Source organism: Dipodomys merriami, unplaced genomic scaffold (genome assembly GCF_024711535.1).
Source record: "Dipodomys merriami isolate MVZ:Mamm:240054 unplaced genomic scaffold, mDipMer1.0.p SCAF_4, whole genome shotgun sequence".
Lineage (NCBI taxonomy): Eukaryota > Metazoa > Chordata > Mammalia > Rodentia > Heteromyidae > Dipodomys > Dipodomys merriami.
Genome location: NW_027205603.1, coordinates 6,589,752 through 6,733,930, shown reverse-complemented (window position 1 = coordinate 6,733,930; position 144,179 = coordinate 6,589,752). Strand labels below are relative to the sequence as shown.

Below are 144,179 nucleotides of genomic sequence, written 5' to 3'. Positions count from 1 at the left end.
TGACACACAGAAGATGTCATGTCAGACCTATTTCTCTTCCCCTGCCTATCAGCTCTCATTATTGTCCCAAACCTCTTTCCCAGCACCCAAGTGTTTCAAAGTTTCCACAGATGTGATGACGATAGATTTTTATAACCCTTCAGGTTTAATTGTGTCTGATAGGACAGTGGGCATCTATCATGTATCCCCTGCTATATATATTATATATATATATATATATATGATACATATAGAAATTATATAGTATATAACAATATATAAAATATATAAAGTATACATCATCTACTATGTGCTCTCTATCAATCCCCCCTTATTCTCAGATTTATTAGTTTTTATGAATATTTTTATTTAAGTAGTTGTTCAAAGGAGTTGCCACTCACCGAAGTCCTTTATGAATATGGTGCCTCTTGATCATTGTTACCCCTGTCGACATTCTCACCCACTCCTCCCAACCCACCTCTTCCCTCACTTTCCTTCATTTTAGGTTGTATATTGATCTTGTTGGCAATTTAACAAAGCAATCCATGTGTACAATGCATCTTGGTCTGGCTCATCTCTTCCATGTCTTCACCCCCCTTCCACCCACCCCTTCCCTTATATTCCTCAGTTCTGTGGTATATAGGAATTCTTGCCTGCATTCTTCTCCCTGCTCCTTCATTCTTCCATCCCTCTCCTTTTGGCCCCACCCTCCCCTCTTGCAGGTACCCATTTCCTGGAACTTACTTTGTTGGTCTTTGACTTGGTCTTTTTAAAGAATTGTACTATTTGCACTATCCATTGAGCCTATTATACTTCAGTTCATTTATTTGTAATAACTCCTTGCTTACCACCCAGTGTGTTTACTTGTAGATTTATAACCACATTGACTTAAGTGTAGGCAAAAGAAGTCATAAAGCTTAAAAGACCAGAAGAAGCCGGGCATTGGTGGCTCACTCACGCCTGTAATCTTAGCTACGCAGGAGGCTGAGATCTGAGGATCACGGTTCAAAGCCAGCCCAGGCAGGAAAGTCTGTGAGACTCTTATCTCCAATAAACCACTAGAAAACTGGAAGTGGTGCTGTGGCTCAAGCGATGGAACGCTTGCCTTGAGCTGAAGAACATAAGGACAGTACCCAGGCCCAGAGTTCAAGCCCCATGACTGACCAAAAAAAAAAAAAAAATACCAGAAGAAAGTAAAAAACAAAACTTATCATTCCTGTGCATACCTTATGCAGCTTAGCTGATGTAGACATACGTTGCCATGAGTGTGTTTAAATTGTTATGTAATCTGCTGGGTTCTTCCCTGCCTTTAATTTTGTGAAAATCTGCCTCATCAAAAGCAAATAATACCCCCTCCCTGTAAGCAAGGTTAAAATGAATATGCTTAATGGAGGTGAAAAAGTAAAACTTGGAGATCTATTGAAAGGCAGCATGTTTTAGTGGAAGTCAGGCCATATTATGGGGATAAAGGGAGAGTGATGGAAGAGCTGACACTGATCAAGATGCATGGTACTCATGAACTCATATGGTGAATTGAAGCTCCTTTGCACAGCTATTTAAAGAAAATGTTCTAAAACAATAAAAAGAAAATGAATCAAGCATCCACAGTACCGTACTGAACCCTGTGCACTCCAAGCATGCACAATTGTCCTGTGTCAATCTCCTTGGAACTATATAGGTACCACCACCAAGAGTCTACTGTAATTCTTTTCCTTTTGTGAGACATGGGGCTAGAAAGCAGAGGAAAGATGCACAAGGATGTAAGAGGACCCCAAATCTGTATGAATTGCCTGTCCATGCACAGGACTGCATCAGTCTTGTTCCTGGTACCAGGTGAAAGGCCTCCAGCGTGGGTCATGCTGTGGCCTGAAGGCCCCAAGTGTGGTCCATGCCTTGAGTAAAAACAGTATGCTAGGGTACAGGCTGCACAGATTAGGACAGGGACAGCATTAGGACAGGAACTGACCACAACAGCAGAGATAAAGTTGCACTGATGCATTGACTTTCCTCTCTGTAGAAGCCAATATAGTTTTTGGTGGTTGTTATTGTTTTATTTTGGTTTGGGGTATGTGTTTGTGTGTGTGTGTGTGTGTGTGTGTGTGTGTGTGTGTGTGTGTGTGTGTGTGTGTGTGTGTGTGTGTGTGTGTGTGTGTGTGTGTGTGTGTGTGTGTGTGTGTGTGTGTGTGTGTGTGTGTGTGTGTGGTACTAGGGGTTGAACTCAAGGTCCTGTGCTTGCTATGCAGGCACTCTACCATTGAGCAACAACCCCCAAGTCTTTTGGCTTTACTTTTTTTTTCAGATATGATATTGCCTTTTACCCAGCCTAGCTTTGGACCTTGATCCTCCAGAAGTATCCATTACCTAGTCTCTGGCATCTATGAGCCTTTATAAAGCTTGGAGGAAGGGAACTTCTGTAGGTCTAAGGATGCGCTTCGTGAGCAGCAGGTCCTTCTGGGAAAAGTGGAGTCTGTCCTGTGGCTGCAGGGAAGGCAGTGTTAGGCAGGGTAGCATTAAGCTGCTTTCTCTATTACATTAGCAGAGATTCTTGAAATTCCTAATTGCTCCAGAGTTTGAAGGCCCCTGTGTGGGCTCTCATGTTATCTGTCCAGCTACATGGTACCTTTTTAACACAAGAGGGTGGCCCTCCCTTTTTCCAGCAAGGCATTCCTTATTCCTGGCTGAGTGTTCATTATCTGCCCCCAGAGCTCCATCTTTTGCTAGCTGCCAAGTCTGCATTCCCATCTACAGAAAGGCAGAGAACTTTATTCCAGTCACAGCTGGTAGAAACTTCTCATCTGGCCCCTACGGGGATCTTGGCAGATTCTGAAGAAGACTCACTATAGTATGACCCAACAAAATACCAGAGTCCACCATTCTCTAATCATGTCATCTGATAGACAGTTTCCCACATGCCTGGTCTTCTCCCAGTTAGTTAGCCAACATGTAAGCATCCACATGCCATAGGTGTGGCCACAAAATGACACTGTCAAGAATAGAAGGTGGGGACTGGGGTATAACTCAAGAGTAGAGTACTTGCCTCGCATGTACAAGGCCCCGAGTTTGATCCTCAGCACTGCAACAATAAACTAACTATTTGAAAGGATAGGCAAGATTCTTTGGATGGATACTAGTTAGAGGTACCTTGAATACGGTACAGACTCTTGTTCCATCGATACAAGACAGGTGTAATCGGCAGAATGAGATCGAGCCTTTCCTCTGGAGGGATGCAGAGAACTCAGAACTCCCCTAGGACACCAGGGAGTTAAGACTGACCTGTATTTATTCTAGGGCTGCTTTTAATTTCATTTAATCAAAATCACTCATAAAGTATAGATTAATTACTAGCTGCTGCTTCGTTAACTTCTCTCTGCCATGGAGTCAGCCTTGCTCTGCAGTGAATACCATCCACTGTAATTGTAGGACACTTTGTCAACATTTAATCAACAGTACTTATTAATATGACATTGATGGGTGATAGCCAACCCCATGCTATCAATCATGCATATGCAGCCTGCACCAGCTCGGACACCATTGCTCTTTGTCACATTAACCAGCCACTAGCTCCACCCACCCACCCCCCCCCCCCCCCCCAGGGTTTCAGGCCAAGCATAATGCTCACTTTTCATGAAAGGGATACTCTGTCTCTTTACTTCAACCCAACTTTTGTTGTGGTTGACTTGCAGAGTAACAGACTTGGAAACTTCTGTGTGGACCAGCTTCCTAAGCAGCACAACAGTCCTGAAGATCATTTCCGGTGCTGTGTTCACACCCTGCCCAAAAAGGGTCAGTGATTGAGTGTCATGGCTTGTGTTGTACAAGTATTATGTGTAGGGTAATTTTTCATTCTTTCATACTGTATTCAACCTGGTGAAAACAGGTGATCTCTTAGCTTTCTGTGGCTTACTGAGTATTTCTGGAGACTATTGTTTAAAGCTTTACCAGTAGAAACTTGTCTTAGGAAAACAGATCTCATGTTGCCCTCTCTTTTCAGCCTCTACGGCAGACACATGCAGGCGAACCCAGAACCCCCAAAGAAGAACAATGACAAATCCAAGAAGATCAGCAGGAAGCCTTTGGCAGCCAAGAATAAATGAGGAGCTGGCTTGGGCCTGGTTCACTCTTGGGTCTTTTTTTTTGTTTGTTTGTTTCTCTGTCTCACAAATAAATACAATGTGTGTAGTTTTATATTTTTTTCTTTACCTTTTCTTCTCTCTCTCTCTCTCTCTCTCTCTCTCTCTCTCTCTCTCTCTCTCTCTCACACACACACACACACACACACACACACACACACATACTACACATGTTTACCACCTTGCCTTTGAAATTCTTTTGGTAGGTGGTAGATTTTTTACACTGTCTTAAAACCACTTCCATTTGTTTCCAGAAAATTGCCAAAGGCAAGAAACAAAGCTCTAATTCAACTGCAAATTCCATAGTGGGCCCAGGTTTCAGTCCCTTCAATACACATCACAAGTCTGCTTATTATCAAAAGAATAATTAAAATCATGTAACCGCTGAAATGTCACAGTTAACACTTTTCATTTTTTCCTGTTTATTCACATAACTCATTATTTTGCCTTATTAACAAGTCTTCCTCCACCACTAAGCTATTAAGTTCATTTAACTTACAAATGATTTTTAATAAAGTCTTCAGTTTGTAGCACATGTTGCTTCTTGATTAGAATAAAGAAAAACTTAACAAAGCAAGGGATAACATTGACCAAGAAACATTGTACTCATAACCTGACTTATGGAATTATAACTCCTTTGTATAATTACTTAATAACAATAAAAAAATAATGTGATCATGGGGTATACACATGTTTGTTTACTTGTTCACCTCTCCCCAAAAATGTAATATTATCCAATTTTATTGGTCAGTGATAAACTCTGAAAGTTTCTGTGAAAAAAAAAAGTGAAATTAAATCAGTTTCTTCTCACATCAGTTTGTCAGCTTTTTCTTTTCTTTTTTTATTTTTTAAGACTGTTTCTAAAATAAGAAGGAACAGAAAAACAAATCTCTTGGAGATTCTGCCAAAGGATTTTGGAAGGCAGCAATCCTTCGCTGAAGGGATGGTGACTCCTGCCAGTGGCGTGTAGACAGGAGCTAGGAAACGAGAGACAGAGAAAGGGAAAAAAAACCTTCAAGTATGTTTTTTGTCACTGCAGAAAATCTGCTTCTATCAAAGCCTTCTTCCAAGGGATTTTGATGCCAAAGAAGTTGTATAAATGTTGCACAAAATCTACACCACACCCAGTGTGGAAGCTTCCTCTTCAGAGTCATTAAACAACCAGTTGTTTCACATCTGTGCCAGGCAATCCCCTTTCTCAACAACAGTGAGATATAGATATATATATATATATATGGAAGTAGAGATACATCCAAGCGCAGGCTTTGTGCTCAGAGATACCAACACCTGGATATCTCACAACAAAAGATGTGTGAAGAAAAGTACTCTCAGTGGATGGTAGAAGAGAGATCCACCTCTCTCCTCTGCATTAGCTTTTGTCATTTTTTCCCCCAGACCAAGACTCATCAGGACATATTAAAAGCCAGAATCAGAACTCAAGAAAAAAAAAAAAAAAGCCCTAGATTCATTAGAATATAAACTTTCCATTCCAACAGACTCTTGAGTTTTGGCTTCTTGTTTCTGGACAACTTCCTGCCAGTATATTACCCATGGGGAGATGAATCGCCAGGTGCAATGCATCCACATGGATCTACAGATGATAGAATTTTTACAGGTGCCTGAATGTTTTTAAATCAGTTTTAGAGTTGATGGAAATTACAGGAGGAAGAGCAATGCCCACTGTTGTTGATTGAGAAGATAACTCAAAGTTAATACTTACAACAAAATATTAGTAAGAACATAATATTAAAGAAGACTTATAAGTCATTTTTTTTCAAAAGATGAACTCTCTGGATGGAAATATGGGCAATACACATATATAAACTCACAGGGAGGAAATACCTTTAAAAAGCAATGGGATAGGAGGGGAGAAATCTCACTAGTAATGAAAAAAACTACAAATCAACATAAAAATAAGCAATGTATAACCATGAGAAACGTGAAAATATTTTTTAAAGCAATATTCAGTGCTGGAAGGGTAATAAGAGATAAACATTCTCGTACACTGCTCTGTGACATACAACTTTTTTCTCTGGCAAGGTGATAGCATTTTAGAAGTATGTTGCAAAACTTTAAATCATGTACTTGGACCCAGAAATTTTTTTTTTTTTTTTTTTTTTTGGTCCGGTCGTGGGCCTGAACTCTGTGTCTGGGCGCTGTCCCTCAGCTCTTCAGCTCAAGGCTAGCACTCTACCACTTGAGCCATAGCACCACTTCCAGCTTTTTTTTTTTCTTCTGCTTATGTGGTGCTGAGGAATCAAACCCAGGGCCTCATGCATGCAAGGCAAGCGCTCTACCACTGAGCCACCTTCCCAGCCCCCTGGACCCAGAAATTTTATGTGTAAGAAACTGTCCCATCGATCAAGACACATTGTATTCATAGACAGACATGTTGAATTGAACCCCTTAGAACCACTACATATATATAGATATACAAATATATATATACACACACATACACACACACATATATATGTGATTTTGAAAAGAAATATCCTGAGAAAACTTTCAGAGATGCACACATGAGCTATGTGCATGAATTATTGCAACTTTGCATACAATGTGAATATGGAGAAATGCCACATGATCCAGTGAGTTGTGGCCTATCTGTATTGCAGACTTTCATGAAGTCACTAAAAGTTGTTGAACATGCCAGCACTGGTGGATCCTGCCTATAATCCTATCTACTCAGGAGACTGAGATCTAAGGATAGTGGTACAAAACCAACCTTGGCAGGAAAGTCCATGAGACTCTTATCTCCAATAAACTACTAGAAAAAGAAGTGGTACTGTGGATCAAGTAGTAGAGTGCTGGCCTTGAGCACAAAGAGGCTCAGGAACAGTACCCAGACCTTGAATAATTCATAATAATATATAATGTATAATAATAATGTTCAAGCCCCAGGACTGGCAAAATAAGATTGTTGAAGATCTACCCATGAAACAAGATAATTGTATCACTTGGAAAGAGTGAAAGACTTTTTTTTAAACTAAGGATAGTCTCAGTTGTGTAAGACGGAAATTATGTTTGTAATATATGCACATAAAGATATGGAAAAGCCTAGAAAAATTATCTTAGCATAGTGGACTAATTTTTTTTAATTTTCTCTTTTATACTTATATTCTGTGCTTTGAAGTTTCTGTAATGAGCATGTAATCTTTTGTAATCAGAAACATTAAATTCATTTTTTTTCAAAATGTAATTTGAGTATTATGGTGTAATTTTGTAATCCAGAAAATAAGATCACATATGTAAATTCAAAGCATAATACTTTGTTACTGTAATAGTTTTTCTATGCCTTTTATACACTATTTTGGCCAACTTGATATATGAGTTGACCAAAAAGTTCAGTTCATAACATACAATTTTACTTTATTTTTCTTGGAATTTATATGTTAGTGGAGGAAGATAAAAATAAATAAAACACAGAATTGCAGAACATATACTTTATATAAAAACAAAGACAAAAAGATGAAAATTGCAGCACTAGGTGGGAGGGACTGAGCTACAATCACAAACTAGATAATAAAAGTTCCACTGAAAGTGACATTGGAAAAGAGACCTCTAAGAGGGGAAGAAATGAACTTTGCCAATGTCTTTAGAAAAGAGCGCTGTCAACTCAGAGTACAGGAAATTCAGTGACCTTGAAGCATGACGAAAGGTAATCTGATCCTTTTAACAAAATCCTTTCTGCCTTCCCTGCTACCTTGCCATCACTCAAGGTATCTTAACTTCCCATCACTTAAATGTAATACCTATGATGATCAGCTGATAAATAGGAAAGGATTATTTTGACTCACAGTTTTGGAGATTTGGGCTCATGATTAGTTCTGTTGCTTTTGTAGGGGCTGGTGGTGCTCAGTACATCATGGTTAGGACTGCATGTCAGAGATCTGTTCACCTCATGGTGGCCAGGAAGCAGAGACAGGAAGGGGTGGGCTCCTGATAATGCACACCTCCAGTGATCTGATTTCTTCCACTCGAATCCACCTGTTTGTTTCCTTTTTTTTCTTCCAAACACTACAATTGAAGACCAAGCCTTTGGAAGACACATAAGATCAGTGAATAGCAGTAGTTTCTACTGCAGGCCTGAGTCTCTGTGTTCCAGAAGTGAGAGATTTTTTTTTTTTTTTTACATTCCTTGATTGGAGTATCTTCCAGAGTTCCAGAGGTTCTCCTTTTTATGTGAAACACTGACCTTGCCCACCTAGCTGGGTATCTTAGAAATAATGTATATTATTAATTCATATAAATACATGGTGATATTGCCTCTTACGCTTTTTTTCATGTAGTAAAATTTGGTAACAATATTGCCCAGTTTACCTTTTAATCCCTTTTCTGTTTATAATATCAGTGTTTATTGAAGGTCTTCCATGTATATAATTGGCATTCTTTGATTTTTACCCAATGATTATCTCGTGTAGGAATTTGACTTCAGAAAGACTAAGGAACTTCCCCAAAGGAAAAGACACACCTAGTTTACCCCAAAGGCAACAGTTCTCATTCCGATCTTCTCTTCAATTGAAATTTCTGCTTCTTAAGTGATCACTGTAATGATACATGCAAGTTAGTACATGCTGGCATCCAGGTTACTGAAGTTTTTCTCCCTGTCTATAAGTGTTGGTCCTTTGATTTCTAGTGTTAGTGTTTCTCACGTTTAGCCAAATGACCACTACATGTCTCTATTAGTGACGTGGTGTATTAACCAAAACAGGTGAGTCTCACTCCTGAAAATAACCGTGGCTTGTCCCACCTCATCTAGAAACACATTTCCAATATTATCCCAAAGAAGAACTATTCTGTCCCAAAAAGGATTTCCCCCCATGGCTGACCCAAAGACTAATGCCTTATACATTGGGGCAAAGTTGCTTTGGGTTCCATTTTCTAGTAGCGTGGACTTGGCATAATCAGATAACTGGTGCCACCTTCTACATCCTTGTTAGTACCTAAAGCATATTAGACACTCAAATATGGCATGAATGGACAGATATTGTTCATTGGATGTTTCCAATGCTTTATTTCCACTTGCCGCGCTTCTCTCAAGAGTTTACTGTCATTTCAGCCATGTTTTCTCATAAGATGTTTACAGGCCTTCAGAAAAGTCAGTAATGCACCTCACAGGGTTGCAGACCCAGGAATCAGGATCAGGTAAGAATGAAGTATATTTAGGAAAGACTTCACATTAAAGTTTGTCATGATCACTCACCTAGGGGTGGTGTCAGCTTCTCATATGAGAACCAAGCAAGGTGTAGAAGTGAGGTAGCTCAGTGGTAGAGCGCTTGCTTTGCATGCCTGAGGCCCTGGGTTCGATTCCTCAGCACCACATAAACAAAAAGAAAAAAAAAAGTGAATTCAACCACTAAGCATCCACCCCAAACATCCCTGAGAACATCCCAGTTTATAGGCTCTTAAGGTCAAGTTTGTCTATGAAGACACCATCTTCCCACTGTTTAAACTGACATATTATGAATATAAGTATTGTTAGACAAGCCAATTCATTTATGCCCCAAGAGGAAAACACTACCAAGCACTACAGCTGAAGGAACTAATTCTTTCTAGTACTACCCCAAATACACCTGCCACATAAGCAACAGTCCCATTGCCGTGTGCACTGCTTGCTTTATTTTGATTTGAACAAAGAGCTGCTTTGTTGTGTGTAAGCAGTGTAGAAGCAAGCCCAACATTTTCATTAAGGAAGGCTCTGTCTTTCTTAGATTACATATTGCCTGTCCTTCCTGTAGCTCTAGTGAGCGATAGGGCTTTGATATGTTATTGAGGGATCACAATTAGTCATTGAAGACATTTCAATGAAGGGCAATGAAGATAATACAGTCTAAAGTCCAACCCTCTGAGAGAATAGTGGGTTTTTTTTTTATGTTGTTGTCTTGGCTGGGAAGAAGCTGTAGAAGGGCTCTCCATGAGTGGAGATGTTCAGATGGGCATAGGTTTGGGGTTCACATAGACATGAACCTGCCTTGCACTCTGAGTTGAATACTCTCTTATGAAGATTCAAATTTACCTGAAGTTTCAACATGTGATATTACTTAGGAACAGAGTCTCCAGAGAGCTGATGAAGTTAAAAATAGTTCATACAGGTTTAGGGTGAGCACCTTAAAGCTAACAATCCATGTTGTTATGAAAAGATTGCATGCTGATGCAGGAACACAGGACAAAGACCATGAGAAAAATGAAGGCAGAAACGAAGGATGTGTCTCCAAGCCAAAGGGTGGCCATGTGTCGGCCAGCAACATCAGAAGCTGAAAAAGTCAGGGAGCCTTCAAAGGGAACATGGACACACTATGTACATTGCTGTGAACAAGTATCTGAGAAATAATTTAGAATGAGGAATATTTTATTGTGGAGCCACAATAAAGTGTCAGTTCATGATCATCTGGCTGTTGTTTAAAAGCCATAGTGAGGTAGAACATCATGGTAGATGGTCATGGTAGAAGAAAGCTACTCACCTCACAGAATCAGAAAGCAGAAAGAGTCAGAACCTATAGGATTGTCACTAAATAATTGGATTATCCAGCTATGAACCAAACCTTCCACATATGAACCTTTTGAGACAGCACTTCCTATGCAAATCATAACATTGACATCTTGATTTTGAACTTCTCATTTCCTAATATGTAAATACCAGTACCTCCAACCAGCTCACACATGGGCAGCAGTGACTGGTCTCTCATAATGGAGAGTCTAGAGCTTCCTGCAGTTTCTATTCCATTGTTGGAATGCCCAGAACTGTGAGTGACCAATTTCTTTGTATCCAAGGAAGCAACTTGGAATCTGAACTCCAAGACCTCCTTGTAGAGCATCCCATTCCTTAGGCATCTGGCTTCCCTTTGAAGAACCTGAATGAGTCCATTACATCAGATAGCTTCTGTTGCTATAGTGAAGTCCACGGATAGAATTACATCTTTTGAGGAAAGACTTTCCAGTCACCTCATTAAAGAAATCTCATTCCTTTATAGGTGTTGGGTGACTGTGTATTCACATTTATTTTCTGATCTCAAGCTATAAACAAAGGAAAAAAGAATCAATATGTAAAAGGGTTTTGTTTTTTTTTTTTTTTTTTTGCTGGTTAAGTTGCATTCTTTTCTGTTGCTATCTGGGAAAGGCTTAATTTTCTAATTTCATGAGCACAATATGAAGAGTCCATCTAATTGTCTCCTGAAAAACTTTCACAAACAGGATAATAGATACAATTCATTATTTTATTCATCAAAAGAATATTTGCTGAATATATGTCAATATGTGCTTGTATATTCACAGATTACCTTAAAAAGGATGTACAAGCAATGCAGCAGCTGTCTCTAGGCGTAAAAATTAAAAAACTTTTCACGGTGTCCTCTTTGAGAAACACCATCTACATGTATGATATATTGGGAGTCATTCAATAAAACTAACTTTTAGCATGCCGATATTTTCTCTAAGACAACTTTTAAAATACTTATTGTAACACTTACTATATGCAGACTCCTAAGTGTGGAACATACAGTCTTAAGTGAAGCAGAAAAATACTTGCCTTTCTGGATCACCTAGTCATGTCTAGGGTTAGAGATCATCTGTAAGTTACTATTTACATAAGCAAGCAGGAAGTTACAACTAAGTGGGACCAAAGAAGACCTGAGCATCACTGAAAATCTCTGCAGCAATGGTGTCCCAAATGAAGGAAGCCCACAGAGTAAGGGCAGTTCCGGAAATACACAGCAATTAATCACTAAGTTAGGACAAGAACTGAGACCTTCTATCTTAACTCAAAGATAAATAAAACACTAAAGAGAAAAAGCAGAAACAGACCAGAATGATGTGTGTTAATAGAGTCCATCCTGGGAATCTACGTTGCCATGCATATAAGCATCTTACACTCCACATCCAAAAAGTGGGAAGACTAGTATTGATCTGTCAGTTTCAAGTGACTCAGAGAAGCTGGTCTTTTGAAGGTGATTTGAGCTGCCACAGCTAAGTAACCATGGTGCAAGAATGTGGTATTCACAGTTATAATAATTATTTTGCTATTGTACAAAGTACTCAGCCCCACAGTGGTCCTGGAGGCAAACCACTAGCTCCAAAATCTACATAGTGATTCTCTGCTATCCAGAACATGCTATGACATGGTATTTGTTGGGATAATCACAGAGATTTGTTAGAAAGGAGAAGAGTCCAACCCCCAAAAAGGCAAAAACCAACTCCTTGCCATTAGTTATCTGAGAAAAAATAGAGTTGAAGCACATCTAGAGAGGAGCATATTTTTATTTCAAGAAATTCTGAGGAAGATCCAGTAATATCAAGGTCTGGTGAAATGCAGCTGATGGGTTTATACTTATTTTAAAATCTTTAAGTAGAGAAATAAATTTCAATCTTAAAAAAATTCCATCTTGGAAGTGGCACTGTGGCTCAAGTGGTAGAGTGCTTACCTTGAGCTGAAGAGTTGAAGAGCTAAGGGACAGTACCCAGACCCAGAGTTCAAGCCCCACAACCGACAAAAAAAATCCATCTAAACCAACATAACTGAGGCACACATAGCCATCAGGAGTTACTGGACCAACCCAGACATCAGGGACTAAGTTTCCTTCCAAAGTTAATAAGGAGACAGAAGACAATGGGAGAGAGCAATGTATCCTTTTACCTGGTCCTTTCAGATGTCCAACTCTATGTGTGTCATTTTAATGATATTTAAATAGTGCTAAAATAGTATACCAGTGCTGAAGTGTTTGTAGTATACCAGTGCTAAAGTGTTTGCATAGCTCAGTTCATTGTTCTTTTTTAGGGATACATTGAACACTCAACCTGATTGAAACCAACAGCCATTTTGTTGCTTGTAACCTGGTCATGGATGAGATTCATGGTCCAATCTCCTCCGTGACCAGATTATAAGCCCCAGCATAAGTAGGAAAGCTGGACAATAATAATTGTCTACACAGCTGTTCAAGGGAAAGACCGTGAAGGAGTTGGTTTGTGGGTATTCAAAGCCTAGAACTACTAGCATACCGAGAATTTGAAAAGGATAGCAGGTTATCATGAGAAATTTAGATAACCACCAAAAAATTAGGGTTAGTCACAGGATAAGATTCACCTTCCCATTCAGTGTTCTTTGACCTCATGGTTAATAAGATGAAAGTCTCCTTCCTACCTCCAGTTTGGACATCCATTAGGTTAATGGAACTTTGGTTTCCAGGCCTATCCACCAAATCCTCCACCCACCCTGACCCCCCACCCCCCACCCCCCACCCCCCACTCCGCCCCCATGAACCAGGAAAGATGTTTTCAATCACCATGGCAACCCTCCTCCCTGTAGGAATACCTTGCAAAGCCGTGGCCTCCCAGCCTCTTCCCAACAGAAAAGTTTCAGATGGTAGAAGTTTTTAGAATGATATTGTCTTGCCATAATTTTATGCTCAGATCTGTGTGTGGCACAGTTTGGTCTCCGTACAGGGTCTGGCTAAATTTCAGTCCATCAAAAGGTGTCTGGGGAGGGCAATGTGAGGCATGCGGAGCCACAAAAGGGTTCTTCCCTCCAGGTGGGGGGAGTTCGCATTTGAGAAAGAGTCTGTTAGAGCTGGGGACCTATTGCTGTATTTCAAAGGCTGTGTTTCTTGAAACATTTTAATGTCCACCCTCGGTTGGAATCATCTGTGTCCAAAATAACAAATGCTCCCAAAACTTTTTCCCCTCTGAACCTCAGGAGGCTTGATTTTTTTTTTGAAGTGGATGGAAATTGGTGTGGAATACATGAGGGAGGTCCAGAGAAGAATAAAATCAGCCATTCAAAGCTGCCAACAGCCCCTGGTCCCCTCTCAATTGCTATTTCCATGTCACAGAGTTCTTTTTCATTTTAAACATTCTGGGATATTTTCATGGTGTTGTGGCTAACCATTTTTAGTCAGTTTAAAAAAAATGCCTTTATCACCTCCCACCAGGAAACTCATGGAACACACTGTCGGAGATGATGAAACTTTTTCCCCCATTTTCTCCTTAAAAATATTAATGGCAAGCATTAAAAAGGAAAGTAAACACATTTCATTAGGTCTTCAGACAGCTTCATTTGGAATCAAGAATTGTAACGATAATTATGAATAAAGGAATGGGATGGATCCCAATGAACAAACTTGATTATATTTATCAAATGATAGGGTCGGTGCCAACTTCTGCCTCTCACTAAGTGGGTATAGAGAAGGTGCCATGGTGCGCTGCTGGGCAAGGCTCTGGGTTGGGTGGTTCAGGCTGACAAACATTTAAAAGCTCTCAGTCTGAAACAGAAGGAGTCTGGTGGGTGAGGAAAAAAAGGAGGAAAGGAGGGAGAGACAGGGGTAAATGTGGAGCTGAGACCAGACAGCTTCTCATCTTGGCAAGAGGAAGATGCTCATAATCCTGCCGATGAGGGCTGGTACTGAGGGAATGGGAAACACAACCTGTTTTGTCCCCTCTCAGTGTCTATCTCTTTCCAGATATAAAGCCCAGGTATACCTTCTATTCAGCTTCCCTCTACATCAAGGCAGAGTAAATGTGGCCCTCAGTGAAAGAAATACAGGCCATCCAGATGGTCTTGTTTCTCTCCCCCCCACCCCCACCATTCAGCTGAGAGCATACAGTCAGTGCTGAGCAACTTACAAACACCTCTGGCATCCAGGAGAGCCAGGGAATTCGTCAAAGCGATCATGTTTTGCTTTGCTCTGTGCTCGGTATAAACTATGTTCAACATCCAAGCATAGAATTGGACTGAATGAAAAGCCCCGCATTCTTGTCTTGTGACAAGAATACAGGGCTGGGATGTATGCAGCTCAGTGGGAAAGCGTTTGCCTAGCAAGTGCAATGTCCTGGGTTCGATCACGAGAACCCAAAGAAAAGAAAAAAGAAAACATCAAAAAAAGTACAGTTCAAGAATAAAAAAGAATGCAATCACAGAACGTTCACCACTCTGTGACAGTGTGAAGAAATACAAATGAACGCAATGCCATGTTTTCTATTTTTTCCTAAAAGGAACAATGGCATGAGTGAAATGATGCTGAAGGAAAAAAAAACATATTGAAAAGCAGAAGACAATGTAATTCTTCATAGAAAAAGCTCCAAAGATACAACATTCCAGCCACAGCTATGACCTCCATATGGATCCTAAGTCTACCCATAGAGAAATGGAATCTTCCACCTACAAGGAAGATCTAATATCTGGTACACTGAATATTTGGCCAAGATTTTTATTTGGTCACTTACTCCCTCACTTTAGAAAAGTGAGGAATGAATGAATACGTGATGCCATGGGTTAATTTTATGTTAAAGTCCTAACCACACCTCTCACAGGATTCAGATGCTGCAGTGCTACCTGCCACACAACCTCATGTGACTTTTCTTCAAACTAGGATCATTGAAAATAATGAGTTTCAGTGGGATTATACAAAGGGTGAGGCTCTTATCCTATATGATTTGTTTTCTTATGAACATAACACCACTGAACACACACATACACACACTGACAGCGAGTAAGAGAGAGAGAGAGAGAGAGAGAGAGAGAGAGAGAGAGAGAGAGAGAGAGAGAGAGAGAGAGAGAGAGAGAGAGAGAATAAGGTTAAGAGACAATCCATAAGCCAAACCAAGTACGTAAAAGACATTTTTTTCACAGCCCACCTAAAAAAACCAACTCTGCTTTCTACCACCTGGATTTCAGACTTCGAGCTTCCAGTATTGTGAGACAACAAATTCCTGTTTTTGAAGCCACTCAATTGGTGGTAATTTTATGGCAGCTCTATCAAACTAGTACAATTAGTTTCACACAAAATAATGTTGCATAATATTTAATTAAAGCTAACACCCATTGAGATATATCAATATGACAGAGTCTATTCTTTATTTATGCCTTACTTCCCTTAATCTTCTCAGTTTTAATCTTCAGTTGCAGCAAGATGTAATGGCAACCATCTTTATTAATGAGAACAAGCTTGAAGACTGAAGCCAACATATCATGCACATAAGAGTTGAAAGAGAAAAAAAAAACCTAGGTCCCCCATCTTCACACTGGGGCACCTAAAACCTTCTGTTGTGAGACTTTAGAAGTGTGAATTAATGTTAAAATGCATTTTAAATAATTATCTTTTTTTTTAGATTTTATTTACTTTTAGTTCATTTCCAGGAGGGAGATTTTTTAATTAAATCTTTATTATTATTATTTACAGAGGAGTTGCAGCTACATAAGCTAGGTATTGAATACATTTCTTTCTGAATAATGTCACGCTTTTTATCACTTGAATATAACATTTTTGTGTATGTGCTGGCCATGGTGCTTGAACTCAGGGCCTGGGTGCTGTCTCTGAACTCCTTTGTTCAAGGCTAGTACTCTACCACTTGAGCCACAGTGCCACTTTTGGAATTTGTTGGTAAATTGGAGATAAGAGTCTCATGGACCTTCCTGCCTGGACTGGTTTTGAATCCTCAAATCTTAGCCTCTTGAGTAGCTAGGATTACAGGTGTGAACCACCAGTACCCAATTATAACCTGTTTTTAATACACATTTAATTGAAATATTTGTTACATCCATTTAACATCGGATGAACCAACGCATTGCTGCCCTCTTGTTAGTTTCCTTTTTTTTTTTTTAAAAAAAAAAAACTAGCTTCTTTTGATGGCAAGAGTTACTTCCATCTTTGTAGGTCTGACCGCAAGGACCAGCAACTGAAGGTAAAATTCAACTAGTGTCTGTGGAGTAAGCAAATAGGTGAATTTCTCATCTCACAGATACCAGTGGCATTTAACAGATGGAGAGATGAAAACTGTGTGACTTGGAATGGTTTGATGAAGATCACGCAGAGATTCAGTGGTGTGAAGAGAGCCCCTGATCACCTCGTGTTCACACAGCACTGCTTTCTGTATCATACTGTATAATTATGGACTTCTCTCCACTGTTCTTCCCTCATTCTCCTTCCTAGTACTTACAACCTGTCTACAAAGTACATACTTCCTACTTATGCATCTTGTAGGCATTTTTATTCTGTTTGTGAATTCTTTACCTATCTGTGTAAGAATGAATCTTTATACAAATTATATCACACCTGTGTTATCTCTGTGTAGTACCTGATATAGCTTGGGTTTAATATGGCAATAAATAACCTCTCTAGATAGTGATGCCGATGTTGATGATGACAATGAGTGCATCTGAAAACATAACATAAACTCCAAGAGATATAATCTTCTCAGCGCATATCCCACATCCTTTGCTGAAAGGATTGGCTAAATGGGAAATGAATGGGATTGGAAACATTTCAAACTTGTGGTCTGAACCACATAGATGTTTTTAAGTTTGTGAGTTCAAGTCCTCTGTGCTTTGATGAGTTGTTGGTGTGAAGAAGAAAGCCAGACACTTGCAAACTCAGCCTCCCCATTTTTGAAGAGCTATCTCTGCATGTGGGATCTGGCAATATGGAATGATGATCAAAATGTTCTGGCCTGAGCCAGACGCCGGTGGTTCATGCCTGTAATCCTAGCTACTCAGGAGGCTGAGATCTGAGGATCGTGCTTCAAAGCCAGCTCCAAATAATCACCAGGAAACTGGATGTGGTATTGTGGCTCAAATGGTAAAGTGCTAGCCTTGAAGAACTGAGGGACAATGCCCAGGCCCAGAGTTCAAGCCCTATGATTGTCAAAAAAAAGTTTTGGCCTGTATCTCCAACTGCCTACTACTCACTGTGACCTCAAATTCAATGTAGTTAGGAAGAAAGCTATCATCACCTTTGAAACAAAAGCTGAATTCCTTTCTTTACTTTCCAAATCCTGTCACTTTGTCTCCCATGTGTGCGGTCACCCAGGATGAAAACTTTTAAATTATCTTTGATTCACTCTCCTTCTTCCCCTTTCATATCAAACTCAGTTTTTATTTCCTATAAAATACACACAATTGATGTCTCTGCTTTTATTATCATCACCCTACATTGTTTTCTTGAATCTAAACTGTCCCCCATAAAAGGTATTCTTATACCATATGTAAGCCATTTCCCCTTAAATATTATTTTATCATTATGGTCTTAGTCTGTTAAGCTGATCTAAAAAATATCACAGACTAATACCTTATAAACATCAAAAATCTATGTTCCACAGTGATTGACACCTGTAATCATAGCTACTTGGAAGGAGAAGATGGGGATGATCACAGTTTAAGATACTGAGATCCAATCTCAGCTAATAAGCTAGGCCTGAGGTATCACAAAACCTGTGAGCTGGGTATGTGGGAAGTACAGCCATCAGGATAGAGCTTCGAACTGGTTCCAGGCAAAAGCTCAAGACGCTAAATTACTAAAAAATGGAAAGGAGCTAACAGCATATTTTAAGTAATAGAGTGCTTGCCTAGTAAGCATGAGTCTGAGTTCAAATCCAAGTACTGCCAAAAAGAAAAGGAAAAGAAAACAACAAAGGAAAAGGAAATAAAAGAAAGGAGAGGAGAGGAAGGGAGAAGAGGATAGGGGAGGGGGAGGGGAAAAAGAGTGGCCATGTTGACATCAGAAAAGGGAGGGGAGGAGAGGAGAAAGGAGGAAGGAAAGGGAGGGGAGGAAAGGAGAGAAGAAGAGGAAAATCATTTCCATAGTTTTGGAGGCAAGCCAGTCTGAGATCTGTCCAAGGTGCTGACAGATTCCACCCATGGAGAGTGCCCATATTCTGGTTTATAGAAGGTGTCTTTTCCTATAAACATCACACGACAAAGGGGAAGAATGATGTCTTTAGGCTTTTTTTTTCTACTATAGGCCATTCATGAGATTCTAATCCCATTATTTTATTTTATTTTTTATTTAAGTAGTTGTACAAAGAAGTTACCATTCAATATGTCAGTTTGTAAGTACATTCTTAACTTTATCTTTAGACTCTCACCCTAATTTGCTTCTGTGACCATATTTTCTACTATCAGCACTATACATTAGTTCTTTAAAATTGACTCATTTCCTGACCATCTCCCCAAATGAATAGCTTGCTTTGCCTGCTCATCCTCTATATTAACCTCTCCCTCTGTCTTCAACCTAATGAGAATCTCCCCACTCTCAGCATACCAGATAATAATACTTTTATTATCACAGCAGAGCAAAGCAGGTGGAGAGATGCATTACTAGCTTGTAGAGCTCTGAGGCCAGGGCTGCAGATACACTCTCTGGAAGGTACCAGATAGCTTCTGGCAACAAAAGTTATATGAGACAAAATGTAAATAATGCCAAGTTCCAGAAAACCTTATGAACGAGCAGGAGTAAGTGGCTCACACCTGCAGTCTTAGCTACTCAGAGGGCTGAGGTCTGAGCAATGCAGGCAAGCCAGTCTGAGATCTGTCCAAGGTGCTGACAGTTGAAACCTGTCTGAGCAGAAAAGTATGTAAGGCTCTTTATCTATAGTCCCCCCCACCCCCCCCCAAAAAAAAATCCAGAAGTGGAGCCATGTTTCAAGTGACAGAGTATCAGCTTTGAGTGAAAAATCAAGTGAAATAGCACTCAGGCCCTGAGTTCAAGCCCTAGTACTGGCTCTCTCTCTCTCTCTCTCTCTCTCTCTCTCTCTCTCTCTCTCTCTCTCTCTCTCTCTCACACACACACACACACACACACACACACACAAATCAGGAGTCAAGAGAGACCACAGTGCAAGTATAAGCTCTGCTAAGTGACATTAGTAAAGTGCCTAAGATCAATTATTCATTTTCAGGTATCAACTAAGGTAAAAGGTTGCCCTTAGCCCTCACAATTATGCCTTGTGTTCTGGTCGTTTTCTTCATTTGGTAACACTTGTTCATCAGTGGTACTCACTTGGAGCCCTCAGGTGTTGTCTTGGAGACCCTGATGTTCCTGTGTATTTCTCTGCTCAGTTAGACACTGACCTTTACCTTGATATCGAGTACTGTAACTCCTGATCATGTGCCCCATGGTACTCTGTCTACTGAGCAAAATGCATAAGTAAGCAGTGCTTGTTGACTGACTGGCTGTTCATATTCCCAAACACACATTACCAAAGCATTTAACACATAAGAATATGCTTTGATGGGGAAGGTGGCTCAGTGGTAGAGCGCTTGCCTTGCAAGCCTGAGGCCCTGGGTTCGATTCCTCAGCACCATATAAGCAAAAAAAGAAAAAAGCCGGAAGTGGCGCTGTGGCTCAAGTGGTAGAGCGCTAGCCTTGAGCTGAAGAGCTGAGGGACAGCGCCCAGACCCAGAGTTCAGGCCCCACGACCGGACCCCCCCCCCCCCAAAAAAAAAGAATATGCTCTGAATGCATAGACAACTAAAGGCAGTGTTTTGTTTGGTCAGACAGATAGCTTTAGTTTGCGAACTTGTTCTTTATTACCTCACAAAGGGTAGTTTATGGGTTCAAACTCCAGTGGGAAGGAGACTTTCCCCCTCAGGGACTCATATAAATTTAATTTACTATAAGACTTTTTAAAATATAGCATGATTCACTACATGACTTAAAAGACAACATAAATATACCCCATATTATAAAAGTAACATGTGTTTGTTAAGGAAATAATTTAAAAAATTAAGTATACAGCATAAAATTAAAATTTAGTTCTAATATCCAGAGATAACCATGGCTAACATTTTGATCTTTTACATCTTTAAATGAACATACATATGTAAATAGAGTAAATATGTGATAAAATATTGGACAATGCTATAAATTCAAATACCTTAGATACCATTCACACCTTCTCAAGCATCTGCATAAGATGACAAAGAAGATAAGCAATCTCATCAATGTTTCCCTAGAGAAATAGCTTCTGTTAATAATTAGCATACATTTCCAATCTTTTTCTGTGCTTATCCTAGTATCTGTTTGCCTTTACAAGATAGTTTTATATTGTTACACATCCTGTTTCCCACATGATCTCTGTGGAGAACTTCCTATACCATGCAAATCTATTTTCTTTTTAACCTACATGCTATGGAATGAGTGTTGCAAAATTTGATAGACCAATGCCCAGTTATGACCCATTAGACTGTTTCCATTTTTCCTCATACAAACACTTTCACCATGTTTTTGTAAACATATATTTTAATAGTTGTGCAAGTTTTACTACAAAACAGATCTTAGAAATGGAAATGCTGAGAAAGTATATAATATAAATTTTGTTTTATACTTACAATCCTCCTTCAAAATATTTTGTTATTGCTTTTAAAAAATGAATGCATGCATACCAACTTTTCTGAAGACTAGAAAAGTTTTAATAGTTTATTAACAAATACAACTATTCCTTTAAATATCATTGTAGTATATTATTGCATCAAAATTACATCCCAGATTTAGCTGGACACTGGTGGCTCACACCTGTAATCCTAGCTACTCAAGAGGCTGAGGTCTGAGGATCGAAGTTTGAAGACAGCCCAGGCCAGAAAGTCTGTGAGACTCTTATCTCCACTAATCTACCAAATAAAAAGCCAAAAGGAGATCTTTGGTTCAAGTGGTAGAGCACTAGCCTTGAGCAAAAGAAGCTCAGAAACAGAGTGGAGGCCCTTAGTTCCAAGACCAACACACACACACACACACACACACACACACACACACACACACACACACACACACACACACACACACACACACACACACACAGAGTTATATCCTAGGCTTGGAAAAAATCTAGTCATGCTTTGGTGAAAATTCTCTCTCCCATTAAACATGGATGGGTTGTCCTTGATGTCTGAATAGATGTTACAGTCTTGAGTAAGAAAAGTAACTCTATTGCTGTCTGTGAGATTACATTTGACTCCCACATGTTTTAGTTATTAGCTGTACTTCCTTGGAGAGATTATGTAACTGTTCTGAGTTTTGTGTTCTTTGTAGAAATCATATAACAGTAGGGACTACTTTGCAGAGAGATTTAGAGGTCTATGAAGCTTCCTATGGTGCCTTGCATACAACAAGCCCTTGTGGGTTGTGGTTGTGTTTCTATCAAGGATGGAATGGCTGTAACTTTAGTACAAATGAAGCCTGTTACTGACTGTTCTCCAAGAAGAGATGCTAGACCCCAATTTATGTTTCACAAGCAGAGCCTTGACATTGGGTCAACTCCAGAAGACTTAGAATTCATCATGATGATTTGACTTCCCTAATACGTATGCATAAAAAGAGTGAAGAAGCTAAGTTCTGGTCACACCTGTAATCCTAGCTACTCAAGGCTGTGGTTCAATAACTATCCCAGGTGGGAAAGTCTCTGAGATTCTTCTCTCCAACTAACCACCTAAAAGCCAGAAGTGAAGCTGTGACTCAAGTGGTAGAGCTTTAACCTTGAGCAGAACAACTCATAGTGCCAAAGCCCTGAGTTCAAGCCCCAATATGAGCCCACTAAAAAAAGAGAGAGAAAGAGTAGGATTAGTGCTTGACAGGGTGAAACCTAGACTTGATTAAACTAGGTAAGAAACATTCAGCAAGGACAAGTGAAGAGCTGTTAGCCTTCCTGGATAAGCAGGGTCTACATTATTTTTCTATATCCAACCTTCTGCAGCAGTACAACCATTCTTGTTCCCGGGTGGACACTAAAGCTCAAATGTGTCATAAAATGGTAATGGTAAGAAATTCCACAACAGAATGAGTGACAATCATTAGAAGTAATTTGAGTAGAAGGGATATTAAAAAAGAGCTTTTTATTATTATTCATTCTCTACTTTTTATAATATAAATGATCATTGGTAATATATTTTGACAGTAGTTGACTTTAAAAATATTCCCATAAACTGGTTATAAACGGTGATAATCAATTTCTTGGTGATTATACTGATTAAAGAAATTATTCATCTACTATAGTTTTCACTTCAGATATTTTTCAAGTGTCATTTAACTCTCTTAAGCTTCAAAAAAAATCCTGCTCTCAGCCAATTCACACAGTAAATGTAAAACGGATGGCCCAAATATTATGAATAGGACCTCTTAGGACAAAATTTGATTTGTTTGAAGGCAGATGACATTATAAAGAATAGTCAAGATGTCAGAAGAGGGACTTGGTGCATGCCTTGATTTACTTAGCTTCTTTGTCACTTTATAGATTGAGATTTGATTGATGACAACATTAATATAGAAAGTATGTTAATATTAGAACAGGCTTTAAGACTTTCCACTAGAAAATTCTCCCCCTCCTCAAATTGCTATAATTCGGCATAAAACAGCCTGAGGCCACAATGCCTCTTAAACTCATGAAACCCTAGATGTAAAGGTTCATTTTTTTCAAAAACAAAGTTAAGTCAGTTGTATCAATGTATTCTTCCTATACGATAAAACACATCCATTTTAAGTATAAATTTCAATAACTTTTGGCAAATTTATTTACCCATGTAACCACCATCACAATCAAAGTAGAGAATATTTTATTACCCTAAAAGTTCTTTTTCCGCTCCTTTCCTGTCAACTCCCCTACTCCCTCCGCCCTAGGCAACTGCTAGAGCATTTTCCATCTCTATAAATTGGACCTGACTTTCCTAGATTTTTGTATAAATCAAATCTTATATAGTGTAGTATTCGGTGTCTGTCTCCTTTCACTCAGCATAATGCCTGTGAGATTCATTCACATCATTTCATATATCGGTAGTTTTTTTTCCTTTTTGCTCCTTTCCATTTATTAGTTTATTTTGTACTATAAACCTAGCATAATATGTATTTTCAATTAGTGGTGTCTTTTTTATTGGTTTTTCAGTTTGGGGTAATTATCCCAAATGAAACTGCTTTATAAATTTATGATGTCTTTGTGTGTACACATATTACCTAGGGAGTAGTATGAGTAGTATGAGTAATATGAGTAGTATGATGACTACATATTTAATATTATAAAAAAGTATAATATTATTTACCTTAAACAACTTTAGTTAAACAATTTTATATTCTCTCCAGCAGTATATAAGAAGCTCAGTTGTTACATAAACTTGTCAGTACTTGTACTGACAATGTGTTTACTGGTGGCCCTTGTAATGGATGATCAGTGGTACTTAATTGTCAGAGATGAATAGTGATACTGAGCATCTTTTCATGTACTTTCTGATCTTGCATGTGTCTTTCATTATGTGTTGGAGCTATCTTTTGATTGTTGTAAAGCTCCTTTGTGTAGTAAATGTGGTCCTTTGTCAGATACATGTATCATAAATACTTTCGTTAGTCTGTGCCTTGCATTTTCATTGTTTCCATCTTTGTCATTTGAAGGTCAGTAGTGGTGCATGTTGATGAAAAGGGACTTTTAAATACCCCCCTCCTTTGTGTCTTTCACAGCTTTGAACTGTGAACAGAGCTTTTTGAACACAAAAGTCAACCCTCAGTGAAGCCTTGTTTATCGACAAACCAAAAAAAGTGAAAACATTAGCTTTGAACTGAAAATTCTGTATTAAAGATTAACATCCTGGCACTCTTCGTGCAAATAATGCAAATTGCATGCAACAGTCCAGGGAGGTAGGCAAAAACACACATTAGAGAATATACTGCTGGTCTCATTTTATAGGGAAATAATCAGAGGTGTGAAAAACTGAAGTCCACGACCCGAGGTGATGAAAATGGTTGAGGCAGAACGGGAAATGTGGTGACACTAATTGGTCACGGGATGGGTCTAATCCAAGCCCTTTGGGGTCTAAGCTTGTGCTTAAACCCATTGAGCTAAATAATTACACAAGTCTGGGGCCTGAAGGAATTATCTCAGGTTGGCTGTTACTGAATCTTTGTATTCCATTTTGCTTCTTTTCTTTTTCTAGCCTCCTTTCCTTCATTCAGCTGTGCTTACTTTTCTAATTCTTTTTTTCTCTCTTTCCTTCTCTATCACTCTTCCTTCCTCTCTATATTGAATAAAGAATTACTTCTTTTATAAACTAATTCAAGAAAAAAAGACATTTATTCATGTCTGTATAAACTTCTGAAAGTGGTAAAACTCAAATTCAAAAACCAGAATCCCCTTCAGTACCACGGATACTAGAAGTGCTGAAAATATTCATGTCTTCTCTAGGGAAACTCCTAATATATTCTAGATATTTTTTGCTTCAAACTTGGAAAGATCCTAGATCCTTAATGCAGCTTACAAAATCCTATATAATTAACATTACTCTTTGCTCTCTTTATCGCTACCCATTCCTACAGGAGTTCTGTGGGGTTGTTGTTATATGTTTTTGTTTGTTAGTTTGTCGGCCACTCCTACCTATGTAAGGCTCTTTCCAAGACTTCCTTTTATTTTCAGAAAATGCTTTCTTTTTTTAAATTTTTATTTATTTTTATTGTGAAAATGCTGTACAGAGTGGTTACAATTACATGGGCAAGATAATGAGTACATTTCTTATCAAGCACTGTAGCCTCCTCCTTTGTTTCCCCTTCCCATCCCTTCCCATCCTCCCCCGCCCCCCCAATCCTCCCCAGCCCCACCCCCTACCAAAGTTGTAAAGTTTGTTTTTGACATAACAACTTGTATTTCTCATTGTTGCAACGGGTCCACCTGTATCCTTATTTAAACAACTTGTTTTTCCCCTTCCCCTCCACAAATTATACCAACATCAAATACAGTGAAAGCAGGGGTTATACTGTAGGGGAGGGACATACAAAGCAACAAAGAAATAATCTTATAAATGCGTTAGAAACAATCGCATGAAAGAAGAAAAACATTAGAATACATATCTTAGGGTTCATTTCCCTAACATCACCTTATCTGACCTTTTCTGCTTGACTCAGACATATACTAGATATTGCAAATAAGGGAAACCATGGGACCTATGTTTCTTTGGGCTTGGCTTACTTCACTTAATAGAAAATGCTTTCTTTCCTGTCTAGTTGACCCCACTCAACTCCCTTCGAATACCAAGATTATACTATAGAAATGGTCACATTCTGCAGACCAGAACTTGATTTGCTCTCTTGCTAGTTTTCTATACTTAAGAAAATGCTGGATAAAATCTTAGTTGTGCATACTATAAAAATGTGTTGTGTCTCACTACTGCATTGCAAACATCACAAAAAGTTGAAACAGGGGTTCTCATATTCAAACATTATTACCTGATTCAGCAGACAAGTCATTCATGTCATTGACAAATGAATGGAATTCCAACCTACCTTTCCTTATTGTTTCACTCTTCTTTTACTCATTAATGTGAATGAAAATATCAGCTTGCATTCATATCAGACCGATGCTCATTTGTCACTCCCAGCCATAGGTTGGTTACAGATATAGACACTCATCAAAAGTCAGCATTCTATAGAATCATGTTGGCTCATGTTCAATTTCTTTTGTGTGTGTCTACAGAATTGTGAGATCAAAATCAAATGTCAGGAGAGCAACTGCTCTGCATTGTCTGTGGGTAACAAACATCTTCTCACATGGGCAACATGATTATGGCCAAAGTAAGCAATAGCAGGTGCTGATTTAACTGCGTTAAGGATTCACCCTAGCAACAGTGGGCAGCCAGGCACCATACCTTAGAAGCCACTAAAAGGACATAGCTCTACCAATCCTTCAGTATACTCTCCTTCCAGACACCTGATTATTAGTTACAGTGCATTGAATTGGTCTTTTCATCTTCTCCAGCTTACTGCTACTGATGGCCACACATGTCCATCAAATAAATAAATAGTAACTTCAGCTGATTCCCTTGTGTTGGGTGATTGGATTTGCATCAAAACGCTTTTATCTGGTAAGTGTAAGCCATAAAGAGGCATAAGTGGAATTCTGTAAAAGTCCAGGAGTTTGAGCCCTTTGAGGAAGTATCTCTACCTCATAGCAAGATTTGCCAGCATGGAAAAATGACTGGGTTTCCTAAATGTTATTTATGTTATTTAACAAGGGCTGCTTTATATCGTGGAATGGCCAGGATGTTCTGTGGATCGTTCCTTCTGCTTATTCTGCACATGCTCTGTGAACCTAGAATTCACCCCCGGTCTCTCTCTATTGAAGTCTCTTCACCTTCTGTGCAACCATATCAGAAGGAATGAACAGCTCTTTCCCGAAACTACCACCATCAGAAACCTTCCACATGGCTCTTCTGGATATAGGAGAGATCTGTTCCATCCATAGCCTTGACCAACACGCAAGAAAACACAAGCTGGTCCCCTAGCTTGGCCATCCCTCCCTCAACGGTGAAGCTTGCCTTCCACCTTAGAAAGATAGATAGGCCAGTTCACTACAATATCCCGCAATGTCATCCTCCGGATGGAATCCTGAGAAAGCACTGTTATGTTGAAGGACAGGGCAGAGCCTCCTCACCCTCCTCCCTTGGGTGGTTGTGTTGGAGTGGGACTGCAAACACCCTTACAGCTCTTATTCATATTCTTGTCATTTCGGAGATGGGAATAATGCAGACGGTTTGTTTTTCTCTTTCAAAAACTTGTGTCTTGGCTCAGAGCATGACTTAGGATATCATTTGTTTCATCTCAAAGCCTTTTGTTGTGGTGGCTGTTGCATATGGGGAAATTTTAATGAAGGAGATCTGGTTGTGTAGAACAGACCAACATTTCAACAGGAACTTATGGGCTTTCCAGTCTTCTCCCACAGAGAGGACATCAAGATATGGCCCTGGGGATATTGTTTGCCTTTAGACAGTAGAATGCATTTCACACCTATGCAGTGATTCTAACAAACTTAATAACTTGGTCAAGTGTCTGTGAACATTATAAATCATGTTTCATCAACAAGCTGTCATAGCAACTTTAGTTGACTTACAGCTCAGGACAAAGAATGGAATCAATTTGGTTTTGCTGCGGCATTCTTGTAATGCTGCTGGTGTTGGAAAGATTTCTCATGTCTTCTCACTGAAACATCCATCTTGACTAATGGCAAAATTACACCCACAGGGGTTTACAAAAGACAAAAATTTGTCCTCATCTTCTTATCTTCTGGACTGTTTTAGTCCATCGTCTCTGCAATAACCACATCTCCTTGGCTGTATTTATTCACCCGTAGCTGGTAGATAGACTTCTTCAATTACTCTTCTTCCTGTCTTGTTGACATAATTGACTTTTAAGATTTTTAAATTTTTTCTTTTGTTTTCTTGAGACAGGATTTTGCTGTATATCCCACACAGGTTAGCTTGGAGCAGGCTACATAACCTACAGGTCTCAAACTTGTCTCTCTCTTGCCTTGGCCTCCTAGTACTGGGAAGACAGATACATACCACATGCTTGGCATCCTCTGAAGACATTTTCCAAGCTATAAAGTAAGAGGAAAATATCAAAATCATGTCAGAAGAAGAGAAAACAGATGCTTACAGAGAAAACTAAAAAGCTCATAAAAGCCAGGTGCTGGTGGCTCATACCTGTAATCTTAGCTACTCGGGAGGCTGAGATCTGAGGATCATGGTTCGAAGCCATTGCAGGGAGGAAAGTCTGTGAGACTCCTATCTCCAATTAACCACTAGAAAACTGGAAGTGGCCTAGTAGCTCAAGTGGTAGAGCACTAGCCTGAGCAAAAGAGCTCAGGGACTGTGCCTATGCCCTGAGTTCAAGCCCTATGACCGACTAAAACAACAACAAAAAAGCTCATAAAAATGAAAATAAGCAAGTGAAATAAATTGCCCTTATAAAACTGTTACTTTATAACAAGCTAGTTATTAACAATCCTCCTTTACAAATGTATATTCTACCAATGTCAAATATGCCTTTTGTCAAATATCTTTGCTAAATATCTATTCAAAATTTACTTCAAGTATCTGTCTCTTATCTTTGTGTGGAACTATGGCTCCATTCCTTGTAATCATCTACTCAAGATGTTGGTGAACCATAAATCTTGTGGGACAAATCCATTTCTCTCTCTGTCTGTCTCTGTCTCTGTCTCTCCCACACCCACACCCATACCCACCCCACACACATACACACACAAGTTCTGGTCCTAGAACTTGAATTCAGGGCCTGGGTGTTGTCCCTGTGCTTCTTCTGCTCAAGAATGGCTCTCTACCACTTGAGCCACAACTCTATTTTTTAACATTTTCAGTAGTTTATTGGAGATAAGAGTCTCACAGACTTTCCTGCCCAAGCTAGCTTCAAACCATGATTATCAGATCTCGGTCTTCTGAGTAGCTAAGATTACAGGCAGGATACTTGGCACAAGCAATGCATTTATAAATACCATTTCATTGGGATACAGCCACTTCACTTATCTGCACACTGTCTCTGAGTGCTTTCTTGCTTCTGTATAGAGATGAGTAGTTGCCAGAGGGACTATTTGGCCTCCAGAATCTAAATCTTCATCATCTGACATGCCCTACAACATTTTCACGTGTGGAATTTGGCATTTGATGTTTTGGATAGAAATGGCTTGCTCACTGATTTGCCCATCTACATAATCATAGTCTTTCAAAGTATAGAGCACAAAGAATATGGTCTCTGGAAGTACACCGGCTACTTTCAAGACTTATCTTTGCTTCATATAAGCTGTGAGACTTCAAGAGATTTGTTTGATATGGCTATGCTATAGGCTTCTCATTTGGAAAATAGAGGTAATAATGACCTTGTGGGATGGCTGTGTAGATTAAACGAGGTACCGCATAAGAGTTTCCAAAGTGCTATTTTCAAATGTTAGTTATGAATTATCTTGGTATCCCACATGCCACCAATGTATCCCACACTATTAGATTGCCTAAAACTCTATTGTGTTTTTCATAATGGTTTCTTACAATTTTTTTTTGTTTTTCTTTTTTCTTTTTTGCAAAGTGACTGAAGAGAAAAAGACATAGATATTCTCAGAACATTAAAATAGTAAGAAAAGATCCAAAGTTGTAGACTGATCTCAGGCCCAACACAGAAGTTTGACTCAACATACTTAAAGGATGTACCACAAAGACATAAAAAAAATCTAGATAGAAAAAGAAGAAAGGAAAAACTGGAAAGACCATTTAAACGTAGAAGTCTGCCTTGTGTGACATGGTCTCCGTGTGAGTCTGTGTTCTGTTGCTGTCACAAAACACCTGAGATAATCACCTCTGAAACAGTGGAGGTTTATTTTGGCTCAGTTTATGGAGGTTTCAGTCCACTCTCTTGGCCCTATTGCATTGAACTTAGAGCAGCGCAGCACATCATTGGAAGGAAAGCATGGTAGAGGAAGCCTGTCCATGAGATTGGGAATGGGAAGAAAAGGAGGGAGAGAGGGACTAGTGGGACTCTTATCCCTTTCCCCTATTAATGACTTAACTTCCTCTCACTGACCCCTAATTCCTAAAAGTTCCACAACCTCCCATCAATGCCACAGATTGGGGAACAAATGTTCAATACAAGCCTTTGGGAGACATTCCAAATCCAAGCTGTAGCACAGGGTTTTAGGAGAGGAGATGTATAAGGGGGTCCTCCATGAAACTCCGCAACTGTTTTCTTTGAGTTGAAGGAAAGCAATGAAAGTCAACATAAACCCCACGGGCAAATACCCCATGAGGAGCGAATCTCTCCAAATACTTACATATCTAGCTATTGAATTAACCAAACATGTGCCTACAAGCAATAATCACAGACTGACGCTAGATGTGATTAGGTTACTCTTCCAGCTGGTGTTATAGCCATAGCCTCATTTGCCCATCGCTTTCCACAGCAAGGGCTTCCTATGTTCTTTTTAAAGTCTGCAGTCTCTCCAAACCAAAGCTAAAGCCATAGCTCTGTCACCGCTAAGGGGAGCTATGCTAATTTGCCAGGATTAGAAGAGATCCGAAGATCTTTGCCAGTTTTTTTTTTTTTTAACCAAGGCACAAAGAGCAATTATTACAATTAATGCATTTTACTATGTGTTCTCCTTCCAAAAATACTTTTCCATCTGCCCCTTTCAGAGCGATGAACCTGATACTTTAATTCTGTTTAGTCAACTCCAAGGGTCCCACTCCAGCCTTTGCCTCTTAGATTCTCTGAGGGCAGATTCATAGATGGACTTCACTTCCATGGTTGGGCAGCAGGATGAAAGAAGTCAGGCTCCAGATGGATTGCCAGCCGTTTATTTCTGCAGAGAGAGCCCACCACCAGCAGAGGGAGCTTGCTTTTTGCCGTCACCAATCCTGTCTCTTAACACCACACTGTGACTTGAAGATGTTGTCTACCAACATCGCTTCTGACAACCAAGAAATAAAGAGAGAACACCAGAATTGGCATATGTTGTTACGGGAACCAAGGGAAACAGATGTGTGCTTGCCAACGGGATTTAGGCTGAACAGGAAAGAAAGAAGACACACATGACTCCTAGTTTATACTAGGTGTTTAAAAAAAAAAAAGACATCTGAAAAATCCAAGGCCAACTCTGAAAGATCCAGTAAAGATCTCAGACAGAGACTTTCTGTTATTATTCTTTTTGAAACCAATAAACACAGAGATGCTTGATTGCTGTCTGTGTCTTCCCTTCTTGGGAGGTTGGAGAAATATCATCTACTATAAGCCATCATCACAGACACAGTGCCAAGCAAATGGCTGGAAATCTCATGCTTCACTTCTCACCCATCTCCCTTTGCATTGCTTTGGCTACAGAACTGCTAAGTGTAGAGTGAAGAGAAAATCAGAGCTGCCTTTTTCCAGTGAAAACTGGATTCACAGAGGCAGAGAGAAGCAAACCAGCTTTTCCTGCACATTCACACATTTGGTGGAAGCTGCCATTTCCCAAGTTTGGCATGCTTTTCTTTCCAATAACCAAAATGATTATATAAATTCTTGATATATAAATTCTTGATATATCTACAGAGTATAATCTCCTTGATTTAAACAAATGACTAAATGTCTTTATCATTCTTAATGTCCATGCTCTGTGAGATATCTTTTAAAAAAATGTGATTCATGAAGCCCTGGGGTCCTAAGAGGTTGGTAGAAAATAAATGCAGCTTTGGCAAAAGATCTCTCGAACTCTCTGCATTTGTTTATCAGCAGATAAGTTGTTCCCTCCTTGAGGACCCTCGGATAAAGCCAAGGGACTGGGACCAGAGCATTTATCTGAGGGACAATGACAATCTGTCCTTCAATAGAAAGGGCAGAGTTGTGTTTATTGTCCCTGACAATTTCCCACTTCTTTCCATTCTTTGAGTCAACGTGGGGCTCTCTCTCATCGATTTGGCAAAGGAAATAGAGACGTCAGTTTTCATTGTCAGTTTCTTAAAAGATGGTTTTCCTCCGAGTGGCTCAACTATGGGTTTATTATTACTTTATCTTTGCTCTCCAGCTTTCGTTTACAAGTCAAGAGAGCTATATTTAAGAATCATTCTCAGGATATGCTGTACAACTTATATGAATATTTGTAGCTTTTAAATTTGAAGTTAAACTTGAGTAGGGTTGGTGTCTTCAAAAAAGGTTGAGTTTTGCTTATACAATCTTAAGTGGAATCTGAAATATAATTTGCAAAGTAAACTAAACAGAGTTAACAGATGTAAAAGTAACCAATAAAGAGACAATCATTGTTCTCTCCTGTCATTTCAGCTTTAAAGTAGTACTTTTGTGAAAACGGATACACAAGTGGATTGAAAAGTAGATTGCAAAGTAAGACAACCTGTGATAGCCAAGGAGATTGAATGATTTTTTTTTTGTTACAAGGGTAACCATTGGCTGGCCAGTGGAATGATTTCTGTTAGAAGGGTACTCATTGGTTGGCCAGTGAAGACAGTGGCCCATAGGCAGCTCTAGAATCCTGTGCCAACCTGTAGAGCTCCATGTACAGTCCTGAACAATCTAGCCCTAAATCTGTGAAATGGCTGGCCATACAAAACATCCTACTCAAAGCCACTACTTAAAGAAGACTAGATCACTGCAGACTAGATAAAGGTATGGTTAATTAGGACCTAGAGGAGAAATGAGTCTGCATCCAGGAGGAGTAAGGGAATAAGAAAGAATATAGCAGCACTTCTTTATCTGTGCAGGATTCTAATTTTTTTATATACTGTTATTTCTCTATGCATATACACCTCTGGCAAAGTTTTATTCATAAACATTCAGTTTTATCCCAGTATGAAGGTGAACAACATGAATACTAAAATAGAACAAGTATAATAACACAGTGTAATAAAGTTATTTAAACTTTATAAATTGTATATTTCAGGAATTTCCTATATAATATTTCCAGACCACTGTAGCTACCTGTAAAAAACATGGACAGCAAGACACAGGGGAAGGACTCTGCTTAATAAAAAGAGTGTAGTTTCAGCAATAATCTGTATCAGGTCATCAGTTTTTGAAAATATCTTATTTCCTAATGGTCTTTGTTCTAGCCTGTATGAGTTTCATGATACATCCCCATTTGCTTAAATCATTTGGGGGGGAGCAGGGTGCTGGTGACCCATGCTTGTAATCCTACCTTCTCAGAAGGCTGAGATCTGAGGATCACAGTTCAAAGCTAACCCAGGCAGGAAAGTCCAAGAGGCTCATATCACCAGTCAACCACCAGAAAACTGAAGTGGAACTAAAGCTCAAAATGGTAAAGTGCTAGTCTTGAGGGAAATAAAGACTCAGAGACATTGCCCAGGCCCTGAGTTGAAGCCCCACAATTGCCAAACAAACAAACAAACAAACAAACAAACAAAAACGGAGACACTTCTTTCTAAATCTTAACACCACAGGTGGGATTTACTACAGATAATTAATTTAATCCTTCGAACAAATGTTTTTAAACATTACATAAATGTGCTTTTAAAGTGTGCAGACCAAAGATGACCACTTTTCAGTTAATCTCACACCCTTGCCTTGAAATGATTTTCAGGTCACTTAGCATTCCAGTTGCCCATGCCATTCTCTGCTCAAATCTTCCCCTTTCATAAGGGCACCAGTCCAATTGGATCAGGGGCCCACCCTTCTCCAGCATGACCTCATTTGAACTAAATGTATGCACAATGACCCTATTTCCAATTCAGGATACATCTTGAGGCGCGAAGGTGTAGGATTTCCATATATGAGTGGAGGCGGAAGGTTGGAGAAACAATTCAGCTCTTAACAAGGGCTTAGTGAAACCAAGTCATTCAAAACTGTCACTCCGACACTCTCAGTCCCATTCCTCTATGCTGAGACTTCTTCACTGAATGATTGAATCTTAATGTAAACTATGAATTTCAGCTTTTAGTAATTCATCAGCATTGGTTCCTCAATGTAAAGGTGTTATCAATAAGAAGAAACCATGTGGGGACTAGGATGAATTTTCTGCTTTCTGCTGTACCATTGTTTTTGTAATTCATAGACACAAAAGAGTCTAGCTGGGCACTGGTGGCTCACACCTGTAATCCTAGCTACTCAGGAGGCTGAGATCTGAAGATCATGGTTCAAAGCCCAGGCAGGAGAGACTGTGAGACTCTTATCTCCAATAAACCACCAGAAAACCAGAAGTGGCACTGTGGCTCAAGTGGCAGATCACTCGCCTTGAGCTGAAGAGCTCAGAGACAGCACCCAGGCCCAGAGTTCAAGCCCTGTGACTGACCAAAAAAAAAAAAGAGTCTAAAAGTTTGTTGTTGTTGTTAGATGTATTGATTTTTTATATTTTTTATTGTGAAAATACCATATAGAGGGGTTACAATTACATGGGCAAGATAATGAGTACATTTCTTATCAAGCATTGTTGCCTCCTCAATGTTGTAAAGGATTTCCACATCTGTTAATGATTTCCTTTTTTTTTTTTTTTTTTTTTTTTTTTGTCGGTCATGGGCCTGAACTCTGGGCCTGGGCGCTGTCCCTCAGCTCTTCAGCTCAAGGCTAGTGCTCTACCACTTGAGCCACAGCACCACTTCCGGCTTTTTCTGCTTATGTGATGCTGAGGAATCAAACCCAAGGCCTCATGCATGCAAGGCAAGCACTCTACCACTGAGCCACCTTTCCAGCCCTACATTTTTGTCCCTCCATTTTTGTTCTCCCTGAGCCCTTGCTGACCACCTGTTACCATCTTCCCTGAGAACTGGGCTCCACTATCTAACTTCATCCACTGCAGTCATTGCTTCCCTGGTCATCAGTGAGCTACTAATGAAGATGGGTGACATCTTTGAAGGGAAATTCAACAGTTTTGCCCTTTACATGCAATTTGCATTTCATATCCTAAAATACCAGGATTATGCTTTGCCTTCCCTTCCATCTTCTTCTCTTACACAGTGTTGCTGTAAAGATGAGAGAGAGAAAGAGAAAAAGAGAGAAAGAGAGAAAGAGAGAAATGAACTCCCTTCATCCCATAAAGATCTTTGTTTAGCATTTCAGATTTAACATCCTGGAACGGTTAGGGTAACTACCTGAGCCAATCTCAGCTGGGATAGTTGAGAAAGGTGATCCTGAGAATACTGGGAATTTATGAGGCAATTTGGAAAGAGAGAGATTTCACAGCATTGAGCATTCCTGGTAGATTTTGGAGCACAGGTGTACTATCTCCTATTTGGAAAGAATTGCAAAGAAATGTTGTCCAACACTACATTAGCTGGTACATAGGGAAGTCTCCTAAATTATCTCAAAGTAAATGGGCTTTAATTGGTGATGAGAAGTAAGGATGGGGGTGAGGTGCTTTGGGGAAGTGAGGCTTTGATGTCTCCTTTTCTGGAAGAAATCACCTTTATTTCTCAAAGTCTATCATAGGGGTGAGTGAGTTAATGATGCTATTTTGTTTTTCTGTTGTTGTTATTTGGGCTTTTATGTTTGTTTTGTTGTATTTAGCTATTCCCCACACACCAAACAACAGAAAATATACTAAAACCAATTTAAGCAGCAAAAGAGGAGGATCTGGTAGAAATGTCAAGTGGAAAGAAAGGCAGTCAGGGAAGTTGGCCCCAGGAAGCTTCTGGAAAGTCTTGGAAGTAGGCGCTTTGGTACTGCTCCCCACTCTCTGGTTTCATACTTCCTTTCTTTCTCTGTTTCACAAGGCAGGCTTCTACTGGCCCCTTCTATTACCTTGGAATGGAGGCTATTGGTTTTGTATCTGGAAGAGAATGTTATAGAGTCTTTTTAGTCACAATCCACTTTCATGGAAGAAGTAATCCTAATGATCCGGTATGTGGCTGAGAAGAGGAGCAGAGACATACAATAAAATCTCATTTACTTCCACTTCTGTGCCTTTTACATTGTGTAGGAGACATGGAGGAGTAGAGAAGTGTGACAGTGCTCAGCGAAGGGGAGTTGTGGGCAACACAATATTTCCCAACCAAGTCACAAAATAGGCACATTGGACATCATTTACTCAATCTCTACTACAAGAGGGCAGAATCACAGTCATTAAAGATAATTCCTTTTGTCCTTCCCTTTAGAAACTAGAGGTCAGGCATAGTGGCATGCACCTACAATCCCAGCTATACCACTTGGGTAAAAGGTAATCGGTGGGACTCTAATAGTAAGTACATCAAACTGCTTCTGAGTATTTTACTTTCTGGGGGACAAAAGCTGATATATATGCACAGAGGGAAGTAGTGGTACCTGTAATGAAACACTATGGATCCTGATGGCTTACAAAAAAAAAATGGCCTTCTTAGTTCCAGATGCTGAAAGTCTGAGATCAAGGCATTCTTCTGGGGGCTATAAGGAGGGATATGTTCTAGGCCTATCCCTTTGGCATGTGGAAGGTCATATTCTTCCTGTGTCTTCACATGGTCCCCACTTTGTGCATGTATCCAATCTCTTTCCATTGGAACATCAGCCATGTTGGATTAGGGTTTATCTAAATGGCCACATCTTACCATCCTCATCCTTCTAGAGCCCAATGTCCAAATGTAGAAACAGTCTCAGTTACTGGGAGTTAGAACGTTCACATATGAGGGATGCTGTTCTACTATACCCCCATAAACAAAGATGATACAGGCTACAGGGTCATGACTGATGAAATACTATTACACAGGATGAGTAGGGAAAACATTTTTTGAGGCGGGAGTAAACTCATTACAGCTAGTAGCCTTGAAAATCTTCCAGGTCAGGTAAATATGAACAAGGAGCTAGGCCTGGAAATGTCTATAAGGTGTCACCACAAACAGAGCAGAAATAGATCTGGATGATGCAAAAGAGTTTATCTTGTTTTTATTTTTCAGTAGCTATAAAAGATAAAGTAATATACAAGCCCAGGGTACACTTAGCATGGAGTGAGACATGAGAGATTTATCTTGAGACATGATGGAGAGTCCTCTGAAGTTTCTTGTAAATGGGAAGAACACTGATCATGGTCTCTTGGGAAGAAGAATCTAAACTCAGAATGAGATCTGGGCAGGCTAGGAGACCATGCAAGAAGCTATTATGAAGAAAACCCAGCATGTGATCATAAAGACCTATGCTAGGAAGCAATCAGGGGCAGAAAAACACAATGCTAGAGATAATTTCAAAGGAAGAATTGACTGAGTCCAAATCCACATTGAAATCTCTTAGTTACCTGAAATAAGGCACACTCATTAAGATCCCTGGAAATGGTTACCTAGAGGAGATCTGTGCCCCTATCTGCAGCCTGTCAGATGTTGCAATTAAAATGCATGAGGCAAAGCCAAACTTGGATTGGAAATACTGAGCAGGTCTCTGGTCTCAGGGGATGGTAAGCTCCTGGCCATGCTAGTGACTAGAATTTTCATCTTCTGTTTGTCTCTCAGGAGTATCCATACTAAGTCACTCTTTTCATTGCCCTTTAGTTGTCCTTCCTCTCCACATTTAGATGGTGAATCCCAAGCCCCAACCCTCCAAACATGAATATTGCTGGAGAAAGCATCTTTGAAAGGATAATTAAAGTACAATGAGCAAAAGAGGGGTGATCTCTAATATAATCTGTCTTGTGATCTTGTAAGAAGACAAGAGTAGGGCAATGGCATACATGGGGTCATCCATTCAAAGACATGGGAGAAGATGACTATGTTAGCTTCCCGATGCTGTAACGAGATAGCTGAGATGATCAAGATTTTATTTTGGCTAGGAGTTTTGGAAGTTCCAGTCCATGATCAGTTGGCCCCATTTCCTTGACCTGTGATGAGGCTACACAGAGTGAAGCAAAAAGCTTTTCACCTTGTGGCCCACGTCTGTGATGGAGATAATGGAAGAATCCAGGATCCCACCACCCCCTTTGGGGTTCCTATAACCTACACTTTATTTTTTTATTTTTGTCAGGTATGGGGCTTAAACTCAGGGCCTGGGTGATGCCCCTGAGCTCTTTTGCTCAAGGCTAGCACTCTACCACTTTGAGCCACAGCTCCACTTCCCATTTTCTGGTGGTTAATTGGAGATAAGAGTCTTGCAGATTTTCCTTTTTGGCTGGTTCTTAACTGTGATCCTCACATCTCAGCCTCCTGTGAACACAGGATTACAGATGTGAGCTACCAGTGCATAGCTGACCTAAAATTTTCACTGGGCCCTAACCCTTAGTTTTTGTTTTTGTCTTTGTTTTACCACTTCTTTAAAGCATTGGGCCTTTGGGGTATTCTAGATTCTAACGACAGTAACAGATATCTAAAGTGGAAGTAGAAAGACTTTACAGGAAAACCAAGTGAGTGCCATCTTTGATTTCAAACATCTAACTATGAGGAAAACTAATTGCCATGGTTAAGCTACCCAGTTTCTTACCCCTTATTTTAGTAGCCATGGTTAATTAATAGAACCCTTCTCCTCTGATAGCCACTTCTGTACGTGCCAGGGGGTTCCAGGAATCTTTCTGGATCCTCTTTTCCTGAGATTTTGCTCATAACCAAATAATGCTTATTACCCCCATTACTTAAATTTAAATCTGTTTTCTTTTGTTTTGACCTTCAGTACAGGAAGGATAGGCATAGAGAACTCTTATCATCTTGATGCAGCACTCATGGCTGTTGGAATTTAGCTTAATTAAAATGAAATGAAATTAAAAAAGCTACTCTATCTCACTATCTACATTGGAAGTGTTCCATCTCCACTTGCAACTAAACACCACATCACTGTAGCATCTGTATATATGGAACATTTCCACTCTTATAGAAAGCTCTAGTAGAAGAAAGCAGAACTCCTTTCTTTTTCTTTTCTTTTCTTTCTTTCTTTTCCTTTTTTTTTTTGGTTGGTCTTGGGGCTTGAACTCTGGGCCTGGGCACTGCTCCTCAGCTCTTCAGCTCAAGGCTAGCACTCTACCACTTGAGCCACAGCACCACTCCTGGTTTTCTGGTGGTTTATTGGAGAAGAGAGTCTCACAGACTTTAGGACTTTCCTGTCCCAGCTGGCTTTGAACTGTGATCCTCAGATCTCAGCCTCCTGAGTAGCTGCATGAACCACTGAGGCCTGGCATAACTCCTTTCTTAAAGCCCTAATCTAGCTGTATTTGTGCAGGTTTTCAGTTGTAAGCAGCATAAGTCCATCCAAAGTAGAACAAATTTGAAAAGATTTTTTTTTAAAGAGGGGGTAATAGGAAGATAGTTGGAGGGACTTACTGGGATTCCCCACAGGTCAGATAGAGAGTTGAGAAAATCAAGAACCGTATTTGGGCCTTCCATAGCTAGGTTTCTGTGGCCTTTCCTCTAGAACTACCTACAATCTTCATATTGCTTTGTTTGTTTGATTCAAATCTCAAAAATCAGGAGTATCTGACTAGCCTATGTTGAGAACAGGGTCTACTCTATCAGAGGTGGCTGGTGAAGAGTAGCACCTAGAACCCTGACGACTGAAATATGTAGAAGTTCCCCATTCCACAGTCTCCTCACTGTGAATGAGACCACCACTTAATGGGGACCACTGAACCAGATAAATCTCTTTAGTGCTTGACCCATGGAGTATATTTTGATCTTGACATTTGGCAGAGCAGGAGCAACGAACACTTGCTTCTTTACGAAGTCAACAAATAGTGATTGAAACAACTGGGTGTGACGATGGGGTGGGTGCTTATGGGACATAGAAAATGGGGGGAACAGATTGGCCTGGTTCTGGGTATATCTATTTGTACTGCCAGAAAAATGGAGAAGCCACATTTTGAGAGGTCGAATTTGGAATCTTTATTAAAAGGCCAGCGACTGCATGGTGGACTGTCTGAAAGACCAGCAGCCAGCAAATACATTTAACAACGTTAGAAAACTGAGCTGTGAAGGCCAGAGAGGAAAGAAAGAACAAAAGCAATACCTACAAACCAATTCAGCTCCAATGGAGAGCTGAATTGTGATGCCAGGGTGACCCGAGAACAGCCAGGAGCTAGGAGCCAGAAGCCAGGAGAGGAAGATGGAGACTAGTGGCTCTGAGCTATTCTGGGCCTAAATAGGGTCAGGTCAGGGGGAAGAGTCACAAGAAACTAGAGTCCCAGGCACTGGACTGACTGACAGGTTTAGTAACCTATCATCCGAATCCCCACCCCTGCCTCCAGGGACTCAGGCACGCCCATCACCTGGGAGGCGGGGCCATCACCTTACCCCACCATGAAAACAGGATGCCAGACCCTACCAACCACCATGTGGCCAAGATGGCGCCCGCCAGACCCAATTTTGTGCACACACACACATGAAAGAACAAAGAAACTAAAGGTCTTTACATCTGAAACCCTCCCTTCAAATGAAGCATATTATTTTCTTTAGCAAGCTCTTATTGCCAGGATCAGCTACGATGATGTCTTCTTATTGCATCAGATTTTATGGTATTGAAAAAGAAAAAAGTCCTGTAATTTTTCCACTTCTAGTAAGAGTTCATCCAGGAAGTTTTCCATTCAGTCAGCATATGTACATCTCTATCATCCCTTCTCCCCAATTCCACACAAAGACTTCAAATCCCTTTAAAATAGGCTGTCTACCATAAAAGAGGCCACTTCATTTCAGGGAACTCAACCTAGATTAAGGTGTGCCCTACATTGCATTTTTATTTTTAAAAAAAGTTACATAAATGAATAATTAAAATGATTACCTTTGTGGTTAAAAAATTCAATCATTAATGACTCTAGGATTAATAATCAGTAAACAAAGGGGGATATATGTATTGGGGTGACAGGAAAAAATGAATCTCTTGGCCAACAAAACAGTGCATATTTTAATTTGGCGTTGTCTCACTCCCAGCTATGAGCTCTGAGCACACATCCATCAACTTTCTGATGAATATGAAAGACCACAGTTTATCATGGAGTGCTAGGAACAGTAGATTCTCAGTAGGTGGAAGAAAATGGCAGACACAAGTTGGGCATATTTTCATTGCTTCTCTCATTCCCTTCTGGGTGGTTTCTAATTGCAATGATGAAAGAAGAGTAATCCTTGTTTCAAAGAGATTCCAGTTCTATAGATATGACTACAGCAGTTCACAAACCTTCCCCTGACCGTAAGGGGATGGAAACATAGCACGGAAATGCACCAACATATTAGAAACGTTCATTATTCTGAGAAAGCTCCTACGAATGCTTTCAAAGAAAAGAAACAAGCAAATCATTTTTTCTCTCTCTCATTCAGCTTTCCCCCCCCCTTAGTATAAACCACCCCTGTGTTATCTTGCATTTCCATTCTCTTTTGTGTCCTATAAAAATATTTATTCCCCCCTCTGTATTATGGTCTATGTATCAGCTGGGAAGGGCAGTTTGCCTGTTATCTATTTCTGATGGAAGAATGGTACCTTTTGAGTGTTTTCTGGTTGTGGTATTAATGCAGCCATTATCCACAGAACCCACTTCAAGTTCATTTGCATTGTACAACATGTATTTCTATATTTGTGTGTAGATCTAAGAGGAATTAAAACTCATTAAAATTCATAATATACTACATGCTCAAAAAAATCTTCCAAAAATTCATTGACTCTCTCAAGATTCCTGTGATTCCTTACCTTGAATATATTTGTCTCTCTTTTGGAGATCATGAGTAATTATGCAATACTAGTGAGTTACTAAATTAGGAAGATACTGGGGTTGAAATAAACACTCTAATTATAAGTAACAAGTGATAATTGACTTTCCTCTCTGCACTAAGATCTATGCTTACAAATTCACAGAGGTGTTTACAGCTGTTAAGAAAGTACTTCCTAGTGCCTGTAAGCATCAATATCAAATAATGTGCATCCCTATATTCTATATTGAGAGTTTGAGAGTTGGGTGTGACATAGTCATCTTATTTGTTCAAGGTTGTATTTTTATAATACAAGCAGCAACACATCGATGTCTGTAGTAATTCATGGGGTCCAAATATTGTGATCAGGACTTGGGAGAAATCTGCCAAATGGTTTAACTGTTTTGTTCTGGAGCTAATCATATTTGACTGATATTTTCAAACTACATACCAAAAGGAAAGAAAAATGTGGGATCTATTTGCATTTGTTTCACTGAGTTTTATCACTCCAATGCTAGTATTTAGAGTACTTTGGCTTTTTATTTGAAAGCGAGCTGTCACCCCTTCTGACTTAAACCACTCACGCTCTTCCATCTCTCACCCAGACTGGGGTGGATAATTCTGTATATTCTGGGAACATTATTTGCCTCTTGTTCAGCAAGTCAGCTTGCTTTGACTGCATTTCCAGATCTACTAGAGACCAGTCAGCCGAATGAGCTCTGGCTGCTATAGTTTGTTGTCTAAAATGCTACCTTTGACTATTGTCCATTCTGTTCTTTCATTGCCCTTGTTTGATAGTTCTTAGAAAATTTCATGATAGGAAAAAAAATCTCCTTTCCTATAAACAATGTTTCTTTTGATAAATTACGAAATAAAGTTAACTCAGGATGTTTCCCTTTTTCCCTTGGCTACTGGGGAACCCAGAAAGTATGTCATTCTTTATAAAGCAGCTAACATCCTTGACGTAGTATTGGAGTCCAACTCTTTCTCTATAGCTTTGTTTCAGTCACATAGCTTCAGTTCTTTTATTTTTATTTTAAAAGAACTATTTTATGTTTCTTCCTTTCATGGTACTGGGGATTGAACTTGGGACCTTGAAATTGCTCAGTGGGTGCTCTACCTGTTGGAGATGTGCCTCCAGCCCCTTTTTGCCTGCATTAATTTTGAGGTGAGGTCTTACTTTATGTCCTGGTTGGCTTGAACTATGGTCCTTTTACTTGTTCCTTTCTGTGTTGCTGAGAATGACAGGCAAGTACAGAGTGCTTTCTTTATAGCTGGGACAGCAAGCCTATGCTACTGTGCTCAGCCATTGATTGAGATGGAGACTGTGAATTCTTTATGTTTGGTCTGGCCTTGAATCACAGTCCCCTGCTTTCCATTTCCCAAGTAGCTAGAACACAGTCTTGAGACATTATACCCCACCTACTTATTGTTTGTTTGTTTTAAATTTTAAAAAAGTCAACTAATCCTTTAGAAGCACATCAAGTTCAAAAGAACTGATATGCTCATTCAATATTTTAGAAGAAATATGTTTCTTTCCCATTTATTTACACTAATAGAGTAACGGAAAGAGTCTCTGCCAGGAATTGTAAAGAAATGAGGTGCATCACTTGATTGGGAATTTACTGAGACACACAGAGCTGGCCTGGGAGGTAGAAATCCCTGGGGCCTGTGTTCCCCATCACTGATCAATGGGGTCCCTAGCTTTCCCCCCACCTTCCCACACATGGTAGGAAGCTTTTTGAAAATACAGTGGATGAACATCTAATCATAAATTAAATGATTAGAGCTAGGGCTAAAAGTGAATAGGTCTCTGACTATTCTTGACTGCATTGCTAGATCTGTCATCTAACGCTCTGGTATTCCAACCTTGTTATAGGTTGTTTCAAATCTCTCTTTTTTTCTTTTTGATTAGTCGTAGGCTTGACCTCAGGGTGTGTGTAGTATCCCTGAGCTTTTTTGCTCAAGGCTAGTGCTCTACCACTTTGAGCCACAGCACCACTTCTGGTTTTGTGACAGTTAATTGGAGATAAGCGTCTCATGGATTTTCCTGCCCAGGCTGGCTTTGAACTGGGATATTCAGATCTCAGTCTCCTGAGTAGCTAGGATTTCAGGCTTGAGCCATCAGCACCCAGCTAAATTCTTATCTTTACTTAAAGCCTGGTTACAAACTAAGTATGAATCTAACATTTATGGCAGAGTTAGAGGAGTTTTCTGTCTTCTATAGAAGATAGGAGGAAATGGCAGACAATATTTGGGTTTGTTTTTTGTTTTTTTTTTTTTTTTTATTTTGGGTCCGGTCGTGGGCCTGAACTATGAGTCTGGGCACTGCCCCTCAGCTCTTCAGCTTAAGGCTAGTGCTCTACCTCTTGAGCCACAGCACCACTTCTGGATTGTTTTTTTGCTTATGGGTGCTGAGTAATCGAACCCAGGGCCTCAAGCACGCAAGGCAAGTGCTTTACCACTGAGCTAACTTCCCAGCCGGCAGACAATATTTGGAAAATGTTTCCTGCTCCTCTGCTTCTACCCTTACTGGTTGTTTCTAATTGCATTGGTGAAAGAGCATATCTTAGAAAGGTCGGATTCCCAGGTCACACTTTCTCAGGTGTATCCATGTTTTATAAATCTGAGAGAGTTCATTTAAAAGGCATGTTGCTTACTTCTGATCCAGTCATTCAAGGCGTCAAGCAGGTCTTTAGCTCCTAGTAAATACGCCTTTTGTGCCAGCATGTAGTTGTGTGGGTGGGGTATGCTATGGTTTGAACGTGCTTCCCAGAGTTTATGTGTTATAAACTCAGCTCCTGATGCAGTAGTGTGTTGAGGGGAGGAAGCTTTAAGAGGTGGTTAGATTCTGCCCTCATGAATGGATCAATGCCATTGGCTCGAGTGCTTTGGTGTGGAGTGGGTTCCTGATACAAGGATGAGTTTGCCTCCTTACTTCTCCCTCTATCCATTTGCCCTTCTGTCTTCCATCATGGGATTATACAGCAGCGAGACCCTCACCAGATGCTCACCAGATGCTGGAACTCTGCCCTTGAATGTTCCCAGTCCCCAGAGCTTTGAGCAAATGCATGTGTTGTATTCTGTTAGAGCAACACAAAATGGACTCTGGCAGGGAGGAAGTCTGTGTGAAAAGAGCTGATACTTTCCCCAATATCAGGAGAAAGAGGTAGGACTGTTTAACAAGGCAGAGCAAGACAGGCGTTGTAAAAGGACAAACACAACATACTCTGGAAGTCCAAAGAAGAAAGATATGAAAGGTGGGGGGGCACACAAGGAACTATGGAGCTGTTAAGGAGAGATCCAGAAAAAGATGGCTTTGGAGAAGGGCCTCCATAGAAGGGTACGTAGCAACATGAGGTCTGAGAAGAGAGAAGAAGGTGGATTAAACAGGTAGAAGAAATGCCAAAAGTAAAACATGGAAATGAGAAGGCCATTTGAACAGCAGATGATGATGATGATGATGATGATGATGATGATGATGATGATGATGATGATTTATTGACAACTGGAGTTTGAACTCAGGGATTTTAATTTGCTACAAAAGCACTTTACCACTTGAGCAATGCTTCCAGCCCTTTTCACCTTAAGTTATTTTTCAGATAGGGTCTCTGCTTTTTGTGAGGGCTAGCCTTGACCAGGATCCTCCTATCTCATCTTCTGTATAGCTGGGCAGATAGGCATGAGCCACTGCTCCCAGCTCTCAGGAGTGAATGAATGATAACCAGCTACTGGAGAAGAAGAACAGGACCACTTATGCAAAACAAGGCAGGGAATTTAAAGGGGCCAAGAAGCAGTCACTGAAGGCCTCCTATTTTGTGCTTTGTGAAGTACACTCAAAAACCAAACAATGAGGAAGTTTCTGAGCTGGGCAGACACAGGTGGTGAGCAGGTGCTAAATAAGAGAAGATGGCAGGAAGGGAAAATAAGCAGCAAAGTTCACTTCTCTTTTTCCCTGTTTTACATCAAATTGAATTAAATAGAACACATTAATGAGAAGATAATAGAACTGATTTATCCAGAGAATTTACTCTAACCAGTGCAGTAGATAAAACATTAAATGATGGCCTCTGAGTTGAATGGGAATTTCTGAAGTAAGCACACATTATATAGTTCAGACTTAATGTGTGATTTTTTTTCTGAGAAACGTAGTTCTCTTTAAATTATTTTCAGTTAGCTGCCCCAACCTCCAACACCCCATTTCTATTCAACGACTTTTAAACCAAGATCCATGCAGAGGTCAAAGAGGGCCAGCCAGTGATGTGTATAATGACCTAACAAAGAGGTGTAGTACCCAAATCATATCCTGAAGCGTCTCACAGAGAGATACCATTAGAGGTAGAGACACCTCCTTCTCCCTATCTGGCCATTATGACCTGCTCACTCACAAAAGTAAATTGAGAAAAGCAAACATAATAGAAATCACACACAATTGTGCGATAAAGCAGTATATAACAGGGATGTGTGTGTAAAGAAATAAGGGCAGCTTTTAGAAATAGATATGTTCAGGTAATCCCCAAATTTAAGAGTTTAAACTTGCCTTTATAAAAGCATTTGTTGATAATAAAACAATTTTGGCTGTGTTCTTCCTCTATGAAATTGCTGGCTCGCTGGAATGGTCCAAACAGTAGCAGGAAGCAATAAAAGGCAAAGGCACCGGGGGCCATTAGCATCTCAGATGTAGCTCATGCTCAGAAGCCTCCTATCTGCTGATGAGTAGCAAGAAAAATCTGAGTGGGAAAAAAAACAAACAACACAAAACAAAACCAGAGAGCTTTCTGTTGATATTGACAAGTGGTAGGATTTCCACTTGTCTCTTGAGCTACAGAGGAAAAGAAATCACACACACACACACACACACACACACACACACACACACACACACACACACACACACACACACACACACACACACACAAACACTGATTGAAAGTGGGACCATCTCTTACTGACTTTTTCCATATTCCAGAGCTGGAGATAAGGCTATGGGTTAATTAACTAATTAAATAATGAACTATTGTAACTACTTCAAATAGGAAATATCACAGTACTGTTTGTAAGTACTTGCAATGGCTTGATTTTTGTCTACTTATTACAAATTTAAAATATCTCCCTAATTATTTTTTTTAGAATTAAGGTTTTAATTAGATTTACTTACATATAATTGAAAACTCTCCCTGAGAGATAGCCTTGTTAAAGAAAATATGGTGTGTCTATTTGCATGCATGTACCCAAGGGGCACAGTATTTGTTGCTGGAACATGATGTTCATACATGAAAGGGTGTTTTCTGTTGTTACACTCATGGATATGTGGCTGACTAAATCTACATATGGCATACACACATTTTCCAAGCTAATCACACTTACAATTTGATTCTGGAGCATCAGCTGATCATGCAAGGCCTGGCTGCATTGGGAGTTTTTTTTTTTATTGTGAAAATACCGTACAGATGGGTTACAATTACACGGGCAAGATAATGAGTACATTTCTTATCAAGCATTGTAGCCTCCTCCTTTGTTTCCCCTTCCTACTCCTATCCCTGCCCATCTCCCCCTGTCCCCCCATTGGGAGTTTTCTATAAACTGTCCTTTCACAGTACATAATGGTGCAGGATTTTTATTCAAAACAAAAAGAGTACAATAAGACCATTACATTTCTGGCCATCATGATGGCTCATGCCTATAATCATAGCTACCTCAAAGATGCAGAAAGGAAACTCACTGCCAGAGGCTGGGTATATGCAAAATATGGGAGATCTTATTGGAAAGAACTAAAGCAAATACAGAACTGGGGGACAAAAAAAAAAAGACCAGCACTCCACCATGACAATTCTCATCTCCACCTTCCCAGTGGTCCCATCTACGCTGTATGCTTGAATGGTCTCTGTAGTCTAATGGTAGCTGATTTTACTTTCCATCTTTTCTGGACAATTGGATTGTCCTGATAATAGACTAAGAAGTCTTTCTGGCCTCTTATTCTTCATAACTTTCCATGGGGCCAAAGAAGATGCCTTCTACGATTAGAAGATATAAAATAAAGCCACACTGGAAATTTTATCCTTTTGCTGACAGAACTTAAATCTGAGACCAACTTGAAGCCATACACTGTAACAGAGTCTTCTGTAATGTGGTAGTTACTATTTCTATTTGGATGTTCAATAATCTTGGCAATAGAGCTATTGACTTAGCTTTCCAACTCCTCCTCTGTGCTGAAAATTCTACACTGGGAGTAGTGATGATTTAGTTGTCCTTCAGAAAAGTCTCTTTTCTGGCTAATGTACAGAGCATCTTGCTTTGGCATGCTTGCTTATTTAAGAATCATCATCTAGAGAAAGAGTTCCTAATAACCACCTCAACAATTTTAAAATATGATTGTAACTTGTTCACTTATAGGCCTTTCTAAAGGACAAAAATACATCTGATTAGGTCAACAAGCCTAGTCAACAAATCTCAACCTTGATATGAAATTTCATTTCTTACTTTGGAGAATGGTAAAGTGATATTTGTTTTGAGTTTTGTCTTACTATATTTTATTATAGAAGACTACATATGGTAAGCCTCCTGAAGAACTTTCCTCGCAGGTTTTATTTAAGTCTATGCATATTGTCCATTGTAAAGCATTTGTCTGACATCTAACCCTTTGGTTTTAGCTTCCTCTACTAAGCCTATGTGCTACCCTCTCATTCATAGACACATAACACTACTTGATTCTCCTCCAATATACAAGATTCAAGTTTGCGTTTACTGGTTTCTTGTTATAAGATGGCTACTATTTTAATTATATGTATCAACTCAACCTTCACAACAAGCCTGTGATTTAGGCAATAATATTATTTCCACCTTCTGCAAAAGAAGTTGAGATTAAGCAACTTCACATCTACCAAATGAAGAAGCTAGGGTTCAAATTAAGAACTCTTGCATTCCAAGGAGTAAGCAACTACTTTCCAACATCACCCCAAGCAGACTCTTTCAGGTGGCAAATCTATAATTCTTCAGTCAAAAGAGTCTATGTTGTCTGGAATGATGTAATTTGGAGACCCAGAAGTTAACCAGCTGACCTGGTCCCCACTGTTTAAATAATTTTTATGCTTGTTTCTCTGCTTCTTGGATTTGTTACTCTGTTATTTTTCCTCATTATAGGAATTGCTATTTCAGTTTAAGTGCTGTTTGATTTGGAAACCATTCTCATGACTAAATATTTGTTTGCCTGGTAAGAGCTTAGGGTAGCACACTGCTGCCAGTGGGTGCTCAATAAAGATTAATGGATGGCCATGCACGCCTGTGTAGGAGTGGTGTGCTAAGAACCTGCTCAGATCTTCTTAAGTGACCAGCCATCTCCCCTCACCACACACAAAACAACAATGTGTGTGGGGGGGGGAATCACAGGACTGCCACTCAGACCTGGTCTTGGGTTTCCAGATTAAATTGTATCAAGTGAATGATCCCCAAGGCTGAGATACAAGAATGGGGAGTTTTTCTTTACTTTTCCTTTTCTTTTTGAAAGAAATTGTTGAGAGATATGCTGTCAAAATGAGATTCCAGGGTTTTTTTTTCCAAGATGAATATCAAATATGAGAGAAAACTTGCTTCTCTGATGAGGAATGCAGAGAACCAAATATTTTTTAATTGACACATTTTTCTATTATTATATACATGTAAAGAGGATGAGTAATATGCCATATCAGATGGTTTATTCAAACTGTCAGAACAAGAGCTGAAGCATGAGTAACTCTCCAAGGAACCTTCTGTGAAATTTGAGCAATAGAAAATGACAGTAAGCCATCATATGTTCATTTACTACCATGACATGGGTGAAAATCTTGGGGACCAAAAAAGTCTTGGTGGAATATTTTCTAGAGGAGAAGTAGACCAATAGCTTAAACCCATTGGACTCAAAGCCCAGTGTCCACGCACTACCTAGCTCTCTGCCTCAACCTCCTCATTGGCAACCCTTCCAGTTCTCACATTTGCATGTCCTTCTTGAGAAGGCCTTTTCCTAAGAAGGTGGACCTTGAAAGTGTTTGATGAGAATTTATTTATGTAACTCTACCCTTAAAAATACATTTTCAGAATCTTCTCCTTGAACTTCCCTTAGTGAAAATGGGAACCTTATGAATTTGGATAATTCAGTGTGACAGAGAAGAGTCTATTCAACTGGCTACATTACCTTCCAAGGCTTGCACCATACGAAACCATGTTCTCCTGCACAAAGAAACAGGCCTTTTGAGAAAGTGTGTTAGGAACACAGGTAGGATAGGCCAGGAGAGATCCTACTTTATGTTTGCTGATTCAAAATGTGAAGCTAAGGTAGCTCATGCAAACAAAGATATTTACAGAGCCCTAAGTATAATGAGGTTCGGGGTATAGGTGCTCATTTATAAAGTCCTTATCCATGAGTAGAGGTTAAAGGTGGAGAAGGGCTATTTTCCAGTAGCAAGACGTGGGTCTGTATCAACATCCAGGTGGATAGATGGATAATGGGACCATTGCTGAGCTGCCCAGCAATGCCTTAGTGCCAACTCTCTCTCTCTCTCTCTCTCTCTCTCTCTCTCTCTCTCTCTCTCTCTCTCTCTCTCTCTCTCTCTCTCTCTCTCTCTCTCTCTCTCTCTCTCTCTGGGAAATACCTTAAGAGGCTAGCAGCGAACTATTCCATCAAGGAGTCTTTGTTTCCTTCTGTCTGCTTGCTCATTTGACCTTAAGTCAGAGAAGGAAAGAAAGAACCCTAACTGGTGGGCTGAGGCAGTGTGGGACAGGCTGAGGGGGTGGGTAGAGGAAGCTGGAGACTATGAGCAAGATCACAGGCTGCAGCGGTCACCAGGGATGTGACTGTTTGCTTGTTGAAGTCTTTTTTGTTCTTGCCTCTCGTTTCTGAAGCTCACCCTCATGTAATAAATAACCCTCTTGCCATCCATCCATCCCGTATTGACAAGCAAATGCCGCCCGCCTTTGATTGACACCCCTTGCTCGGGAATGCAGAAGTATGGTTCAGGAAAATGGTATTTCTCCTTATTTCTTTAAAGCCATTCTCATGTGGGCCTGGTGTTATCTGTTGGTGGCATAACTCACCTAACGTCTACCCTGGGGGCTCTGCTAATATTCTCAAGCCAAGCTCTTGCTCCTCCTTCTCTCCTGTCGTCCTATTTTTCCAGTTTCCTGTCCCTCAGTGCACTTGTGGGAGGGCCGTGATGGCGCCTAGTTAACTCTTTCTGTATCTCAGACAACAGGCCTTGCCTAGCACTTGGGTAAATGCTACTTGCCTTACTTTTAACACTTGAACCAAAGACATTCTGACCAGTGATGGTTTCTCCTGCAACCTCAAGTCTTATGATAGTATCTTCTGAACCACCAGAAGCTTGGGAGTCAAACTGACTGCTTATGAATCCTGGAGCCATTGTTCAGCCCTTATTTAAAAAAAAAAAAGAGTCAGTCCTCCTCCCTTTATTTGGTGGACATGTTCATTTAAAATCGCCCGGAAACAAACAACAACAACAAATTACGCCCTTTGGGTTTTAAATACACCTTACTGTTCTCAAGGTAACAAACATCTTCATTTCGAAGGCTGGGGAAGGGGAAAAAAAATCTTAAGGTTAAAAAAAAATCGCATGTACCATCTGGAAAACTCTAAAGGGCTCTCTTTATGTTAAAAGTGGCATTTGGGGGGAGAGGAGGGGGAAGGGGAGGAAGCCGAAACACCTGAAGCACGGATCGTGGGACAATCCGGCAAAGAAAACATGATCCAGCCAGCTTCCTTTCAACTTTCGCCCCCCCAACCCCCCACATCCCGCAATCAGGGGCTTTTCACACTGCGGGGGGGACACACACACACGCAGGACCTCAGTGTGACCCTGGGAGTCTTGAGGACGGTGACCCCTCTGTCTCTTCCCTTCCCCTCTTCCCCCCCTCCCCCAAGTAGGTCCAGCCTAAGGCACACAAGCCTTCGCGCTTGGGTTAGGCAAGGGAGTATTCAGCTTTTACTGTTGTTCATCCATGTGCAAAGGGTGGAGGGGGGGGGGAGAGGAGGAGGCCGAAAAAAAAAATCCCACATTGTCAGAGTAATGCCAAACTCTCTCTGAGTGGGATGAGCAGAGCAGATGCTGCACGGAGATGCCAAAGCGGCTCCCCTTCCTCTGTGCCTCGGGTTCCTATAAATTGCTCCGGCGCGCGTTTGTCAGCCTCCTCTTCTGCTGGCAGGTGGTACCCAGGCAGGCTTCTGCCTTCAGTCTCCGCGGCGCTCGACTCCCGGCCGCCAGGCGCGCGCGCGCAGCCGATCGCTAGCTCCCCGGCTCCGGCCCTGAGCGCCGCCCGCTGCGGACACACACCGCGAACCCCGGACCCGGGTCATCGCGTGTGCGCCCGGCACCACCACCACCACCACCGCCGCCACCACCACCACCGCCCCGCGCCATCGTAGGGGGCGCGCGGGGGAGGGGAGGGCACCCCAGCCCGTGCGGGGCTTTTGGCAGGGGGGCGGGGGTGAGTGCGCTTCTATTACAGTCGTGGTGATTGCGAAAGAGCCAGAAAAAGAAGAAGAAGAAGAAGGCAAAGGGGACTGGCGGAGTCCAAGGAATGAAAAGAAGGAGGAGGCATTAAAAAAAGAAAAGAAAAGAAAAGAAAAAGACAACTTCGGGTGGAAAGTTGATGCGAACTGGCTCCGTCGGCAAAAACGGAAAAGTCGATCTCGGGCAGCAGCGGCGGCATAAAAGTGTGAGCGGGGCTGTCCTCTCCCCCGGCTCCGAGAGAGACTCCGAGCGAGCCACCGAGGCGGCGGCGGCAGGCCAGGCTGCGCCCTCCTCCCGGTGGCCCCGCGCCGGTGCCCGCCCCGCGGCCGGCCGCCAGCCACAGGTGCCCAGGGGTGCGCGGCCGGGCACCCGGGCGCCCCGCGCAGCCCTCCTCCCCCCACCCTTCCACCCTCCCCCCCGCAGCCCGCACCCCTCCAGCTCGGACTTGAGCGCCCGTCACTCGGCGCCCCAGCTCGCTCCCCAAGCCGCAGCCGCGCAGCAGGGGGGGCCCGCCCGGAGGGTGCGCTCGGCCCCCAGCGGGAGTTGGGGGGTTCGGAGGGGAGGGGGAGATTGTTTTCGGCTCTGAAGAGGTCCCCACCCAACCTTCAAAATTTTGTCCAAAAGCAGACAAGAGGATCGCCCCGCGCTGAGCCGGCTGGTGGGCAGCAGGAGGCGCCTGATCGCCGCCGGGGCGCTGGGGGTGGTGATGGTGCTGCTGCTGGTGATCCTCATCCCGGTGCTGGTGAGCTCGGCCGGCACGTCGGCGCACTACGAGATGCTGGGCACCTGTCGCATGGTCTGCGACCCCTACGGGGGCACCAAGGCGCCCAGCACCGCCGCCACCCCGGACCGCGGCCTCATGCAGTCCCTGCCCACCTTCATCCAGGGTCCCAAAGGCGAGGCCGGCCGGCCGGGGAAGGCAGGCCCCCGTGGGCCCCCAGGTGAGCCGGGGCCTCCGGGGCCCGTGGGACCCCCGGGCGAGAAGGGCGAGCCCGGGCGCCAGGGCCTACCCGGCCCGCCCGGGACTCCGGGTCTGAACGCGGCCGGGGCCATCAGCGCGGCCACCTACAGCACGGTGCCCAAGATCGCCTTCTACGCCGGCCTCAAGCGGCAGCACGAAGGCTACGAGGTGCTCAAGTTCGACGACGTGGTCACCAACCTGGGGAACCACTACGATCCCACCACGGGCAAGTTCACCTGCTCCATCCCGGGCATCTACTTCTTCACCTACCACGTCCTGATGCGCGGCGGGGACGGCACCAGCATGTGGGCCGATCTGTGCAAAAACAACCAGGTGAGTGCGGGCGGGCGGGGAGGGAGCGCGGGCAGGTGCGGGCGAGAGGGGAGGAGACCCCGGAAATAGGGGGTGGGAGCCCGCAGAGGAAGGGCGCGGCCACTCCGGCTCCCCGGAACCGCGACGGGGGAGCCCGGTGGGTTGAGCCACACTGCTCAGGTGGGGGTCGTGGAAAAGAGCGCCCCGCGGCTTGGACAGATAGAGAGAGAGAGAGGGTGGTGCCCCGCAGCTCAGACCCGCATTCGGTGCGCGCCGTGAGAACGCGACCCTCGAGGGGGCGAGAAGCTCAGATCTTAGGGCCCCCCACTCCTTTCGTCCCCCAGCACCAACTTCAGTACTGGAGAAATTCCCAGAGCAAGAAAGCACCCCGGGCCCAGGCGATCCTTAGCAACCTCGGGGCACTTGTAGACTGTTCTGGAAAGGAGAAGGCCAGAGGAGCTCGAAATGGGCGTGTCACAGAGAGAGAAACTTGGGGGGAGATAGGCTCGGGTTGGAGGGAGAAAGGGGACCCACGGGAGAGAGTCCGGGGCTCATCCAGGATAGAAATGGGGCTGTGTAGGCTTGGAGCGCACAGGGACTCTGGGGGCTGGGAGGGGGGTGTCACCCCGTGGGGTTAAACTCACACTCTAGTCCATTTTAAGACTACAATTTACTTTTCAGAGGGAATTTTTTAAAAAAAATGGTAAGAAGCAAGGATTATGAGGAAATAGTGAGCCTCTGGGGTTTCCATCGCAAAAACTCAAACCACACGTGCCTAGACACTGCACCCACAGTCTTCTGACTAAAGGAGAAAGCGCACGGGCAGGTGCCACGGGAGAGCTCCGTTGGGTGGGTTGGATTGGGGCTCAGATCGTGGTCATGGATCCCCAAGGCACAAGATAGTCCTTTTGGCCTTGACTGTTAAAAACAACAACCACCGCCCTCAGATGAGCCCCTGACCAGGAGAACTTGCTCTCTGGAGCTAATCAGAGGGCTCGGGGGGGGGGGGGGGTCTATAATGCCTTGTTAAGGTGTCTTTACTGTTAGCTTGGAAATTCACTGCAAAAACCGAAGCGTCTTTGATCTGTTGGTCAGAGGAGGAAAATTATGTTTGTAACTATTTGAAAGTGTAAGTCAACAGGCCCTGGGGCGAGGCCTTGCATGCGAAAGCCTGCGGGGGTTCTGGGTTAAGTCCGCAGGATTGAAGGTTGCTTGTTGAGAGTAACACACAAAAAGCCCCCCGTGGCCTCAAAAGGCCTCACCCCGGGCAGCAACTGTGATTTAACCAGGGCTGTTGGCTTCCAGGGGTCACTGCCCCTGTGCAAATTCAAACCTTCTTAGCCAAACCCCATTTTTTAAAAAAAATTAACCATCATAAAAGCAAGATTTCTTCCCAAGACCTAATTCGGTGTCAGAATTTCACTTCTCAAAGTGAAAGATAAATGTCCCACATTTATGAGAGAACTTTATTTTTTATGTAAGCTTTAAGGACCCTCAAGACTCGTAGAACTAAAAGGAAAGATGGCCACCAGGAGGTACTGACAGGGTTGTTAATTATCGTTATTATGCACGAATGTAATATTAAAAGAAATCAAAACTATTCACAGAGTAAGGATATACTTACAGGTAAATGGCGATAAAGGGCATGACTCACTGTACCAAAATAGAGGCATTGTGTCACCCTAACGTGGTTTACGCACAGTCCCTCAGCAGGCAGCCCTGAGGCACCCCCTTATTTACAAATTGGCTCTCTACTGACACAAAAGCTAGGTTTGGAAAACACAATTATGCTGAATTGGTCTTTCTTTTAGAAGTATCAATTAAAACGAATTAAGATTCCACTTTTACCAACAGGTACAAAAAGGGTCATTATTTTTGAACTCTCTGGAAATCGCAATTGGATGAAAAACCAGGAAATAAGAGGATTAAATTAGTTGAAATGCTGACCTAGACTTAGAGCTTGCATGTGGTACACTGATTCGGAGAACCACATTCTATATAGGAATTCTGTGTGTGTTTTATTGTAAAATCATTTCATTGTTTGGGGTGTAGAAGGCTCCTTTGTATCAGTCCTGCATATGAATCTTATGACCATGATCAGGGCAAGACAAATTGTTGGCCTATTATTTACAATTTTATTACTAATATTAGGCTGCTGCTTCTGCAAAAAGGTATGCAACAGGTAATTCAGAAAGAGTAAATTAATGCTGGTAAACAATGGGTTTTTTTTTTGAGTGTAAGTGTGTGTTCTTTTGGAAAATGGCTATTGCAATGTTACTGTTAAGGAAATTCATCTCCAGAAATTTCATAAAGTGTGAGCTGCAGCCAGTTACAAGTGGGAAATCTTGTAAAAATCTCTTTTTATTAATTCTAAATAAATACTTTATCCTTGATTTTCAATTATATTCAGGTCTGATCACTTCTTTGAATGGCAGGTCCTCCCTCTGAGCTGACCTAATTTGTTTTCATAAAAAAGAAACTCAGAGATCTATGTCAGTGTAATGTTCTATGGATTAAGAAGATTTTTGAGAAGCCCAAGAATTAAACAAAATGAAATGCAGCTGACAAGGGGAGAGAGCAATGCCTCTGGGCCGTAACCAGATGAAAGATTTTATTTATGCTTGGTATTGAATCTAGGATCACAGATGGAAACGTCAGAGGCCAATAAATTAACCTGATGTGCCACTTAACCTTTTGTTTATGATTCCACAGAAGTACAATGAAAATGAAATTATGAGAACATCAGTGGCAATTAATTAAATTAGCAAATGTTACCATAAATATTGTCGCTAATGATAAACCCTCAATAATTAGATGATGCTGAAACTATACAACCTATCCCATTGTCACAAACATACCACTAAAAGGATCGTGGCTCTTGAATTCCTTGGGAAACCATCAACCTAAATTCATTCTTGGCATTTGTTGAAAGTGCATGATTTTATATATATTTATATATATATGTAAATTGGTCTCAAATAGCTTTAAATAAATACAGGAAAACTCTAAATGTCTTCATACTTATACATGGAAACTTGACAAATATCACCTGAAAACAATTATGACCATGCTCCTATAATAAACCACTATAATCCAAACTACACTGGCTTAGAACCATAAAATAATCAAAGACTAATTCTTTGCTTTTAAAAATGAAGGACTTATGGCTCCATGAGCATGAACTATACTGGCAAGAAAGAATAAGGTGGTGGCTTGATATTCATTTATTAAAGAGATTAATGACATGTCAAATGAACACTCTTTTTCAGAGTGAAACCTGGGCTAAGGATAAAATAGAATCATATCAGGAAAGATAGTAAAGCAAATTGTGGTAGAAATAAGTATATTGGGGTGAGGAAAGGGTGCAATGTATTCTCTGACAAAAATGCAGAAATCAGTATACATTTAGGAAACTGCAAATAGCCTCTTCTACATTACCTCCCTGAAGAGTTTGATGGACTTAAAGGAAAAATTACTGAAGTCACTGACTTAGGTCCTGGTGCTTGAAATTTCAGGTTCCCTTATCCCATTAGAGTGTGATCAGGTGGGCAAGGATGCTCAAATCATGATACTGAAGGATGGCAATTATTTAATTGGAAAAATCTTATGGTACCATATAGGTTAAAGTCGTAGAGAATTATCTTTCATTGTAAAGCAATCTCATTGCCTTTCCCTAACAAAGGAAGTAAAAAGCTTAGACTGGAATCATTCTAATGCATTTGCAGGGTTTTGTGTTACACCTAATGAATTAGTTTTGTGGCCCTGCCCTACAGAATAAAAAGTACATTATATTGTTAAAAGAAGTTATCTCTCAACCAAATGATTTACTGTGTTCTTGTTCCCAAATACCTTTGTACAGAAAACAATGATAACCATAGTATATACACTGAATGCCCAAAGCACTGAATGAGTGTCTGGTTATTAATAATAGCTGTGAAGTATACTATGTTTGAAAATTAATTAACATATTACTGAGGTAGCTAATTGCTATTTTGTATTTTAATTTTTCTCATCCATTAAAAATTCACATGCTCCAAAAATTAAGTCATAATTATAATGTTCTTCTTGTAAAGAGAATTTTCCCTGGGAATTAATGGCTAGATAAAAATGAACAAATCAAAGCATTTGGCTTCTACAAACTGGTAATTAATTCCTAGGAAATATTATGAGGTTCAAATATATTATTATTGAAGGGTCAAAACAGATCATCTCACTATTGGTATGTACACTGAAGTCAATGCTTCTAAGTATGATTACATGGCATATTGCTTTCATTGTATTAGTGCCAGTTCTCACAGCATTAAGCAATTCTAAATCCTTTAAGCCCTTGTATCCTTTTGTTATATGATACCCAGAAAGAAATATTTAAAATACTACTCAAATTACTTTCCAAGTTCAGCAGTGCCAAAGAGCCTTCTCCTTTTTTAACCTTTCAGCATTAATGTGAGAACATGTCATCACATGAAAATTTAATTGGAAAACCTATCATTTAAAATTTGAAATTCAGGGGAAATTCTTGACTTATGTCTCAGTTCTTTCATTTTGTCAAGTGATAAAATCCAGCATATTGTACCCCAAGTCATGCATTATTACATGCTGCAGCTTTACAAAACCACTAAATCACTCTCTGTGTTATTCAGGGAAATATCATTATCGTGGAATAGAAAACAAGCCACAAAGTAGAAGATGTGTTACTGAAATAAATCAGATACAAGCCTGCCTATTGAAAGATTTTCCAAGGCAGTATCAAAATATGTCTAAATGAATATGAAGCCTAATTTGAGAATGTGACAGAATGTCCATATTACGGGATATGATAGGCCATTTGACTGTTTGCAAATGTTTATCAACTCAGAAATGAGACCACAAGCATAAGCAGATTCTATGCAGTTTCCATACTCAAAGCAAACCACATGTTTAGAATATCCCAAATAGAGAGGATGTTCAGTGAAATCATTCAAAAATTCTAGACTCCCACCATAGAGATTTAGTTTTCTCTGTAACTTGAGGATCTGCTGAAATTAGATTGTCGATTTAAATGCACATATAATTAAAGGGTGAACAGGCATAAATGGAAAAAGGAACTCTGAAAACATGGGTGAGAAAACCAAAGATGTTAAAATGAGTTTTGCAGTTGAAGTAGAGTGCTAACAGGGGCTTTGCTTCTATTAGATTTCAAAAGCCCTAAATCAAAGGGCTTTCTTCCGTTTTTTTTTTTTTTCTTCCTATGTTGTAGCAGAGTGGTATTTCCCTGGGTCTTTGGCTACTTTAGATCTTGATTTTCTTGTTATAAGCAACTGAAGTTAGACCTGAACTTCTGTACTCATATACAGATATATACATATATATATATGTATATGTATATATGTATACATATACAGGCTAGAATATTGTAATTTGGCTTAAATTAAAGATGCAAAACATTGGGATGATTTCCATACCATGAAGTGATGGAGCATAGGAATTCAAGGAATTAAACAAAGTAGTTATGTAGAAAGAGATGAAATTACTTTGTTTTTAGTGCTACTTATAAAAGACAGTTGAACAGTCCTCACGAAAGCACTCTTTGCTCCCTTCTTTTCCGATAACAGAGATGGAATTGTTACAGCTCCTTATAGAGCTGGGAGGTCAGGCAGACATCTCTATACTACATTTGGTGTTATGGCAGCAAGTTGACTATATCTGAATGGCTAAAAGGAAAACTTGAGACTTTTCTTTCCTGCACTCTAATGTTTGTCTATTTCACATAGGTCCGTGCTAGTGCAATTGCCCAAGATGCTGATCAGAATTACGACTATGCCAGTAACAGTGTGGTTCTTCATCTGGAGCCTGGAGATGAAGTCTATATCAAATTAGATGGTGGGAAAGCCCACGGAGGAAACAACAACAAATACAGCACGTTTTCTGGATTTATTATTTATGCTGACTGATCGTGCAGAAACTAAGCCTATTGTTCTGAGTTTGAACTCTGGATTTGGATGGCTAACGTCAGTGAATCGAGGATGCAAGGGGGTGCCGATCGATTGATCGAAGGCACCTCAGTTGTGTATAGGAGGGGAAATCCAATGCTACCTGACTCACATCTGTATCCCTCGGAAACATTATGTAAAAAAATATATATTTAAAGCAAGATAAGCAGATGTGTGATCCACTACCGCCAAAGCAAATACTCCTTATTGTTAGTGTCCATGTGAATGAAGTCCTATAGAGATCACAAATTTTTATAGAAAAATCTAAGAGACTGAATTATTTCTTCAATATATATGATCCTTTGGTGTACTGTGATCTTGCTGCTTTATCCATATGTCAGCTTTGGTTCTTGTGAGTTTACTTGCTTATTATGATATTTGGAGTCTATACATAGTGTGGGAGAAGGAGGAGGAGGTCTAATTGAAGTAATGCTGCTTGTCCCCAAAGAAATTGTTTGCCTTGTTTTCTTGTTAACTTTAGAGCTAGACCTGGAAATGATTCAACTTCAAGCCTTAACCTGGAATTTTCTGGATATGTGGGAATTCCCAAGCCTATGATCATTTTCACATTTTCCTTTTCTTCCATGAATTTTCCTTTTCTTACTCTTTCTCTCTTCTGGTGATAGTCTTTAAAAATAGTGGTTGAATTTTTACCATAGGATTACCCCTCTCTTTGTGAGAAAATGTCTGTTTATGGATGGTATTTAGAAAACCCTCTGTATGTCCAGTTTTGTCAGTAGAATACATTTAGATTTACTTGGGAAGTCAGAGAAATTTCTTCTTTGGTATTGAACCAGACTGAGGTTTTTGCATTCTTTGGAATGGAATTTTATTCATGACCCATTGATTGGATCTACTGCATGTGTCACAGAGGGGACACTCAGTAAGGCCCTCAAACAGTTGCTCCACATCTGTGGCTTGAGGTGATTTCACAACAAACAATTTTACCTATAACCAACATGACAATAAAGTGTATATATTTTATATAGATACCTGACATACACATATACACACATATTTATATAACTATATGTTAGATAAAATATTAGAGAGATGGGTTCAGTCCATGAAGCACAGTGTCTTATAGAGCCTCAAAATTTAATTTAAATAGTAGAAAGGATATGTGTGTATATGTGTATACATGTATATGTATATGTATATGTATATACACAAACATATACACATAGACAAACCTGCACAAACTATTTGACTTATTTTGGATTGAAATATATTTTAGATGACAAAAATATATATGGACTAGCAACATAGTAAAACTTACTTCTCTTTAAAACTTATCCAGAAGATTAAATGTCAATAGATTAAAGTGCCCTGTGTTTCACATGTACAGAGGTTAGCTCTATGGTTTTTTAATTTGTTCATCAATACTTTAACTATACTTTCTGGATGACTGGTAATATCACTATGGAATTACATGCATTGGGGTTGTCAATTTTTGTCTTCTGTTTCAAGTGGATGGAAGCAGGCAGTAGATTTTTTTTAGGGTAGTGCAAATCCTTTCTCTCTATTAAGACACACTGCCAAAAGTCATCTCTTTAATTTATGGAAAGTATTAAAATGCATGTTGAGCCATCCAAACAATCACACAACTTCCACCATGACAGTGAAAACATCCATTCCCCTTTCAGTTGCCTTTGAAGACTTTCTGACAAGATTTCAAAAAAAAGGATTTAAAAGTCTGCTTGTTTTATTGGTGAAGGACATTTGCATTTTTTTCATTTAAAGGAATTGATTTGTAGTCCTGGCTCATTCCACTTTGGTACTTTTTGTTCTAATCCACAGAAAGCGTGAGCATCTTTGATCAGCCGAAATATCTTTAATTTAGCAAACTTCGACTTTCCAAGAGTTATGCATGATGTTCCAGTCCAAAGGTAGTGTTTGCTCTTCTGTTTCAATGCCTTGGTCTGAGTAACTGGCATGGTATAGAATAAAAACCACCTGGCCTATTCATCAAGAATAATGACTAGTACTACTTAGTCTTTCTGATAACTCACAAATGAACTGTAATAGTCCTAATTTCTGTTTAGCAACCGATATTTGTCAAAAAAGAATTGGCAGTAAGGGAATTTTTGTGATGTCTTGAGGTGTCCAATATCACAGGGAGGAGTCAATCAAAAGATTTATAGAAAGCAATGAATATGATTAAAAGTTTTAACTTTTTTTAAAGCATTACTTACAAACAATATCAGGGCTGGATATCTTTTTAAAGAGTAGGCTTTAGAATCGAACTTTCATTTCCAATAGATTTGATTTATTCTTTAGACAAATAAGCATTATTTTCTCTATTTAGGCCCGAGGGAGAGAAATAATAAATAAAAAGTAAAGGAAAGAAGGGGAATATACTATATTATATATATATATGGCAAACATTTCTCTTTTTTTGCATTATATCTTAAGATTAATTAAATTGTGGCCTTTGTTATTATAATTGTAATGGTTCATTAAACTATATTATGTAATATATTATGACTTTTATGATTGAATTTTTATAATTCAGGATTGCTGTGTGTTCTTATACAAACTTTGTAAAACACAACAAAATTTACAGGAAAATGGATATCAGAAAGCCAATGCTATCAAAACTGATTTATTACAAGCATTTAGAGATGGGTGGAGATCATATAATTAGCCTACCAAAATAATTTTATGGTTGCAAATGGGTAATTAAATAACAGTATCCTTGCTCCAAAAAAAGGTTTAAAATTTAACTTCCCTTGCTGCAAAAGCTATTTCAACATGCCATATTATGCATTAAGCATTAATTAAAGAACAGCAGGATAATTAGTAGGATCATCAATATTACAAGAAACATTAGATTGCTCCAGAAGGAGGCAATTTAACTAGAAACACTTTAAATTTTCTTAAGTAGTGTAGCTGATAGGTTAGAAAAATAGCAAAACAAACTAACAGAAAAGGCAACTCTTAGGAGATAGTAGACTTTAAATCATTGTTGGGGGAATATGGGCTTCAATATTTATTTTAAGGCAAAACAAAAGGGCTCACATAGGCTCAGGAACTTCTCAGAGGCACAGATGTAATAGCGACTCCGATTCAGAGAAGGCAAGCTCTTCTACTGCTCTAGGGAAGGAAACAGCCATTTGTGTCTAAGAGACAATGGGTTTGAAATCATTTTACAATTTCCTGCAGGTTTTACAAAGAAGGTGTAAGTTCTGGAACCACCATCTTACTTGAAAGTCAGCCACTGCTTAGGGTTTTCTATTAGTATCTTGTCAAGTACATGCTCACTTATACCTCTAAGTAACATTTTAGGAACAATGTTGGTGAGTATGTGAGAATAGCCGTGACCCCCATATTTCATCAGGCGATGCTTCGTATGGATGTCGTGTGCCATCAGAATTCGATCTTCATATCCCTCATTCACCAGGAAACGTACCCTGTAAAAAAAGAAAAGACAAGTTAACTCTTTACATGCCATTCGTCACCTCACTTTGTAGCTTTTTAGGACTCTTTAAAACTTTTTACTCATATGAATCTATTGTGCTTGTCGTAAACGTATTGCCCTTCACTGTGGCTTGTGTACTGGCAGATCCTTAATAAATATTGTGTGGAGATGATGATGATGATGATGATGATGATGATGATGATGATGATGATGATGATGATGAATTGCTGTATCCTATTAGGAATGACATCCTGTCCCACGTCCACGGAAATCTATAGCCCATGGTGTTTATGACAACACCTAGCAATGTTGCATGAAAGGTAACTTCCCCCAGTTGTACCAGTTCTAATGACTGACCACTGATTTAGCATTCACTAAACAACTTTGTCTTCTGCTCTACTCTTTAAAATACTACTTTACTCTTTAAAACACTTCTCTTAGCAGGCTTAGTGGATGGAGATTTCATTCTCACCTTCTCTTTTCATTTAGAAAATAAAATCAGTAGGAGTATGAATTAAGAAAGGGAAAAAGCCAGGGGTAGTGATGTAATTCTAGTACTCAGGAGGCAGATACAGGAGGATCTGGACTACCAGCCTGGACTATATACTGAGACCTTATCTCAACCCCCTGACAGCTCCACACAAGGACAGAAAAGTCATCTTCATACCAACAAAACACTCAAGAGTAACATCAGTTGCCTTACTAAAGTGAGGCCTATGAAACTCAGCCAATAAGAATAGGTTGGCAAAGGTACTTTTCTGTGTTTGAGACATTTAGTTCTCCGAAATCTATGGGAATGTTGACTTAGTAGTAATCTTTAAACAGTAGATTAAGTTGGCTAGAAAATCTTTCTCTATATTCCTTCTTATCAACGAGACAGCTAGAACAATGAGCTGTACCTTTAAATTTATAGTTGGTTGATTAAAGAGCAGCTGCCTGACCAAAAGTATAATCCTCTTTGCTTGGTGCTTTGCTTAAGTGCTATAATCTGCAGAGTGAGTCACCTTCTGACAGCCACCATCTGTATGTATCTGCACTATGAGCAGTGTCCTTCTTTACTTCCATGCTCTCTGATGGCAGAGATGCAACTTGCAAACAAGAGCTCACCACTGAAATTCTTGTTATCACCCTGGGAAGCATCTAGGCTGCAAATGGATATGAGTGGATGGATAGAGTCTTCCTCTAGGGGATGAGCACTTGAAAGACACACATTTTATTTCAATGGATAACATTTCTTGGCATGCCTGGGCATCAGAGTCTTCTTTATTAATGGTAAGGAAAATGTGGGTCACTACACACAAAACTCAAGCACCAAGTTTACCCTCTGAGAGCATACGGAATTAAATATTATTAAATGAAGGTCACCTCTTATATTTAGAGGTCAAAGGAATGTTAGAGCTAGAAAAACCTGGGTGCTTTGACTAGAAACGGATGTTCATGCCACATGGACATCATATCTGTCCTCTAAGAGTATAAAATGCCATTTGTACCGTCAAGGTCATTTAGCTTGTTGAAATTTGTTCTAAAGTGATGATCCGCACCCACTTTTGGACAAACTTTATTTAAACAGGAATTTATCTAGAGACTGATAGGATCATTTATGAAAAAAGTAAGATTTGACAGAATGCATACATAATGCTGAACCTAGTATGACATTTTGACCTGTAACTGCATTCAGGGACTGTATAGACAGGTTTAATTCATCCTTTCTCCTTATACTTAGTAACGTTTGTGCCAGAGTTTCAGATCCCTTGTCCTTATCTGATATCAGGCTATCTCAGATGGCATATCTATGGATAAACAAACTCTTGCAAGATGCCTTTTTTTTTTTTTTTAGCACCTGGAAATACTAGCTCCATTTGGAAGCTAGTAATGTGGGAGATAAAATACTCTTATTTCCAAATGGGAATGCTTACAGCTCATTAAGTCAAGGATCTGGAGACTAGTTCTCTCCTGAGCAAGATGCTATCATAGCTCTAGAAACACAATGATATCCAGACTCTCAAGGAAACCTGGTTGGCCAGGCCTGAGCTCAGACATCGGCTCTCTTGCTGTGTCTCTGTGTGCAAGAACAGGAGTTACAGAGATGCCGCCAGAAGGGAGGAACCACTACAGATGAGAAGACAAAAAATCACAGTAATTATAGCCATACAAATGAGTTCGTGTTTTGCAAACAAATATTAGAGAGAGACTACAAAGTGTGAAAAGGCAGAGATATAATAAGATTTGAGAAATGGAGCATAAGATTGAAAACAGGTGTTAGACACAGAATTTCTGGTGCCGAAAACCAGAGGTAGGCAGAAGCGAGTTTCTATGCTCTTTCACTTCAGGGGTTCCAGACTAGTATAGCTAAAAAAGGACTGTAGATGAATGATGAGCATCAAGCTTTCAAGACTCGGGGACAATGGGATACTGGAACACACGCAGCCCCCACGATCATTCAGATCTGAACCTGAACTTGACTGGGGTGAAGTGACTCTACATGGCTTCTATTCATTGAAGGTAAGAGCTGGGGTGTAGAATATGTGGTAGAACACCTGCTCAACAAGCATAAGGGTGATGAATTCAAATCCCAGTGTTGCCTGCAATAAATAAATAAGTTAAGCACACATACACACAAGCATGTATGTATATGTAGTTTAGTAGGTATACATACATATGCACGTTTGTGGTATATGCATGTTCCTGTGTGTATGTATATTCTTCTGTCTGAAATTGTGACACACTTTCATACTTGGGGAAGGTTTACATTTGGCAAAGGAAGAGATAACCAAAATTAAATTCCTGTCCTTGAACTAATAGCCAAAAGAAGCTGAGAACTGAGCAGGAATGCTTGGGAAACCATCTTCCTCTCATACATCCTTCATAGACAGATAGATAACCCATTTACAGATCTTCTTCTAGAAGGTACAGGCCCCTCAGAGAAGACACCGAGGTGCAAAGGTACATCGGTATTACCACAAAGAGTGGCAGGAAAAGGTACCAGGTCCTGATGTATCAGCTTCCTATTTCTAAGATGAGTTGAACAAAATGTTAAGAGAATCCATGATGAGAGATGAAAACAACCTACCACTCCAGCTATTTTAAATTCCAGAATATGTAGGACGAGGAATATTCATTTTGGAATGTGGCACTAATGAGTATGAGTCTAGGGAAACATGAGTCTAGGGAAACATAATGGTGTTCCTGAAGAGAAAAATTAAAATCACAAGACATCAAAAGAAAACAACACATCTCTTTGTCAAAAAGTGGGTCTGGGTAGTTGAGAAAAAGGCCTCATTTTCCATTGGCCAAGCTAGTCAAAGCAGTTTGCTCATGTAGACTGGATGCTACCTTATGTAATTAGAGGAAGTATTTACCAACTAGTTCTCTCTCTGATATGAAACTGGAAGCCTATTTTATGGTTTCTCAGATCACTGACAGGAATGCCAATATACAAGGGCCGTAGAGAGCATAGACATGCAAAGACCAGTTTCCTAGGGGAGCAATCCTAAAATACTGTGAATGATCACTGGCTCAGGATACTGCTCACAACATCTCGATGCTGAACTATCCATACCTGAGGCTCACCATTGTCACCTCATGTAGACGCACATCTCCATTCTCGTTTTGCTTATTCCCCATGTCAATCCGATTTTCCACATACTTGTCATCATGAGAAATCTAAATGTTCAGTTTTCCCCTCTGACCCGCTTCACCTCTTTCTGCTTTAGCTCACTCACCCTCTTCCACTGTATCTATTAACCCCTTCATGAACCTTAACCACCTCATGAACCACTCCTGTCATTTGTCCTTCTATGTCATTGCTATGTAAGTGTTTTCCCCTCCATCTCAGACTCAGGGACTCCTGTCTCAATCCTTTGTTCTTTCGGCTTCCAGTTGCGACTTTCTGATAGAATCCACAGAGCTTCACTAGTCCTGCTATGGCAACTCACAACGTTTTTCTTTTCTGGAAAACAGTAACTGAATCACATGCACTAGTGGCAACATACAGTTGTGCAATCATAATTTCCAGTTTCACTGGGCTTCATATTCCTGTCTAGGCCAGTGCATCCCTGATCCACCTCTCTGCTACTTCTATGGAAGTCCTCCATGGAATCCACTCCTCCCTTCTCAGGTCATGATCCTGTCTGCCTTATGGGACACAAGAAAACACACTGGCAGTGTAGCTTCCATTTCCTGATCCTCTAGCTGAGATGTTTATCTGCATGGACATCATTGCTGGCTTCCTACTGTTCCATTTCAATGGAGAAAGTAACTTTTCAACCAACTTTCCGTTTGTTCCCAAGATTCCATCTTTTTGGTACCTTTAGGAATCTTGATCTTTATTTATCTCTTCAGATATTTTAAAGCGAATATCTATCAAACACTTCCATATTCTGCAGTATATTTTGTTTCTATACTTTATAAACTTGATAAATACTCTATGGAATGGCAGGCCTTTCTCAATCACTGTCTCTGTGTCTCTCAATTCTTTTCTTGTTTTTTGTTTTTTGTTTGTTTTGTTTTTGGTTGGTCGTGGGGCTTGAATTCTGGACCTGGGTGCAGTCCCTGAGCTCTTCAGCTTAAGACTAGCACTCTACCACCTGAGCCACAGTGCCACTTCTGGTTTTCTGGTGGTTAATTGGAGCTAAGAGTCTCATGGATTTTTCTGCCAGGGCTGGCTTTGAACCATGATCCTCAGCTATCAGCTTCCTGAATAGCTAGGATTATAGGCGTGAGCCACCAGCGCCTGGCTGTCAATTCTTATTCTTTGATACTTCTCACTTCCTAGCAAAAGTTTCCCTCAATCCTGTCTTGTCATCTAGCTTCATCCTCCCCTGCCCTCTTCCTTCTACGGCTGAACTTTTGGAAGCAGTGATCTCCCCATTCTTTCCCTCCTTCCACACCTCCTACTCATTCCCCAAGCCTTTTCTACTGAAACCACATACTGACAGAAATTAGAGCCTTCGAATTGTGAAACCTGATGGATATTTTCCAGAATTGAGCTCGTTTGCTATCTACCACACATTTTGTAAGTGTTCAAACCTTTTCCTTTCATCATCCCTCTCCTCTAACTTCTGAATCCCGCCTCCCCCCAATATTATCAGTTTGAATTTTTTTTCCTCCATTAAGCGGTTCTCCCCTTCAAAACTCTGTGTGCAGGCCTCTGTCCCCAGCCTTTCCTCTCTATGATCCCATTCATTGCAGTGGCTCCTTCTATCTATCACATGAACAACATCCATATTTATGTCTCACTCCAAACCTCTGTAAGTTATACACACTCATCTCAGGTCCTCTCTAGATAAATGAGATACTTATAAGTTAAAATCTTCCTTGTTTAGCTCAAATAGATTTCTCCTGGCGGATCCCTTATCTTAGTTCATTTACTCTTCCTATCACTATGTCATGAAGACCAAATCTGGTAGCCATCCTTGACTGCTCAAATCTTCTCCACTTCACTGCAAAAATGGGTCCTACAATATTGTTCTGCCCATTACACACTAGGCAATTTGGGGAGGTTGCATTTTATATGATGTTACATTTCAGCATGTGAGTTGAAATTTTCCCAATAATGAATATTTTTAATAAAGCAATTCAAGTATTAATTGTAGGAAGTTGGAAGCTTAGTGTAGTCAATCCAGGAAAGAAACAGCTTATTTCATTAAGGGCAAGAGGAGGAAAATGTCTTTTGTTCGCTTATTGTCAGGGCAAGGGTTGAGTCTTGTTTCCTGTTAGTTACCCATCTGGCCCTGGAATTCTAAGGCTCTGCCTCACTTTAGCTCACTTAGGATGACTCATTTTCTCCTTGAAATAATAGAGGGAGATTTTCTCCCTGAAACAGCCCAGATATACTTTTCTCTGAAAATCTGTGGCTCAACCTGCTTACTGTTTTCTGAAGTTTTGTTAACATTCACCCAGATTTGACAATCACAAAGGGCTGATTAAAAGAGAACATGAGGTTTTTATCTTTGTTGCTGTTGTTTTAAATGTACTTATAATGTACCATGTTTCTTTTTTGTTTCTTTTGTATGTTCTTCCCCCATGGTATAACCCCTGTTTTAACTTTATTTGATTCCAGTGCCCTGCATCTTGTATATACATTTTTTTTTTAAATTTGGGGAGGGGAGGGGAAATAACAAAAGGCTGAAACAAGGATACAGGTTGACCCATTGTAGCAATGAGATGTACAAGACACTATGCTGAAAACAAACTTTACAACTTTTTTTTTGGGGGGGGAGGGAGGAAATGGGAGGTGGGAAGAGAAGGGATGGTAGGGGAAAAACAAAGGAGGGGTAACAATGCTCCATAGGAAATGTACTCATTACCTTACTCATGTAACTGTAACCCCTCTGTACCGTATCTTTACAATAAAGATATATGTATATCAAAAGAGAACATGAGTCATTTCAATATAGTTACCTTCTAATCCTTTTGTTATCATCAGGCATATCGATCTCTGGGTTGAGCTGGTAATGAAGGAGTTCAGTACCAAAGAGATCATATTCTAAGTAGCAGCCAAGTTGAGCAAACTCCAGCAGCTCCTTCTTGTCAAATATAGATCTAGAGATAATAAGACAGATATACTGCTATTATAAGAGTGTATCCTTGCCAGGTGTGGTGGTGCATGCCCCTGATTCTAGAGCTGGAGTTCAAAACCAGCTTCAGCTACACAGCTAGACCTTGTCTCAAAAGAACCAAAAATGGAAGCAAAAAGGGGTGAATTCACCACATATGCAGATTAGAAATTTTAAATGTATCATATATGTATATAAATCAACTAAAAGAGTTTTTGACTTGGCATCCACACACATCCAACACATATGGCCTCCCCCCTTCCTTTTAGTCTTCTAATGGTTGTACAAGGGAATTACAATTTAACATCTGCATTTATGAGTCCAATGTATCTTGACCAATCACCCCTTCCAACATTCTCCTCTATCCCCGTACCTCTTTCCCTCCAATCATGTCTCGTTTCCCATTACGTATATTGAGTATTATGGCTATATATGCCTCCATTCCCGTTTCCATTCATTTACTGACTCCCCCTTCAAACTATGTTTTAGTTTTCTGACGTTCATTTTGTCACACTCTCTGTTAATTGTTCCAAGGGTCCCAACGACTAAAGCCTTGAGCTGGCACTTACAAAATGATGTGTTTAGATTGCTACCAGAAACAAGGGAATTTACCCAATCAAAGGGGCCTTCCACTTCAAAGTGCTTGGGAGCTACAGACTTGTAGCTGTCATTATGCAGACATAATTGTTGGACTTTCCTCCATAGTGGCTCTAGAAGATGTCTCATACTCTTTTGACAAATTTTATTAATGGGTTAAATTTTCATCCTCTAAAAACTGCTGTCATCTGTGGAAACTATCAAAGGATATTTGTCATCCATCAGGTCTAGTGAATTACGTGAGTAATTCTCTTCTGGGTGAAACAGGAAGTTCACTGGGTGATTTTCTTGTGAAGATGATAAAATTGTCCTAAAATTAATTCCAAAGCCTATGTGTAATAGTTTATATTTTTTTCTTAAAGGTTGGACATTTAAACAGACAGACAGACAGACATATATACATAGGAGTCTGTGTATGTGTTTAAACATATAAAATAAAACGTTATTTTATAGTGATATTTATGGACCTATTTTTATTTCAGGGGTATCACACTAAAATACAATTGTTCTAGGATGTAATTATTAAATGACTGGGAAAGGAAGAATGTAAAATTATTTCATATTAATACAGCAACCAAAAAGTGAAATGTACTCAGATAGCCCTCAAATACCATTATAGACAATGAATCACATAGAGAAATAAGAAAGACTCAAAACATCCTGCTGGGACAAGCCAAAAAAAATCATAAGGAAGTTTGTCCTCCATTAGTCTTGTCCTCCATTAGAAATGGAGTGCAGGGAGTTAGGGATCTGGAGAAAGAAAGTGATTGTCTGGGACCCAAAAGTGGTCTGAGAAGGGTTGAGTGTCAGACAATCATTGCCTTAGTAGGCTTTTATCACACTGATATTCTGTTTCTTTGGCAACTTCTGGGATGAGAGCACTATTATATATGTCTCTGAGTCTGCTGCTAAGAGGTCAGAAGTATTTTCAAAGCCCTGCTCCCAAACCATGGGAGGACCAATTAAGCTTCCATATGTCACAGGTACAAGAAGAGTCTGCCTCCCTGGGAGTTCACTATTGACTTTCATTCCGAGTTATCATATTATGGCTGGCTCCTTTTCGACTGTTCACCAGCTTCGCATAACTTATAGTTCATGATATTGTTTTAGGAAGCTAAAAAAGAATCTTTCCTCTAAAATGTGCATTAGTTCTGTGCTATCTTCTATTATTACTTCTCTTTTTTCCATTTTACCATGGAGACCATCTTATGTTTCCAAAATTACTAGACTAAAAGAATGTGTGTTTTTATATAGTAAACATATTCTGTTTTCCCCCAAGACTCATACTTAAAAACAAAATATACACAATTAAAATGACATGAGAGAGAAAAGTTTATTCTTTTGAGTTTAGTATCCTTTAAAGTTAATTCAAGTTTTTGATTCCTACTATGGGCAAAGTACTAAGGTGGGAGAAAACCAGAAAGGGGTTGGAGGTCCCAATAGGTTTTATCAGACTTTTATTTCTGCTTTTAGTACTTTTTCACTGCTTTTGGCCTAATGTCCTTAAAAATGTTTTCTAAATTTTAAATTATCTATCAAGATATATACCTAATGGAAAGTTCACAGCCAATGTTATGTCATAGGAAAAATATTTAGTTAACAGTCCTAATTGAAAATAAAAAGTAAAGTTTCTTGTCATTAACACTGTGGTTGTTAAGTTTAAGAACATAAGTGTAAGAACTTATGTGTCTAGAATTGTGTTATGCCTTACATTTTCTCTCTTCATAAAGAACAAGAGAAAACAGGTACTTAAGAGAATAGATACTCAGGGTAAAGAAGAAAATACAGCACATAGTGTCTATGCTTCAAGGAAATGAAAAACAGAAACTAAACCAAACCAAACCAAACAGGAAACCCCAAAGAATTTGGTACTGGATATTAAGAAAGTATAGGGTGAGAGACTGAGATGATATCAGACGACTAACACCAAACAATGCTAGGTTGTAATAGTTTGCTTCTTGTTGACAAAGTATCTGAAGAAATAGTTGAAAAGGTTTCTAAGGATTCAGCTCATGGTCAATAGGTCTCATTGCTCTGAACCAGAGGTAAAGCTGAGCATCATCACCATGGATGTACATTGTGATGCAAAGCTGCCCATTTCCTCCTCCTCCTCCTCCTCCTCCCTCCTCCTCCTCCTCCTCCTCCTCCTCCTCCTCCTCCTCCTCCTCCTCCTCCCCCCCTTCCCCGCTCCTCCTCCTCCTCCTCCTCCTCCTCCTCCTCCTCCTCCTCCTCCTCCTCCTCCTCCTCCTCCTCTTCCTCCTCCTCCTCCTCCTCCTCCTCCTCTTCTTCTTCTTCTTCTTCTTCTTCTTCTTCTTCTTCTTCTTCTTCTTCTTCTTCTTCTTTCTTCTTCTTTCTTCTTCTTCTTTTTGGTTGGTCATAGGGCTTGAACTCTGGGCCTGGGAGCTGTTCCTCAGCTCTTCAGCTTCAGGCTAGTGCTCTATCACTTGAGCCACAGTGCCACTTCCAAAGCTGCCCATTTCTTGGCAGCTGGTAAGCCGGGAGAGAAAGAAGCCTCTAGGCATGAGATCTACCCTTCACATGACCTGCAATAAGGCCCCACCCATTCACTTATGAGCTTATGAGCTCATAGCAGATTTATTTGGTTGATCAATTAGTACCCTCATAATCCAACCACTTCTTAATGGCTCCATCACCTAGAAGCTGAGACTTCAACAGATGAGCCTTTTATGAGACCTTTTATAGCCAAATCCTAACCTAGGCATGTAATAGTCTTTGATCTTTTAACATTGTAATCCTTATAAAAATTAACACGAAGAAAGTAGATCATCCTCACTTCACAGATGAGGAAAAGGTTCTCAAGTTGACACAACTCAGCTTTTAAACAGAGATGTTGTGAAGAAACCTAAACGCTTTTTGTGTTCAGAAGCCATGTTCTTGGACAAGTCCCTTCCATGAGGAGAGACCCTTCCCACCCCAGCCTGCAGAACCCCTTCGATTCAAAAGTCACAATAACATCTAGGATCACCCGGCTTCTTGAATGTCTAACAAGGTGACTTACCTACAAGAAACTGACACTTAGCTGGATGACTGCCAATGTGCTACTGCAATTGTATTTATGCAAGCGATTATTTTCCACTTGGAGAAAGGATTGACCCTGAATGTCAGTATGGCTCCACAGAAAAATGGACTCTGCTTGGTGTCCTTCAGATAAAGATTAAACAGAGGTCTCACCCTTCCCAGCCATTAATGACCTCATAGAACATCACATAGAAGTGGAGGTGTTCACCTCATTCCATATTCTATACCTATGAATAACTTGATCTTTTTTTACTCCAATCTTACCCAGGTTTTTAGGTATTTATTTTTCCTCTTCATTCCCTAACAGTCAGAGAGATGACTGTGGCGATGCAGAATTGTTACTGCATTGCACAATGAAGAAAGTCCATATTTATGATGGAGTTATGAAATATCCTTGGAATTCCCAGGACAAAGATGAGACTTTTTTTTCTAAACTCAGTATTTGTTTTTATTAGTTCCATGATATAATTTCTTCTGCTTCAAATTTTATACTTTTGCTCCTTCAACTAATAAATTTGTACCACATATAATATAGAATAAATTTATATAACTATATAAGGAACATAAATTTAGGAAAAAAGTATATTCTTACCAGTCTTGAAAATGACATCTAAAGTGGCCTGGCTATCTTCATTTTCAGAGCCTCCTTATCATTTATCTAGTATTTTAAGGCTGAGACTAAAACACAAGGCAGTTGGTTTTTTAGCCTCTATTATACCTTATATCTTTCTATAGGCTCAGGGGTTTAGTTTAATATCAAAGTGCGCTGTGAGTGGGAATAAGAAAATCCATGTGAAGTGATAAGTTAGACAAGGGTCTCTGAGCTCTCAAGATAGAAAGAACTAAGGGGCAGAGCAAAGGCTGGGTTTTCTGGGTATGATCAAGATGATTAGAACATCTACCATTTGTATGAGTCAAGACCATCAGAACACGTGATTTAATCCCTATATTTATATGCACCCTCATAAAATAGTTAAGCAGACATCTACATATGGTGATATCCTCTGTGTTTTGAATATATAGGAAACCTCAGCTGATGTCTCTAGGAACTTTATGCCTGGGGAGGAAGATATACTTAAAGCAACAATTACAAATACATTTATTTAAAAGCCTCTATATTATGAATGCAACATATTATGAAAGAATAATGGGTAAACTGAATTGAGCTGAAGTAGTCTTCTTACATGTGGGGTGAGGAATGGACAACCCAGAGGAACATCTGTTGAGAGTCAATGAAGCAGGGGTTACTGCTCTTTAAATGTAAGGCTGCAGTTTATCAAGAGTAAAATACACGAGGAAAGAAATACTCTGTGATCCATCCACCCATCCATTATCCACCCATTCATCCAGTAAGCAATTGTTGACCACATGTTACAATGAAACATGAGCTAGAAAACAAAAACCACACAGAGTCCTACATTTCAGAAAGTTTACTATCTTCTAAGGAAAAAGGACATAGAAATAAATAATTATTTTATAGAATCTGTCAAGTATAATAATAATAGCACTTCTAGGCATTGGGTTGCCAAGAGAAAAAGATAAACACATCACAACTAGTTACAAAAAGCTCTGGTTTAAGAAAGGCTTTGGTGAGTCACATCTTGAAGAACGACTCTTCCAAGTTATTATGGACATTCCCAGCAGAGGGTCAAGATTGTGTGAGAACCATAGAAGATCAATTAACCCAGGTCTCTAAAAGACAAAGTCAGCGTGGCCTTAACCCAGATTGTGTGTGTAGTTTCTACAGAATAATGGGAATCACTTGAGAAGAGGTAGGGACTAGAAGACTAAGAGGTTTGGCTTTTGTGCCTTAGGGACAGAGACTCCACTAATGGGCTTAAGTCAGAGGGCAGGAATGTTAACAAACTTACATTTAGAAAGATAAATCTGCTAGGCTGTGGAAGTCAGATTCTGGAGAAAACCAGAGGGGATTCACAAATGTTCCAGTGGCAAATAAGGGTCTGAATTCTAGTAAGAAGAGTGGAGTAGACAAGAAAGATTGCATTTAGAGATCTCAGTGAGATGAACATGTTTTTCAAATTGGGGTGCAGAAGAGGGAAGAGTTTAGTCTAATGTTTAGGGTGAACAGTACTGTCATTAACTGCAGTAGAGAAAGCAACAATGGACAGAGCAAAAACTATTGAACACTTGTCAACAGAAAGATGGGATGGAAGAAGGAAATGCAGGACATGTCTTGGGCAATTGATTAGCACTATGACTTATTTCAGGAAATTGATACACTCTGCTCAATGATACCAACATGGAAGGAGCAGGTTCTGAAATGCACAATAAACTGGTGAAATAATTATGTCACATACTAATGTCACTGTACAAATAATCTAAAGCCTGGATCTTTTTAGCACAAGAGATGGAACTTAGGACCCTGTACTTATTAGGCAAGTGCTCTATCATGTGGGCTACACCTCTAGGCCTTTTGCTTTCAGTTTGTATTCAAACATGAAGAAACACATTGAAGGAGACACTAGAAGATTTGGAAACACTGTCCATATTCATGGATGGGTAGGATTAATGTAGAGGAAAGTTGTATTGCTGAAAGTCTACAGATTCAATGCAATCTCTAGTGCAATGTTAAAATTCCAGCATTATTATTCACAGAAATGTGGCAGGGGGAAGAGTCTTAAATTCTTAAATTCATATAGATGCACGAAAGACCTCAAATAGTCAAAGAACTAGTAAGTAAAAAGAACATTACTGGAGGTATCAGCATACTTGACTTCAAATGAGAATACAAAGCCACAAGAACAAAACCAGTATGATACTAGCACAAAAACACATGCCTAGATCAATGAACTATAAGGTCTGGAGATAAATCCACACAGCTTTAACTGACTGAGTTTTGGAAAAGGTGAGTTTTGGAAAAGGGTCCTGTACTAACTTCGTTGGGATTAACCTTTGACCACCATCATCCTATCTCTGCCTCCTGAGTACCTGGGACCACAGAATGCAACACCTATCCAACAAGCGTGGATCTTTTAAGTGAGATACAGCCCAGGCACTCCAATGCTTAGTCTGGTGCTATTACCATTATTCTGCACTGTAACTTCATGGTAGTTTATCAGACAATTGAGTCTGAGTCCTTAGAGGCTGGGTACCAGGAAGACGCTTCTTATCTCTGCTTTGCTCACTCATTTAGCTTGTGTCTGGCACATGGAGAAGCATAAATACATTCCTCACTAAAACATGCACTCCTGACAAACCAGTTAAAAAAAAAACATTGGCACACAAATTCAACAGTAAAGCTATACTCACATATACAATTGATTTATTAAAAGTATTACATTTCAATGAATGATCATCATAAGCATGTTTTTCCCCCCAAAAAAAGTAATTCCAAAAAACTCTTGTTCTTCTTCCCCTAAGTTTCTCAATTAAAAACAAATGGACATTTACACAGATAGAATTACATAGGATTCTATATTTCATGAAAATTATTCAACAGCTACTTAAAAATTGTCTAAGGTTAGTTGGAAATACTCATCTAAAAACCTAAAGTTCATTAAAAAATATCAAATGCATTTAAAAAGAAATGAATACATAAAGTATTATAATTAATGATTGTAACAAATAATTTTAATCAAATAAATCAAATACAAAGCCAAACATACTAGTATACAACTGTAATCACAGTACTTGGGAGCTGAGGAAAGATCTTGAGTTTGATGCCTATATGGACATAAAGCAAGACCTTGTCTCAATAGAATCAATATTAACATGATTTAAAGGGCTGGGAAGGTGGCTCAGTGGTAGAGCACTTGCCTTGCATGCCTGAGGCCCTGGGTTCGATTCCTCAGCACCACATAAGCAAAAAGAAAAAAGCCGGAAGTGGCGCTTTGGCTCAAGTGGTACAGCGCTAGCCTTGAGTTGAAGAACTGAGGGACAGCGCCCAGGCTCAAGAGTTCAGGCCCCACGACTGGACCCAAAAAACAAAACAAAAAAAAGCATTGTTCATGTATATTTCTAGTATACTAATGGCCACTTTACTTCAAAGATTAAATATGAAAGAATATTTTGGGGGAGCTTGGGAACTGAACTCAGAACCTTGGACATGCTAAGTGTGTGCTCTGTAACTGCTGAGCTGGATTTTTACCAACTGACAGATTCCAATTAATTTTAGTTAATTAGGAATACAAAGCTCATAGAATTCACAAACTTTATAGAGCATGATAATGACAATTTGCCTTGTGAAGGTTAAACTGTGTTTGTGACTTTAACTAAGTATCACCATCCCACAATACTGTGAAATCTGTGAAATTTATGTAATTGTTTCATCTCAATTTAAAAAAAAAAGAAAGAAAAGAAAAGCGAGAGAAGGGATGGATTAGGAGCCATAGGTGACATGTTGTCAGACAATTTGTATTCATGTACTGTTTTGTAGAATGGGAACTTCTTTGTACAACTACTTAAAGATAATAAAAAATTTTAAAAAGAATAAGTGTAAATGTCAAAAATCCAATGTGGAATAAACATTGCCAATGAATTTAAAAACATAATTCACTATTTCAATGGAATGCTCACCAAAAATGTTGGTTCCACTTAAACACAAGATATCAATTAGAATGGAATGCTCACATAAATGTTTATGGTTATATATGAAACATTATTTTAAAGATTTAGTTTATGTTTTTTATAGGATTCATTTTGCATTAAAGCATTAATTTTATGTGAGCAGTTACAATATTAGAGACATGTGGGAATAAAAAGAAGTCACAATAATTCAAAACATGTTTATCTGTATTTTAACAAAGATCGCCTTCCTCCCATGCTTGTCAGTTTTCTGACTACATCAGGCCCCATTTGATGACATCATAGGAAGGAATGCTGTCACATGTTCAATATTATGACTTAAGAATAGGTTTAAGAAAAAGGAACAGATGGCCCCAAGAGAGACAAAGCCCTTCCTTAAATTAGACTCAAACCACAAAGTGACTCTGGATTGCAAAGTGTCATTAAAACTGCATTTTAAAATACATTTATTTCACAGTTTATTCATCCTAGGAAGAGGTTTCTACCACATGAACTTTCCGGCTGCCACACAGTGCCCAAGAGGTTGTGTTTTTCCTGTAAGGCAATGCACAGTTCAGGATATGATGGTATTGAGGACAGTGAAGATAAATCTCATAGACATGGCAATCCTATTTGTTAAAATGTCACATTTCATGTGAATGGTGTCAGCATCATGAAAAATTGCTTTAGAAAAAAATTACTAGTGAAAGGTTTTGGTGGACAAAAATGTACTGAATAGGATACATGACAAGTGCCTTCTTCTGCTCTGATCCTGGCAGATCTGCTCACATAACTTTGCTCAATTTGGGATATTCAACAAATACCATTCACCATCATAATGTAATTGCATTTTCTTGGGCAGAGTTTAGGGATATAAAGTTTTTCTGCATTCATTTCAGTTTGTAAAATGTTTCTCTGGATTTCTTTCTTCTCTCCATGGTCTCTGTGTCTGTCTCCATTTACTCTCCCTCCTTCCTTCCCTCCCTCCCTCCCCCCCCCATCTGTCTCCATGTCTCTAGAGTAGTCTTTATATTTATAGGAAAGACCCAGGGTAAGCAATCATATTGAAATATGCATAGCACTTTAAGTTAACTTTAAGGTTTTTCTTAGCCCCTTAACACATGAATAAAATAGTCAAGCTTGGAGGCTTAAGTGACTTACTGAACGCAGCAGGTAAATCTTAGTGTCAGAACTTGGCCCAGACAACCTGACCTGAGTATCTTTCCTCCATGAATACCAAGCCTATGGTATATTCACAGGGGGAAAATAAAGGTGTTGTTAAATGGTATCACATAATGTCAACTTAAAATTTCCAGGTGTGTGTTCTTGTGCATTTTATAAAATTTATCATCTCAATTCACATATACATGTAAGTAGCCGGTACATATATAACAGCTTCTAGATCTAGATGAAGCTTATGTATTAATATACACATGAATGTAGACATTAGTCTTCTGTCATACTACAAATACAAGACACCCCTAGTTGGAAAAAATAAATATTATATATTAGTAAACATTTTAATTTAAAAAATTCTCACTGGCTTAGCAGGCTTATCTTTTGTTGCCAAGGCTAATTTCTTGAAGGTCTCACACTGAGGTCAATTGATCTGAGTCAATTGACTGAAATAATGAATACTGCAATGATATATAAGGCAAGCTCATTCAGTTCAATGGATTTTCTACATTATGTCCATAATGCACACCTCATCGTATAAAGAAACAATTAAGAAATTCGGAGCCATATTTGCAGGACTCTAACTGTTATATGCCACTCTATGCTCACCATATTCCAATTATTCTCTATAAAGGACGCTACACTCTTTAACAATACAAAGATGTTTTGTTCAATATTTATTTGCCAAACATTTGCTTGGAATTGTTTTTGAATGGCTTCCCATTAATTCACCAGCATATATAAGAATTAAAAGGACAGTTCTAAGGATACCCCATAATTGCTTTTGTGGGTTTGTTTTTCAAAGACCATCTTAAAGTTAAATGTCACCGTAATTCTAATTAAAGAATCATTTTGAAGGCAGAGAGTAAGTTCTGCTGGCTGTAGTCATGTGTCTGGTAAATTGACACTAGATAATTGTTGAATGAATGAAGTGATATTCCACTCCCTTCATTCAATTAAGAACACAAAAAATGTGTTAAATCCATATTTTCCCACGATTTGGCCAATTTAGCAAGGATGGTCAAAAGCAAAGAGAATAAAATGTTTGTTAGCTGGCCCATTCCCTGAGTTTTTCCCTCTGGTCTTTCAGAAGCCCTCAGACCAAACTCTTATACCTTCCGCAGGGAGAAGTTTTCAAAGAGAATGCTGTGCTATCTTCTTACCCTCACTTGCTATGGCCCTAATGGAACCATGGGTTGTGGGTGTCCATCAAAATCTTTTGGCTTTTAAAACAGATAGCCAAGAAGAAAACGATGGAAGCACAGCACTTGTCTGTTGACCTCTGGTAAGCTTGGAAATTCCATCAGTGAACATCTAGCATCCAAATACCCACCAGCCAGGTTGTTTTATCCAGCTTTTATCAGCAGTCAAGACTTTTGTGGCCATACAACTCCCAACAGCTACTCTAATAGTATGTTGATGGCAAAACCTTCTCAAAGATGATGACAAAAGAATCAGAGAAGTGTTTTTGTTTTTGTTTTTGTTTTTCAGAGAAGTGTTTTCTTCATCACACATATATCCATATTCGACCAGGCCCCAGATGCTTCTGATATTCCTCACCACCTGGAAATATGCATACAGTTTTAACAGGTGGTGAAATTATTATAAACGAGTACATGGTGCAAAGCCTTGTGTATCAAAAGCCCAAACAAGAAGACAAAGGGTGGGTTGCTATTTTCCAATGCATGTGGACTTTGGGTGGCTCTTTCTGTCAAGGACAGACCCCAGTGATGTCCCACAGGGTCATATTCGCAGCAGTCAAACCACTCTTCAACGAGCCCATGTTTCTTTAGGGGAACAGATGGTGAGGGGAGGTCCTGGACGCAGAAGCATATTTATCTTGTCAAGCTGTTATCACCTCGTAAATGACCTTAAGCAGGTCACAAGCAGTCACATGGACAATGTGGTTCAGAAAGCTCCAAAGGTGAAGGCCATTCATTAATTCTCTCCTCTCAGAATCCCAACTGCCCCATTGAGGAGAGCCATACAGGAAGCTATCGTGGTTATATGTGTGTGTGTGCGAATGTGCACACAGGTCTGCACGAACGTCAATCCTAATGAAGATTTTAGAGGCCTTCGGAAACACTGAACTGTTTCAGTATGATCGTGGGTATGATGAAATGCCTTATTTTTGTGTTCTCAAAAAGGACAGAAAACCAACTTTGAAAGGGGGAACAAAACAGAGTTTGCAGGTGACTGATGTTCAGAGACTGTCCTGTTGCAGAGCTCTTCTGTTTCAAAAGGGCTATGTGTGGAGAGCGGCCACCCCTCAACTTAACTTCACACACACTGCAGCCTGTGGCTTTGGTTCTTTCTCTTCTACATCCACAAAAGGGATGGAGGCAAGAACAGAATTCTTTCTATTCTGTTCTGAATGCTTTTAGAGGCTGTGTTTTCAGGCTGTTCTTCTTTTAGTGTGTCCTTTGCATTTGGTTGCAGGAAATACACCCTCGGGTGTGCTGTCTTCAGTAAGGAAGTGTTGAAGTCCCTCCCCTCTCGGGACAAGTCCAGTTCTGTGCACAGCCCAGCAGAGCCGAGCCAGCCTGTGAAAGGACACCCTTGTCAACCACAGGCTGGCCACTGGCTTCCTGTAAAAAGTCACTTCAAAAGGCAAATGCTCCCTGCATTGGTCTCCCTTATTATTTGTCCTGTTAACTTTATTCAGTTTGTTTTCTCAAATGCATCACTTTTTTTGAAAGTCATTTTCCCTAGAAGCCTCCCCCTAGAAATGGTACTTTCAGGAATTTCTTTCTTTCAGGCACTGGAATCCCAGAGCATTCATTATTTAGGTGTCCAATGGGTGGCTGTTCTAGCAACGGTCTCAGGATTTTCTAGTGATTTGAGTTTGTCTATGTCAGGTCAACCATTGCATTCAGTTCTGATCCATCCTAATGGGCCATCTTGAAATGACCTCCAACCTTTATTATTTTAAAGGAAGAAAAATGTGTGTATGCAACATAACATATACCTAGGTGACATTTACACAAAATATGTGTGAATATAGTGTATATCACTAGAAAATAAACACTTCAGCTTTATATGTTGTTTGATTTTATGAGCCAGGAAATATTACAGTGGTAGGAGTAAGGTTTATTTCACCCTTTACAAGGAAAACTTATTTTCTATGTATGGCACGTGTTATTTCTGAACTTATATTTCTAAGTGCAAATAGGGAGTAGTACAAAGACTTTTTAAAAGATGTATCTTATATCAGTTTCAAGCAATACGGCAGCCTAACTGTTCACAGAAAATCTTTCTAGTACAATACTTCTAAAATACTGAGTAAAATTAAAGAGGAAGAATCCTATTTTAGTCTTTTGTACATTTCTGTTAGCTTCAGTGAGTTGTATGAAGGGGTTTCTTTTGACATGTCTACATTAGACTCACCTCTTTCCATCATTCTTTATCATCCTCTACTCTCTACTCAAAACCATTTCAACAAGCTTTCCACTGTCAACGTGTACATAAAATATTTTGATATATTCACCCTCTACACTCTCTGTTTGCCCTTTGCCATTCCATTATACCAAACCTTACACCCAATGGATCTTGAACGTAAAGATTCTGAAAGGTAGAAAGGGTAACATAGGGAAAGGACATAAGTGGGATACTAACACCACAACTTATTGTTATATTAACAGCTGATAACACAGACTTTGATAATAGTGCATGTTTTTTTTGTCAGTTGTTGAAATTGGTTGGCTAAATTTTTATTGAGAAGTTTTACATCGATGTTCATCAAAGAGATAACTCTATTGTTCTGTTTCTTTGATGAGTCCCTAACTGGTTTGGGGATGTGTGTAATGGTGGATTCATAGATGAGTTTGATAGTGATCCTTCCCTTTCTATTTCACTGAAGAGCTTGAGGAAGATTGGTATTAGTTCTCCTTTGAAGACCTTATAGGACTGAAACAAAAAGCATTGCTTACCAAACACAAAGCTATTCAATATATGGTAATACAGAATTTAGAATAAGAATGATTCATAGGTATGCAATAATGTCATTGCCAACTGTATTCAGCAACAGTGGAAATACGTGCCAGTAGTAAGCCCACATAATAGATTTCGATATAGTTCTCTAAGTAATCAATAGATCAAGCTATGCATACCATATAAACCAGTGGGGATACAGAATATGTAAACAGCATGGCTGACAATTACAGATTAATGAACATACAGAGAAGATACAATAACTGCAGTACACATTTTCCCAGAATCTATGAAACAGCTAGAAAATTTATACTCTTCTCAATTTTTAGAAAGAACCATACTTATTAACTAGGATAAAGCTTGCATCATACAAGGTAACATGATCAAATACATTATTTTATTTAGTTATTTATTTTGTTTCGACTTTGAGATAGGGATCTCACAACATTGTCCAGGCTGGTCTCAAACTTCTGGGCTCCAACAATCCTTGAGACTCAGTATTCCAAATATCTAAGACTAGAGTTGTACAACACCACAGGAAAATACATTATTTTAAGTTCAAATAAAGGCACCTAAGATCTCACAGAAAATGCTAAAGTCAGGATTTAAAGGTTTCGCTGGGTCCAAAAATTCGAGTCTTTCAGTTATGGCATATTATTCTGTGACCCCCTTTATTGTATGAGTACCTACCAGAAGATTCCCGAAGACAGTCCATTGTCAGGAGGGTTGTTTGTACCTCAACACTTCTCACTTTCTCCATTGATGTTGGATTTTCTGTTTTGCCATGACTATAACTTATTTATTTTTTTCTGCACGGGATTTTACAATATTTCTATTAAGTCAAGGAATTTTATGAAGACTTTTTTAGGTCTGTTCGTTTGTTAAATATCAGAATGTCAAGACGGATGATCGGGATTTATCAATCTGCTAACATGGACTTATTCCAAATTGCAAAACAGAAGTGATTGTAATACATTATTAGTCTCATTGGCACTGTATTAAATTTTTTTAATATAAATTTAACAGGAGGCCTTAGAACTAACTAGTCTTAGCAACACTGTTAAGTTTGCTCCTAATTTGCTATGTAGAAGGCTGCATGTTGGACCTCTAAAACACATGTCTATGTTCTAACCCTCTCAACTTCAGAAAGTGACTTTATTCGGGAAAAGGGATTCTTTTTAGATGTTATTAAGTTTAGGATCATGACTCTGATCATTCTGGACTAGCTGAGGGTCCTTGAATACAGTGATATGCCTTTAGTAACAAAAGACACAGACATAAAGAAGAAAGCGATGTGAGAACAGAGGCAGAAATGCCATCTATGTGGTTACAGCAAGAGTCCCTGGATCTGCCAGAAAATGGATACAGCAAAGGGCTCTCCCAAATAGCTTCTGGAGGCAGCACCGTCCTGCCAATACATTGTTTTCAGATGTCTACCTTTAGAATGGGGAATGAGGGAATGAAAAGCTCTGTTGTTCCTGGGCACCTGATGTGCTGTAATTTGTTACAGCAGGTATAACAATCAAATGTACCACATTACCAGACAAAGTACACTTGCTATTATTATAATTAAAATTCAGATGACTCAAACCACAAACAGGAGATAGAAATGTAAGTATTTATCTACCCTTGCTCCCTGGCCCACCCCCCTTCTTCAGCATACCCATTTCCTGGTGCTAACTTCTTTGGGCTTTGACCTAGTCTTTCTAAATGATCATAATATTTGAGCTCTCCATCAAGTCTATTATTCTCCAGTTAATTCATTTTTAATCATTTGCATACCACCCAATGTGTTTATGTATGGATTTATAGGCACATTCTATCTACCACAGATGAGGGAAACCATGGAATCTGTTTCTCTGGGTTTCACTTACAATTTTTTCCAAGTCACTCAATTTCCTTATGAATGGTACACATAAGTCTTTCTAATAGATGAGTTAAAATTCCACTGTGTATATAATACCACATTTTCTTGATCCATTCATCCAATGAGGAGCATATGGTCTCATTCTATATCATGGCTATGGTGAAGGGAGTAGAAGGAAGAGAATGCAAGAAGAATTCATTGTATATACCATAAAATTAAGAAAGATAAGGAAAGAGGTGGGCTGAAGTGTTGAGAAGGTTGAAGGGGTGACAGTGATAAAGATGTGTTGTATTCATAAACTGTTTTGTTAGATGACACTTCCTCTGTACAACTACTTAAAGATAACAGAAAAGAAAAAGAAAAGAAATGGAAGCATTTGTGTTTTGTCTTTTTTTCATTCATTATCACTCTGTTCTATTTGTAGGTATATTTTTCTTTCTTTCTTTTTTTTTTTTTTTTTTTTTTTTTGGGTCCGGTCGTGGGGCCTGAACTCTGGGCCTGGGCGCTGTCCCTCAGCTCTTCAGCTCAAGGCTAGCGCTCTACCACTTGAGCCACAGCGCCACTTCCAGCTTTTTTCTTTTTGCTTATGTGGTGCTGAGGAATCGAACTCAGGGCCTCGAGCATGCAAGGCAAGCGCTCTACCACTGAGCCACCTTCCCAGCCCTAGGTATATTTTTCATCCCAGTTATTTACGAATACTGAGGAAGCTACTGTGATGTCCTACCATGAAACAAGGTAGAAAATGGTATCTATTATGAAGAGTTATGAAAGATTAAGTTAAAGAAAATTCCTATGCAAAATATGTAGGATATCATCTATGCAAAGGAAAGATACAAGAATAAAGCATTGACTTCTACTTATGCTACTTATCAAGCTTTGCTATTTATCAAACCTTTACTTATGCTACTTATCAAACCTTTCTAGATTGCTAGTGAGTTTTCCTGGGTGATCAGTATTTCATTGTTCTCATTTCTGATGTTTCCAAAGTTTGATTAACCATGAATTATACAGTCATAGAAGATTCTAAGATAGCCTACTTACCTATCAAGGTGAGACATCACTGTCTTGGAGATATCTGCACCTGCCTCTTGCAATATGCGGATGATCTGGAATGGTGAACTTGGATTCCGGCCGGGATGGATGATCACAGGACAGCCAAGCTGAGCCTGGGCATGCGCTGTTGCCTGAAGAACTTTTCTTTCACTGTCTGTCAAAGGCCAGGAGCAACCAATTTCCCCAATAACACCACACTTGATACTGGTTCCATCAGCACCATGGAGAATTTCACTAATAAGGACATCGGTAAGCTAGGGGGAAACAGGAAAAAGAAATTATGTTATAGGTAATGGAATTTATCAAAATTAATTCACTTAAGCCTAATGCTGGTGGCTCACACCTGTGATCCTAACTACTCAGGAAGTAAAGATAGGTTCAAAGCTAGCCTGAGCAACAAAGTTCTTAAGACTCTTATCTCAGTTAACTACTACAAAAAATGTGGTCTCAAGTGGTAGAGCACCAACCTTGAAAAAGCAAGCTAAGAGACAATGTCCAGGCCCTAAGTTTAAGCCACACACACACACACACACACACACACACACACACACACACACACAAAGTTAATTCACCCTAGTGTATGAATGAATTTATTTAGTCATGCATTCTTTTAAAGGTATATTCAACACTCATTTATGGCATACTGGCCCATGAGAAAGGCACTTTGCTGGTCAAATCATATATTCAGCAAGTTATTTTAAATCCAAGTTTTAAAATCATATTATGATTATGTAGTAGGAAATTCACCTCTTTGGTACATTTAGATTGAGGGGAAAAAATCCACAATCAGTGAGCAGAATCTATGAATGCCACTGAACTGATGTATATATCAACGAATATGTGTGTATCAAGTAATTAATTTTTAGGGGGATAGGTTCTGGTGTCTCAACTCAGAGCCTCACCCCCACTAGGCAGGTGCTGCACTTCTGAGGTATATCTCTAGACTGATTTTCTTGGTTATTTTGAAGATACGGTCTTGCTCCTTGCCTGGGTATGTGTCTGGATTGTGATCTACCTATTTTGGTTTTCCTGTAGTTACTGGAATCACAGGGGACACCACCATGTCTATCTTCCTCCACTAAAGCAGAGTTTCATAGACTTTTTGGCATGGGCTGTCCTGGAACCATTATCCTTCCAGTCTCAGCCTCCACACAGGTTAGAATGACAGGAAGATGACATTGTTCCTATCTGTGCATTGAGAAGAGGTCTCCAGAACTTTTCTGTCCAGGCTGGCCTTGAACTGGAATCCCCTAATTTCAGCCTCCCAAATTAGCTAGGATTACAGGCATGAGGTACAGGTGCCCAGCCTTCAGTTCTCTCTTATTTTGAGTTCATTATTCAGGATAGAACATTCACAGCACACAATAAAAGCATTATACGGTTTGGTAACTACTAAATGTTGTTTGACAAATGCATAATCCTTGTCATCATTTTAGTCTTTAACTAATATAAATATACTAAAAAATAAATAAAATCCTTCTCAGAAAAGAATACAGATGGAATTTGGATACAAATTATTTTAAATAGTAAATGATCATTTGCAAAGACTTCAGCTGACATTGTCTCAAACAACGCAGGCAAAGAAGACACATAGAAATATATGTGTGTATAAACATCTGTAAACAGATACCTGTGTGCTCAAAAAGGGAACATGTACATGCAAAAAAAATGCCTTGCTGCTTATTCTGTCTCTTTGTCTATAAAAGTTTCTTCCTTCTGCCCATTCTTGCTTAAGACCATATTATTACAAAAACAGGAAAATGGATGTGCTTCTACCCCTCCTGTTTTTGTAAAAAGAGAAGGAAACATATTTGCAAAAGTGCCAAGTCTCTGCCTGCCAAGTTTCACCCTACAGTGAAATTCTCATCGCTGGTTATTATAAAAATCTTAGAAAAAGAAATCAAAGTTGCATAACTAAATCTTATCATGGAAGAAAAAAGTGAGGTTTACAGACTGGGGTGCCAATACTGAGGACCATACAATATAGCAGATCTAAGTATTAATGCATCAGGTTGGTCAATAACCTTCCTCAAAATATTTTTCCTTATTAAATAAAATATTATTAATTTGAATCTAGATTGGTAGAAGCTTTGCTATGTTGCAAAATAGTATAATATGACCAGCTATTTTGTGTGTGTGTGTGTGTGTGTGTGTGTGTGTGTGTGTGTGTGTGGTACACGCTTGTACTGTGACTTCAACTCAGGACCTAGGTGCTGTCCTTTAGCTATTTTGCTCAAAGCTCATGTTCTACCACTTGAGCCAAGGTCCATTTCTGGCTTTTTGTTAGTTAACTGGAGATCATAATCTCATAGTCTTTCCTGCCCAGGCTGGCTTCTAACCATGAACATCAGATCTCAGTCTCCTGAGTAGCAAGGATTAAGCTATAAGACTTATAACCAGCTATCTATAAGCCAATGGTATGTCCAGGGATTGGACTATTCTGAATTTACACACAAATATTGTCGAAGAATGGGAGTTTTTACCTGCTCCACTGACATGGCCTTGGTCTCTGAAGAGTGGGTTGCATCCACATAGAACCCAGCTCCGGATATGATGTGGACTCCAGTCTGCTCTGCCAGCCACTTCAGCATCTTCACATCCCTGCTAATTCCCGTGGTTGTGTTCTCCACCAAGGCCCCACCACCTTTAGCCTTGAAATACAACAACTCTTCCTTTACAGCTTCTGTTTCCTGATTCAACCAAAGGTTCTCTTTATGGGAATATGGATTTTTCTGGATCCAAAATAGATTTTTCAGCGTGATAGGTTCCTTAGAGGTAGCTTCATGGGATGGAGGCGGTGGACAGTAAACACAGTCAAAGGTCATTGTCAAGTGTTCATGGGTCAGGGTGCGGCCCAGTTTGCTTGGCTCCACAAGCCCCAAAACAGTTTGCACTTTCCCACTTAAGGAAGACATTTTTGAATAGCACCACCAGGAAATGCTCTAAACAGGAGTGATTTCTGGAGAAAAAAAGAAAGAATACTGAAATCAGAATATAGGGTACATACAACATTCTGTCTGCATGAGTGAAAGACATAAACTGAGTAAGAGAGTCAATCAATTAGAGATACAACCTTGCTTATCATCCTGCCAAAGTCAACATCTATTCACACAAAGCCCCGAGTGACGTGGTAGGTGACAGTCCACAGCCCTTTACACTTTCACTGGGACTCCCTGCTTCATCCCACCTTCACCTACTGGAAATAGTTCTTGCAGTAAAGTTCACATGTATTTGTCACCTAAGGTGGGTTGCATAGTTACAGCTATGCTTTCTTGGAGAATTCCATTATAATCCTGTTTTTTTTTAAGTCTGCTCTTAATAAATAACTTACATTAAAATTAGCTATGTATTACTAAGTAGTATCTCATTATTTTTCAGCTACATTAAATATACCATGGCTACTAATTACTTCCACAATTCATTTGCTATACAAGTAAGACAAATTAGAGTGCTAAAGATGTATAAAATAGAGGCTGTCATGGTGGTGCACATGCTTGTAATCCAAGCTACTTGGGAGGCAGAGATTGGGGGACTCATTAGTTCCAGACCAGTCAAAACAAATAATTAGTGACATCTCATCTTGACAAACAGGCAGAGAGTGGTGATATGCATTTGTCGTTCCCGCAACATGAGAGGCAGAAATGGAAGGGCTATAGCCTGGGGTCAACCTCCAACAAAAAGTACAGTAAGCAGAAAAGGTCAGATAATGTGATGTTAGGAAAATGAACCCTTAAATATGTATTTTAATGTTTTCGTTTCTTTCATGCATGTGTTTCTAACGCATTTATAAGATTATTTCTTTGTTGCTTTGTATGTCCCTCCCCCACAGTGTAACCCCCGCTTTCACTATATTTGATGTCAGTACAACATGTGGAGGAGATGGGGACAAACAAGTCGTTTAAGGATTCAGGTGGACCTGTTGCAACAATGAGAAGTACAAAATGTCATGTCAAAACCAGCTTTACAATGTCGGTGTGAGGGGGGGAGGGGGGTATAATTGGGTGGGGGGAGGGGGGAGGCTGGGAAGGGAGGTGAAGGGTAAACAAAGGAGGAGGCTGCAATGCTTGGTAAGAAATGTATGCATTATCCTGCCCATGTAATTGTAGCCCCTCTGTACAGTATGTTCTCAAATAAAATAAAATAAAATTAAAAAAAAAAAAAGTACAGTACCTTATCTGAGAAATAAGTAGAGCAAAAAGGTTGGCAGGTATGGGTAGGTGGAAGGCATCAAATTCAAATCTCAGTATTTCTCCCCTCTCCCCCACCAAAAAAGAACAAAAACAAAGCTTAAGATGAAATTGCCAGTTTACATGGCTTTATGGAGAACATTTCTAAAACACTTGGCGAAGGTTGCATACCTAGGATTCATAATGAAAAAGCAACAAGAACAAATGAATCCTTCATTTGAGATGGTTTATTGTTTAAAGCCCACAGAAAGAAACAACTGAAAAGAAAAGTGTTTAGTCATGATGAAAGTAATTATGATACCACTGAAAGAGAAAACCCAAAGACTCTTTCTCCTCTAGGTACTTTCTAAGAAATTAAGTAGGTACTGAATTACTATCAGGGACAGCAACCCAGATCCAGCACTTCTATGACAAAGTCCATTTCCGAGTACAGGGATGTGGCTGACAATGAAAAATGGGCTGAAAAGTACATCCAAATACAATGTACCAAGAGCATAACTACCACCAGAAACAGAAATAATTCTGTAGGACTCCAGCCACATGTGTTCAGAGGATGAAGTAAAAACTGGCCTAGGACTGAAGAGAGAGTGTTTTTCAATGTCCTCAACTTGTTCTTACCAGAAAAACATTATTATTATTATTTTTTGTCTGTCATGGGGCTGAACTCTGGGCCTGGGCACTGTCCCTCAGCTCTTCAGCTCAAGGCTAGTGCTCTACCACTTGAGCCACAGCACCACTTCCAGCTTTTTCTGCTTATGTGGTGCTGAGGAATCGAACCTAGGGCTCATGCATGTGAGGCAAGCATTCTACCACTGAACCACCTTCCCAGCCCCCAGAAAACATCATTTTCCCACATTCCTCTGAAGGGCTAATCATGAACATTTGAATTCAATTAAATGAGATACACAGGTAAAAATACCTGTAAGTGTCTGGCACACAGCTCATGTTCAACAAACAGCTTTGTTAGGATAGTTCTAAAAGGTCATCTCTAATCCACAGGTGAATCGAGAGAAAGTGACTTGGAAAAGCCATGGAAACATCTGTAATGTGCACAGCGTAATACATAGAACTAGATTAACAAAATCAGAAGTCAGTGAAAAAGTTACAGAGTAATAGGACAATGAGTTTCTAGCTACTTCAGTGACCCTAAATGCAGGCATTTGAGATACAATTGGTCCACATAACTGGTCGACTTAGATTTTTGCCTGAAAACTTAAGGACTTCATGGCTAATGGAGCCATTGTGTTTCATAAGACAGCGCTCTTCGGTAAGCCATACCTCCAATAGTTAGACCATTCACTTGGTAGCCATGAGGAAACACGGTCAGCTTAGAGAATCATTACACAGCTGCCAGACACTATACAGGGTAAAATTTTTCATTGACAACATTTCAAAGATCATTGTTCAATGCTTTAGTCCTTGTCATTGAAAACTAAGAGTTTGTAGTTTATTCCTTCAGCTGGGAAAATCACAGTGCCATTAATAATAGACTCCACTCTCCATATGGGTTAATTGGCATTTCCTTCCTTCTGGCGGATGGAGATACAGATGTATTCTGAAGACCACAGAGGGGCCAGAATTAGGATCAATTGATTAAACACTCCCACTTTTACTAGCAAAGTACCAAGCCACATATTTAATTGATGTGTAGTTGAAAGAGCAACGTGGCACATTTCAAGCTTACAAGCTGTGTCTTTGTGAAAAATATCACTTAGGAAATGTCATCCCTTGTGGGAAGCTCTTCTAATGCTCTCAGACGGAGCTGCCTGGCTTTCCTACGATCACACACAGTGCAAAAGCCACACTTGGAAGCGAAGAAAAGATGAACGAGCAGACTGCAGCCTGTTCTTCTGTAAGCTGGGATACAACTTTGAGTGGAGTTAAGTATGTCTCTAGAATTCATAGTTGCCAGGCTAGGAAGCCCTTTTCTGCCTATTTTCAGCCCGGAAGATGTTCTTTTCTCAGGATAGATACAGGCAAGTAGCTATTCAAGACCTTTCATTTCAGAGATGAGGTTCATAGACCCAAGAAGGAAGGGCTGGACAATGACAAGCAATACACAATTTGTGTAGATGGGAGAGACTTTCAACAAGAAGGCTTCTGGCATTTTCCAGAGCATCTATGGGAAGTTTTGATAACTTCACAGGCCTGCCCAGAAGCCAGTGGGGAAATGGATAGCTGGAACTATAAACATGCTTGACAGACTCTTTAGTGATTCAAATGTGAAATCTGGATAGTCTAAGAGACAGGAGAGCTTGCAATTACTAAGACAGCTGGGTCAAAGGAAACAACTCCTCTAAACTTGATTAGGTCTAAAATAAAAAAAGGAATATTAAGAAAAAGACAAAGGTAGAGAATGAGAACACAGGAAAATGCTACTACAACTACACATCTGAAAACTGGAGACACAAAGTAGGATTTGTATATGGTTAAATACATGCATAAAATAAGTTTTGTAAAATAGGATACCTGCCTGATAAGATTTTGGGGGAAGAGATCATTTTTGTTTATTTTCACTGAGATTCTGCTATAGCTGCTTCACTCTGGACATACACTTAATTATTCTATCTATCCAGGTTGAAACCCATTCCAGTTGCATTTCACATTTCAGAATGAGAACTCTCAGAACTATGAATACTTGAATCAATGGGATTTCTTTTCAATGTAATACCCACTATATATCATCCTCTCTATTTAGACATTCTTCCCCTACCTGCCTCCAAGGCAATGGTCCTAGAGCTGGTGAGAAGTGTCCAATTTGCCATTCTAGATGTGGTGGTCAAATTTAGTAATTTGATTTTTCTTTTAGTGACTGGTTTTCAGTTTCCTTCCCCAACCTCTCCCATAACTATAAAAGGCTATACCCCACTCAAGTTCCATTTCACTCATTTCTTTCTCTGAACATCCTGGTCGAAGAAGATGATGGGAAGAGGAAAAGTGTTCCAGGAGAGACAGGTAGGGTATGGCTACAATTTAGAAGAAAATCAGATGGCTTGGTCTAAGATGACAACAGGGGATAGCCAAAAAATAAACCAGAAGCAGTAAGAGAAAGAGCAGATGGAACTTTCTAACTGGACTTGTTGACTTGTGAATGTTAAAAAAGTATCCTTCAAATAAATGGCCCAAATATATCAACACTTGTAAACATTTTTTATGTGTTACATCACACAGCAACAGCAGCACTGTGTAAACACTGCACTTACGGCTGACATTTGATTTGTGACAAAAATATTTTTAAAAACAGTGTAATATTTCCTAAAGTTTGTTTGAATACTTCTATCATATGTAGGTTCAATTTGGTGACAGTCCTTTCCCCAAACAGTGTGGATCTGTTTACTGAACACCAGCAAGCCAACTCCAGGACTTCCTCTTATACCCAGCCAATACCTTCCCACGTACCTACAGATTATGATGAAGTGGTTCCACTGCATGCAGATTTATAACTTTTAATATTTTAAACACTGTCAAAAAATCAGTAACCACACTTAAAAGAGAAAGAAATCCAATCACTTCTTCCCAGAGCAATAACAGGATCCAGCAAGTTCTTCAAACTGTGACATAAATAAAACAAAATGGCTCCGAGATGCAAATGAGCCACTTGGGTGTTACATTCAGAGGAAAATGGTTGGTTTCATTGGCAAGCTTTTTTTTTCCATTAGTCTAAGAAAGTAGATAGACAATTAAAGCCAGTAACAACAATAACGAAAAAAATCCCTAAAATGAAACATATATTAGAGATATCACTTGTACCTTAATTTGATTCTTCAGTTTGGTTAAAAAATGGGCCATCTGGTCAACCTCTATGGACTTTGGCAACTAACAATAGCTCATTCTTGAATTTGTCACCTATTTGGTCAACCAACTGAAAACATACTCTCATGTTTCAAAAAAAGAAAAATAAAAGGAGGGAAGTCAGAGGCCAATGTGAAAGATGGAGAATGAAGGAGGAAGAAAACAGTATCTACACATGTCAAAATATAGCATTAGTCACTGCTGACTATGGTGCCATTCTAGCATTGGGATCAGTGCAATAGTTCTGTCAAAACACTGTCTGAATGACTGACACTCATTTTCTTTGAAAAGCCAGGTCTCATCTTAGGCCCTCTCTTTCTCAAAAGTTTCCATGCTCAACACGGTGGAGCAGTTAAAGTAAATGTTTGATTTCTACACTCCCATCAGCTTTGAGAAGAAAACACATACAGAATTCCTAGACAGAACAGTTACAACTGTGTTTCCTTCACAAAGGCTAAGAACTCTGAGTCTGTTTCCTTAGCTGTGAAATATTTTTCTAATGACATCTTTGCTTCTGTGATATCCTTTGACCTGAAATTTCCTATCAATGCAGTCTATTTATTTATTGCAGTACTGTGGATTGAGGAATAGAACCTATGGCTAGTACTGCTAGACAGCTACTCTACCACTTTATCCAAGATTCAAGCCCTTTAGTCTTTTAGTTTATTTTTCAGAGTCTCACACTAACATTCTAACTACATTCCTCCTACTTTTGCTTTCTGTGTATCGGAGAGTACAGGTGTGAACCACCATGCTCAGCTTTCTCTTTCCCCCAGTACTGGGGTTTGAACTCTGGCTCTTCATGCTTGCTTAGTCAGTTGGCACTTTACCACTTGGGCCATACCTTCACTCTGAACTTTTGTATGCAGTGGAGATAGTCCTGCAGATTTTCTTCCCTGGGTTACCTGTGATCTTCTAGATTTCAGCCTCATGTATAGCTAGAATTACTGATGTTGTTCACTGGTGCCTGTAACCATGCCCAGCTTGTTCTTCACATATGGTCTCTCAAACTATTTTTGCACAGGTCTTGAACTGAAGTCTTCCTATCTCCATTCCCAAATAGCTGGGATTATTATGCATCTACTACCATACCTGCCCCCCGTGAAATCTATTCCTTAAGAATGGCTTTGAAAATACATATTTTACAAACATGTGTGATATATACCCGTATTTATGAAATATAGGAACTTGAACTTCAGTTTCAGGTCCTGCAAAATTTAAAAGCCTTAGGAGGAATGTGTGGTTTAGAAGAACCTGAAACTTAGAATCTTACTTACTGCATGACTAGAAAATTTTAAAAGCTTCTGATGAAGTTACTTTCCTAACAGGAGAACCTGAACATCTACCCTAACTACCAAAGAAAATTTGAGATGGAAAGCAACGATGATGATACATCACAGCGCTATTGAAGCTATAAAGCACCATACAAATGTTTGGAATTACTATTATGCATCCAACTTTGAATTGTTAGTATTTTTTTTACAAATATTTGCTTAGTATTCCTTAGGCAAATTGACCTAAGCTTGTTCTTCCTAAAAACTAACAATAGGGGGTTGAAGTTTACGAATCAAACCCAGGCTCTAATTTGCTTATAAATGAATTCCTTTGCTTGAGGCCTGTGATGGTTAAGAGTTGATTGACTGTTGCGATTGACATCAGAACTCATTAGGCTTTTGGAAATGCCCACCGAAGTGATTAGAGCTCCAGGAGGTCCTCATTATCCACGAGTAACTGGAACTGGAAGTGTCTTTTTAAATGAATGTGCTTATGCAGTATATTAGTCTCTATCCATGGCCTCCATTGAACCTGCTTCCCAATATTCCTCTTCTTGGGCAGCCCCAAACCCCTCCCCCTGAACCTGAGCTGGCCAATGAATCACTGTAACCAAAATCATAAGGCAGACTGGGGGAAGCTAGGTTGGGATGTAATCTTTGGGTGCACCCTCTGCTTTTGTGTTTTGGGGAACTGGCACTGCAGTGTAAGATGTCTACCCATACTCATGTGGATAAGGAAAGAGCCCTGTGACTCCACAGAGCTGGCAGATCTCACCTCTCAGGGTCTTCCACTGAGCTCAGCCCTGTGGAAGCTAGCAGACAGGTCAGTGACCTTCTTTTGATGTTCTAGTCCAACGAACATCTGGACTGACTCAAGGCCCAGTGTGTGAGCCACCCAGGAGAGCAGGTCTAGTCCACAGAACTGTGGGACATAACACAATGGTTGTTTGAAACAAGAACACAAGGATGTTCTAAGAGCTGAATGGAGTTAGTGTCCTTATTATTTTTTTTTCCAAAAATCCCAAAGAACCTTCTCATCTCTTCTACCATATGAAGACACAGCAAGAAGGTAAATCACTTATAAACCAAGAAGAAGATACCAAATTCACAAGGCCTTGATCCTGGAATTTCAGTCTCCAGAACTCTGAGAGATGACTGTCTTGTTTGTAAGCCAAAAAGTCTATGGTATTTTGTTATAGAAGCCTGAAGAGTCTAAGATAGGTGGCTTCCTATACAAAATAAGGGATAGAGAGACAAACACTGAATAACAATGTCACTTCTAAAGGGTTGAGTAAACATGTGAAACTCTAATAAGAATGTTAGGAAAGTAAGACATAATTATACATGTGTCATGATTGCCCACAATGAAGTATTGTGTGTTGGATTTTGTGAAGAGGTGAGTGGGGTAGTTTCTCTGACCAATTTGATTGTACAGTCTCTATTTGATCTTTGTATCAATGATGAAAATAATTAGCTTTACAAAAGTTTTTGGAGGACACTTTTTGCTCTGTGTGTCTCTGTGTGTCTGTGTATCTGTGTGTGTGTGTGTGTGTGTGTGTGTGTGTGTGTGTGTGTGTGTCCGTGTTTGCCATGCATGCGTGGACGTGTGCGCGTGTGCGCGCATGCACACACACACACACATCATTCCTGGAGCTTGAACTTGGGGCCTAATAGGTTCTGTTCTACGGCTTTTCTGCTCAAAGCTAGCACTCTGCCACTTGAGGCACAGCTCCAATCTGGCTTTTTGGTGTTTAATTGTAGATAAGAATCTCATAGACTTTCCTGCTCAGGCTGGCTTTGAACAATGATCCTCAGATACCAGCCTCCTGAATAGCTAGGTTACAGTGCACTCAGCAAGACAACCTTTCTCCTCCTCCTCCTCCTTTTCTCCTTTCAAAATTTAATCAAGGTCTTCTACTAAGCAGTCACTGTACAACTCTCTTTGAAGCGCCTGTCTTGGTGTCTCCTCTTAGGCTACCAAGGGTCCAACTCTGTCATCTCATTTGGCTTTGCATATCTCCCTGGATTCTCTTCCATCAGCCTCATGTCAACCTGTATCATGACTTAAGGTTTTCAGTTGTATTTTGCAAGCTATTTGCCTCATGTTACTTGACATTTGTGAATATGTATAGCTATTACCTACAGCTGATGGAAAAGATTGCTGAGAAGCTAGACAGGAGTAAAAATTGATTATTAAAGATACAGGAAGGGCTTGAGTGAGAACCATTTTGTGAGTGGTCAATGCATTTATGCAGAGATTTGGTTTATCTAATTTCCCAGAGGTGGAGGAGGGCTTCTAATGATCCCATCATGTAATGATATTCTGTACAAACTTGCCTCCATTATTGGGCTACAAGCTTCATCAGGGTAGAAGTGAGATGGGAATCTCAATCTCAATGTACTTTTTTTCTTCTTCAGAAAAGTAACCTAATATTTTAATGAACTAATTACTTGAGATACCTCGGCAATATCTTTTATGTATATTTTTGTTGCATACTTTTTGAACACCTTTTCTTCCTTCCTTCCTTCCTTCCTTCCTTCCTTCCTTCCTTCCTTCGTTCCTTCGTTCCTTCCTTCCTTCCTTCTCTCCTTTCCTATTTTATTATTTTGTAGTATGAGAGTCTTTCCTTGAGATATTTGCATATATGCACAAGGGCACTTTGGAATTCACCTTCTCCACCATAGTCCCACTCCTTCCCTCCCTCCTTCCCCCGTCCTCATTACTTATATAGTATCTAGCATTTGGTCCAAACTGAAAAAGTAAACAGAGCCAATAGTGTTGTTCCAAAATGAAGGACAATTAGCTATAATGCTGAAATTCCAAAGGACCTCTTAATCTTTCTTTTCCTTTCTTTCTTTCTTTCTTTCTTTCTTTCTTTCTTTCTTTCTTTCTTTCTTTCTTTCTTTCTTTCTTATTTTTTTTGCTTTTTTAATGAAGCTGTTTTATTTTTTAATTTTTATTGTGAAGGTAATATACTTACAGAGGGGTTACAGTTACATACATCAGGTAAGGAGTACATTTCTTTTTGAACAGTGTCACTCATCCCACATTTCCTCCCAGATTTTCCCCTCCCAACCCCTCAATCCCCCTCTTGTTTTCTTTCTTTCTTTCTTTCTTTCTTTCTTTCTTTCTTTCTTTCTTTCTTTCTTTCTTTCTTTCTTTCTTTCTCTTCCTTCCTTCCTTCCTTCCTTCCTTTCTCTCTCTCTCCCTCCCTCCCTGTCTCCCTCTCTCCTTCCTTCTTTCCTTCTTTCCTTCCTTCTTTCCTTCTTTCCTTCCTTCCTTCCTTCCTTCCTTCCTTCCTTCCTTCCTTCCTTCCTTCCTTCCTTCCTTCCTTTCTTCCTCTTTGGTTTTTCTTCCTTCTCTTTCTTTTTCTCTTTCTGTTGAAGTTTGTAGTCAGACACAACATGTGAGACTGTACTCCAAATTCCACCATATGAAAATATCCTAAAATAATTATATTTTTCCATGTGCAAACATAAATGTCACTGCAAGTTTTGCCTTTTTAGTGAAAATGTGAAAGTTTGTATCTAAAATTCTCATGCCTATGAAGTAAATCTGAAGCGTGATACTGTTTTCCTTTTTCTTTTTAACTGATACATAAAAGTCACACAAACTAATGGAACATCATGTGTTGTTTTGCTTATACACACATATACACATACTAATGTTCCAATCAGGTTATGATATCTTATTCCCTCAACAAAAATTTGTACTAGTCCTGAGGTTTGAACTCAGGGGCTGGGCTCTATGGCTAATCTCCTTTTTCTCTATGGCTGAGCTCCTTTTGCTCAAGGTTACCACTTGAGCCACAGATCTACTTTTGGCCTTTTGGTAGCTAATAAGAGTTTCATGGACTTTCCTGTCTAGGTTGGCTTTGAAATGCTGTCCTCAGATCTCAACCTCCTGAGTGGCTAGGCTTACAGGTGTGAGCTTTCTTTTTCTTTTTGAGACAGTGATTATAGCCTAGTCTAGGGTCCTCCTGCCTCAGCTAGGATCCTAAACACCAGGATACAGAAATGTGCTACCTTAATAGGTAGCTTTATTAGTAGAAACATTCATAATTCTTTTTTATACTTTATCATTATCTGTAGTCACCCGTCAGCACAATAGAACACAAGTGCCATTAATAAACTTTTCCCATCTCTCCCCCTCCCTCTCCTCTCATCAGCCTCTGGTAACCACCAATACTACTTTCAAAATCTATTAGATGAACTTAAAAAATTATATGAATGAGAGCCTGCCCTCCTTGTCTTTATGAGTCTGGTTTATTTCACTTAATAGAATAACTTTACTCCATTCAGTTGTTGGGAATGACAGGATTTCAACCTTCCAAGAGTTGTTTTATTACATTGTTTATAAGGACCTCATTTTCTCTCCCCATCTATTAGCTGAAAGCCATTAAATTACTTCCATGACCTGCTATTGTGAACAGTGCTGGAATATACATGGGTATGAGATATCTTAAGGATTTCACTTTCTTCTCATAGATTTCTGGTAGTAGGATTGATGCATCACATGGCCGATATATTTCTAAGTTCTTTTAGAAGTTTCCAGACTGTTTTTCCACAGTGGCTGGACTGATTGATAATCTCACTAGCAGGGTATGAGACTTGCCTTCTCTCTAGCCACATCCATAGCCTTGTGTAATATTCACTCTAAATGTAATAAGATAGCAACTCATTATGGTTTCACTTTTCCTGATAATTAGTGAGGCTGAGCCCTTTTCTGCTGTTAGCTATTTGTATGTCCTCCTTTAAGAAATATTTATTTAGGCGCATTGTAAATTTTACCAATAAAGTTTTGTGTGTGTGGGGATACTGAGTTGTTTAGAGTTCTTTCTATATTCTGGAAATGAGTCTCCTGTTGGATGTATAGTTTGTGAATACTTTCTACCCTGTCAATGATTTCCTAACACTTGTTAATTTTTGCCTTTGTTCTCTATGCTTTCGAGATCTTATAAAAAAAATTCTTATTCATCCCAAAGTCCTAATGCAATTCTCTTATGGTTTTATTTTTCTAATGATTTCGTGCTGCCAGTTTTACATTTGGATCTTTGAGTTTATGTTGAGTTTTGATTTTTGTTTATACTGTGAGATAAAGGTCAAGTTTTCATTCTTCTGTGAAGAGATACTCAAGTTGCCCAACACCACTTATTGAAAAGACTATACTTTTGCCAATGTGGTAACAGCTTTATTGAAGTCCTTTGCTCACAGGTGTGAGTTCTTTTCCATGTCATTCCATTGATCTATGTCTGACTTTATATCATTCTCGTGCTTTTTAATTGTGATAGTGCTATATGCAGGCATATTATTTTTGTAGTATGTTTTAAATTCAGGGAGCTTAATGCAATTTTTTTTTCATTTTTGCTCAGGATTGCCCTGGCTACTCAGTGTTTTTTGTAGCTGATTCCATACACATTTTAGGATTGTGTTTCTCAGTTCTATGGGGAAAGTGGGTAATTTGATAGGGATTGACTTGATACTGTAGATAGCTTTGGGAAGCAAGGGAGTATTAACAATACTGATTCTTCCAATTTCTCTGAGCAAGGTGTGTTTTAAAAGTATTTTCCATAGAGGTCTTTCATGCTATAAAAGTGTCTAAATTTGAAATGGCCTCCCCAGTAGCCAAATACCAAATCTCCAAGGCATTTACTTGGAATTACTGCTGACATATATACCTGAACACATAGTAAAGGAAAAGAGGTCACACAATTTCAGTTTTGTGTGAACAGTGGCAGCTAGTTTAAGTATTTAAAAATGTCTATACCACTTAAGGCATTTAATTTGTACTTGCAGCACAGGAAATGCCAAATAACCATGTTTAATTTTTCATGAATAGAAATCTACTTTCACATTCCAGGAAAAATAAAAGCTTTCCATTTGAAATAGCAACTTAGTCCTTAGAAATCAGTAGAATGACTCACACTGTGGGGATCCAATAGAAATCATCCACTGTAAGGGAATTACAATGCATCTGACCACTCCAGTGAGTAGTTTGTGAAAATAAGCAAGATTATAGTGGACCTAGTAATGAGAACACAGCCCTCCTTTGTAGAAGGCTGGCAAAAGTGAAAGATTTCCCAGATTTCAGAAAAAAAATGTAACAACCATGCCATTCTCAGTCACAAGAATATTATCTGCCTATAAAATCTGCCTTAAATTAATCTCTAGATGCACATTACAAATATTTAAGTATAAAAGTTTCAATGTGGCCTGATTTAGAACAGTCACAAGAATATCTTATAAGAGATTATCTACCTCTATGATAGAACTTTATATAGCTATTCACATTGTCATTTTAAAGAATATTTCATGGCACAGGTAGATACCCTTGTTTTAATATGTGAAAAAGCAAAATGTAAAACTATTTTTAAGTAAATTTATGTAGTGTATATATGTATGTCACTTTGTATGCATGTTTGCATATAGAGCTTAACAATTAGACATTAAAATGTTATGTTTAGGGCTGGGAAAGTGGCTCAGTGGTAGAGTGCTTGCCTTGCATGCAATAGGTCTTGGGTTTGATTCCTCAGCACCACACAAGCAGAAAAAGCCTGAAGTGGCGCTGTGGCTCAAGTGGCAGAGCACTGTCCTTGAGCTGCCCAGGCCCGGAGTTCAGGCCCATGACCGACAAAAAAAAAAGTTATGTTTACCATTGGCTGGAAGTCAAAATAAACATCAGTTTTTCTTCACTATGATTTAATAGTCTTCTCAGTTTTTTTTTTTTTTTTTTTGGTCGGTAGTGGGACTTGAACTCTGGGCCTGGGCGCTGTCCCTCAGCTCTTCAGTTCAAGGCGAGCACTCTACCACTTGAGCTACAGCGCCACTTCCGGTTTTCTTGTGGTTTATTGGAGATAGGAGTCTCACAGTCTCTCCTGCCAGGGCTGGCTTTGAACCGCGATCCTCAGATCTCAGCCTCCTGAGTAGCTAGGATTACAGGCGTGAGCCACCAGCGCCCGGCGTCTTCTCAGTTTTTTATGTTTATCTATTATATTCATAATCATTGAAAGTGGATAAGATGGAAAAAAGATCGATGTTAACTGATCAGTTGCCTAATCAAATACAGATGTTCAATCTCTCACCTGACGTAAAGAGGCAGATAAAAATTTCTGAACTCAAGTGTTATTTTACCATTTATTATCATGAAGTTGTCTGGGATTTCTTTTTCTTGTGCAAGTACTTCAAATTAAATGGCATGCCCTTCCAGGGGCTATGGTTTACATTGACTAAATTCCAGCAGTTTCACCCAGTCTTTAGTGGAATGACTTTGAAGTCAACTTGACATGATACTCTAGGACTCCAGATGGAAGCCCAATCATAATTTTGGAAAGGCTCAGTATCCTGAATAACAGTTCTCATTACAATCAAGCCAGATAAGAGTGGAGAGCCCAATGGAGTACACATCTTTGGAAGATTAAGATCAGAAATGGGAGTGAAAGGATTGTCAAAGTTACGATTTATAATAAAGTATCGGCAATTATGAAATGTACAGTGTAAAATTATGCTTGTGAAAAGGAAAAAGAAATCCAGTAAAAAGCTATTTTAAGTTAAGATGCACCATAAAAGGATAGAACCACATAATATTTTGTAAGGGTGATGGAAAGTCTTGGGAGATTAGCAGAAAAGCAAAAAAGAGAAAACAAAAACAGATGTTTTATAAATTTGATAACTATTTATTGAGCACCTATTAAGTAGGATACTATGTTGGGCAAGCAAAATCTACGAGAGGTGCAAAGATAAAGGAGAGACTTTCCTATTATCACTTGGAATCTAAGGACCAACAATGGTAATTTTCATTCACTGACTATGCTGTCATTTACTGTGTGCCAACTAGGGTCAGGTGTCACTTAAAGTACTTTACAGTTCTTTCCTTGGATTTTCAGTAATGTTGCTGGGTTGATATCACATGACAAAAACTGAGGTCAAGAAAAGAAAAGAAGTTTGTCAAGGGTGGGAAGACTTTGATTTAAACTTGAGTAGGCTTACAGAATGTCAAAAGCTGACGTCACAGTTCTCTTCAGGTTAATCAGACCAGTTTAGCCAATGATGACAATGGTAACTGCATCCTTACTGAGTGATTATTGTGTGCCAAATACAACAGTTGGTCATTTATATGGGTGCTCACATTTAGTGCTTAGACCGAATTTACATTCCTCCTGATATTTCATCTACAAGTATCCGGGGTTAACAAACTAGCCCATTAGGATATCAGCTGAGACTCTTGTCTGATCCGTGGTTACTTGGACTCTATATCCTATAAATCTTATCTGTTTAGCTTTACCTTAATTAATCTTTTCATCTACTACCTCCAGTGAGAGCCATCTTGCCAGTGGTTCATGATAGTCTTCTTTTTTTTTTTTTTGGGTCCGGTTTGGGTGCCTGAATTCTGGGCCTGAGTGCTGTCCCTCAGCTCTTCAGCTCAAGGCTAGTGCTCTACCACTTGAGCCACAGTGCCACTTCTGGCTTTTTTCTTTTTGCTTATGTGGTGCTGAGGAATCGAACCTAGGGCCTCAGGCATGCAAGGCAAGCGCTCTACCACTGAGCCATCTTCCCAGCCCTCACGATAGTTTTCTTATCCATGTCCTAGGTAGGAGTCTTTCTGAAAGATAGATCCAAACAGGTCTCTCCTTGACTCCACATTCTGACTCTGTGTGTGTGTGTGTGTGTGTGTGTGTGTGTGTGTGTGTGTGTGTGTGTGTGTGTGTGTGTGTGTGTGTGTGTGTGTGTGTGTGTGTGTGTGTGTGTTTGTTAGTCCTGAGGCCTGAACTCTGGGCTTAGGCGTTATCCCTGAGTTCTTCAGCTCAAGGCTAGTGCTCTATCACTTGAACCACAGTGCCACTTCTGGCTTTTTCTGCTTATATGGTGCTGAGGAATTGAACCCAAGGCCTCATGCATGCAAAGCAAGCACTCTACCACTGAGCCACCTTCCCAGCCCCCATTCTGACCCTTTGAAACAAATCTAAATGTTGAGCCTTGCAGTAGCCCTTGAACCCATCTGTCCTTTTGGCTCACCTACATTGAACTGTCCAGGCTTCCCTTGGTTGCATGAATGGGTTTCTACTTCTTTGGTCTTGGCGTAAAAAAATCCAATCCACTCTGACTTTGCTTCCTCTTCCACTGTCATGAATAATGTCTACTGGCTCTTCTACTGTTTCTCATTTGATGCTTTATTCAGTGTTCCTTCTTATACAAACAATCTAGGTTAGGTACCAATGTTACCTATCTTCATACCATTTAACCTTGAACATGCACCTTTTCTGTTTTATGTCTCTCAGACTTTGATCTCTGTGAGGGCAACTCCATGTCTTATTTGTTGCTCAGCTTTTTGCCCTCTACAGCATCTGGTATGTAGTAAGCAACCGGCATGTATGTGCTTGCTGCTTGAAAACATAACATGAAAAAAGCAAATTCCAAAGCAAGAGCAAGGAAATAATAAACGGGAATAGAATCAGGTAGAAGTAGAGTAATATATATTAATATATATTAATATTAACATAGAGGTAGAGTAATATATATTAATATAGTATTCATAAATTAATATAATTAGTAATATAATAACATATTATATATTAATTGATAATATATTATCAGATCATGGCATACTCCTTCCTTTTATGGTACACCACATCATTCGTCTGAATCAGAATACCTAAAATTACTTAAAAATCAGAGGAAACAGTTACATCAATTTCAGGGTGACAGATTTTTGAGGCCATGTGTATTTTTTTAAACTTTCCATATCTTCCCACCCCATTCCCTTTGAAAACACTAAATGAGACTTCTGCACATATCCTTCTGTGCCTGACACAGTGCTTCATGGGAAATACATATCCCATTGTCATTAAACTTTCCCTTACTAAGCAAGAAAATAATAGTAAGTGATTTCATCTTCTAGAACGTTCCCTCTCTGAATCAGCGGAAGCTAGCTGTCAATCACAGAATGATACATAACTAGGAAAGTAGCATCCACAATTCTTCTTTTATAAGAAGTAACACAGACAGTGGCTCTCAGACTAGTGTTTTCCATATGTAAGCCATCCATATTCCTTTCTTTTCTTTTTTTTTTTTAGGGTCCGGTCATGGGGCCTGGACTCTGGGCCTGAGTGCTGTCCCTCAGCTCTTCAGCTCAAGGCTAGCGCTCTACCACTTGAGTCACAGCGCCACTTCCAGCTTTTTTCTTTTTGCTTATGTGGTGCTGAGGAATCAAACCCAGGGCCTCATGCATGCAAGGCAAGCGCTCTACCACTGAGCCACCTTCCCAGCCCCGATATTCCTTTCTTTTCAAAGGCAGTTTCATTTTAGAATGATCTTCCTTGAGTCACAGAAGGCTTTTGTGATTGATCGTGTTGTACAAGAAATGGTGTGTCTCAAAGGTATTCCCTATCAAATTGTCTCAGGTGCTTCATTTTGAAGACCACACAGTTAATTCTCTTCCAAGGAGTCTTGATTTTGGCTGCTCTGCCAAATTTAAGGGGATTAAAGGGACCCAGTGTACGGTATATAGTTTTGGATGGTTAGACTTAGCCTATTTTGGTTTAAAAAAATAATATCCAATAATTAGTTCTGTGCTCTCCACTCTTCAATTCTACACCAATGGGACATAATTTTAGTTACATACAATTCAATGCCCTCATTAGCATTGTATCCTCTTCCTCAATGCATCATCAGCTTTAACTAGTCTTGAAATAGAAAGAAAAGCTAATCTAATTTACAGATCAAAGCAGTTTGGCATTTAGTTCTTAGCATAAAGGAAGGCAACCTAAGGAAGCCAGAAGAAATAATTTTGTACCTAGGAAGCTAAGCAGCACAGGATATAGTACAACAGAACCTTCAACAAGAAATTGCTAGGTTTCATTTATTAATGGGACACTTACCATGTAAAGCAGTGCAGTGGATGTTAGGGAGGAGACTCAACATAAGTGTCCTGTGGGATGGGTCAGAACAACATTCCCCAACCCTGGAAAAACCAAGAAAGCTTCCTAGAGGAGGTGACACATCATGGTATAAATACATAAGGATAAGTTATGGGAACTGTAAGCAATTTGGAGGGGCTTATGCATGGGTTGCATGTCTGGTCAATTTTGACAAACACTGACATGGCCGCAGAAGCTGTGACATTGTATTAGGATGGGCAGTTGGAAGGGAAAAAGGATGAATGGACATTGAAGAGGAAACTAGAGGGTGAGTTCAAAAGCTAAAAGAAATCGTTCCTCATTCCTCAGGATCTTCAGAGGGGAAGTTCATGTCAGAGCCCACAGTTAGCCTGGATGAGGCACCCTCAAGTTTTTTTCCCTGTAATTTGCTGAAGTATTGCAATGATCATCCTCTGAAATCAAAATTAGTAAACTGTAAAGTTGATTAAAAAACAGCACAATTGGAACACTTACCTGACCTCAAAAACACACTACTTATTGATGGAAAAAGTGAAATCAGAATACTTGAATGGAGAGTTCATGATAATTGAACTCTGAACTCTCTCTCTCTCTCTCTAACACACACACACACACACACACACACACACACACACACACATGCACACTAGCCACTATATATAGCATTGTATGAAGGAATATGTCTTCATAAAACTGTAGGGAAGCCCCAGCTTTCTACTAGTTTCATTACCTTTGAGAGATTATGGAAAACCAAAAGTGTTATTTACAATAATATTGCTGGGTGTTTCCCTGAAGAGCACAAGACACTCTGCACATTTTAATTAAATCTCATAATGTCCAAGAGAAGTAGGCAAGTAACAAATACCAGGCAAGGCATCAAAAAGTATCCAACAGTGGAAGAATGGACCATAGGATGTACTTTGGGATGAAATTCACTTTTCATTATTATTGTTCCCATTTCACCAATGAGGAAATGGAGTTATTATTTAGACACGAAAGAGGAACCTGCATTCCATTTTCACGAAAGGCAGAATACCCAGCTGTAGGCTGTGGTAGCATCCCCTGGGAAACCTTTAAAAATAGTCTAACAATCATGACCTCTGAGATTTCTCCTAAAATGTATGTCAAAGGAAAAAAAAATACATGGTATTTTTCTCATAAAGGAACACAGGACATGAATCCCAGTGCAGTAGGATGCATACAGTTCCTTAGCATTGATTAAGTAGTCTATCAAGAGCTTGTCTGAGTTCCTCCATAAGGGGGAAGTTCTTATCTGAACTATAATCTCTATTTCCTTCAGCTTAAGAAAGGAGTGGGCACTGGTCTCGGAGTAGGTTAGAGCATTCTGATGATACAGTATGAATGACAGAGCTAAAAAGGTGAAGAGACTGTATGGCTTGCCTGTGTGCCCTGTGAATTCACATGTTGGAAGCTTGGCCCTGGGTTGTGGCAGTGTGAGAGGGGCTGGGGCCTGTAAGGGGTGAGCCTAGTGAAAGGTCATTATCTCCATGGGTGAACAGACTTAAAGTGGTTCCTCTGGGGCATTGGTCAGTTCTGGCAAGAGTGTTGTTATAAAGAATGTGCCTTGCCCCGCACCAGTGTATCTGGCTTCCTGTCTCATACTTTGTCTCTTTTACACATGACAAGAGAAAGAGAGATGTCATTCACCATGCTGTGGGCCTCCAAACCTATAGCTCAGCCAATCTCCTTTCTTTATAGAACATCCAACCTCATGGGTTTTATCACAGCAACACAGAACACTCTATGGACAAGAAAACTTTGGATAGGTCCTGACTCTTGATTCTTCTCTTAGAATACTGGTACAGACCCTCAAGTCAGATTCTAAGAAAACAAACCCAACAAAACAACAGCAAAAACATGATATTACAATATATGATCTAGCTTACTAGTATTATTACTCTGTGTGTGTGTGTATGTGTGTATGTGTGTGTCTTTTTTGTTTATATAGGACTTGAACTCAGGCTTCTCACTCTGGCTTTTCACTCAAGGCTGGTGCTGTACTACTTTCAGCTTTTTAATGTTTAAATTGCCATAAGAGTCTCTAGGATTTGTCTGCTTATTTGGCTTCAAATCAAGATCTCAGTTTCTTAAGTAGCTAGATTACAGGCTGGAGGCACTGATGCCTGAGCCCCTTAATGATACTGTCACATTAGATATCACTCTCTCCATCCAACCTTTAGGTATGGTTCCCATGGAAAAAGACACCCAAATTTGAAAAAAGTCACATATATGTCTGTATATGTATACACACATATACATATATGTGTATACACACATATATATTTATATATACATATATATATATAGAGAGAGAGAGAGAGAGAGAGAGATATGGATGCTATTGTTTTAGGTCATAATTTATTACCTTTAAAGTCTTAAGAAACAGAGAAAAGACTCTAGGCCTCCTTGGGACAAGCCAAAATTTTCTTTTCTTCTTATAAATTTATTCATGTAGATAATATAAGAATTTAATATTGTTGGGTTATTAACAACTATTTAATTTATATTTTGACAAATCATAATGAACCATGCTTTATGAATCTCACCTTTTTCTGAAGTATTGCAAAAACAGTAGAGTTCTTCTACAGGGTTCCAACCTAATAGAAAGCCCTGTTCTATAACAAAAGTATATATCAACCATTTCTTAATAAAGACCCCGAAACACAACAAATCAAAGAAAGGTTGGACAAATGGGATTGCATGAAGTTGCAGAGCTTCTGCATGGCAAAGGACATAGCTAGCAAGATCAATAAAAGCCCACGGATTGGGAGAAGATCTTCACTAGCCATACAATGGACAAGGGTCTCATATCTAACATATACTTAGAACTCAAAAAATTAAATCCTCCAACAACAAGTCCTCAAAGAAACAACCGCCCCATCAACAAGTGGGCTAAAGACTTAAAGAGAGACTTCTCTGAAGAGGAAATAAGAATGGCCAATAGACACATGAAGAAATGTTCAACTTCTCTGGCCATAAAAAAATGCAAATCAAAACAACTTTGGGATTCTACCTCACCCCAGTTAGAATGGCTATAATCAAAAACGCTAATAACAACAGATGCTGAAGAGGATGTGGCAAAAAAGGGACCCTATTGCATTGTTGGTGGGAGTGTAAACTTGTTCAACCACTCTGGAAAGCAGTATGGAGGTTCCTCAAAAGACTCCACATAGAGCTCCCCTATGACCCAGCAATCCCACTTTTGGGCATTTACCCAAATGAACACAAACAAGGCCATACCAAAGCTACCAGCACAACTATGTTTATCACAGCATTTTTCACAATAGCTAAAATATGGAACCAACCCAGAAGCCCCTCAGTAGATGAATAGATCAGGAAAATGTGGTATATATATTGGGAAATGGAAAGACTTGGAAAAAATCATATTAAGTGAAGTAAGCCAGTCCCAAAGAAAATTAGGTCTCATGGTTTCCCTTATTTGCAATAATTAGTATACGTATAGGATAATCTTATCAGATGAGCTGAAAAGTTCAAAAGCTATGTCCATATGTCCATGTAGATGCTAAGTGAAATGAACCCCAAGATATGGACACAAGAGGTCTGTCTTTGTTGTTATTGTTTTAAATGTACTATGTGATTTTTTTTGTTTCCTTTGTATGTTTGGTATATCCCCTGTTGTCACTGTATTTGATTTTGGTACCTTGCATCTTGTATATATATTTGTCTAATCTGGGGAGGGGAAGGGGAATAACAGAACACTGAAAGAAGGGCACAGGATGACCCATTGCAACAATGATACCTACAGGACAGTATATTGGAAATGATCTTACAACTTTGGGGGGGGGGAGGAGTGTGAGAGGTGGGGGAGGGAAGGGATAGTAAGAAAACAACAAGGGAGGGGTAACAATGATCCTCATTGCCTTACTTATGGGACTGTAACCCCTCTGAACAGCTTATTTGCAATAAAATAAAATTAAAAAAACAGAAAAAAGAAAAAGAAATAGAGATGTTAGAACAAAACCTTATGTCAATAACATTCAATTGAGACAACAACCCAGAAATTGCTTGACATTGTGTAGATTATAGAAACAATGGGAACACAAACATCAAAAACTTCGTTGGGAATTTGTAGAACAACAAGCTTGAGAGAACATGTGTTAGACACAGGCATTTTTGAACAGATCCAGAAGAAAAACCAAGCTAAGAGTTTGCCTTGCCCTAAGAGAGCATGGCACCGGACACAGGGCCCTATGCTGGGAAAAGATTAGTATTTGATGTATTAATAATAGTGTGAGTGGCCAAGTAATAATCACTGTTTCCTAGGCTTTGATATATGCTCAAATGGAATGCTAATTTCTCCACTGAAAAAGACTCACACTAGGAAAAGCTCCTACCATCAAATAACACATTTTTTAAGGAATGTAAATACATTTGCATATAAATACAGAGGGAATTTACCTATTTAAATTTCCCCATAAAAATAAGGTGTCCTAAAATCTACTTAGGAATGTTTGTCTAGTATACTTATAATGCAAAATAAAATATATTTATGTTTCATTTTTGTACTTTGACCATTGGTATTGCTTGCTTCTTAAGATTCTGTAAAGAAATTATATATTTAAAATATAATTCAATACAACTATTTAGGTAGTCATATAATATAGTCATAAAATCATCAAACAAATCTCTTATAGTTTGAAGTATTCTTTAGCAATCTTTCCAATATATGAAAAGACCACAATTTTAATCTCTTTTTGGTATTTGAAACTTGAACACTTTTAGCAAATTTTCTGAATGAAAGTAAAGACATCGTATGACAATTATTAAATGGTAGTCAAGTAAGGTATGGTTTTGAGTTTAGATTAATGGGTTTAAAGTAAGTGAAATATTGAATATTCTTATTAAACAGTAAAATGTAAATATATATTTAAAATATTATCTCAATGATAAATATTATTTTATCTTTTTTTTAAATTTGGGAGGGTCCATATCAGCTCTTTTATTCAATATCTTCACTTTCTGGATGTTAATACTGACTCTGGTACTAGATTTTTGAACTCAGAGCTTTGATCCATGCCCTAGTCCTTTTTTATTGTTGTTGTTTGTGGGGCTTGAACTCTGGGCCTGGGCACTATCCCTCAGCTCTTCAGCTCAAGGCTAGCACTCTACCACTTAAGTTACAGCGCCACTTCCAGTTTTCTGGTGGTTTATTGGAGATAAGAGTCTCACAGACTTTCCTGCCTAGGCTGGCTTTGAACCAAGATCCTCAGATCTCAGCCTCCTGAATAGCTAGGATTATACGTGTGAGCCACTGGTGTCCGGTGTCCCTAGGCTTAGGTTATTTTTAGGATAGGGTCTCAGTTTTTTGCTTGGGCAAAAAACTTGGGAACTCCATCCTCTTACCTTCAGCCTCTTGGGTAGTAGGATGATAGCCACAAACCATCATGACTCACTAACTGATTCCTTAACTTTTTACCTGGGCTGGCCTTGAAATAAGATCCTACAGATCTCTGCCTTGTGAATAATTGGGATTACAGAAGTGCATCACCTGGCCTAGCCCAAATTCTTCATCCTTTGAAAGTTAGACAACCTACATTAGAACTCAGTCTCTCAAGTTGTCGGTCTAGTGTTCCTTCTATGAAGCATGTAGCCATTTGCTATAAATATCACACAACTGGTTACCATGGTCTCTATTAATACAGAAATGCTCTTCAGAAGATAACATCACTCATTGGCCTAAAAATGAGACTAGGCATTTCTGGAACCATTCATTCCAACTCCACTGTTCTCTGGGTGACTCAAAGCAAATTGCTGGGCTGCACAGTACTTTCCTTTCCCTAATTATGAAAATAAGGACTCCAGCAATTTAGACTTCCCTACTTAATTTGGTTGTTGCAAGAAGTGATCATAAAAATAACTCTAAAGCATACAGCATGGCTAAATGCAAACTAAATGTTTAATAACAAAAACCCATCTCAACTCTATTTAAACTAAGGAGCAATAACCACTTTGAGTCATAATGAGGAGGGAGTAAGATGAGCTTCTATGTGTCCTCATAATGACTGACCGAGCGAATACAATTATATATCTCACCGGCTTCATAGCTCCTAAATTTTCCTAGTTTTTTTTCTTTTTACTTTTCATAATCTGTTTTCATGTTTACCTAAGCCAGGTAATAATTATGGATGGGGGCCAAGTAAGAACTCTGTGCTTTCTCAATGGCACCACTGATTTTTAAATAGGAAACAGTATTAGGTAAATATGCCCCGTGTTGTTGCTAGAACCTGAAGAACTTGCCATGAGTTTACTCTATAACAAAACGTCTCCACCAAGCATTGTTCCCTAACAGGAAAGGCGGCATTCCCAGGTGACATGCTAAATTGTCTCACATGAGCTGACCTTTAAAAGCAAACACAAATTTATCAACAAGATTCTCTTCGATAGGAAACAGATCCTGCACCTACCAGGGGTGGGAAGAATCAGTAATCATGTTTTAGAGTTTTGTAAATGCAAAATGGTTTTGAACAAAAAATGGGTACGTTATGCATAGACGTAGGCTAGGGTTTTTCGTGAATCTCAGTGGTGAAGTGCTTGTCTAGCATACCCAAGGTCTAGGGTTCAAGCTGTAACAACAACAACACCTACAGAGTCCAAGAACTAATTCACAAAGATGCTAAAACAGATCATCTATAAAGGACAGAAGTTTTCTAGCAATTTCAAAAATCTTTCCTCCTTTGATATTACCTGTACCAAATATGGATTCATTTTGATATATATAAAAAAGGTTGCTTTCCATGCAAGAAAGTAAATTTTAGTCTCTTCTATTGAAGGAAGTCAGATATACTCACATCAAAAAGGAAATAGACGGCTGGAAATGTTACTTGGTGCTAATAACAGGAACTGGAATTAGAACCAGGCTATTCAATCCAACTCTTGGTACCATTCTTGATAATACATGCTTGGGGAAGCTAGTCCAATCTGAGCGTTTCCTTTTCTTTTTCTTTTTTCTTTTAAGTGTAAAGGTGCTGTACAGACGGGGTACAGTTACATAAGCAAGGAATAAGTACAATTCTTTTCGAACATTGTTACCCCCTCCCTCATTTTCTCCTGCTATTCCTTTCCCCCAACTATCCTCCCCGCCAAAATGTAAAGTTCATTTCCAACATAGTGTCTTGTGAGTAACACTGTTGCACTGGTCCACCCTCTGTCCATTTCTGTGATTCACCTTCCCATCCCAGATCAGACAAACGTATATATAATACAAAGAGTACTGAAATAAAAAAAAAACAGTGAGAACAGGGAGTAATAACCCAAAGGAACAATTAAAAAAAATGAAAGAAAAAGAAATAATTGCATACAGTACACTAAGGACAAAAAAGTTTGTTTCCCTATCTTGTAGTTCATTTCAATTAGCACTATTTTATAAGGTCATATATGCATGGCTGTCCTAGACATTTATGAATGGATCAAGAAAATGTGGTATATATACACAATGGAATTCTATGCTTCCACCAGAAAGAATGACATCACCCCTTTGGTAAGGAAATGGAAAGACTTGGAAAAAATCATATTAAATGAAGTAAGCTAGACCCAAAGAAACATAGGCTGCCTGTTTTCTTTCTCTTTCTTTGCAGATCCTGGGGCTTTATCTCTGGGTCTGCGCACTGTCCCTGAGCAATTTTGCTCAAGACTAGCACTCTACCACTTAAGCCACAGCTTCACTTCCAGCATTTTAGTAGGAAATCAGCGATAACCTCACAGACTTTCCTACTCTGGTGGGCTTTGAAGGCGATCCTCAGATTTCAGCCTCCTGAGTAGCTGGGTTTACAATCTGAACCACTGGTACCTGGCCTGATCTGAGCTTTTCTACCTAGTAAATAAGAAGGCAGGGTTACAAGTGATTTCTAAGCTCATAGTCTGGATGCATTTCTTTTTAAAAGCAGTTTTCATTTCTGAATTGTATGTCGCCATCTCCAATTTAAACAAGCACTGATTTTGGTGTTTAATTACAATTTAATGTAACACACATTCAAATTAGCCTTTGGTTTTCACATCACGGATGTGCATCCAAGTTATTGTGTCATTATAATCTCATGTTATAATGGCTTCATAATGCAAGTCCCTGCAGGGTTGAATTAGTAGTTTCCTATGGTAATCGGCCATCACTATAATATCATAATCACATCAGCACAGTTCCCACATGCTTCCACTGCAATCATTTTGACATTGTAAGAGCATTTTAATAGTATTAGCACAGATTCTCTAGAGAAAATCATCTCATTGTCACTGCATTACCATATAAGATTAATCGTGATGGAGCCAAGTTATTGTGATCTGAGAGCTTAAAAAAAAAGTAAGGGAAACTCAGCAATGAAACATTTCAACTTCTCAAAAGGCTAATGTATTCTGCACAGGTCATCAGATAATCCTTAATTGAAGTGTGACGCCAGACATCACATCACAGTGACATCACTAGTCACTGTTGCTTTTGTTTTTTCTTTTTATGTGTTCACTAAGGACTCCCACAAGAGTGATAAATTAGATCAGTTGCTCTTTGTGTGATAGAGAAATCAATATCAGGAATGGTCCCTATCTTCAAGGAGTTTACAATTTACTCAGGTTTATAACAAATGATGTACATTACATAGGGGAGTACAAATAGTCTTAGTAATAGTCTTAATAAATTATTAAATAATCTTAATACATATTCTTATTATGCAAGGCCCTCTAAGGTAACAGACATAACCTAGGGGGAAGAATACCAAATAGAGTTTTCCTGAAGAATAGTGTGTGAGTGTGTGTGTGTGTGTGTGTGTGTGTGTGTGTGTGTGTGTGTGTGTGTGTGTGTGTTTGGTGCTGGTGATGGAATGCAGAGATTTTTTCTTTTCTTTTTTTTTGTACACATGTGGCAAATGTTCTACCACTGATGTACACCTCCTGCCAGAAACATTTCAAGAATTGTAAAGACTTACACGAAGTAAGCATAAAATAAGTGTGTGAGAGAGACTGAGTGCAGGTTACTGGGTTTATAAGTATCTGGCTGGCATTGTTGTATTTACTGATTGTGAGGGAGAAATGATCCTCAAAGCTCTCAAGATAGACATGGCCCAAGAAGGAGCTAGGGGCAGGGCTATGGACTGAAAGTATATAGTCCCTTTCAAAACCCAAAATGAGGCTTAATTTCTGATGTACCAAAACTGTGAGTTTGAGATGGTAGGAGGCGGCTGGGTCATGACCATTCTTTTTTTTTTTTTTTTTTTGGGTCCGGTCGTGGGACCTGAACTCTGGGCCTGGGCGCTGTCCCTCAGCTCTTCAGCTCAAGGCTAGCGCTTTACCACTTGAGCCACAGCGCTACTTCCGGCTTTTTTCTTTTTGCTTATGTGGTGCTGAAGAATCGAACCCAGGGCCTCAGGCATGCAAGGCAAGCACTGTACCACTGAGCCACCTTCCCAACCCATCATGACCATTCTTGAGAGGATGAATGGCATTCTGTGGGGTCTGATAGGTCTCACAGGACGGGATAGTTCCTCTTATTAGAGTGTGCTCAGTTCCTCCCTTGGCCTTTGCTTTTGATCACCTGAAATAATGTTCCTTCCACACATACCACCTATTTTCCCATGGCAGGATGTGGCTGGGGTGGCATGCAAAAGCCAAATACACTTTCTTTGTTTATATCTTACACAGCCTCAGGCATTTCATAATAGCAACACAGAAAAAAACTAAGGGACCTCTACTAGCCTCAGTACAGAACCTGAAAGCTGGACCTTGTTCTTCATCGTTAAGCAGCATCAGATCAAGAGGCTGAAACAAAGACATTCCTGTTCAGAAAAGCACTGCCCAATCCCTGAAAGTCTGCTACATTCGCTTCAGGTAGTTGAAACCACAGCGTAAAATGACTCTCCTGTGCCAGTGACAAATGGTACATGCTGCAGAAGCTGGTGGATCTGGTGTTCACTGGAGGGGCCTCTGTTCTTCTAGCATTCTCTGTGATGTTACAGGAGAATTGCAAACAGAGTATCATAACTCACAAAGAATCTTCTCCTCGGCTCAATGTTTTAAGTGAGAATGTCATTGCCAGCATTTAGCACCACGCTTGGCCCAAAGCACACATTCTCTACATGTTTATGGATGGATGAATACATTAACTTGGCTGGAAAAAAGGCCTGGGATTCAGAGCTGCTGAAGGTTTACAGATTTGAAATATATAGTCTCTGGTAGCATTTAACAGTATAAGCAACAACTGGCAATGATTCTTACATTAGTGAAGACTGGCTTGCCTTCTTGGTTATGGCAAATCACAGCATTCTGAGGAATAGGGGTCTCCCACGTTCCCTTTCTCTGATGGTTGGGCCTGCGAGACCTCAGAACTTCTTCAAGGCTGTGGTTTCTAAAGAGAAGTAATAACCCTTTTTAAATCAGTGCAGCAAGAATAAAAATATGTCCTTTAAGTGCTCAGAGCTACTTTCAGCAATAAGCTGTAGAGCAATATAAACCGGTTACACGAACAAAATTAGTGGGCCTTCCTTTGGAAGGTATTTTTAACTTCAGAAGGGAAGTCTTTGTGGCACTTCCTAGCTTCTCTGTTGACTTTCTGTTTACACGAAGTACAACTCTCACCTCTTAGTTTATTCATAATAGGAACTTAATTTCATGCATTTTTCATTATATCATGATATAAAGATGTGCTTTTATGGCATTGACTGATGAGGTTTTCTTACTTGATTGGCCAAAGTTACAGACTATAAAATAAGAATTTGCAGTACACCAGTGGTTCATGACTCTAATCTTAACTACTAAGCAGGCTGAGACATAAGGATTGCACTTTGAAGCCAGCAAGGGTAGGAAAGTCCATGCAACTCTTAACTCTATATCAACCACCAAAACGCTGGAAGTAGAGCTGTGGCTCAAGTGGTAGAGCCCCGGCCTTAAGCACAAAAGTTAAGGGACAGTGTCTTGGCCCTGAGTTAAAATCCTAATTAGCACACACACACAGACACACACACACACAGACACACACACACACAGACACACACACACACACACACACACACACACAAAAGATAAGTCATACATATTTTTTAATCTCATGGAAAGTGTAAATGGGTTTGTACATTCCAAGTTGTGTGTGTGTGTGTGTGTGTGTGTGTGTGTGTGTGTGTGTGTGTGTGTGTGTGTGTGTGTGTGTGTGTGTGTATACCAGTCCTGAGGCTTGAACTCAAGGCCTGGCAGTGCTCTGTGTGTTTGTGCTCAAGGCTAGCACTCTACCACTTGAGCCACAGCTCCATTTCAGTTTTTAGATGGCTCATTAGAGATGAGTTTCACTGATTTTCCTACCTGTGCTGGCTTCACCACAATCCTCAAGTCCTAAACTTCTGAGAAGCTAGGATTACAGGCATGAGCCATTGGCACCTGGCTATGTATGATATTCCTTGACACTGTTTAAATAAAACTTAACAGAGGTTTTATTCTCTCTCAAGTGTACCAAAGGCAACAGAAATAATTCCTTCTTCAATAGGCCTCATCACTAATTTAATAAGTTAATTTTTATTGACATAAATGATAGCCAATGGCAATAAAATATATTGAGGGTCACCAAAAATTAACATCATTGACTTAAGCTATATTTCTTTTTTTATTTTATTTTATTTTATTTGAGAACATACTGTACAGAGGGGTTACAATTACATGGGCAGGATAATGCATACATTTCTTACCAAGCATTGCAGCCTCCTCCTTTGTTTACGCTTCACCTCCCTTCCCAGTCCCCCTCCCCCCCACCCAATCATACCCCCCTCCCCCCCCACACCGACATTGTAAAGCTGGTTTTGACATGACATTTTGTACTTCTCATTGTTGCAACAGGTCCACCTGAATCCTTAAACGACTTCTTTGTCCCCATCTCCTCCACATGTTATACTGACATCAAATATAGTGAAAGCGGGGGTTACACTGTGGGGGAGGGACATACAAAGCAACAAAGAAATAATCTTATAAATAGGTTAGAAACACATGCATGAAAGAAACGAAAACATTAAAATACATATTTAAGGGTTCATTTTCCTAACATCACATTATCTGACCTTTTCTGCTTGACTCATACCTATACTAGATATTGCAAATAAGGGAAACCATGGGACCTATGCTTCTTTGGGCCTGGCTTACTTCACTTAATATAATTTTTTCCAAGCCTTTCCATTTCCTAACAAATGGGGAAATGTCATTCTTTCTGATGGAGGCATAGAATTCCATTGTGTATATATACCACATTTTCTTGATCCATTCATCTACTGAGGGGCATCTGGGTTGGTTCCATATCTTAGCTATGGTAAATAATGCTGCAATAAACATAGTTGTGCTGGTAGCTTTAGTGTGGTCTTGTTTGTAAACATTTGGGTAAATGCCCAAAAGTGGGATTGCTGGATCATAGGGGAGATCTATGTGAAGTCTTTTGAGGAACCTCCATACTGCTTTCCAAAGTGGTTGAACAAGTTTACATTCCCACCAACAATGAAGTAAGGTTCCTTTCTGTCCACATCCCCTCCAGCATCTGTTGTTGTTAGAGTTCTTGATTTTTGCTGTTCTAACTGGAGTGAGGTGATATCTCAATGTTGTTTTGATTTGCATTTCTTTTATGGCTAGGGATGTTGAACATTTCTTCATGTGTCTATTGGCCATCCTTCTTTCTTCTTCAGAGAAGCTTCTCTTTAAGTCTTTCGCCCACTTATTTATTGGGCAGTTGTTTCTTTGAGGATTTGTTGTTGGGTGGTTTAATTTTTTGAGTTCCAAGTATATTTTAGATATGAGACCCTTGTCCGTTGTATGGCTAGTAAAGATCTTCTCCCAATCGGTGGGCTTTCTATTGATCTTGCTAGCTATGTCATTTGCCCTGCAGAAGCTCTGCAACCTTATGCAATCCCATTTGTCCAACCTTTCTTTGATTTGTTGTGTTTCCGGGTCTCTATTCAGAAAATTTCGGCCTGAGCCAAGGAGACCTAGGGTTTCTCCTATTCCATCCTGTAATGTTTTCAGAGTGTCTGCTTTGAGTTCAAAGTCTTTGATCCATTTGGAGTTGATTCTGGTGCAGGGTGATATATAAGGATCTAGCTTTAGTTTTCTACATGTAGTTAACCAATTTTGCCAGCACCATTTACTGAAGAGGCTGTCTTTCTTCCATTCTATTGTTTTAGCTCCCTTATCGAAGATTAGATGGCTATAGGTCTGTAGGTTCATTTCTGGGTTTTCAATTCTATTCCATTGGTCCTGAGGTCTGTTCTTATGCCAATACCAAGCTGTTTTGATTACTATGGCTTTATAGTAGAGTTTGAAATTTGGTATTGATATTCCTCCAGCAGTGTTCTTTCTGTTGAGGAGCGTTTTTGCTATTCGGGGTCTTTTATTGTTCCATATGAATTTTTGGATTGCCTCTTCTATTTCCTTGAAGAATGAGGGTGGAATTTTGATAGGTATCGCGTTGAATTTGTAGATAGCCTTGGGAAGTATTACCATTTTCACAATGTTAATCTTGCCAATCCAGGAGCATGGGAGGTTTTGCCATTTTTTAAGTTCTGTGTTGATTTCCTTTTTCAAGATTTTAAAGTTTTAATCATAGAGGTCCTTCACTTCTTTAGTTAATTCCTAGGTATTTTATTTTTTGTGGGGCTATTACAAATGGAGTTGCTTTCCTAATTTCAGCCACACTTTTCTCATTGTTGGCATACAGAAAAGCCATTGATTTTGTGGGGTTAATTTTATAACCTGCTACTTTGCCAAAGTTTTGAATCAGCTTGAGTAATTTGGGAGTGGAGTCTATGGGATTCTTTAAATACAAGATCATGTCATCTGCAAAGAGGGAGAGTTTTATTTCTTCTTTCCCTATTTGGATCCCCTTTATGTCTGCATCTTGTCTTATTGCTGTAGCTAGGCATTCTAATACTAGATTGAAGAAAAGTGGAGAGAGTGGGCATCCTTGTCTTGTTCCTGAGTTAAGAGGAAATGGCTTTAGTTTTTCACCATTGAGTATAATGCTGGCTGTAGGTTTGTCATATACAGCCTTTATTGTATTGAGGAATGTTCCATGGATTCCTAATTTTTCCAAAACCTTCATCATAAAGGGGTGTTGGATCTTGTCAAATGCTTTTTCTGCATCTATTGAGATAACCATGTGGTTCTTATTCTTGCTCCTGTTGATGTGATGAATAATATTAATTGATTTGCGTATATTGAACCAGCTTTGCATCCCTGAAATGAATCCTGTTTGATCATGGTGTATGATTTTTTGGATGAATTGTTGAAGTCGATTGGCCAAAATTTTGTTGAGAAGTTTTGCATCAATGTTCATCAAAGAAATGGGTCTATAGTTCTCTTTCTTTGATGAGTCCCTGCCTGGTTTTGGGATGAGGGTTATGATGGCTTCATAGAATGTGTTCGGTAGTGAGCTTTCTCTTTCAATTTCATTGAAGAGTTGGAGGAGTACTGGTGTGAGCTCTGCTTTGAAGGCCTTGTAAAATTCCGTTAAGCTATATTTCAAACTTGAAGAGTAGACACAGATGGAATGACATAATGTTTGTTTGTTTTTAACATGTCAGTATTTTTTTTTCAAGTGGAAGAAGAGCTGAAAGTCCCAATTGCAAAAAATATTACAAAGAGAGTTGACCTGCTAAAAGTGTCTTTAAGCAAGAAACTTCATCTACGGAACTTTGTGTTCCCATTAGCAAAAGTAGGAAGAGCAATGAAATGATGAGCAAGAATCTTCAGAACCAGGCCCTAAGGCTCTGTCAAAGCAGGTGCTACATAGCTTCTGCAAGTTTTCATTCCCTTTGTTTAGATATCACATGACTGGGGAAACAGGCGCAGTAGAATAAAAGATAGCTCATTCCTGTGTTATGCATGCAAAGGTGACTGATGTCTTCTTCTATACATATGCTCTCTCCAATGGGCAAAGCACACACAAATAAGCCAAATCACAGTATTTACCTTACTCTCCACTTACGATAAACAACAGCTTATTACTAACAAATGAATGAAATAAAAATGTTTCATAGTTCCAGGTCATTAATTATATATTATCATCCTTTATAGTGCTTGTAAATAACAACAACTTGTAAATAATAACAACTTAGGGAGCTAAGTATCAAATAGTGAAGGCTTTACTCACTCTGAAATAGCTGAAAACAAAACTGTTGATCAACTTCTGAATAACAGCTAAAATAACCCATTATCTGTTTATAGCCGTATAGCTATAAATAGTTATATCTGTATAGCTATGAGCACACAGACAATTTCTACAGTCTCTAATCATCACAGTACAATTAAGAAACTATTCTGAAAATTTTGTGCCAACAATCAGAAAATTTTCTTCTTCTTCCTCCTCCTCCTCCTCCTCCCCCTCCTCCTTCTTCTTCCTCTTCTTCTTCTTTTGCTCAAGGCTAGCACTTGACCACTTGCACCATACTGCTACTTCCAACTTTTTCTGTTTATGTGGTTCAAAGGAATTGAACCCAGGGCTTCATGTATGCTAGGCAAGCATTCTACCACTAAGCCACATTCCCAGCTCCCAAAATTTATTATTTATAATGAGTGGTGATGGAATTAAAAAATAATAATCATCTTGGTTTTTCCCAATAATTTCTTGTTTGACATATATCCTGTAAGTAATTCAAACTGAGTTTAGGTATTATATGGACATCTCAAAATGTTTTAGTATTTATTTATATATTTTAATATATACCAGGAAAATAGCAAAGAATCTTAAAGTCTGTGATTTCATCACTGTTGCTTAGGATATAGTTGAAGTTACATAGTAGACTGGTTTAAAAACAAATGCTAAATTACAAATAGCAAAGAAAGTATTGAGGCAAAGCAAATACTCTTCAAAATGATGTAAGAATTAATGAAGCTAATCAGAAGTGAGACAAATTACATTTTGAGTTTGGGAAAATTGAAGGGCCTGTTGGTGTCTCTGCAGTATCTGTTAGAGAATTAACTTCTAACATCTCCCTCAACTTATCTAAAATACAATCTGGACTTCTAGTGAGGCAGAGAAAGATATTACCCAGTTTCAACACACAGACCTTTTTATTGATCCTGTAACTGTTGATACTATTTTAAATGATGCTTATTTAAATGATATGATTTATAGAGAATATGGATCAAGACATTATTATCAGAGACAGTACAGCTATATATTAAGCCTTCTGATGTCTATAGACTAAAACTCTAAAGTTTAATGCACCAATTTGGTATAGGAACAACATATAAGAAACTTCCCTTTGGGCTGGGAAAGTGGCTCAATGGTAGAGCGCTTGCCTTGCATGCCTCAGGCCCTGCCCTGGGGTCGATTCCTCAGCACCACATAAGCAAAAAAGAAAAAAAGCTGGAAGTGGCATTGTGGCTCAAGTGGTAGAGCGCTAGCCTTGAGCTGAAGAGCTGAGGGACAGCGCCCAGGCCCGGAGTTCAGGCCCCACAACCGGACCACCCCTCTTCTCCCCCCCCCAAAAAAAAAGAAAAGAAAAGGAAACTTCCCCTCATGTCAAAGGTTGGGAGTGCTAGCTCTGGGCTAGTCAATGTCTTGGGTTCAACCCTCAGCCTCAGAAACAATAAAAATAAAAATGTTGGGAAATTATTACATTATACACAAATAACTAATGTAAGCTTATTTTGGCCCTTGTATTGCTGACAGGAGAACAAAAATTAAATGGGAACAGGTTCACACAAACACTACTATACCAGTACAAAATACATCACTAAGATTCCACACAAAAATCTTTCGCAATTCTGATTGCAAAACAGTAAACAAAGAAATTTAGAAATGAATCCTTTAGACTTCACCGTAACAAGAATTAGTAATAGCAAATGTTCATGAAGCATCTCTTTTTATATGTTTTTATTGTAAAGATATTGTACAGAGGGGTTACAGTTACATGAGTAAGATAATGAGTACATTTCCTATGAGCATTTGTTACCTCCTCCCTTCCCTCCCCATCTCTTCCCTCCCCCTCCCCGGAAGTTATAAAGTTCGTTTTCAACACAGTGTTTTGTACATCTCATTGTTACAATGGATCAGCCTGTATCCTTATTTAAGCATTTTGTTATTTCCCTTCCCCATCCCAAATTATAAAAATGTATACACAAGATGCAGGGCACCGGAATCAAATACAGTGAAAACAGGGGTTATACCTCATGAAGCATCTCTAATGCAAATGTACATGTTCTTATATATGGTACAAAGCTGATAATTAAATGAAATTCAATTGATCTATCCAGAATCTCCATGGAGGACATTTTATTCTTTAAACTCTTAGTTTATGGTATTCTGATCTCTCTTCATATATACTGATGGGCCAAAATGCAAAGAATGTGAGGAATGGAGAATATCAAAAGAGAAATGTTAGCTCTGTGGACAAGACCCTTCTCCCTGTATCTCCACACACAAGATCAAATATGGCTGCAAACACACACACACACACACACACACACACACACACACACACACACACATGCATGTGTGCATACACACACACAACACACACACACATATTGTCAGCTGTGGGGCTTGAACTCTGGGCTCAGGAGCTGTCCCTGAGCTCTTCAGCTCAAGGAAGTGCTCTACTATTTGAGCCACAGCACCACTTCCAGTTTTCTGGTGGTTAACTGGAGATAAGAGTCTCACAGACTTTCCTGCCTAGGCTGGCTTTGAACCTGGGTCCTCAGATCTCAGTCTCTTGAGTAGCTAGGATTACAGGTGTGAGCCACCAGCCCCCAGAGCTACAAAATATTTAGTTCACAGAGGAACATCCTTCAAGACGCGTTGTTTTGAAAGATAATGGGCTGAATTCAAAGCAGTGCAGAAGCAAAAGGAAAGGTTTATCAATCCTGACACTTCCACAAAAACATTAGTAAGACTCACAAGGAAAGATCTGTGGAGCTTCCAATCCTAGCTGTGGATGCTGGGAGAAGCTAGCAGGAACTACCAGTGGGAGGAGAAGACAGGGCCCAACGTGAGACCAGGGCATACCCCTTACAAAGAGCAGAGGACATTTTTATGCCAAGTAGTGGGCAAAGGCATTATCCAGGCATGGTACATGGGAGACAAGAGATCTCTTCTTAAATTCTGGTTTTCAGCACCAACAAATGTGCAGGCTCCCAACCAAGTCAACAACTAATCTTAAGGAAGCTGTAGCCTTTGAGATCTAGAAGCTCTCTAATTGGTTATAAAAAAGAAACCCACTGGGTGATGAAAGTAAGAAACGTATCATATAACAGAGAATAATACATTTAAAAAAGTGTTGCACATTCTAGACCCAAACTGGGATAGGCTTATAGACATTCTTGGATAAGGGTTTCAACAATACTTTTCTAAGGAGTCACTGGTAGTTAAAATCATATTCTGCTTGCATGTGTATTGTCTAACACAGGCACACATAACTAACTTAATCAGGCCCCGAGATATCAAATTTTGCATCACAGGAGGCTGCATAGATCATTCATTTCTCTCTTTTTTTTTTAAGAGTTCTTTTACTTAAATTTTCAACACAGACATTTTCAAAACTTCACAAATGTAGACAGAATAGAATAAAGAACCCTTCTATATCCATCACTCAGCTTTAATAATAACTTCCAATTTAAAACAATTTTTTCAGGGAAAAAATATTCTACAGCCTATTCAAAATCATCAACCAATTACCCTAAATATCACTAACATACTCTTACATGCCCATGTAACAATCCTCTAAGGATTTCTGGCTACTAATTTACTATAAAAGATTTATTTTTTTTTTAAGGATGAAAAAACCCCTATGATTCTATGCTGCGGGAACACTACAATGCTTTCCAGAATCCATGATGTGGACAGATAATGGTGAAATTGCTCTTTTATTCTTTCCCATTTCCCAATGTTTCTTTGAATGTAAGAGCTCTGCTAGCTCCTCAGGCTCACATCCCTCTTCAGACTTGGCTTTCTTAAGATATTTTCAGTTGATAACACAGAATGAGTAGAGGCAAGATAGGCAGAGGTGCTACTTTACAGAGAAAAGAACAGGCTGGGGTGGGGCTACAGTTAGCTCTATCTTTTTGCCCTCCCTACTTTGTGGTACTGGGGATTGAACTCAGGGACTCACTCTTGCAAGGCAAGTGCTCCACCACTTGTGTTATTCCCTCAGGCCTTTGGCTTTTAGTTGTTGGGGTTTTTTTGTTTTGTTTTTTTAAACAGTATTTCATGCTTTTCCCCAAGCTAAGCTTAGACCATAATCCTTCTTTGTCTCCTAAGTAACTGTTATTGTAGATGTGTGCCACTATGCCCAACTCTCCTTTTCACTGTTGTTGTTTTTTTGATAGCTTTAATACACATATCAATCAAAGCAAGCTTTTGTTAGAGATAAAATTTGGTGGTGGTGGGGGTAAAAAATTTGCAAATTGTTAGAGAACTATTTGGATTGATGGCTATAGTTTAGATAACTGGATGTACTTAGTTATAAGTTTTAGTTAACTGCTTAATAAATTCTATCTACTTCATTTTGTAATGTCACTTCAGCTTTTATCTAATTATATACATGCTTAAATCATAAACATGAAGGCGATTTGTGTTACTAATAATGCTAAGGAGGAGTTCTTGACTTGAGTATAGATGTTCTAGTCAATGACTACAGCTCAAAATTCAGAGTCAAAGGACATTCCTGCAAAAGCAGTTATTTCCAGAGATCATTTCTACTATTGGTAATAGTGATAGTCATGTATTAAAGCCCTAACCTGCAAAACCCTCAATGTGGCTATACTTGGAGAGGGGGTCTTGGTAGAAGTAATGTGGTTAAAGGTCAGGAGAGTGACACTTAGCCCATAGGCCTGGCGTCCTTAAGAGAGTAAGACACAAATAAACACGGAGAGGCATGTGAGGACACAGAGAGCAGAGAGCCACCTTCAAGCCAAGAAGAAAAGCCTCAGAAGCCAACCCAGCTGACAAAGTGACCTTGGACTTCCAGTCTCTTATGAAAAAAATTCATCTTTGCTTTTTAAGCCACCCAAGCCTGTGGCATTTTGTTATGGGAGCCCAGCAAACATGTATACTTAGTAATGAAGGCCATCTAATGTAAGCTACAGAAATAGCCCTTAGTTATACCTGGGAGGTTAGGATCTACAAATAGAGTGGAGAATCAATAGGAAGGGCTGGCCAAGAATACGTAATTCAACCTAACCCTTTTCAAGCAAGTTTGGTGGCAATCAGGTGACAGCTCCGGGTACATAGTCTTAAACCAAAGAAATCAGAAAGCTATTTGAAAAGTTAGCTATCCAAAAAACATGTGTGTAGCCATTACATGATGTGAAATAGCCTTGAACTAGAGTTGAGCTTTATCTTTCCTCCAAACTTTCAGAGAACAAGACTGATAATATTTAACTTTCCGGATATGTGAGGAGTGAAGTAGACGAGGCATGCAAAAATGTGAAGATGTAGGCAAGAGATAACTGAGAGTTCATAAAAATATTTAAAGCATCTAAGACAAGGCATCTATAATTTTGGCGATAATATGCAATATCAAGAAAAATCTCTGTTGCCACACAATAACACAGGGGCTTGTGGTTACACAAAAGAGCATTAAATTAACAACAATATTTACCAATCTTCTGTTCTAAGTGCTTTTCAAATACCAAATAATTACCCAATTATGCCATTGAAAAATAAGCTTTTATTATTGGAGGTTTAATGAGAAGAACTAATGATGACTATTTTAACCGTTTCTCTGTAGAAATAGTGTTTACTATACACAATTAAGCTTACCTGACACCCATTTAATGTCTAAAAGCAGAAAAAAGAATCAAAAGGACTGTCTCAGTGAACTCAGTGAATTAAACAGAGATAACTAAGAATCGACAGCCCTGACCTGAGAGAGCAGGGAATTTAATATGCAAAGCAGAAACCAAAATTGGCAGAAGGTTATTTATGAATATTGTCAATACTGAGCACCGCAGACTGACAATAGAGAATCTTCGGTCATGCTCTGAACAACATAATTCATCACGCTAGTGCTTGGAGCAGTCATGTCCAAGCAATTTATCATCATCATATCACTCGTCTGAGTAGGACGGGGGGAGAACTTTGATTGTTAACCTCTAGGGACACTGGGTTTATAGCCAACATCCTTCAGAAAACAGCATGACTCTGCCCAAAGCAAAATGTTCCCTGTTTCACTTCTGCTTAAGTCAGACTCCAAGCTTTGGATATTGCCTCCCGGATGTTGAAAACAAAACCTGGGTTTGATACACTTAGATCTGAAATAAGATAACCAAGACGTCATACTTAAAATACCATTTAAAGCTTCATGAAGAAAAAATCATCATCTATGAAAAGTATAGATAATTCATTTCAGTGGTCCTTTAGTGACAAAAATAATGTCTGCAAAGTGTCTACTGCAAACTACACTCAGGGAGAATCACCTCTATACAAGTCACCCGTGAACACTCGGTCCTCTCTACTGGAAATCTTGACAGTATGCTGAAAACCTAAAAACATATAAATTGGTTTTTTTTTTCCCAAACTGAAAATGAGATCCTCCGTTTCTACCTCTTCCAGGTATTGAGCCTTTATACATTTAACACTTTTGACACCAGCCAAGCTTAAGGATGTAAGTCATGCCACCTTTGATTAACATTATGATATTCACTAGAGCATTATGGGAACCAGGGCACCTGCCATCTTCCTACCAATAAAACAAGCATTAGCCATAAGACAAACCCTGTACAGCACCTCCCACAAGGTTCCCAAGCTGTCTGGAAATCTCAGGATATATGTGATGAAGACCTCCCTGATTCTAGCAAATTAGGTGGGTAGGCTGCAATAAATACAAAATCTCCAAATCTCAGCTGTCTAACACAAGGAGGCACTGGGTTCTGCTTATTGTCCCCATTTTCTGACCCAGGCTGACAGAGATGTCACTATCTGGGTGGTCACTGTGACAGAGGGAAGAGACTGTGATTAAAGACTTCACTGGCTCCTAGAATGTTCACCTGGAGAGGGCACATCTCATTCTATTTATATTTCACTTGGCAAACCATTCACAAGGCCATACGTCATGAGAAGGGGACAGAAGAATAGGTAATCCACAGAGTTCTGTCCCAAGAAGGTAGAGGTATTTGTATTTAGGCAGACATAACTAAATCAAAACAGAACCACTGGTCTAGTTTATCCAGGCAGGCACATGACCACATATTTTCTTTTTTCTTTTCTTTTCTTTTTTTTAAAGTGGAAGTAGATGTGTATGAATGAGACTTCTACTATAAAAGTCTTCTTAGAAAGGCCTAACCTTTTGGAAATATATAAGAAAGATCAGCTAAAAAAGAAACAAGAACTAGAATATATTTAATATATGAAACAAATATTCAACAAGGGTCTGTATCAATAAGCAGCATGAGCTTTGCCAGGAGTTTTCATTGTCATTGCTGTTTGATTTACCAGGTTAAGTCATTGAACAAGAAGTACATGACTAACACTAGTCAACACATGCTATGGTTTGAATATGAACTATTACCACCACCACCCCTTCCCAGCTAATGTGTTGGAGGCTTGCTTGCTAGTTGATGGGCTTTGGGGAAGTCAATTGATGAATCCTTCTATGGGTTCATAATATTATGACATTATTGAAAGCTACAGCCTCATTGGAGAAAGTGAATCTTCCCAGGGACAGAAAGATAAACTTTGACATCTCCTCTCCTCTTCCTGGAGGTGATCAGCCTCTGTCACAGATTCCTACTGCCAGGATATTCTGTCTAGCTTCAGGCCCTAAACAATGTATCTAGCTGACCTTGGACTGAAACTTCTGTGAACCCAAATAACTCTTTCCCTGAAGTTGTTTGTCCAGGTATATGGATACAATGAGGAAAACCTAACATGATACTTTAAAGTATGTAGAAGAAAGGATTGGCACTGCCAAACTCATTTTATACTATCCAGCTCGTCCTTTCGTCCTCAAGCTTGACTGCAAGAGAAACCTCGGATACCCAGTCACATGAGTTATTGATCATCATCATCTCAGGGTTCCATGACTGAAACCCAGATCAGAAAGGCACCACGTACACAGGCATCTACTTCTCACAACCCTAAATGCTCAGTTTAGGTATATGTGCCTCTGTTCTCTGCTCCAGTCTGTCTCAAAACATAACTAATAATACTTCAAAATGAATTGATTTGTTTTCTTCTAGAAATGCTGTGCATTTCAGCCATATTCAAAGTCTTTTCTGCGCTTCATGGAAAAGGCAAAACTTTTCAGGGAGAACTGACTTTTTGTTGTTACCTCCCTATTACACACTTGAGGTTTTCCACCTGCCTCACCAGCTATTCTTTTTCTGGATCTTCCCCCACTATCCTCTAAATGCTGGACTTGACACTGTGTCCTCTTCCTTTGCCTACCTGTATTTTCCCCCAGGTCCGCGTATACATTTGTGAAAGTCTTGACTAATGACTTTCAAATAATGATCTGTAGCTCAGACCCCTCCAGTGAGCTTCAATCTATTCTCAACAATCAAATGGCTTTTCCATTTGGACACCTCCCCTAGTCCATTTTGTGTTGACATAACAAAATGCCTAATACTTTTTTTTTCCATAAAGCAAGGAATTTTAGTTACTTTTAGAGGCTGAAAGTCCAAGGTCAGGTGGCCCTAGGTATTCAGAGTCTGGCAAGAGCCAGCCAGCAGATAGTAGGAGAGTACGTTAGAAAGAAATGGTATGTGCATAAAAGAGCAACATGTACAGTGGTCTTGCTTTAATATGGCCTGCTCCTTTGGGATCAATCCCAGTTCAAAGAGACAATTAGGAATCCCTTTTAAGGACAGCATCCCTATGATCTAGTTATCTCCTGCCAGGACCCACCAATTAAAGCCTTCCAATAGTCACTTCCCAATAGGTTTTCATTAGGGATCAAGAGCAAACATAAACGTAAACCTGTGGAGCAAAAAAACTAGATTCAAATTAGAGCACATAGACCTTGTAGCAGGCAGTCTCCAATGACCTCCTACCTCCTAGCCTTTACCCCCTTGTATACTTTTCTTCTACACTGAACAAGATTTGGGCTGTGTGACCAGTAGCATATGGGAAGAAGTGACAGGATGCCACTTCTGAGATCAGATTCCATCTAAGCTTTTCTTTCTCTCTTGGATCATTCACTCTGGGTAAAGCTACAGCATGTGCAACCATGCAGGAGGTCCACGTGGTGAGGAACAACAATAGTCAGCCAACAACCAGCTGGAGTCTGTCAACAGCCATGTGAAGGAACTAAGCAACAGATTTCCCAAGCCTTGCCAAGAACTATAACTTTGGCCAATAGCTAATTTGATCTTTTTGGTTTGGCAGTACATAAGTCTGGAACTCAGGGCTTCATGGTTGCTAAGCTGGTGCTCTACCACTTGTATCATACCTCCACTTCTTCAGCACTTAGTTTGCAATCTCATGAGAAACTCTAAGTCAGAATCATACCAGCCATTGACACCCAAAATGTAGGCACACAGAAGCTACGATATAATAAATGCTTGTGTCTTAGTCTGCTAGATTTTAGGGTATTTTAAATATAGCAACAGTAAGTAATCCAGTAAGCACAGATTTAGCATGAGTCAAATAGAACTTCCTATCTCTCTTATCCTGATACCCAAGCCTCCTCCTTCTTCAAAACTGGCATTGATACGACCCACTTTTCAAGTTAGAAAACTGCAAAGCAGCTTTCACTACTACATTCACTTCATCAGCAAGTTATGTGGAATTGAAATCCAAAACACTCAATAAATCAGTTCATTCAATACATGTAACACTAAGAGCCTACGCTGCATAAGATGCAATATCAGTTGCTGGATAAACAGTAAGAGAGACAGGCAAAAATCCCAGTTCTTAAGTACTAGATATTCTCATGGGATGGAGTAAGTAACAATTTAAAACTAAAACATACGTGCCACATGGGAATAAGCAATATGGAGGGAAAATAAATTGAGCAGGAAGGGAGTGACTGGCAGGATATATGAAGGGCGTTGCGTGCTATATTACACAAGGCACTGAGAAGATGCTGCTGATACAGTGATTTGAAATCTGTATTTTCCCTCTCCACTGCCACTTACCTTCACCTTCACCTTCCTCAGCTTTTATTTGGGCTTTCACCTTACCATCTTCATGTCTAAAACCCTCCAGAGGTTGGTCCTCCTTACCACACTGCAGGAAGTCTCGTATGACCTTGTGACACCAGGGCTCCAACTTCCTCTCCAACCAATCACCCTAAGTCCAACCACTCCAGCCTTCTGGAAATTTCTAGAATATAACAATTTTTTTTCACGACTCCTCTGCCCCTTTCAAACACAGTTTCCTTGACTGAAGTCACATTGGTTTCACATTAAGTCATAGTGGCATGACTTAATGAACCAACATGAAGTCCTTACACCCTTCCGAATCAGAACTCAAACTAGTCAAGCCTCAACATCACCATAGCCAAAGTGCTTCCTTTCATTTCTCTTGATCGCAAACTCTCTTAATCTATTGGTTCCTTTACCACCAACCAGAATATAGACTCCAACAAACTAGTATCTTTATGAGTCTTGTTCTCTATTATAGCCCCCAAGAGTAACTAGACATAAAGCCTATATGTATTGATTGAATAAACCAGCTCTTTCTGACCACATTAGAATTTCAACACTGTTGCCAGAAATATCAGCTAGTGGTAATGATCAGGATTTTGTTGTCATAAATCCATAGATCACCAGATTGATTAGAGACCTAACCACCAATTAGCATCACAAGCCTAAACAATGTAAGTACTTCATACAAAGTCACAGAGCTGGAATTAGAACTAGTATCGGGCTCTATTCATTACAAGTCCAAGGTTCTATAGGCAGCAATCACTTTTACTTCCTCAAAAGAGGAACCTTTAATACCTACTGGACTCGGGTGGACGATTTATGATGTCCAATCTAGGGGATATGAATCTAGACTTTGGAGTCACAAAAGTATAGACTTTTTTTCCCCTCTGAACTTTCCAGCAGTGTGGTTTAATCCTTCTCTGCTCTACCTTTCTCATCGATACCATAATACCACCACCCAGGACCAAAGAGCAAAGTAAACTAGAGTGAACAAAGTAAACTAGAGTCGGACATCATCCCTAGCCATTAGCTCATTTACTGTCAAAAAAAATACAGGCCTTTAAAAAAAATCAGTTTAAAACCAATGGAAGGAAATAACAATATTGATTCCAAAAGCCTACATTACCTATGCTTTGATAACTTTGATAGCACTCAAGCATGACCTAACTTCCACAAGTGAAAACACAATTTCACCAAGTGGGACTTTTGTCAAGTTGGTGCTCAAATGATCCTGTCAGAAATTAAACTGCTATCTGACCTTCAGACAGGAAGTTGGTCTGTTTCCTTTGCAGAGTGAAGCGAGATTCCACTTTGCAGGTGGTTGGTTATTTCTAGGGTTCTGTCACAAAGCCCTTCTGTCTACCTAAAATAAAATGTAACAGGTCAAGTGGATGTCCTAAGTTCTGGGATTCTTTTCTTCCAGATGTGCATTCTGTCTGACCCTAACTATGAGGGCGACGATCCTTTCCGAGGAGGAATGACTCAACCCTTAGGAATGGATGGACTGGTGTAGCCAGCCACACGACAGGTAAGCGTTCCTCTGTGCCTGTCTCCTGCTTGTGCCCGAGGCGTCTTGGCAAATGTCACCAGCAGTACAAGGACTACATCCTAATGAGAGAGCCGTGAGAAAGTTCAAACAAACAGCAAGGCTGAGGGAGCTATCATGTCAAAGCTTGTTAAAGAGGCCCTGGCAGGGAACCCCCGCCCCCAGCTGCCCTAAGACGCCCCAGACCACAGGCCGGCCTCCCAGGTCCGGGTAAGGCGGCCTGCGGCAGGGCCGCCCTCCTCCACGCGGGCCTCGGGGCAGCTGCGTGCAGACAGCGCCCCGCCAGCTCCGATGGAACCCCCGGGCGGGGAACCCCACTTTTCCTACCCGTCCCTCAGCTCCTGCGCCTGCTCCGGCTCTCGGGGACCTTGCTTCCACTGGCAGCTCGGCCTTCGGTGGAAGTTGGCACTGACAACTTCCCCGCCTTTTCCGCCTCCCCACTCCTCCCGCCACACTTTGCCCCTTCCCAGCCATTTCCCCGCCCCAGGGCCTAGGCCACGCCCAGCTGACACCAGCCGTGCCCCCTACAGAGGCTCAAAGCAAAGCCCTAGGGGCCCAGACCACGCCCCCCCAACGGGATCAGAGCCACGCCCTCTCAAGGTCAAAGCCCTGCCCAACCGGCTCCGGCCTCGCCCCTGTCAGGCTCCAGGCCACGCCCAACCTGCCCAGGCCAGGCTTCTCTCAGGTTTAAAGCCACGCCCAATAGGCATCTGGCCAGGCCCCGCCTATGGCCCGGGCCTAGGCTGGTTTCCAGGCCGCTGCTCTAGTGTTAGAGGCTGCAGGATCTGTTCAGTGGCTGGGCTGGGTGCTCAGTCTTTCTGACTTTATTGCTGATACTCCCACCTGGGAGGAGGGCGCTCACGTTTTTTTCCCTCTGGTTCGGCTGCTAGGAAAGAATTAAAAGCTCTATCCTCCATGGGGGAAGAAACATCCTTGTATCCAAGTCCCATGGGTTCCTCAGAATAGCTAGGAACACTGGTGCCTTTGATAGCTCTGTTAATAGATATTTAATACTCCTGGGACAGGTTTATAGCAAAGCAGAGGAAGCACATTGAAAAGTGGTGGAGCGCAGGGATCTGAATCCCGCTCTGAAAGAACAGATCTTTGGATTTATATTACTGCCTCTTTGTTTGTGTTTGTGTTTCTGAGTAGATCTGAGTAGTAATCAATGTGTGTTGAAGCCAGCTCCGTTATGCTTCCTACCAAGAGTAGGCTAGCTGGTTTAATTTTTAGGACCATCTACATGTAGTATTTGCCCTCAATCACAGACAAGAAAACAGACTTAAAGAAGTGACTTGTATGTAGCAGTGGTACTCACTAGACACTATGTGGAAAATGAACTGTATGACTTGTAGGTGAAGACAAAAGGGGAAAACGGAGAGAAAGAGAGAAGGAGTGACATTTGTCCCTCCAAAAAGTATACTCTTTACCTGACTTATGTAAGTGTAACCCCTCTGCATATCACCTTTATAATAAAAATTAAAAATAGGGAGGGGAGAAGAACATATAGGAAAAGAAAGGTGAAAAGAATGTATTGGATTTTTGGTCTTTTTTTAGTTATTGTTTAAGAAGTATGAAATATGGGAAGGTACTGAGAAAAGGATTTGGTTAATAAGAATAGACAGAGTGATGACATTATAAAGAACAATGAATCTCCAGGAGTAGAGCTGGGAAAATTCTAGACACCAGCACTAAAAGTAAGGCCCAAGAAGAGGAGAGATGAGAATAAAGGTAGAGGTTAAGAACCATCGAGGTGTGGGTACTGGGGGAATGGAATATTACTAGCATGAGTGGGGCTCACACTGAGACTGCATAATGAAGAGACGGATGGAAGGAGGCTTCTAAGTGATTTCAGTGCTGGCTACCACTTTGATTGCAGGTGCTGGGTAACCAGGAGGCCGTATAAATGTGTATCTGACAATGGTTGTTAAAAGAGAAGCCTAAAAGTGCATTATTTATAATGCTATGTATTTTCTCAGTCCACGCTGCCAGATGTGAAATTATACACCAGGTTCGCATTCAGAAATGACTTCAGGTGTTTTTTTTTTTCCTGTATGGAAGTTACTAAATTCTCTGCTGCCAACATTAAACCCATCAAAATGAGATCTGTGATGGATTTCATGGGCAGGGTCTTATTTCTCGATAACTTTTACTTCTTCTAAAACATAGTGTTTTAGAAACTACTCTAGGTTTTATTTCTCCTTCAAGGAAGCAATTACAAAGAAATTTTATGTTAATATGCAAAAGATTTATTGACGTTAGACACTCTAGCAAAGTTTTGTGAATAGGTGTTCATCCACACAGCAGTGGAAAACTTGTTAGCCATCTAGGTAACATCTTTATATATACTGTTATCACACTGTACATGCTAAATTATTTAAGTGCTACTTTTTCTTAAGCACTTCATACTATTGTATTCTTTTTAAATACATGTTCATTTGTACTGGGCTCAAAATCTATTAGCCCTGGAGCTAGGCAAACAAGGGTGAAAATCATCTTAGATGAACCTCTGCTATCAAAAAATGACAATCTGGCACCAAGCTTGTGGTCCAGTTCACTTCTCCATCTCTTCCTAGAGAAAGATAATGTGGAAATGGTTTGTGAAATCTAAAATATCCATGCTCCATCAGATGTCTCTGATGAAATATCCAAGTCAAAATCACATTATTAAGGAACCAAAAGGCCTCCAAATTAGTCTCTCAGTTAAGGGTTTAGTTCAAACATACTCCAGCGCTTGCTTTCATTTTCATAGTGGCTTTGAATTTTGACACTGCCTGTACTCAGAAATATTCTATTGGCAGAGAGAATGAAATCAAAACCACACATTCAAAGCCCTTTGCTAGTTAGACTTAAACCTGTAGAAAGCGCCCAGGTTTTCATCACCTAGTCTGATGTTTTAAACGTCCAGACAAAAATAGTCGACAGAAGTAATCTAGAAAAGATAAACATGTAAAGTAATCCAGATAATTGTGAGGCAGGGAACAGAATAAAAAAAATGGAGCAAATGGTTTCCACTTTTTTAAATGGTGTGTCCGTCAGGTTTTAATTGTCAATTAAAAGCTAACATTGATGGCACTGCAGAGATGTTCCTAGATTAAATTTTGAGTGTGATGTGATAAGCCATTCCTATCATGTCTAGCAAATCTATGAGGTAGCACTGTGATAAAAAGCCCTGAGCAGAACTTTCAGCACATACTTTGTCTATCAAATTCCCATTCTGGCCTCAATGCCTCTGGGATCACTTGTTACATGACAGAAGAGATACACATTCTTCTCAGACACTCTTGTCTGCTGCCAGCAGCCATCTGTCTGTAGTGGTAGTTTTGTGTGGCCCATAAATAAAGTTAAAAATATTCGAATCGCAAAGAAAAGTTTCCCCACCCTTGCTTTACATCCTTCCCTTGGAGAAAACACTAATTCATCCACATGTTTTATTGCTTCATTTAATAATGAAATGTTGCTACCATACACAAAGATTGGATCTCCAGCACTGCAAAGGATAATGATAATAATAATGAAGCAAAAAAAAAAAACTAAAACTAAAACTATTTTGGAGTGTGTGGGGGTGGAGGTGGTGTTCCTTGAAATTAGGGCCTGGGTGCTGTCCCTGAGCTTTTGTGCTCAATGCTAACACTCTACCACTTGAGTCACAACTCTACTTCTGTTTTTTTGGTGGTTAATTGGAGATAGGAGTCTCACAGACTTTCCTATCCATGCAGGCTTTGAACTGTGATCTTTAGATCTCAGCCTCCTGAATAGCTTGGATTATAGGCATTAGCCACAGGCACCCAGTTAGTTTTTTAAAGAGCTATACTCAAACACATCATTTTGCAATTGCATGAAAGTTTTATTGGGGCTGTGTCTTTTACATATAGCTTATCACCTTTCATAGGCACTGATTACAAGTTTGCTTTAAAAAATATTTTGGTTTTATCTCTACTGTAAAAAACAGTATGGTAGTATCTCAGAAAATAAGAAATGGAAACAGAATTATCACATGATTTAGCCACTTCCTGTCTTGATATATGCTCAAGAAGTAAAAGTACAGCTTTAAAAAATATTTGTACATCCATGTTCACAGCCACATTTTTCATTCACACTAGCCAAAAGGTGGGACTAACTCAAATGTCCATTGACATACAAAAAGATAAATGCTGAGTTGTATACACAGGCAGTAGAATATTAGTTAACTTGAAATCTGGGTAAGCCCTTAAAAACATTATGCTAAGTGAAATAACCCAGACCCACAACAATAAATATTCTATTGTTTTTCTTACATGAACTCGCTAGAATAGTCATATTCATAGAGAGGAAATGAAGATGGTAGCTGCAAGAGGAGAGATGAATGGAGAGGAAAATTAGGAGTTATTTAATAGAACAGTTTTAGTCTGGGATCATGATAATGCTGTAGAGATGTACTTAATGCTAAAATGATTAAGATGGTGAATATTATATAGACATAAATAAACATAAATGTTAAATATCTATATGAATATGTATAAATGTACATGTATATAATATAACTGTGTATTTATATCTACATATATGTAGAGAGAGACAGAGACAGAGAGGCAGATAGATAGATAGATAGATAGATAGATAGATAGATACATACATACATACATACATACATGCATACATACATACATACATATACACATGCACACATCCTGATTGTTTAGCTTGCTTGCTTGACTGGCTTGGCTGGCACTCTACAACTTGAGTCATGCTTCCAGCCCTGCTTTTTGCTGGTTAGTTTGGAGACAGAGTCTACCAAAGTTTTCTGCCTGGGCTGACCTTGAATTGACATCCTCCAGATCTCAGTCTCCTGAGGAGCTAGCACTGGTTTATTATATTGAAATAAAAAACATTTGTTTTTTTAGACAGCTCCTTGGAGACATCTTATAAAAACTTGAATGGGAACACCTGTTACTCTCACTAATATTTGCAAGAATTATATAAAGCTCCACAATTTTGAATTATGTCACCACTGACTTTTAAAACTGTGAATTGAATTGCATTGTTATTTTTTTTTTTGCTAGCCTAGCAATCCTTCCTGGTATTTGTGAGAGTCACTTGGGCTGGGTGACTAAGTGCTGCCTAACTCTGCTTCACAATGCTATACTACATTCCCAGCATACCTTGCAGCTAACATGTGCTCTTGTCACTGAGTCCCAGCCTGTGTGGTAGCAGTAACATGTGTCTTCTAGGCCAGGCTCATGTACAAACCAATGACACTCACCATCTTCTCTTTGCCCATCAGTGAGGTGGTGGGAAAGATTTCCTAGGACCTGAGAAGTGACTCTGAAGAATCAGCTGCCTGTATCTGAATGGCTCTGTGGACCCTAGCCCGTCTACACACCTGAGCTGGGCAAAAACATAAGGCAAAAAATTCATTCCAGTGTCACTTGAAGATCATGTATTTCTTTTTTAATATTTGGAGTTCATTTTTTTCTGTAGTAACTATCCTGTCTTGGTGAATGTTAGTCCAGGTAAGACAATCACATGCATCCATAGCTAGTCATTAATAACTAATATTCAATAGTTTCCATTGTGGCTTCTAAATCCTGGAAAGAATCATTTAAACCTTAGAGGAATATACTAGCACACAATAATGTGATTATTGACTTTAATTAGTACAATATGAGAAATAAATTAAGTAGAATGCATAAGCCCCAATAAATGGACAGGCAAGTTTTTGTTAACTACAAGCACAGATGTGTGAAGAGCCGCATTTTCACAGTAATGAAGAACAAAACTAAGTGGACTTGAATAAAACACCCCAAGCGTAATTTGAATTTAAAAATCAACTACTTGATCTAGTTCTCTAAGTGATAGGAGTGGTTCTCTACTTCTTCAGCCATACCTCTAGTCTGGGATTTTCCTGGTTAATTGAAGATGGAGTCTCATAGACTTTTCTGCCTGGTCTGGCTTTAAACCATGACCTCAGATCTTAGCCTCCTTAGTAGCTTCCTTAGTTTGACTGGCCTGAGCTACCAGCACCTAGATTGTTTCAATAGTTTTAACTTGTACTACGTAAGGAACACGAGCCTTGGAACACGAGCCTTGTCACTCTTAGATGTGCCGCTTGTAAAAATGTGTTTCTTTGTAAATATTGCTACAAAAATTTCAAGAGTATAAAATAATCATGTTGTAGCTAAAGTAACTCAAGGGTTTACTTCAATCTTTTGGTGAGAATAAAGGGAGGAAATCAGGGCATCTTATTGGAAATTAATTTCCTGGCAGGGGGTGCTGGAGGCAGATACATACTCTTTGAATAACAGTCTCACTGAATACAAGGCTCCAGGCTGCGGACCGACTAGCATTTCCAAGATAGCTTTCCAGTCAGATGACCTGACTTCAATTCTTGCTCTTCTATTTTCTTGCTGGGAAAAAAAAACCCTCTGGATTTTTGTGACATATGATGTTCTTCATATAAAATGGAAAACGATTACTTCCCCTGGTAGATTCCTTTTGCTCTCTGAGATCCATTTTTCTTTTCTGTCACATTAGTAATTTAGTGGGGGTCATGGCCAGTTAAAGATTCTATTTCTCAGCCTCTGTTGCAGCTAGGCATGGCCACATCACCAAGGAGATTGGATAGGTGACCCATTGGGAGATAAGAAGAATTGAAGAAGGTGCCTTGGGACCATGGATAAAACTTGTGTGTTGAGGATGGCCAATTCTGCATGAAGGATGACCTTGTACCTTTGTAAGTGTGGTGTGTGGGGAAAATGATACATTACATGCAAGTGTCTTACCTGAAGCCTTCACAACTATATTTAGAAGTGTGATAGACAGAAGAGAGTCATTAGAGTAAGTACAGGGAGGTTGAAAAGAGCAAACAACTCAGTAGTAATTACTTGTAGACAGAAAGGGTCCTAGAGAAAGGGCACTCAGAGAGCACTGGGCTAGGAGCATGGATAGGAGGAGTTCAGGGTCCTAATGTAGGAGATCTGTGCACACCCAGATTGTGCACAGGTAAATCACAAACCATAGATCTGTAGTCTGGCAATAAGGGTGTGCCAGCTTCTATATCTGTAACATTTACTAAGCATTTTAAAGGGGTGTATGTGTGTGTGTGTGTGTGTGTGTGTGTGTGTGTGTGTGTGTGTGTGTGTGTGTGTGTGTGTGTGTGTGTGTGTGTGTGCATGTGAATCCTGAGGCACACAGGGCCTCGGTGCTGTCCCTGAGTTTTTTGGTGCTCAAGGCTAGCACTCTACCACCTGAGCCATAGCTCTACTTACTGCTTTTTTTTAATTTTTTTTCAGTAGTTAATTGGAGATAAGAGTCCCACTGACTTTCCTGTCTGAACTGGCTTTAAGCCTTGAGCCTCAGTTCTTGGCTACTAAATAGTTAGGATTATGAGATGTGAACCACTGGCACTGGGCTAATTTTTAAGATTAAAAAATATTTTTATGGTCTTTAAGTAGCTATACAGAAGAGTTCCCATTAACCAAAGTCTGTACACAATGCATCTTGATCTCTATCACTCCTTCAACATCCTCATGCCCCTCCTTTGGCTCACTCTTTCCCTGATTTTTCTGTTTTGCGGCATATGCAATGAATTCTGGACTGCATTCTCCCCACTTGTCCCTTTCATTCTTCTACTCCCCTCTCCCCCTGGTCACACCCCCCAGTCTCGCAAGTACCCATTCCTTGGTGCTTTTATTCATCCATTTCTTCATCTTGTAGATTCTCAGAGTTAGGGCCTGCTAACTGTAAACCCCAAATGCTGAACACCTAGTTAATCCAGGTAAAATGTTCAGCAGTGTGTAGCAAAGGGCTCAATAAATGTCAGTTGTTAACATCTATACAAGAGTCCAGTGCCTGGTTAAGTGATCAGTAGAATTAACCTGGAGACCCTATAAGGCCAGAATTCGTGGGAGGGGTGGGGGGTGAGGGAAGGAGGGCAGAGGAGGTGAGAAAAGTCTGTTGGTGAGTAGGGGAAATTGACTTACATCAGAAAGTCCAGAAGTAGGGCGTTTGGGAACAAAATTATCCTTGATTCCAAGCATTCTTCTTCCCATTCAATTGTGTGAAGGACCCAGATAAGGAGGATGTTGGGACGGCCAGCTAACACTTTCCTTGATTGTCATAGAATCAGAAAGCTTTACAGTCAGAAAAAGATCTTTAAAATGATCTTGTGTCCAACCCAATCCTTGTGGAAGCTGGCAAAGGACATTCATTGGGATTTAAAAAAAATCATCAAGGGGCTGGGAAGGTGGCTCAGTGGTAGAGCGCTTGCCTTGCATGCATGAGGCCCTGGGTTTGATTCCTCAGCACCACATAAGCAGAAAAAAAAAGAGCTGGAAGTGGTGCTGTGGCTCAAGTGGTAGAGCACTAGCCTTAAGGTGAAGAGCTGAGGGACAGCGACCAGGCCCAGAGTTCAGGCCCACGACCGGACCCCCACCCCCCAAAAAATCCTCAATTGCTGAAAATACAAAAAACCATAATTCAAAAGGGCTTTTAGCTAAGAGTTCCAGAAGTCTCAGAGAAAGATTTTAACCACAGAGAAGCAGGGAAATTCAGAAAGGACTTCATAATCATGGTGTGTACATAACAGTAAGGTTAGACTGCTTGTCAGTAGTAACAGATATACTATGGAAACTTCTAGGTTTTGGCATTCTTTTTCTTGCAATTTCTTAAAATACTTTGAGTGTGTATGTGCACACACATACACTAGTGCTTGAATTTAGGTAGCGGTGCTGTCTCTGAGTTTTTGTGCTCATGGCTAGTGTTCTACCACTTGAGCCAAAGCTTTACTTTTGGCTTTTTGTAATTAGAGATAAGAATCTCACAAACTTTTCTGCCCAGGCTGGCTTTGAACCTTGATCCTCAGATCTCAGCCTTTTGAATAGCTAGGATTATAAGTATGAGCCAACACACAGGCCACATTTCTGTCTGTATTTGTATGCTCTGGAAACCAGGTCCAATAACATTATTGGCAAAGTTCTCAGAAATGGCGATGCTGGTGGACAATTTGTGCTTGTTTTAACACTTTATGTCATGCTTTCTTTAGCCATATGCTATTGAAAGAGCTGCCATAGTATTCCTTTACCTGATAACAGACTGGATAGAAGTCCTTTTGCCTTACTTGACAGAGAGGAGACGGAGAGGTGGTACAGGCGTTTGAACTCGTAAGATCTTGCTAACTAGTGCTCTTCCATTTAAATCACACCCACCCAAGTTCTTTTGCTTTTAGTTTTTTTTTTGTCGGTCGTGGGTCTTGAACTCTGGGCCTGGGCGCTGTCCCTCAGCTCTTCAGCTCAAGGCGAGCACTCTACCACTTGAGCTACAGCGCCACTTCCGGTTTTCTGGTGATTTATTGGAGATAGGAGTCTCACGGTCTTTCCTGCCTGGGCTGGCTTTGAACCGCGATCCTCAGATCTCAGCCTCCTGAGTAGCTAGGATTACAGGCGTGAGCCACCAGCGCCCGGCTTGCTTTTAGTTTTTCAGATAAGATTTCTTGCTAACTCTGGGATGACCTTGAAGTGAGATTTTCTGATCTCTTCTTATAAGTAGTTGGGATTTTAGGTGTGTATCACTACACCTACCCCCTGAGTGTGGATGATTGATCATGAAATGAACTGCCTGACACACTAATGTGGTTCCTACCTGCCCTTGTGGTGGTACCATCCCTGAGACACTCCTCTTCTGTTGAAGTTGGAGAACTGAACCTAAACCCATTTTGTTTATAGATGACTTGCTAATCAATACAGATAGACTGCAAGGCAAAGGGGAACAATATGGAAAAGGCAGGAATTGGTGATTAACCAAGGACTTATTTAAAATGGCAAGCTACTTTGACTCCTATCATTTATTATAGTAATAGAGAGCAATGTAATTTTTTGGACATGAGGAAGTTTCAATATTTTTCAGCAAATCATGAAGGAATAAGATATCAGCCCCCTCTGAAATGGGATCATTACTTTGTTTCTGGCATGGGTAAAGCCCTAGAAATGTTTATTTCCTTAACTTTTTTTTTTTTTTGCTGGTTTTCTCTCCTCTTTCAGATAACAGGACAGCCTGACTTATCAGCATAAAAAATATTTCTGTCAGCATGCAGAGAACATGGAGTAAGTGTAAAAGGAGACCAGTTATCTCAGCCTGTACTTTTAACCTATACCCAGGCACCAAGAGCTGCAGTAAAATTAAGAAAAAAAAGTTACAAGCTGTCTCCTTAATTAACAGTTGAGAAGGTACAAATATTTTAACACATCATAGAATTGGCAGATTGTGTCTTTTGACAGTCAGTAGAAACTTCACATGAAAATATTAAATGGAAAATATTATAGGTCTAGGTGGGAAGAAGAAAATTCTCTCAAGACAAACAAAAGACATTTCCCCTTCAGATGGAAAAGGGTTCAATTTGAAGACACAGCCCATGTGTATATGCGATCTTCATTGAACAATAGTGTTGACATGAGAGGCTGAGCCCCCTAAATACAATGCTTATTCCCATTTTCCTTTGGAATTATCTTTATGATTCGTACATTACATTTATAAATTATATATGTATATACATAATTTATATTTGACTCTGGAAAATTGCTTTTAGTAGTTTTCCTAGAATTGGTGAGGGTTACACTAGCTTGCTGCCTTTGGAACTAAAAAATAATGAGACTTAAAAAAATCGTAGTCAGGATAATCCTAGGAAAAATATCTCCATGGACAAAAATTGCCTTTAGTGCCATCCACCATTTGGGCTCTTCGCTCTCATTTTAGTCCATTTGATGATTCTCATGCATGCTGTCTGTACACTGCCTTCATCCCCTCCCTCCTGATTGAGGAATATCTTGTAACACTGTCTGTGCTGCTTCTAAGCTTACCAATGGAGCAACTCCCTTCCCCCCACATAAACACAACACCCTGTAAGTACTGCTCACTTTGAACCACACCCAAATGAAAATGCTTTGTTGCTACAAATTTCTGTGGTCTATGCTTAGCTATTTTGATTTAAAAAAAATGCATTCACAAAGTACTCTGGTTAAGATCTGCAAATATCTATGGTCTCTAAATATATTTCCCACCAAAGTTCATGCACTGAAATGTGAGATTCAATTATCTGAACATTAGTTACTTCATACTGGAGGTAAGGAAGCTGAGAGAAGTTATTTCTAAATTTCATTCAAATACTAATAATCATCATTTTTTTCTCCAGTGGAAGCATAAAATTGAGTCAGAAGCTAAAATGGAAATGAAGGTAAGAATTTCCCTAAACAACAAATAGTTCTCTTTTTATGTTCCTTCTTACAGCTTGAAAAAAATTGGAACAAAACTGCACAGCAGTGATAAAGGATAAGACATGGCTACACACATCAGCTTGGGTACATCTCAGAAAATAGTATTGTGTGAAGAAAATCAAGTTGGAGAATTCAGATAGTGGTTCCATTTATATCAAATGAAAACATTCAACATATGTGCCAAACTATGAGAAACAGCAAGAGGACAATCTGAAATTAAGGGTAGTGATTCCCTTTGTAGACAAGAAGCATGGCATCACGTAGTACATGGGATGACATGCTTTCTTATGCACCTGAAGGTGTCCTAATTTACCTTCAAAGCTACCAAAAACACTTTACCAGGATGGCCAGCATATGGTTGTAAATTTTGTTGAAATTTATTGCACACCCTATGCCTAAGATATAAATCTTCTTTCGTTCTGTTTTTAGTATGTCTCTTTTGAACAATCATAATTTTCTCTCTTTTATATGTGTCCTTGTTCCTTGTCCATTTGTTTGTAGTCTTCCATACTTAAGTAAATAGATGTTTTATGAGAAGCATAAAACAGAACTTTTTACTTTGGTGGAACTTCATATACAACACAAAATTGCAT

At 39.6% G+C, this 144,179-nt stretch overlaps 3 protein-coding genes across 5 annotated transcripts in view; 2 read left to right on the top strand and 1 right to left on the bottom strand.

Annotated features, from left to right (window-relative positions):
* Positions 1-4,265, top strand: part of Rsu1 (Ras suppressor protein 1) — a 165,605-nt gene extending 161,340 nt beyond the window's left edge. The window contains exon 9 of the mRNA XM_069990435.1: positions 3,971-4,265. Within this exon, the coding sequence (XP_069846536.1) occupies positions 3,971-4,073 (103 nt within the window). The 3' untranslated portion in view covers positions 4,074-4,265. The remainder of the gene's footprint in view (positions 1-3,970) is intronic.
* A 47,498-nt stretch (positions 4,266-51,763) lies between these two features.
* C1ql3 (complement C1q like 3) lies at positions 51,764-61,887 on the top strand. The gene is made up of 2 exons (XM_069990433.1): positions 51,764-53,460; positions 59,190-61,887. Exons 1-2 carry the CDS (start codon positions 52,873-52,875, stop codon positions 59,367-59,369), a joined length of 768 nt encoding a protein of 255 aa, XP_069846534.1. The 5' UTR covers positions 51,764-52,872; the 3' UTR covers positions 59,370-61,887.
* Positions 61,888-61,994: 107 nt separating this feature from the next.
* Pter (phosphotriesterase related) lies at positions 61,995-132,793 on the bottom strand. 3 transcript variants are annotated; one of them, XM_069990431.1, is made up of 7 exons: positions 132,668-132,793; positions 115,957-116,086; positions 88,056-88,531; positions 85,561-85,826; positions 69,232-69,372; positions 62,615-62,821; positions 61,995-62,504 (listed from the first exon to the last, which is right to left on the bottom strand). In XM_069990431.1, exons 3-7 carry the CDS (start codon positions 88,485-88,487, stop codon positions 62,447-62,449), a joined length of 1,104 nt encoding a protein of 367 aa, XP_069846532.1. In that variant the 5' UTR covers positions 88,488-88,531; positions 115,957-116,086; positions 132,668-132,793; the 3' UTR covers positions 61,995-62,446. The 3 variants fall into 3 exon arrangements, with proteins under 3 accessions (XP_069846532.1, XP_069846531.1, XP_069846533.1); XM_069990430.1 differs by lacking the exon at positions 115,957-116,086; XM_069990432.1 differs by lacking the exon at positions 115,957-116,086 and having other exon boundaries at positions 61,995-62,821; positions 132,668-132,791.
* Positions 132,794-144,179: the final 11,386 nt, after the last annotated feature.

Bases quoted from the DNA above. Each gene is read 5' to 3' on its own strand.
- C1ql3 (XM_069990433.1), top strand. From the start codon at position 52,873: ATGGTGCTGCTGCTGGTGATCCTCATCCCGGTGCTGGTGAGCTCGGCC. The intron at 53,461-59,189 runs GTGAGTGCGGGC...TATTTCACATAG, and splicing joins ATCTGTGCAAAAACAACCAG to GTCCGTGCTAGTGCAATTGC.
- Pter (XM_069990431.1), bottom strand. From the start codon at position 88,487: ATGTCTTCCTTAAGTGGGAAAGTGCAAACTGTTTTGGGGCTTGTGGAG. The intron at 69,373-85,560 runs GTAAGTAGGCTA...TATTATCTCTAG, and splicing joins GTGATGTCTCACCTTGATAG to ATCTATATTTGACAAGAAGG. The intron at 62,822-69,231 runs GTAACTATATTG...CTTTTTTTACAG, and splicing joins GATAACAAAAGGATTAGAAG to GGTACGTTTCCTGGTGAATG.